This window comes from Vombatus ursinus, unplaced genomic scaffold (assembly GCF_900497805.2).
Source record: "Vombatus ursinus unplaced genomic scaffold, bare-nosed wombat genome assembly UNPS02009205.1, whole genome shotgun sequence".
Classification (NCBI taxonomy): Eukaryota; Metazoa; Chordata; class Mammalia; order Diprotodontia; family Vombatidae; genus Vombatus; species Vombatus ursinus.
Window position 1 is genome coordinate 20574941 of NW_020948983.1, and position 144179 is coordinate 20719119.

General features: G+C 40.8%; 5 protein-coding genes across 13 annotated transcripts in view; 3 read left to right on the plus strand and 2 right to left on the minus strand.

Annotated features, from left to right (window-relative positions):
• Positions 1-1029, plus strand: part of SEC31B (SEC31 homolog B, COPII coat complex component) — a 28882-nt gene extending 27853 nt beyond the window's left edge. For all 4 annotated transcript variants that reach the window (XM_027851779.1, XM_027851783.1, XM_027851782.1 and 1 more), the window contains one exon: positions 1-1029. This exon is cut by the window's left edge and continues 293 nt beyond it. The gene's annotated coding sequence lies outside the window, so the exon portion shown is untranslated.
• A 72670-nt stretch (positions 1030-73699) lies between these two features.
• ZSCAN2 (zinc finger and SCAN domain containing 2) lies at positions 73700-117344 on the plus strand. 5 transcript variants are annotated; one of them, XM_027851690.1, is made up of 9 exons: positions 106295-106380; positions 107362-107888; positions 110441-110648; positions 111280-111356; positions 111894-112023; positions 112230-112991; positions 113411-113869; positions 114605-114712; positions 115109-117344. In XM_027851690.1, the coding sequence occupies exons 2-9, from the start codon at positions 107490-107492 to the stop codon at positions 116128-116130; spliced, it is 3165 nt and encodes a 1054-aa protein (XP_027707491.1). In that variant the 5' UTR covers positions 106295-106380; positions 107362-107489; the 3' UTR covers positions 116131-117344. The 5 variants fall into 5 exon arrangements, 4 of the variants coding, with proteins under 4 accessions (XP_027707494.1, XP_027707491.1, XP_027707492.1 ...); XR_003568230.1 differs by lacking the exon at positions 106295-106380 and having other exon boundaries at positions 106492-107888; positions 115109-116183; positions 117154-117344; XM_027851691.1 differs by lacking the exon at positions 106295-106380 and having other exon boundaries at positions 106492-107888; positions 110564-110648.
• Positions 117345-122542: 5198 nt separating this feature from the next.
• HYI (hydroxypyruvate isomerase (putative)) lies at positions 122543-125936 on the plus strand. 2 transcript variants are annotated; one of them, XM_027851694.1, is made up of 2 exons: positions 122543-122668; positions 124488-125936. In XM_027851694.1, exon 2 carries the CDS (start codon positions 124914-124916, stop codon positions 125739-125741), a length of 828 nt encoding a protein of 275 aa, XP_027707495.1. In that variant the 5' UTR covers positions 122543-122668; positions 124488-124913; the 3' UTR covers positions 125742-125936. The 2 variants fall into 2 exon arrangements, with proteins under 2 accessions (XP_027707495.1, XP_027707497.1); XM_027851696.1 differs by having other exon boundaries at positions 124559-125936.
• Positions 125937-131018: 5082 nt separating this feature from the next.
• On the minus strand, positions 131019-139941 carry WDR73 (WD repeat domain 73). Its single transcript, XM_027851408.1, has 8 exons — positions 139863-139941; positions 139247-139314; positions 138833-138918; positions 136733-136821; positions 135448-135512; positions 134424-134588; positions 133405-133773; positions 131019-132270 (listed from the first exon to the last, which is right to left on the minus strand). Exons 1-8 carry the CDS (start codon positions 139901-139903, stop codon positions 132035-132037), a joined length of 1119 nt encoding a protein of 372 aa, XP_027707209.1. The 5' UTR covers positions 139904-139941; the 3' UTR covers positions 131019-132034.
• A 1514-nt stretch (positions 139942-141455) lies between these two features.
• Positions 141456-144179, minus strand: part of NMB (neuromedin B) — a 6224-nt gene continuing 3500 nt past the window's right edge. The window contains exon 3 of the mRNA XM_027851483.1: positions 141456-141491. Within this exon, the coding sequence (XP_027707284.1) occupies positions 141456-141491 (36 nt within the window). The remainder of the gene's footprint in view (positions 141492-144179) is intronic.

Sequence of the window (144179 nt, forward strand, 5' to 3'; positions counted from 1 at the left end):
ATCTCCCACCCCCCTCAGAATTAAGCCTTGGGAAGGAGGATAAGAAAAATGGTCTCTTTTCCTCTCCCATGTCTCCACTGACCCCCAGTCCTAGATCTGCTGCTATCGACTCACCTTGGCTCCCACTGAGCTCTGCTCCTTCCCCTAGCCTGTGTGGGAACTGACTTAGTTTGGCGGTGTGTTGCAAAGGTGGATTCTCATCCCATCCTTTACCTTCCCTACTCAGTTTATCTCCTCAGCCCATCCCAGGTTCCTTTAGACTCTACTGTCTCCTGCCTTCTTCCCCTCAGCAGTCTTCAAAGAGGGTGAAAGAGAAAGGATTCTGCACCCCTTCCCTATTTCCACTAGTGTTTTGGGTACCCACAGTGAGCATTCTTTTCACCTCTCTTTTTTGTGGCCCTGTTCTTACCCTCCCCCTTATCCTTAGGCCTGTCTCCAGTTCTGTTAGAGTTACACAAGATCTGGCTGGTGCTCAGTCCAGATCCCTGGTCAGTTAGGGCGGGGGTGGGGTGGGGTTAAAGGAAGGCACCAGACTATGGAGAAGAATGGAGAGTAGGGCCTCCTCTATCAAGTCTGCTCAGCAGTTGGGCTGGCCAAGTTATCTTTTCCCTTTTCCTCCTGTAGGTTGGGTGGATGCATGTGTGTGTGCCCAGAAATCCAAAAGCTTAGTCCACGCTGCCTTCTTTCCCCACTCTGGGTGGATGGCTTGTGATATAGTCATAAGTGATCATCAGAATATGTACCCTGTGGTCCCAAGTGGTTGTTAGACAGTCCATGCTATGGTCACAGGTGCTACAGGACAGAGGAGTGAGGGAGGGAAGAGAAGCCTTCCCCTTGCTCTGTTGTCCATGGGTTGGTCCCCAGGAGGGTGGAGCAGACATGGGGAGCTCTCAGGCCCCTCTGGCTCCTCTTCTTCTAAGCTCCTCACCATGTGCCTCAGGCCCCCTTCTTTGGCTGCCTCTCACCCTTTGGATTCTGCTGTTTGATGCACTGAAGTACTTGAGGATGAAATAAAGCGCTTTGATTGTATTTTCTCAGTTGTCAGGAGCATATGTATATGCATGTGTCATTCCAGAGCCTTCCTTGTCTCTTCCCCTTCCTGCAGTAAGCCCTTCCTGAGTGCTTGTCATAGGCCCCACATGGTCTCTGCTATCCGTTAAGCTTAGTGTTACTAAGGTTATAGGATGAACTTAAGATGTAAATGATGGTGCACATAGGATACAGTTGATGCTATTGGAACAGTATGGGCTCAGGTTGTCAGGGAGGCCTTTCTTGAGGAGGCTAGACTCATTTGAGGGGGAAAAGGGACAAAATACATCCACCCCTGAAGGCTCCCTATCCTATAAGAAGAAAATGGGGGCTACAAAGGTAAAGCCTTCCAAAGTTTCTTATGGAAGCCACTGTCACTAAGGAGAGACCCATGTCAGGGCCCTGACAGATCCCTAGAAGCAGCCTCTCCCCTCAGAGCCCCACCCCCAAAAGCCCAGGATCCTGTTCAGTCTTCCTGATAGATAGACTTCCTTAGGAAACTTACTGACACAGGCAAGTGTCCATGACCGGAGTCTGGGAGGGCTTCAGGCTGGAGATGACCTTCAGTGATTTTGGCTTCTACTTCTGGAGCATTTTAAAGTTCACAAGTGCTGTAGTGCTAGGTGGAAACAAATACAAGTGTGGAACCATTCTATTTTATAAGCAAGAAAACTGAAACTCAGAGAATTGAAATCACTTGACCATAGTTAAGCAGGTACTAAAAGCGGCAAATGACAATCTTCTCTGGCTTTGTCTTATGTCTTATCTCCTATGGGATAGGTATGATTTTGAAAAGCATGGGATGGTGGGGGAGGACTCCAGAATATGATGTATAGTCAACAGCTGGGCAGCCCTACCCCAGGACTACAAGTTGTTTAGAATAGCTCACTATCCAAGACATATAGGATATATCCCTTTGTACTTAAGAATGAACAAGCTACTTAGGCTTTTCTCATCCAATCTCAGGGAGCAAAGCCTAGGCACTTTTGAATAGCTCAGTCATCAATAAGAGCCAGATAAGAAAGTACCCTACGTTGCTGGAATTTCTATGATTCTATTGTTTACAACTTATGAATTAATCAGCTGTTTTATCTCTTTCTTCCTCTATTTATATTAGGGGTCCTTAACTTTGTGCCCATGGACCCCTAAGAAATCCATAGAGTGATTTCAGGGGGTCTGTGAACTTACATAGAGAAATACTATATCTTTATTTCAATATAAGCAGCCTCCTTTATCATTCTATTTTATTGTATGCATTTACTAACATTCTAAGATGGGATTGGTTATTTCATGGAACTTCCAAATGGGTCCATGACCAAAAAAGTTAACCTTTGTTCTAGGGGAAGGGGCTCAGTCTTACCAACTTGCACCAACATAGTCTTGTGCTAGCCATGAGGAATATAAGGTGAAAAATAATAAAAATCCTTGCCTTCAAGGAGCTTACAATCTAGTAAGAGGGTCATTGTCAGCATTTGATTCTATTCCATTCAACAGACATTTATTAACAATTAGAATGCAGGTTAGAATATGTTAAATTCATAGAAGAGCTCAAGGGGAAGGCAGGGAATTTTACCCTCTTTGATGGGGAATGAGGAGTGGTGGAGGAAAACATCATGGAGAAGTTTGCACCTGAGTTAGGTTTTGAAGGAAGCAAAATATGTGAACAGATGGAGATGTGAAGGGTACAGGTGCAAAACTAGCCACACCAAAATATGTAGTCCAGGTTGTTAGTGATGGGCTGTTAGTAAGAGGGACCCAAGTGGGCTGGATGAGTAGAATTTGGAGGCACAGATTTACCAATAGTTGAATTATTTTTGTGATGAAAATCTCCAACTTCTTCCGCTTTCTTTTTTAGGGGTGAAGCTCACAACTGGCCCAGATTACTAGGAGTCCATCTTTTTTTAAAATTGATTTCTTTTGTCTTTAACATCAACTTCATTTCTAAATTTATCCTTCCCTCATCCTTTACCTTGAGAGTTATCTTTTGTAAGAAAGAATAAAAAAGAAACCAAAAAATAGTTTAGCGAAGTTAACCAACATATCAACTAAGCCTGATGGCAAATGCAATGTTCCCCATCCATGGTTTCCTACCTTTTTGAGGAGGAGAGGGTAGTATACTTTCTCATCTCTCAGGCCAAGATTTTTCATTATGATACTATAGTCAGCTTCAGGTTTTTTGTTCTTTCTATTAACATTGTTATAATCTCTGAGTAAATTGTTTTCCTGGTTTTGTTGGTTTCCTGGTTACTGTTCCCTGCATCAGTTCATATATCTTCCCATGCTTCTCTGAATTCTTCATAGCATCATTTCTTAAACTACAGTTATATTCCATTACATTAATGTGCTGAACTTTGTTTAGCCTTTCCTCAATTGATGGAAATCTTTTTTGTTTCCAGTTCCTTGATACCACAAAAAGTGCTGCTGTTGGTATGCTGATGCATGTAAGATCTTTCTGTTTGTCAGCCTTTGTCCTCCTTGGGGTATATGCCTAACAGTGGGATTTCTGAGTGGAAGGAAGGAAGGACAGAAGAAAAGAAGAAAGGAAAGAAAGAAGGAAGTAGGGAGAAAGGGAGGTCTTATTTAGGAGTCAAGCCAGGGTTAGGACTGGGAGGGGAATGAAGGCTGGCCTAAGCCACTCCACAAAATGGAAGCTCTAGGAGGAATTCATCAATGGAAGAAGGGGGTGGGCCTTACCAAGGGATACTGTTGCCAAAATGAAATAATGAAGAGAGCATCAGTGAAGAAGTAAGGTAGTGAGTTTGCCATCATTATAGATTTTTAAAATTTTTTATTGATATTTTCTGTATTTCATATCACCATAGTTATACCAAGTATCACTTCTGCTCCTCTTCCTCCTTCTCCCCAAGAGCCATCCCATAGGACAAATGGTATTTTTTAAGAGAGGAAAAAAAAAGTCAGCACAACTGATCAATACATTGGAAGAGTTTGAAAGCATATGTTATGTGTACCATCTGTGAATCTCCTACCTCCCTGGAGGGGTAGGTTGGGTATTTCTTCTCATATCTCTTCATTTGAATTCTACTTGATCTTTATAATTTTATTACATTCACTTTTGATTTTTGTGTGTGTCATTCTTTCCATTTACATTGTTGTAGTTACTGTGTATATTGTTTTCTTGGTTCTGCTTACTTCATTCTGCTTCCGTTCATATGGATCTTTCCATTTTTCTCTGTATTCGTCACACAAATCATTTCTTACAGCACAGTAAGATTCCATTACATTCATGTACCACAATTTGTTTAACCATTCCCAATTAATGGACATCTACTTTGTTTCCAATTCCTAACTATCACAAAAAGTGCTGCTATAAATATTTTGGAGGATATGGGGACTTATTATTGATGGCTCCTTTGGGGTATAAGCCCAGTAACGGAGTCTCTGGTTCAAAGGGTCTTGACATTTTAGTTACTTTATTTGCATAATTCAAATTGCTTTTCAAAATGGTTGTACCACCACTCCCAAACTAAAGAGGAAATCCATTGAAGAAGGAACTTTCCATAAACAATGATACACCAAAATGTAATGAAGCTTGAGGAAGACAATTTATTTATCTGCACTCAGCAGATGAAAAATTATAATCCAAAGCAATTGAGGAAAACATGTTATATGGAACCAGGTGAGAAATGAGAATACAATGAATTTGGAGCTAGGGATGGGATAGTTCCATCCAATAGTGTAATTCTTCCTTCTCCAGGTCTCAGTGAATTTCTTCTTTCCTTTACTGACATGGGAGAGAAATCCAAAGACTTTAACCTGAAGCACTCACAATTTCACACGTCTCATTAGGGTTGGACTTCTTCACAATGTGAAAAACACAGGACTTGGCATCAAAAATATCTATACAGTCTTTCTTGTCAAATGTAGAGGGAATTAGGTAGCTTTGGGAAAGGAAAAGCAAAAAAAGAAACTGGTTAGAATATTCTTTGAGCCATCTCTTCCATAAAGTCTTCCCTGATTACCCCATTTTATGGAGACCAGTTTGCTTTCTCACCTTGCAAATTACCAGGCACTTACATGACAAACTAGTAAAGGTGACCTCCACTGAATTCTCTGAAGCAAATATCTCTTTATCAAAAGTAATTGATGTTCAGTGGTTAAGTAGACCTGGGATGCTAGACAAGGGCATTCAGTGGCGAGGTGAAGCTAACATACCTGGAATGGGGGTTAGAGCTGATAGCATTAGAGAAGTGATGCCCTAACCCTTCGGGATTCCCCTAGAATACTGAGAGGAGGAAGGAGCTATCCATGCTCAGAGAAAGTGAGGTTGTAGAGTACACAATGCACAGAGGAAGACCAAAATATTTACAGTAGCCCTCCTTTGTGGTTAGGAGCAAGTTGGAAATAAAATGGGTGACTATTGCTTGGGGAATGGCTGAACAAATTGTGATTCATAAATGTAATAGAATATTATTGCACCATAAGAAACAATGAGTATGAGGAATTCAGAGAAACATTGGAAGACCTTTATGAATTAATGCACAGTGAAGTAAGCAGAACCAGGAGAACAGTGTAGGCTAAAAGTCAGACCAGCTCTGATTAAATGTAATAACCAATCTTGGCTCTGGAGAATAGATAATGAAACATACTTCTCTCCTCAGGGAGAGGTGAGGGGGATGGAAATACAGATGTAGAATGTTCTATTCACTGTCAGTAATGTTAGTTGGTGTTGCTTAACTATTTTAGAATGTTACAAGGAAGGGTTCAATATATGTATGTGTGTGGTATGGTGCTATTGGGATATGTCTGTGATGTAAAAACAAAGGCATCAATAAAACCTTGTAAGAAAAATTAGTAAATTTTGGACCCAAAATAGGCTAATGTATAGAGGTGGGTGTCTCTAAGCCACATTGTCCAAACTAGATACAATTGTTCCTTATATGAAATGTTCTATATGTTGTGCTCTTGGTCATTGCATTTGTTTGACAATGCTACACAGCTCTACCTTATTTAAATTAAATTAATTTAATTTAATTTAAATTTAATTTCATGAGTAAGTCAAGACATTACCCTTACAATGTCCTCTTGGAGAACTAAGGATGAACAACAATTTGATATGGGTAGGAGAGGGATACACTTCCTGCTCCTAGCTTTCTCTTCTCCTTTTGTACACTACTGAATGGTTGTTTCTTCTTGGTTTAATCACCAATCATCTTTGGTTTAGCCCCATCCCCAACTCCACCCCCCCATACACACAGTGATCAACAAGGGGTTGTTTTGATATCCTAAAGTGCAAGTCCTTCTGAGCTAAGCCAGAACACAGGAGCCAGTGCCCCCATCACCAGTTCCATGGAAAGTGGCCCAGTCCAACAGACCAGGAAGTTCTCCTGATTATCCCTGTTATATTTGTGTAACTCTGCATCACAGTCACCATGGAGATGCAGATACTTCCACAGAACCACCAGTACCATGGCTGTGGACCTGAGGGAGAACGGGAGAGTTTTCCCAAAGAATTTGAGAAGAACCACTCTGAAAGGGGAGAAGCTGGACTGAGGGTGAAAGTATGAAATTCACCTTCTGTTTTGGGAACTGGTGTTGGAGTAAGCCCTAGCATCACAGCAGTCCTAGCCTGCACATTAAGCCTACCTCTGTCACAGAGACAGGGAGATAGAAACAGAGACACAGAGAGAGACAGAGGGAGACAGACTGTTGGTGAAGATACTGCTACTGAGGCTGACCATGATTCTGTGGACTGTGCTGATTAGACCAGGTTTAGATGAGATGACTGATGTTGTCCCTTAGAGATAATTTCCTTCTTCTGTTTTTCTGAGTGGGGAAAAGGCGGGTTTAGAGGAAGCGGGCAATTGCTATTCGTTGTCCCTTCTCCTCCAGAGTTTCTGCCTCAGCTACTTTCTGTGAGCAGAAGGAGTTAAAGCAGGAAAGCTCCAGTTTCTGTGAAACCGGAGCTGGCTGTGCTCAGTCAGCAGACACCCACAGCTGTTGACCATGCCCCTGAGCCCCTATTTTTGCCCTTACCAACTCTTATTCTCATTGTCATATAAATAAAGTATTGGCTGTTATAGCTTGTGTATTTAATGTTATCTCAGCCGGTATGAATTTGGGGGAAAGAGCAGTCTGGATAAAAATACTAAGACACATCCAGAACCTAGCATGAGGCAAGGGACAGCACACAGCAATAACAGTGAATAATAGCTAACATCTATATAGCACATAAGTGTCAGATGCTATGCTAAATGGTTTACATTTATTATCTCATTTGATCCTGTGAAGTAGGTGCTGTTATTATCCCCATTCTGCAGTTGAGGAAACTGAGGCAAACATGATGAAGTGACTTGCCCAGGATCACACAGCTAATAAGTGTCTGAGGCCAGATTTGAACTCAGAAAGATGAGTCTTGCTGACTCCAGGTCCAGCAGTCTGTGCACTATGGTGCCACCTAGTGGCTAGACACCAAAGTCTGATGAGCTACCTTGAGGAAACACACTTGTGTCATTGTTTGAGTTGAGAGCTGAGGTTGTTGCTGCTTTTTTTTTTTAATGAAACACCATTTTTACTTGAAAGAATCAGTGGCAAACTATGGTTTTGCAGACTTAGGTATTTGTTAGACGTTTTCTCTTGATGGTATTTGTTGCCAATGATAAAATACAAGCTTTTGAACAAAAATTAGAATTTTGATAAACAGCCACTGTAGCTTGATAGCTTTTCAATACTTAAAGTCTTTTCTGATGAGATTGGTGGTGATATTAATCAATGTGATTTTTTGATATTGCAGAATGGAAGACCTGCATTGATTCAACTTAGTGAACTAATATTTTCCAAAGGATCAATGCATGATATTAATACTAAATCATGCATAAGTAAAAGATTCATTCAATGTGAAAGAGACCAGTGGATTTTAATGTGACAGAGCATGAAAAGGTCACCGGAGGTGGGTTCAGATTTCACATTGCAACAAACCTTTAAGCAACTACCACTGGGTTGAGTTTGGGTTTAGTATCAAAGAAGAATATCCACAATTATCTGAGAAGGTCATTAAAATACTCCTCCCTTTCATAACTACAAATATGTAGGAGGCCAGATTTTCTTCACATACTTCAACCAAAACATATCTCAATAGAATCAATGGAGAAGCAGATAGGAGAATCTAGCAATTTTCTACTAAGCTAGATATTAAAGAGTTGCAAAAATATGTAAAATGATGCCACTTTTCATTAATTTTTTGTCTTGGAAAATAGTTATTTTCATAAAAATATGTTATTTGATGTTAACTTATGTTAACTTACAGTGGGTTTATTATTGTTGGGTTTAAAAAAATTTAAATTATTTTTATTTAAAGTTTTGAGTTCCAAATTTTATCCCTCCCTCCCCTCCCCACTCCCTGAGACATTAAGCAATCAGAAATAGATTATACATGTGCAATTACGTAAAACATTTCCTTATTAGTCATTTTTTATAAGAAGACTCAAAGAAAAAGAGAAAGAAAGCAAACAAAAAATAGCCTGTTTCGGTCTATGTTCAATCAATATCAGTTCTTTCTTTGGAGGTGGAAAGTCTGCTTCATCATTAGTCCTTTGAGATTATCTTGGATCATTTTATTTCTGAGAACAGCTAAGTTGTTCACAATTCTTCATTAAACAATATTGCTATTACTGTGGATAATATTCTCCTGGTTCTGTTCACTTCACTATGCATCAGTTCATGAAAGTCTTTCCAGGTTCTGCTGAAATCATCCTGCTTGTCGTTTCTTATAGTGCAATAATATTTCATTACAATCATAGTTTGTTTAGCCATTCCCCAGTTGATGGACATCCCTTTGATTTCCAATTCTCAGCTACCACAAAACAAGCTACTATAAATATTTTTGTACAAATAGACCCTTTTCCCTTTTTTGGGATGTCTTTGGGATCTTTGGGAATAGTATATAAAAAGTGCTTAGTAAATACTGATTGATTGGTTCACTTTATACATGAGGATTTTAGATATTGAAAAACTAAGCAGTGGTATTGCTGGATCAAAGGGTATGCACAGTTTTATAGCCCTTTGGTCGTAGTTCTAAATTGTTCTCCAGAATGGTTGGATCAGTTCACAACTCCACCAACAGTGCATTAGTGTCCCAGTTTTTCCACATCCCTTCCAACATCCAGTATTTTCCTTTTTTTTTTTATCATATTAGCCACTCTGTTTATCATTGTTTTTAAAAATGAATAAATAAATACATATTTTAAAATTTTATCCATTTTACTTTCTAATATGGTAGATATTAATAGATATAACCCACATAAACAAAAGTGATTTGAGGTCCTCAATAATTTTAAAGGTATAAAGGGATCCTGAGACCAAAAAGTTTAAAAATCACTGTTGGATCATCTTCTTATTTTTAACTCTCCTGGACTTATTATAAATTTCTCCAAAGGAAACCAATCTGTGAGAAACTTATATGCAGGAGATTGGGGTTAAGCACATCTCTCTCCAATCCTCTTTATAATTCATATTAGAGGTCAGCCTTTTTCTTATTACATGTAATATTCTTTATTATGCTTTTTCATTCCTATTCAGCAAGACTACAAGTTCCGGGACAGAAAGGGTTTTCCATTTTTGTCTTTGTATGTCCAATTACTAGCACAGGGAGTAGTATATAAAAAGTGCCTAATAAATACTGATGAATTGATTCACTTTTTGCATGAGGAATTTAGATACTGAAAAGTTCAGTTACTTGTACAAGAATATTTAGCTTTATATGTAGTGGTTGTGATGCCTTTTATCTATCTGGGAGCCTGAGAGTCTGCAAAGGCTACAAGGGAAACAGTCCACAGGACATCAAAAATAGGACTAGCCAAGCAGAACTTCAAGACAAGGATGAAGTTACACAAGATCACACAATTCAGCTCTTCCCCTTTGATTGGCCACAAGTTTCACCACAGCAAGCGACTATTCCTAACTATGCTTTCCATACTACTGATGGGATAGGTAGCCATCATTGACTGCTTGTAGTCACCATTGGTTACCAGCTATGACTATAGACTAAGATAGGTGCATTAACAGATGAGCTTAAACCGATTCTGGAGAACCCTGGCGTCAATGGCGAAGACCTAGAGTGCAGATAGGGCCAAGCGATGGTGGTGCAAGGTTGACCACATGACCAGAGCATGACTAAACTGAATTGGAATTTTTGAAAATATCAGTGAGAGATAAGATGGAGAATAAGGTCCCTTTCTCTCATTCCAACACTTGTCCCCACTTATACAGTCCAGAATCACAGGCTCTCTTTTTAATCTGCCATGACCTTTAGATGCTAGAAGAACTTAAAGCTTCTCCCCTGACCCTCCTGCTGCTCACTAAAAGTGGTGAGTGTGACTTGACCAGAAGCAATCAGCTGAGCACTCCATAGGGTAGCTCTAGAGACAAATTATTAATTTTATTATACAAGATATTGCATGTGGCTACAGCATAAGTTGCCTGTGTAATAATGAATATAGAAAATCATTCATAAGAAGGGGAGATTCAGAAATCAAGGATGGTTATTTGAAAGTAGACACAGGAGACTTCCCTCTTTTAGTAAGATTGTAGCACATTTTATGTTGTACTTTCTAGATCTATTCTGACTCAACCCCTGTGAGTTTGTCAGTGAGAGGAAGAGTTGTCTAAAAGTTTGTTGTCTGAGCACCTTCTGGTGAGCAGTGAACAATATTGCAGGCTAATTCTTTATTTCCCTAGGAGACCACAAACCTTTCTGGTTCCTTTGCTATAGTATTTCTTAGCCAGCTCATATTTATAAGCAGAAAGCCATCCTGTGTGAACTGAATCCCTTCTGACAGAACCACTTAGATGGTAGTAGGTAGCCTTAGGATAGCATTGCCTTATGACAAGGACTGTCTTCACATTTGTAGTTGTATTCCCAGTGCTTGAGACAATGTCTGGCACATAGTAGATGCTTAATAGATGATCACTGAATGATTATTTCTGTTTAACCACATAATTGATTAAGGGGTAACTTGGTTTTCTGTAATTGTAGAAAGCAGAGCAATAAACCAGGTATAAGTAGCTATCATTACTGTAGCCAAGGGATGTCCATCAAAGTATATCTATCCCACTCCAACTGTCACATATACTAATGATCTAAAGATTTAAGACTATGGTAATATAAAGGCATTTAAAATGAAGCACTCTTCTATCTCTTCAATCAAGGAAATATTCTTATCTTTTCTATTTCCGCCTAATCCCCTAAGATTTTTCAGTTTATAATTGTAGATACATACAAAAAACCCTTCTTTTTTAGTTTCTCTAGAAATATTAATAAAGTTTCTTGACTCTAAAACACCTTCTAAAATTCTTGGAAAAGCCCCTTAGAAAGGTGGGTGACAGGTCAAAGACGAAAAAGCTTTTCTTATTAATGAATTAAGGGGTAGTATACTACACCTTTTTCTACAATACAATTACTCTTGTTTGAATCATTGCCTCATTACATGTATAGAGCTGATGGGAGCCATGACTCATTCTTTTCCATTAAAAAGGGATATATGTGTATGTATATGTATATATGTATATACACACATGTATACATATATATATATATACACATACACACATATCACCTGTGGCTCCAAGAAACTATAACATGCACAGTAGCCACACCCCAGTAAACCATTTTGGCAGATGGGCTCAACTAGGTTGAGGATAACTGAGGGATCTCAACCCTGTTGGTGAGTTAGGGGGACGTCTACCCCAAGCATGGGAAGACTTCCCTTGGTAGAATGGGCAGGTGAGAACAATTTGTTCCAATGGCCATGAAGGCAGCTGAAGTAGGTGCTGTGGAGCGCTTAGAGCCTGCGTAGACATCAAAGACACCAAGGTCATCCACTGCATCTTGAGCCATCACCAATCATCCTGACTCTGTCCTGCCACTGGACTATGATATCTCTGGAAGAGAATGAAGCTGACAACTTCATGCAACTCTGCTTCACTTAAATCTAATTTTTGCACTAAACAAAAGACATCACCCATTCCATTTTACCATTTTTACCTATCTGTTTTTTTTTTTCATTTTTGCCTGTCTTAAAGTCCTGTGATTACGGGCAAGTGATGAAGCAGCAGGTGCAGATATCCTGGGAGCTGTAGTCACAACCCTGTACACAGGCGGCCCAGGCCATAGGGTCATCTCACTGGAAGCAGCAGTGGGATTCAACAGCCCTCTGGGTGTATGGGCAGCCTTTTAAGGACCGCACCTCCTGGTGTGAGGAAAGGGCTAGAAAAGGTGCCCTAAAAATTGTCTGCTTACCCAACCCTGGCCTGATTACTGCAGCAGGCGAAGATCCCACCTTGTAGTCAAAACACAAAAAAATGTACAAAAACTTTTGCAAAGATGACTCCACTAACCATTAGTACATGGAATGTGTGAAACTTATAGACAACACAAAATCCAGTAGACCTGAAAGATTAACATCTCTTGTTTCGAGAGAACTCAGCAGGTATTACATCCAAATAGCAGCCTTGAGTGAAACAAGACTGGCAAGTGAAGGCCAGCTTACTGAAGTCAGGGTTGGATACATGTTTTTCTGGAGTGGCCACAGTGAAAGGGAGCACAGTAAAGCTTGTGTAGGTTTTGCAATTAAAACTAACCTAGTCAACAAGCTAGTATGCCTACCAAAAGGAGTGAACAACAGGCTTGTGACAATGTGATTGCTACTTGCAGGAAAACGCCACACCACCATCATCAGTGCCTATGTTCCCACCATGATGAACTCTGATGAGGTCAAAGAAAAATTTTATGAAGACCTGGAGACCCTTATCATCAATGTGCCAAAAGAGGACAAGCCTATAATTCTGGGTGACTTTAACGCTAGAGTAGGCTCAGACTACCAGACATGACAGGGAATCCTTGGGAGGAATGGAGTTGGAAACAGCAACAGCAACAGTCATTTACTACTGAAGACTTGTGCATCTCATGACCTTCTCATCACCAACATTGTCTTCTGTTTACTTAAATGCAATAAAACTTCATGGATGCACCGTTGCAGCAAACGTTTAATAGACTATGTGATTGTAAGGAGAAGAGACAGACAGGATGTGAGAGTGATGAAGGCAATGTGTGGCAGAGTGCTGGACTGATCATAGACCTATCCTCTCCAAGCTAAATATTCACATTCAACAAAAGTGGCATCCCCAAGGCAAAATGACCACCAGAAGAATCAATGTCAATAGATTAGAGCTCTTCTCTGAGCAACAATAGGTTGTTGCTAACTTGGAGGGAAAGTTGAGCCAACATATAGCTGTCAACAGTGGAGCAGGAAAGCAGTGGGCAGCTTTCAAAGATATGGTGTATAGCAATGCATTTGATCATCTGGGTCAGAACACTCTCAAACATCAAGACTGGTTTGGTGAAAATGATGGGGAAATTCAGAAGCTGCTAAATGAAAAAATAACTCCACAGGGTTTACCAGCAGGATAGTTCATCCATCTCTAAGAAGGCTGCATTTAATTCCATCAGAAGTAAAGTACAAGTGAAGCTTAGAGAGATGCAGAATTCTTAGCTCAATAAAAAGGCAGATGAAATTCAGTTTTATCCTGATATTAACAAACCAAAGCACTTTAATGATGCCCTGAAGGCTATTTATGGGCCAAAGATGTATGGTGCATCTCAACTACTTGGTGTTGGTGGAACCACATTGATTAATGATAAGGACATGATCCTGGAGAGATGGGCTGAACACTTCCATAGTGTTCTCAACAGACCATCATCAATCAATGCTGAAGCCATTGATTGTATACCTCAGGTTGAAGTCAATCCCTCTCTAGCCAAACTTCTAACTGAAGAATAGGTTTTGAATGCCATTAGGCTCTTCTCATGTGGCAAAGCACCTGGTGCTGATTCTACTCCAGCTGACATTTACAAGGTGGGGGGGGGGGGTCCATTGCTCATGCAAAATCATGAATTCAGGTCTTGTTGACTCCAGGCCCAGCACTCTATCCACTGTGCCACTGAGCTGCCCCAAGGAAAAAACATCTGAAGAGACAGAGGTATGCAAACATATTTGAAGAGGTTCAAGTGTGGAAGAATGTGACATAAAGAAGGAAGAGGACCATTGAACATTTGGAATCAAGTAAGAGATATGAAGCTCTTACTGAAGAGAAAGAAGTTGGATCCTCTGAGAAACAGATAACTGCTTGTCATCTAAGAAACGATGGCTTTGATCCATAGGTGCTATTAGGTGACAAAGTAAGAATTGAAGAAGAATCAAGTAATGGTGTATGGTGACTACTTCCTGAGGAGATACTAAGGCAAAAAATATGTTGACCTCATAACAACCATAGAGATATCTCGTCTTCCTGGTGTATGTATCTAATGTCTGACAGAAAACCTCCTAAGACTTCTCAAGTCAAATGTCTACTATGAACTTCTGGGGATTTACATGGGAATAAATGAAACCTCCAGAGGGGATCTAAAAATTGCTTATTGTCTCAGGGAGGGGGGAAGTGAGGGAGGGAGAGAGGGAAGGAGAAAATTTGGAACTCAAAATTTTTTTAAAAAATTAATGTTAAAAATTAATTACCCGGAAACTCTGTCTCTCAGGTTTTAAAAATGAATGCTAAAAATAAAATATAGTTTAAAAAAAGAAGAAAAGAAAATACCAGGAAGGCAGACAAGAAACATATCAGATGCCAAGAAGAAATCAGCCTAGGATTCCATTTTTACTGCCATCAATCCTCATAATGGCGGGTACACACATGCCTATCCCAGGGAGGCGGCATAGTGTGGTGAAAATAGATACTTAGGTGAAAATAGGTACTTAGAATCAGAAGTCCAGAGTTCTAGTTCTGTTTCTTATTCTTGTTGGCTATGTGACCCCAGGCAAGCTAGTTGACATCTCTGAGACTCAGAGTTAAAGTGTGATATAATGTGAGCTATAATTGGCTCATAGGAAAATTGTCAATGAAAGAAGATTCATTGAACTGAGGACTTCTTTTATTGTTTTGCTGTAAAAGCAGAGGGCAGATAATCATCAATAACTGAGATCATTCTGCTCAGAGTAGTTCTGGTGGCCTGGAACTTACCTGAGGCAGCAAGTCATACGGTTCTCGAAACACACACAATCTTGACAATCATCAGTTTTCCACCTTTTCCCTTGCTCATAGAAATTGTTATCCAGGAGACAACCTAAACACACAAATGTCAAACAGCTTTGAATGAAAAGATGGAGAAGCATTACCTTAACACCAAGGGGATCAGTTACTCAGTCACTTACCAAAATGGATTTTGCTTCCTCTAAGTGGCACTTTGGCCACATCTATAGTAAGAAATGTACTGAAATAGCTAAACTAAAGCAAGAAAACAGACAATCTGTTCATTTTTATATAAGGTATATGCCAAGCTTATTGTTTTAATTATGCAAACAAAGTCATAATTACTAGGAATTCTGGCATCTGAGGCAAGGGAGGGTGGAACGGGGATGAATCTGGGGCAAGACTATAAGGCCAAGCATGGAAAGACAGCATGGTGGGGCCAGGAGTGGGGAAGAATTTACCTGGAAGGCCTTAGGATCTTATCTTACTGTTTTTTTTAAAGTTTATAATTTTTAATTTTAAAAATTTTGAGTTCTAAATTTTCTTTCTCCCTGTGGCCCCTTCCCCATCCATTGAGAAGACAATGTGATGCTTATTCTACATGTGAAGTCATGCACAACATATTTCTATATTAGTCATGTTGCAAAAAAAAAAAAAGGCAAAAAATTTTTTTCAAGTTAAAAACAGTATACTTCAATTTGCACTCAGAGGTCATCAGCTCTCTCTCTGGAGGTGGATATCATTTTTCCATTATGAGCCCTTTAGAATTGTCTTGGATCATTGTCAGAGTAGCTAAATCTTTCACAGTTGACCATTGCTACAACATTGCTATTATGTATAAAATTTTCCCTGGTTCTGCTCACTCTGCATCAGGATTTTCTTGAGGATTTTGAGGATTTTCTTGAGGATTTTCTTATTATTTTTTATTCTAGTAATAACTCATTATTGATTAGGATCCAAGCCTTTTATTTCCTCATTCAGGGACAAGCCCCATAGGTCATCTGCTAGCCTCTGAAGGGCATGTCTGATAGAGGAAATTGCTCTAATCCTCATTCTTGGGCAAGACCCTACCCAACTAGGAGACCTTACTTCTATTTGGAGTGTAAACAGAATCCAATCTAGGTCAATTCTTGCCCTGAAAGAATAAGCCCATGTTCTTGCACCCCTCCGTTAGAATTTAGGGTGACCCAGATCATGAAAGAGAAAACCAACCACAGTGGTCTGGCTGGAGATGGACTTCCCTATCTAGATTGCTGGAGGTGTCTGAGTCTCATGATCTAACCACATTCTCAGCAGGAGGAGCTGAAGACTCCTAACCCACCCCCTCACTAATTGTTCACCAGTCAGGGTTGAATTTCCCTGTCAAGGGCACCTCCTTTTCCAAAGGCATTTAAAGTATTCAGTATCTCCATGGTTTTGTCTTTGGTTACTGAGGGAAATCATTGACTATCAATTTATTGATTATTAGCTAGCCTAAATACAAATTAATTATTAATTACCCAGAAACTCTGTCTCTCAGGTTTTTTATTCTTAACATTCTGAACCCATCCCTCTCAAAATTTCTTATAGCACAATAGTATTCCATCACAACCACATACCACGATTTCTATAGCCATTTCCTAATTGGTAGGCATCCCTTTAGTTTCCAATTCTTTGCCACCACAAAAAGATAATAAATATTTTTCTACATATAGATCCTTTCTCTTATTCTTACTCTCTTTGGGATACTTATCTGATTTTATTGCATAGTCAGGTATATTTACCCAAGAGAAAGGATGACTCATCTGGGGAAATTTAGCACAATTTCTCCTAGCTCAGCTGATGATTCATACATCTTGGAATGTATGGAGACCATGCAGCAGACATAGAGACTGATGGGCAGATGGATCACCAAAACCCAAAGAAGGTCCTGAACATTGGTTGTGGGCAGGCCTAGGCAAGGGAGTTGGGAGTTATAGTTGCTGCAGATGCAGGATCATTGGAGGCACAACTGGCGGAAGCTGGAAGGATGGACCCTTAGCCCCTCACTTTTCCCTTCAGAAACCCTAGAATCCTTTGGACGCTCTCACCTTCAGATGCTATGGCATCTGCACTCTTCCTAAGGAGCTCTTGGGCAAGTTGCCAATGCCAAAGCTTTTGAAACTGTTCTGGAAATCATTCCCTGTACTTGTTTTGTTTTGGTAGTTTTGTGGCTAGAAGAACTGTTATTTTGCGATTATTGATATCTTTGTTTTTATATCACATTCATTTCCACCACATTTTACATTTTATATCACATTCATTGTCCATCTCTGTAAAGGTAAATGAAATAGGTTGTCCTGTGACAATCACTCTCTTAGTCATTGCTGACAGTTCTCGCCAGAGTCCTCCTTGATAGGCTGATCTTTCACCTGGAACATGGGCATCTAACTGATAGTCAGTGTGGCTTCAGAAACGGCTGAGGAATAGTCAACATGGTATTTGCTGCCTGACAGCTCCAGGAGAAATGCCAAAAGCAGAACAGAGACGTACACAACATTCATTGATCTGTCTAAGGCCTTTGTTACTGTCAGTCACGAGGGCTTATGGAAAATTCTGACAAAATTTGCGTGCCTGGAGAAATTCATCAGTATTGTATATCATTTTCATTAAGGCATGCTTGCCTGGGTTTTGGATAATGAACAATGCTCTTGCACTTTCCCAATCACCAATGGAGTGAAACAGGGCTTCGTGCTTGCTCCCATGCTTTTTAGGATGATGTTTTCACAATGTTGTCAACTGCCTTCAACAAGGGGGAAAACTGCATCAAGGTTAGCTACTGCACTGAGAGTAAATCATTTAACTTGAAAAGGCTACAAGCCAAGACTAAGTGGAGGGAGGGTTGGTGCATGATTTTTTTGTTCACAGATGATTGTGTACTCAATGCAATCTCTGAGGCTGAGATGCAACAAAGTATGTATTGATTCTCTGTTACTCATGCTAATTTTGACCTACCAACATGAAGAAAGCACAGGTTCTTCACCAGCCAGTACCATACCATATGGGAACCATCAGTTACAGCAAATGGAGAAATATTGAATGCTGTGGATAAGTTACCTTACCTTGGCAATATATTTTCCTGGAATACACACATAGATGATGAGGTAGACACACACATTGCCAGAGCTAGCTTAATGTTTGGGAGGCTCCAAAAGAAAGTGTGGGAGGGGGCAGCTAGGTGGCGCAGCGGATAGACTACCAGCCCTGAAGTCAGGAGGACCTGAGTTCAAATGCGGCCTCAGACCAAACACTTAACACTTACTAGCTATGTGACCCTGGGCAAGTCACTTAACCCTAATTGCCTCACTAAAAAAAAAAAGTGTGGGAGAGAAGCGGTATTAGACCGTCTACCAAACTGAAGATCTACAAAGCTATTGGGCTGATCTCATCGTTATATGCCTGTAAAACCTGAACAGTCTACCAGCATCATGCCAGGAAACTGAATCACTTCAATTGGAATTGTCTTAGGAAGATTCTGAAGATCACCTGGCCAAAGTTAAATTGCCAAGCATTCAAACTCTACTGCAGAGAGCACAACTCCAATGGGCTGTCCAGATTGTTTAAACGCCAAATGTATGTTTGCCTAAAAGACTATTTGACAAAGAATTCACACAAGCCAAGCACTCACATGGAGGTCAGAAGAAGCAATACAAGGACACTTTCAAGATGTCTCTGAAGAATGTTGTAATGGACTGCATGACATGGCAGGCACTGCAAAGGACTGCCTGGCATGGCATGCCTGCGTCAAAGAAGGCTTGAGCAAAGCAGGATTGCAATAGCTCAAAAGAAATGTGAGATGCACTAGAGACATCTCCACTCCAAATGTACATATGTTTTATCTATACCCAACCTGTGGCAGAGCCTTCCAAGCTTGTATTGGTCTGATCAGCCAGTCAGACACACTGTACATTGACTCCAGCATAGTGATGTCATTTTGGTCTTCTTTGAGAATGAAGAATAACAATCAACCAACATTCATTTCCAAATATAGCCTTCTGCCCCTCCCCTTCCCCAGCTAAAAGTCAGCAAAATTAAGCAATAAACCAAAGTAACCTGGCTCTATATGCAATGTTCTACACCCATAGTCCACTCCACCCCCAATTCTGCAGAGAAGGGAGGGAGATAGATTTTCTCATCTCTTCTCTGAGGTCAAGCTAGGTCATTATAATTACATAATATTCAGGGTTTTAAACTTTGTTTCTGTCATTCTTTCTATTTATATTGTTATAGTCACTATGCATAATTATTCTTCTTACTTCACTCTGCATCAATTCATAGAAACAGAACAGAAAGGGACATACTGAGGATAAACATAGACAAATATGGACACAGAAAGCCAAGAAGTTTCAAGGAGCATAACACCTTGTACCTGAGGAATGCCCATTATCGACTAAAGAAAGGAATTCCAGTAACCAGGAGTTGTGAGAACATGTATGTTCTCTACAGTTAAAGCCATTCTCCTGTGAACCTCTTTGTATTTGTGGGAGAGCGTGCCTTACACTTTTGGGGGAAGTGTTTTGTACCAATTGTTCTTACCATACTGACTTAGGAAATACCTTTTTTGAAAGTGAATTGAAGTCTGGCCTACTGATGTGAACAGGAAGCACATTGGTGGGGACTTGTAAAGGACTTTACTAGAAACTCTTTGTCCTGTAGGGTTATTTCTAAAACCTTAAGGGCGTGAGGTGGTAGTTGCCCTTTTAGGACACAAGCCACCAGTGTCAAAGGGAGTTAGGAAAGTATTCCTACAAGAAGCTTCATAAAGTTTCATCTCACTTTCATAGTTGCCTTTTGTTTTTAAATCATAGTAATATTAGGTGGCACAGTAGATAAAGAGCACTGGGCCTAAAGTCAGGAAGACCTGAGTTCAAATCCTAATGCCCAAAGGGAAAAAAAATAAAAAATAAAAAAAAGAAAGTTCCTTTTGATTTGTTTTAAGCTGAGGAAAAAGAAATTTTTATTTTCTCAGATATCCAGGTTACAATTGTCTCTCCCTTGGTTCCCCAGAGATGTTGCCTTTCAAGCATGGGACCCTATCTCCCAGACATGAATAACTGTATCCCCATTATGATATGAGTGCTCCACTCCCACTTTTGATATCACTAATGCTCTCTTAACTGCCATCTAAGTAGCTCTCTAAATCTATGGATTGCATAAATGTAACCAGTATTCATTACTACTTTGGAATTCTGTCCAAATCTCCAAGCTGTGCGGTTGAGACAAATAAACTTTGAGCAACCTACCTGCTAATCAGAATGTGGTCTGGTTTGTGCCATGACAGATAATTTATGAACTAAGTTTTACTTCAAAAACACTTTGCTATAAGATTTTTTTTTGTATAAGTGAGAATTTATTTTTAAATGTGCTGTTAGAACAGAAGAGTGGAAGAAAATAAAATAAAGAATATTCAGCACAGAAGAAATTAAGGCCAAATAGAACAAAGCATTGCCCATGTTAAACAACTGGTTCAGGAAATAGGACAATGCCTTAAACAGTCTAGCTGCTTTTATATTTGATGCCAGTAACTCAATTATCTGGGACCACCAACTGGAAGAGAAACAGACAGCCTTCTAAATTTTGGTGCCTAGGGCAAAACCCCAGTTGTCCAGCCCTGGTAATGGCTCCTTGAAGCAGAGGCCTAGAAAATAATACTCTCCCCACCCCACCCTCGGGGGAGGCTCCTGAGCTATGATTCAGTAACTTGAAAATTAAAGACATAGAACTCAGGGAAGTTGGCCCAGAAAATATACAGAATAGTGGTTCTGTTGTCAAAGCCCTACCAATGAGCTAGAGCTCAGGGAAGCCCTAAAATAGAAGCCTGGTAGGAGTTCCCCCAAAGTCCCTAGTCTGTTAGAATCATGTCCTACTAGGCCTTCCCATCTCCAGTTTTCTTTCTCCTTCCAACATTCCCTTCAAACCACTGCCAGACTAGTTTCCTTAGGAATAGATCTGGTCATGTTTCTCTTCTGCTCAAATTCCTTTTGTTTTGTTATCCTTAGGGATAAATCTGGTCATATTAAATCCCTTTTGTTTTGTTCAGTCATGTTTGACTCTCTGTGATCCCATTTGAGGTTTTCTTGGTAGAGAGACTGGATTGGTTTGGGTAGACTTAGGTTGAATATGTACAATCCACTATTGAAACTAGGGAAGTCTCTGTTTTTGTTGTTCAATCATTTCAGTCATGTCTGACTCTTTGTGACCCCATTTGGGGTTTTCTTGGCAAAGATATTTAAGTAGTTTGCTATTTCCTTTTCTAGCTCATTTTACAGATGAGGAAAGTGAAGCAAACAGGGTTAAGTGACTTGCCCAGGTTCACACAGCTAGTAAGTGTCTAAAACCTTAAGGGCGTGAGGTGGTAGTTGCCCTTTTAGGACACAAGCCACCAGTGTCAAAGGGAGTTAGGAAAGTATTCCCACAAGAAGCTTCATAAAGTTTCATCTCACTTTCTCCAGCTCATTTTACAGGTGGGGAAACTGAGGCAAACAGGGTTAAATGACTTGCCCAGGATCATGCAGCTAGTAAGTGTCTGAGGCTGGGTTTGAACTCAAGAAGATGAGTCTTCCTGACTTCAGGCCCAGCCCTCTGTGCACTATGGTGCCACTCAGCCGCCCCAAATCCCTTTAGTGTTCCCCTAATGCTTGCCAAGTAAAGTCTGGACTTCTTAGCTTGTCATTCATGGTCCTCTATAACCTGATGCCAACCTATACTCTAGTTTAATTCATGCTGCTCTATTCTCTAGACAAACTAGAATATTCCATCTCCAACATATCTGAGTATATGACCTGTACTTTCCTGCCTCCAAGTCTTTGTTCACACAGTTTTCTGTGCCTGGTATACCCTCCCCTACTCATCACCACCTCTTGAATTCCCACCTAACCTTTAAAATACAATATAAATGACTCCTCCTCCATGAAGCCTTTCCCGATCGCTACCTCCTTCACACCTCACATGGCATTTTGTTTACATTTGTCTTATGCATTTATCACATGCTATTCTATACTGTAATTATGTGTATATATGTCATATACGCCTATCAAAATAACTCACATTGATATAACTCTTTAAGGTTTACAGAGCTATTAGACTCTTTGCTGTATGAGTACTTCACTTATTGTTCTCAAAAGAATCTAGCAAAAAGAAGTTTTTGTTCCAGACTTGATTTCATCACTGTAGGGAACTCCAATTGTTGAAATGCCCTCCGATAATGCAAATCACAACTCCTCTGTAATTTATAGTCCTAAATAGTTATCTGGGCCACTGAAAGGCTTTGACATTTGACCATGGTAACACAACCAGTGTGTAGCAGAGTCACTACTCAAACCCAGGTCCTTCTGGCTCTAAGGCTGGCCTAGTAGCTATTCCTCTCCTGCACACAGTAAGTACTTAATAAGTGTTTGTAGAATTGCTGTATTTTGAACCCTAGTAGAAGAGTAACAAGTGTGGGAGGTCAACATTTGAATTTGGAATTTGGAACCAACATTCGGGAACATTCAGGAAAGTACCCTCAGGACAGGCCCACCTGCCCATTCCCTAACACCCACCACTGGGCTAACATCCTCCAGGGCCCTGTAACCATCATATGCAACCCTCAGTCCTGACTATCTATCTGGGCCCACAGCCCCTGTTACACCATCTTATTCAAAAGGGATCCTTAAGATTAGTGTAGGATCAACAGAGCACTGGATCTGGAGTCAGAAAGACCTGAGTTCAAATCCAGCCTCAGACACTTACTAGCTGTGTGAACCTGGGCAAGTCACTTAACCCTGTTTGCTTCACTTTCCTCATCTGTAAAATGAGCTAGAAAAGGAAATAGCAAACTACTTAAATATCTTTGCCAAGAAAACCCCAAATGGGGTCACAAAGAGTCAGACATGACTGAAATGATTGAACAACAAAAACAGAGACTTCCCTAGTTTCAATAGTGGATTGTACATATTCAACCTAAGTCTACCCAGCCAGGCATGACTATACCCTGTTCATAGAATTCAATTTATTGTTCTTACCTTTAGCATTGGGTGGGAAGTCTACTTGAAAACAGCTTGTATCTCCCAGGTCAACCGTGAGAAGAAAGACAAGCAGAATGACTGGAGGAACCTTGAAAATAAACCAGAGTCAGAATCATCGAAGTCCATCGAAAAGGCATTTGGAAACATGGAAACAAAGAACGTTGATTATTTATGAAGAAACTAAAATAAAAGGACCACTTTTGTTGTAGGGTCACATAATCCAAAATTATATTTGGGAAACGGAAGAAATTCCTGCCACATTAAATAGCAAAAATACTCAATCCCTCTCCTACCTACCTCCAGGCAGTTATTCAATTGAATTCATCTATCAAATACCTGATGTATGCAAGATCCTGTGCTAAGCAATACAAAAAAAAAAAAAGACATAATCTTTGCCTTCAAGGGGCTTATAATCTCTCTCTCTTTTAAAAAAAGTTATCATTAGGGGCAGCTAGGTGGCACAATGTATAGAGCACTGGCCCTGAAGTCAGGAGGACCTGAGTTCAAATCTGGCCTCAGACCAAACACTTGATACGTACTAGCTGTGTGCTTGGGCAAGTCACTTAACCCCAATTGCCTCACTAAAAAAAACAAAACAAAAAAGTTATCATTGAATGTTAAAAATTGTTTTTATATAATTGGGAGGAAAATAAAACATCATTAAATTTGCTACAAAATTTTCATTGATGTCTTTTTTTTAACATCATCAAAATTTCCCCCAGCATCCCTTTCTCCTTCCAGATAGTCATCCCATACAATAACATTTTTAAAGAAAAATTTAAAAGTTAGCAAAATATATCAATACAGCAAAAAAGTATAAAAATATATGCAATATACCCCAGTTGAAAATATCCCACCTCTGCAAGGGAGTGGTTTGGAATTGTCTTCTCATATCTCCTCCTTGGAGCAATACTTGTTCTTCATCCTTCTGCAACATTCACGTTTGATTTTTTTGGTGATTGATTTTTTTTTCTGTTTATATTGTTGTAGTCACTCTGTAAATTGTTATTGTTTTCTTGTCTCTGCTTACTTTATTCTGCATCACATCCTATAGATCTTTCCATTCTTCTCTATAGTTATCACATTCATAATTTTTAAAATTTAATTTATTGGGTTTTTTGGTTACATTTTAAGTTCCAAACTGTTTCTTGCCTTCTCTCCCCACCCCACACTAGAGAAGGCCACCTTTTGACACAGATATACATACACACACACACACACATATATGTAAAACCATACTATGCGTGAGTTAGAGTTAGAAGGTACCTTAGAGACAGTGGTGCCTCCGGTAAATGTTTAATAACCAGCTCTCCCCAAAGCTCAACAAACTTTAAAGTCTAATCTGCATTGTTAACATTTCCTCCATCATTTTCTTAAGCCTAAATAGTCAACAAAAACAATAAATCAAGCTGTGCTTTGTAGTGTTTGCTGATTTCAGAGGGGTAAATGTTCACGCTGAAAATTTAACAATCAGCTCTCCAATAAGCTGTCTGTAGCATACCCCTGCTTAGAGATCAAAAGTCAGTCTAGGGTTTCTTAACTTGATATCCATCAACCCCCATGGATAGATTTCAGAAGGTCTGTGAACTTAGGTGGGAAAACAATTATATCTTTATTTTCACTAACCTTCAACTGAAATTTAGCATTTCCACCAATTATTTAAAAACATTATGAGAAAGAGATCACAGACTTCACTGAACTGCCAAAAGGGTCTGTGACATAGAGATTAAGAGCCCTGCTATAGTCTAATCTCTTCATTTCGTGAACTGAAACTTTAAGAGATTTGTCCAGGGTCACACAGCTATCAGTTACTTGAGGACTTTAATCCAAATCTTTCTGACTACAGTTCAATGCTCTATTCACAATGCCCCGATCTTCTATGATGCCCTCTTTTGCAACAGGACAGGACAAAAACCAGTGCAAAAGAATAAAAGGACAACCTCTGCTTTACATCCTCCCTCTTTTTACTCTTCCCTTTCTCTCTCCTCTTCAGAGATAGCAGCATAGGAGGCTGAGACAGAGCCAATATCCTTATAAGCAATGAGTCTAACCATCAACAGCTCCCCCACCTCCATCTTTATAGTCTGATCTACTTTTCCCAACCAACACCCATTCCCAACTCATCATGGAATTAAGCTCGCTTCCCAGCCCCCTCCCCTTGTCATTTGGGCCATTTGGAGAATGGCAATTGAAACAATCAGATTGATTCTGTATCATCTTTTAATTGATCCTATTTATGGTAAATTGAGTTTGTCCTGTAACTGCTTAAGTCATGGTTCTTTGTCTCAGAACTCAGTTCAATTGTGCAATTATCAGCTATGATAGACTTAGCTCTTCTCAGCAATACAATGATCCAAGACAATTCCAAAAGACTTAAAATGAAAAATGCGATCCAAATCCAGAGAAAAAACCAATGGAGTCTGAATGCAGATCGAAGCATACTATTTTCACTTTTTTTTCCTTTTGATCTGTTTCTCCTTTCCTAACACGACTACTGTGGAAATATGTTTTACAAGATTATATATGTATAACCTATATCATATTGCTTGCCATCTTGGGGAGGGAGGGAGAAAAACTTGAAACTCAAAAAAAATTTCAAAAAATGAATGTCAAAAATTATCTTTATATGTAATTGGAAAAAAGAAAATATTAATTACGTTAAAAGAACCTAGTTCAAAAATTCAGCTGGCCTATAATGAGTTGAGTTTAGAAATCTAGTTCTCCTGCCAATCACTGTTCTATTCTTGCCTCAAGGAAATCTGTTATCCTTGAGGAATGCAGATGGACATCAGGGAGTTTAGCCTAGCGTCTTTACACCACCAAGCTATCCTTCAAGGATGTCTGGTTTGTTCTCCAAAGAAATCTGGTCCGCTATGTCTGACCTTGCAGGTGGACTCAAACAACTAATGTTTCTTAGTCACAGGAAGGAAAGAGGGGGTTGTTACTAGCCCCTCATTCCTACTTTCCAACCAATCATAATGTCCCCCACTCCTCAGCTCTGTAATGTCATACTGATTTTGCTATTCACGATATCAAGCTCTTTTAACCAACCATAACTTGGTGGCAAAGGGACAGTTAGATGGTGCAGTGGATAGAGTACCTGAAGTCAGGAAGACTTGAGTTCAAATCTGGCCTCAGACACTTACTAGCTGTGTGACCCTGGGCAAGTCACTTAACCCTGTTTGCCTCACTTTCCTCATCTGTAAAATGAGCTGGAGGAAAAAAGGCAAACCAATCCAATATCTTCGCCAAGAAGACCCCAAAATGGGGTTACAAAGAGTCAGACATGACTGAAAATGATTAAACAACAACTTGCTTCCTGTCTACAAAGTCCTGTTCTTTGTTCTATACTGCCTGAAACTACAAAAGAGAGCCGTCCTCCTCATTTGGGGTCTTAGCTTTGCTGAGGAAGCTGAGATCCTATTTATTGGTAAATCCACACTTTACTAATAAATTGCTCAGGCTCAGAACTTTGTGCCTTAGTTTACCTTAACTGTTAAACAACCTTATTCCATTAAAGTAAAACCTTATGGATTTGATCTGAGGGAACCCCACTAGCATTTTAGAATACTTCTAAGTAAATATTTTCTAAAAAATATTTTTTAACGTAGTGTTCCAGGGGGTATAAAATATTTTTCTACTCCTAACCCTTCATTTTATAGATATGAAAACTGAGACCAAGAGCATTGAAATAATTTGCCCAGGATCAGATGGCTACTTCTTTTTTTAGTTGATGTGTGATTTTAAATCATTCAATGAAAAAGTAATTATGTACATAAAAAGGGAATACCAATGCAGAAGGCACAGGACTTGACTGGGGCATAATGTACATACATAGTTTTCATGATTAGAGGTAGATTGATGGCTCAGTAGAGCCTGGAGTCAAGGAGAGCTGAGTTCATATTTGACCTGAGACAATGCCTAGCTGTGTGATCCAGGGCAAGTCACTTCACTTCTGTTTTCCTCAGTTTCCTCAACTGCAAAATGGGGATAATAACAGCACCCCCAAATGAAGTAGTATTTGTGACCAGTGCTTAGCACAGTGCCTAGTACATAGTAAGCATTATGTAAATGCTAGTTGTTGTTATTATTATTTGGGAAAAGACCACTGGGGGAGGAAATCACAATGTAATAATATTTGTAATACCTACTACAAAAGATTGTTACAAGAAGAGCACTTTGTAGACTTTAAAGTGCTATATAAAAATCAAATAACACTAAGACTGTGGAGGCCTTTACAGGTTTTTTTTCTTTTTTAACTGCTATGAGAGACAGCATGGGGTGTTTGAGGCCAAATTCACATAAGAAAAAAATATTTTTATGCAAAGACATAGACACACTCAACTAGATGGCACAGTGGATAGACTGCTGGGCTTGGAATCAGGAAGGCTTACCTTCCTGAGTTCAAATCTGGCCTCAGACACTTACTAGACACATCCTGCAGTCACTTAACCCTGTTTGCCTCAGTTTTCTCATCTGTAAACTGAACTGGAGAAGGAAAAGACAAACCATTCCAGTATCTTTGCCAATAAAACTCCAAAACTCCAAGAAAATAGGGTTGGACACGACATCATCATCATCATCAACAACAACAGAGAGACATACAAAAGGGAAAGGAAGAGAAGGGAGCATGGGAAAGGGAATATGCATTTTTTACATAATGCTTACTATGTGCTAGGCACCAGGCTAAGAGCATTTTACAAATATTATCTCACTTGATCCTCACAACAACCCTGTGAGATAGGTGTTGTTACTATCCTCATTTTACAGTTGAAGAAACTGAGGCAAACAGTGGTTAAGTGACTTGCCCAGGGTCACACAGCTAGTAAGTGTCTAAAGATGGATTTGAATTCAGGTCTTCCTGATTCCAGGCCACTGTGTTATCTCCCTGCCTCAGCTATCACAGGATAGACAAAAGAATTGCAGAAGTGAGCAATTAAAAAGATAGTTATAGGAATTTTCTCTCCTAACATTAGATGGTGGAGGGCTTTGGGATCCCATTCTCTCATCTGTAAATTGAGGAAATGGACTAGGTAATTGTCAGGGTCTCTTCCTTCTCTATGACTCTGTGATACTCAGTTTTGAGTCCAAAAGTGACCTCACAACTGGAGTAAGCAGAAGTAGTGAGCCACTGGGAACTTGTGGGCAGGTAAAAACCCACCCAGTTCTTTAATGGCAGATGTAGGAATCAGACCCTGGGCTCTTGACCACTAATCTAGTCCATTTTCTTTTACACTAAGCTGTCTCTCCAAGTTAGAAGATCCTGACAATAATTTTTTTTTTTTCTGCCTGAGATTGGTCACTTGGGAGAGGAGTCAGTGGAATACATGGCAAAACTTTTAACCCCTCCCTTCCAATGACCATGCCAAAGGGCACCTTGGCCATGGTGCCTGGGACCTCTACAAGAAAGCGTTCTGCCTATCTCTTATTGTAGCATGCTTCTAAGAATTATTACATAATGCTATTTTTCTCTATCATCAAAAACATACTTGTTACATAGGAAAAGAAACCTCTAAAATTTCCATTCACAGCTATTTTCCAGATTCCTATGAATTTCCCTAGGTTGGGAAAATGATCCTCTTCCATCTTCAAGGAACATTTGGGAAAACTCAACTGCATTTCCCTAGCACAGTTTGAATCTTGTGATTTAATCTATTCTCCAGAGAGATTGCCCATGTTGACACATCTCCCTAGGCCCAACCCACCTCTAATTCATTTGCAGTTGGGGCCCCCAAAAAATTAATTTCATCTTTTTTCTGAAGTTTTGTTGCTGCCTTTTGTTTTCTCATCATAGTCATTTACAAATCTATGCCCCCCTTTCCTCACCCCAAACCATTCCCTTGAAACAAAGAAAAGTATTTAATCAAAAAACAGGAGACTTTAAAAAATACAATCAAATCCCAATGCTCTTTACCAGTAAAGGGGCTCAGTAGTAGAAACATCTAAAACTTCAATATATGTTCTTGAGGTTTTTAATGAAGCTATAGCATATTAATCTTAATTTCCCTGGTATTTAGGCTTATATTCAAATGAGTTGGCATCCCAGCTCTGATCTCAGGAAGGATACCGGCAAGTTATACTACATCTTTTTCAGAATGGTAAAGGGATAAATCAAAGGAACTAGGTCTGGAGAAAAGAAGGCTGTCTTCTGAAGGGAATGTTGCTCAGTCTTTTCAGTTGTGTCTGACTCTTCCTGACCCCATTTTGGGGTTTTCTTGGCAAAGATACTGGAATGGTTTGCCATGTTTTTCTCCACCTCATTTTACAGATGAGGAAACTGAGGCAAACAGGATTAAGTAATTTGCTCAGGATAACACAGTTAGTAAGTGTCTGAGGATGGGTTTGAACTCATGAAGATGAGTCATTCTGATTCTAAGTCCAGTCTCTATCCATTGCACCTCCTAGCTGCCTCTTTGAAGGGAATAGCTGTCTTTAAATATTTTAAGAGGGTGCCATGTGGAAGAGGATTTAGATTTTTTTTATTGCATGGCCTCAGAGGACAGAACTAAGAACAATAGGTAGAAGTTTTAGAGAGATCCACTTAATCTGGATGTAAAGGAAATGGAATTGACTGCCTTGGGAGGTACTGAAATCTCTATTGATGGAAGTGTCCCAGCAGAGGCTGGTGATGTGATAAAGGGGATTCCTATTGTTAGAGGGATTGGACTAAATGATCTCTGAGACCTCTTCTCACTTGAAGATTCCATGAACCTATGAGAATAATGGCAAAGGCACATTAAAAGGAATAATGGGAATGAAAATTTTGCTATAGCTACTCAAGAATCAATGCTATATCCAAGACAGAATATGGTTTCCTGTCTACAGTTTTCCCCTATTCCATCACCCTGATTGAGTCTACTTACATCAGTGGAAGTTTCAGTCAAGGTCAAGCACAAGAGCATTTAATAACTGGAGAACAAGCAGACAGATAGAATCTCAAGGATACTCACCATCTTGAAGTGCTTGGTGACTCTACCAGAGAATGACTGCTGAGAAATGTGGTGCAGGGAAAATTTATGGGCACTTCAGGGCAGCTGGTCACCACTGATAAAAGGGAGGTGGGACAGTCACGTCAGAGACTGATCCAATCCCAAAGAAAATTGGAGGGTGTGGAGGCCATGACTGCTTAGGGGCATAGTAACTAATTAGCATTTTCCACACTTTTTGGTCAGGGCTTGTGAAGGGAGAGAGAAAGGAACTGCAAGGAACCCATCATGTCCTTTGAGTCTAGAGGATCTTAGAGATTTATCTAATCCAACCCTTCATTTTATTGATGATGAAAGTGAGGCACAGAGAGGTAGGGTGACTTGTCTAAAGTCACACACCTTGTGAGGGCACAGCCAAAACTTAGAATCCAGAGTTTCTGACTCCCAATCCAGTGTGCCTTCCACCTCTTCATCCTGACCCTCCTGACTCACATTGCTTTTTCTTCTCCTTCCAGACACTAGGTGTACAAGGGGGGAAGAAAATGGGAAAAACCAAAACAGAAGGTATGCCAACCAGAGACAAGGAAGAATAAAGAAATGAATCCAATTATCCTCGGGTTTCCTTATGTGTGTACAAGTTACTTATAGTTACTTTTGATAGTCTGGTAATTTTATTAGTAACATTATTGATACTACTATTGAGAAGCAACTTGGCATAGTGGAAAGGACATTGGATTTGGGATCAAAAGATACAGGCTACTGTTGTCTTAGATCAGGGATGGAAAGGATTAAGGGAAAGTGAATAAGGAGTTTGTGCCAGAGACTGTGTTGTCAAGGAAACAGCCAATTTTTTTGCCAGTTGGTATAAACAAAAATAGTAGCTTACAGATGATGACACAATGTGAAAGTTGTATATTAGAACCACATTGTTTTGTGACTCACTAATGCACTTATCAAGGCATCTAGGTGGCTATGGATGGAGTACTGGGCCTGGAGTCAGGAAGATTCACATTCATGAGTTCAAATCTGACCTCACACACTTACTAACTGTGTGACCTGGGCAAGCCACTCAACTCTGTTTTGCCTCATCTATAAAATGACCTGGAGAAGGAAAAGGCAAACCACTTCAGTATCTCTGTCAAGAAAACCCCAAACGGGGTCACCAAGAGTTGGACATGACTGAACAACAACAATGCACTTATCATGGACTAGTGTGTGTTAATTATTTGTGTTTGTGACTCATTCCATCCATCTCATGGCTAGACTATAGGCTCCATGAGAACAGGGACCAAATCTAATCTAAATCTAAAACTTTGTCTCTCCCCTAGCAGCTAGCTCCATGCTCTGCACACTGTAAGTGCTCAACAAATATTTATTTATTGACACTATTGACTTAATATTATACTATTGGCAGGGTGTTTGCTTTAAGCTGTTTCTCAATAGTAGCCATGGATTTGCATAAGCCACACATATACACCTTGAGATGGTGTATTTGGAGTCAGAGGACCTGAGTTCAAATCTATTGACTACCTGTTTGGCACCAGGCAAATCATTTCAACTCTCTGGGTCTGGTTACCTCATGTGTAAAATGAGAGAGTTGCAGCAGATATTTTCTGAGGTCCCTTTCAGTTCTAAATCCTATGATCTATGAGTGCTATGCATTTGTGAGCTGAGATTAGAGGTATAGACTGTCAATTGGTAACAGAGTTTTCTTTGTGCAGACCTAACTAGCCTCTTTAGGAGTTGAGCTTATGCCTTCACAAGAACAGCAACCCTAAGTAAGCTAACAATCCAAAATGAAAGATGAAAAACTACAGGCCTAAGCACTGAAAGGGAAAAGAGGAGGAAGTGTTGGATTATCAGAGCCTAGAAGAACATTTGAGCCAGAGAAAAAACCTGAAGCAAGGGTTTGGGAAGGGAAGTCCGCAGGGAAAGGGGGAAGAATGGAGATTCTGAAGTTGTTGACTTTACTGTCGGAATATGTTTAAATAATATTGTTTTACTGTTCTCCCCTCTGGTCAGACCACCTCTGGTACACAGCGTTCAGTGCTCAGGGCCCCATTTGAGCAAAGACATTGATGAACTGGTTTAAACCCAGAGAAAGATAATACAAGATGGTGAAGGCAGCTCAACATTAGGACATACAAGGATTGCATCTGACCTTTGTATCTCTTCCTTCTCCCCTCAGCCACCAGCCACCCACCCAGTACAGAGCTCTGCATATGTTGGCCTGTAATAAGTGTTCATTGATTTGAATTATGGCAGAAGTTATTCGTGGCATATTTTAGATGACCTTAGAGTTCACTTACAACTTTGAGAGTATAGAGATTCTATTAATATTCCTGACAAGAAAAGCTGGGGTTGTCCTTAGTGTTTACTCTGACCTTTGGGCATAATTTCCTGCCCTCTCTTGGAAATTTTCTACATACAGTACTCTGTGTTCCATATCTGATCAATCATGAGAGGCCATGTGATCTGGTAGTCCTGTTCATCACTTCTCATAAATCTATTCTTCACCCTTAGCATGACCTCCAGGGATCCCTTCACCCTTCAGTGCTTTACTGGCCCATCACCCCTGGTCTGACTTTACTTTCTCCTCTTCCCAAACTTGAGACTGTAGTTAACCAGTTCAACTCTACAATGTCTTCTACTCTTGAATACTCTGCCCCCTTGACCGTTCCCTTCTCACATTTTGTTAAACCTCAACCATGGATTATCCTTAGCCATTTGCTCTTCTTACTTTTACCCACATGCTATTAACTGTCACTAAAGGAAGTGACATAGTGACATAGTGACTGTGTCTACTGTAAATTGGTGCTACCTAATATTAACTGGGCCCTAACTGATACTAACTGATCTTCTAGCACATTTTCCCATTGACTTTTCCAAACTTCTTTTTTCCCTAAGCTTCACATATCACCCCTGTCCTCTTCATAGAAGAGGACCTTATTTCATATTTTTCTCAGAAAATAGTGACCATTTCCAGTAAGTTTCCTCTTCGCTGCTACTCTATATCTTAAAACCCCTTAACACTACTTCATTGCTTCAATGTCTGATAAAGAGATGGTACTTCTCTTCACCAAGGTCAATTCCTTTGTTTGGGCCCTATAACCAAACACCCCCAACCCCATTTCTTGGAGCTGGGGTAAAAGAGAGGGAGAGCTGGGGAAGGAAGTCCTTCCCCTTTCACTCATTCAGTTCACGGTACCCATGATGTGGGTGAACTGGGATCTTCACCCTCTGGACACAGCAGGAAAGAGAACACAGGAAAGGGCACTGGCCAGTAAGTGCAGCTATCTCAGGGTCACCAGTTTTAAAAATGCAGCCTGTTCCAGTTAGGTAGCCAGTCAAAAATGGCTGACCTGACCCATGTGGTAGGGGACGAAGAATGCTTCCATCTTAGGATATCTGTGCATGTGCAGAGAAGCCCCCTTAAGGGTGCCTCCATTGTAGGCAAACTGGGCATTCTCCAAAAGTACCATTACGCTATGGTTAAAGAAGACTGGGGATGGCTTCTTGAAGAACGTGGAGCTTTAGCTAAAACCTGAAGGAAACCAGGGAAGCCAGAGGAAATGAGAAGAGTAAGCATTTCAGGCATGGGACATAGTCCATGAAAATGCCTAGTCTGTAGATGGCGTGTCATGTGTGTTAGGTACAGCAAGGATGCCAGTGTCACTACATCATAGAATATATGGCGGTGAGCAGATGACTAGAAAGATAGGAAGAGGTCATTTTATGAAGGGCTTTAAAAACTATGGGGCAGCTAGGTTGCACAGTGGAGAGATCACCGGCCCTGGAATCAGGAGGACCTGAGTTCAAATACGGCTTCAGACACTTGACACTTACTAGCTGTGTGACCCTGGGCAAGTCATTTAACCCCGTTGCCTAGCCAAAAAAAACCTAAAACAAAACAAAACAAAACACATTAAAAAAAACAACAAAAAATAAACAGAAGATTTTATATTTGATTGTAGAAGTTATAGGGAGTCACTTCAGTTCATCGAATAGGGGGGTGAACAAAGTCAGACCTACAGTTTAGGAAGGTCAGTTTGGCAGCTAAACAGAAAATGAACTGGAATGGGGAGAGACTTGAGGAAGGAAAGCCAACCAGAAGGCTGTAATAATTGTCCCGGCACAAAGTGATATAAGCCCGGACCAAGGTGATAGCAGTGTCAGAGGAAAGAAGGCGGCATATACAAGAGATATTATGTAGGTAGAAATTCCAAGTCTTGGCAACTGATTGGAGAGGGAGAGGGAGAGGGAAGAAGAAGAAGAAGGGGAAAGAAGAAGAAGAGGGAAGAAGAAGAAGAAGAGGAAAGAAGAAGAAGAGGAAAGAAGAAGAAGAGGGAAGAAGAAGAAGAAGAAGAAGAAGAAGAAGAAGAAGAAGAAGAAGAAGAAGAAGAAGAAGAAGAAGAAGAAGAAGAAGAAGAAGAAGAAGAAGAAGAAGAAGAAGGAGAAGGAGAAGGAGAAAGAGAAGAAGAAGGAGAAGGAGAAGGAGAAGGAGAAGAAGAAGAAGAAAGGAAGAGGAGGAGAAGCCAAGAATGACACCTAGGTTGTGATCCTGGGTTACTGGGACAATAGTAGCATTTAGGAAGAGGGGAGGTTTTACAGGAAAAGATAATGAGTTCAGTTTTGGACATGTTGAGTTTAATACGTGTACAGGACATCCAATTCAAGATATTCACTAGGGAATTGAAGATACGAGACTGGAGGTCAGGAGAGAGGTTAAATCTGTCCAAATAGATCCAAGAATTATTTGTATAGATTTTGTAATTCAATCTCTGGGAGGGAGGGAGGGAGGGAGACACAGAGAGAGAGAGGGAAGAGGACCTAGGACAGAGCCATGTGGGATACCCATGGTTAGTGGGTATAACCTGGATGAATATATGGCAAAGGAGGCTAAGAAGAAGTGGTCAAGTACGAGAAGAAAGAAGAGAGTGGTTCATTGGTTCTCACAGGAGAATCAGTGTCACAAAAGCCTAGAGAGAAAAGAGTATCAAAAAGAACAACAGTGTCAAAGACAGCAGAGAGAGGTCAAGAGGGATGAGGATTGGGAATACATTCCTTATTTTTGTCAAGGACACCTCCTTCTTTCCAGTAACCCAGGGTCACCACCTCGTCACACCTTAACTCTTCGCTCTCCCTCACTCCATATAGATAATCAGTTGCCAAGTCTTGCAGGTTCTATCTCCACAACATCTCTCTCATCAGTCCTGCTCTGTCCACTCACATGACCATCACGCCAGTTCAAGTGCTTATCACCTCTCACCCAGCTGGTTGGAACAGTCCCCTCATTGATTGCTATACCTATCTTCAGTGACTCTCTATTGCATCGAAGATAACATTCAAACTCCTCTGTTAGCGTTCAAAGTCCTTTATAATCTGTTTCCAGCCTATGTTTTCAAGCTCATTGAACATTTCTTCTCCTCACAAACTCTATGTTCCAGGCAAACTGGCTTCCTTCCTATTCTCTATGTACATGATATCATGTCTGTCTTTGTACACTATGCTTCATGCTTGGAATGGACTCCTTCACCTAGCCTTTTAGAATCTCTAGATTCCAATTTAGAACATATCCCTCTGTCCCTTTATTGTAGGGGTACACCTGTCATTTTTTGGGGGCCCCGATGGCTCAGAGTGAATGCAAATAGCAACTGTTTCTGTTTTTGGCCAGAAATCTTGAGGGTCTTCCCCTCCCAGAGTCATTTTTTTTAACTAGGTAGAAGAGGCCATTTTTTTGCCTCACTTCTTACCTAGCCTTAATCACTGAATGGGTGTTGCCTCAGTCAAACTGAGACCTGGGAAAGACCTTAGTTTAAAAAAGCCAAGGTCTCGCATTGCATCCAGGGCCGTCTCCAGTTATCCTGATCTCTATCTTGTCACTGGGCCCAGATGCTTCTGGAGGAGAAAGTGAGGCTGGTGACTTTGCACAGCACTCTCTCATTCAAATCCAATCCACTTGCAGGTCATGGCATCACCTTCTGATGCCATGGTCCTCTTTGAGAATGAAAGACAAACAGCAGGGGAGTGGTGCTGTGGATGTGAAATATTGCATAAAAGGTTAGACATGGTCAATGTGTGAGTTGGTTTTACTGAATATATTTTTTCTTTCTTTTTTTACTCTTTATTATAAGAGATGGTTTCATTACAAAGGCAGAGGAGGGGAGGGCCATATGTGGGAAATAATAACAACAAAAAGTATAACCAAAAAAGAGAAATAAAAAATCACTCCAAGCTTCTTTTAAGGTTTAGTTCAAGTAACCTCTCATCCTGCAGGCCTTTTCCGTTTCCCTCTCCTTACTCTACTTGACAGTACTTAATTTATTTATTCTATGTATACTCTGTATTCTTTGTATTTACTTATCTGTACATACTTTGATTCCCTATGCCCTGCCCCCAGTAAAATGCAAACTCCTTAACAGCAGGAACTATTTTTTTTATTCCTGCACAAGGATCGGAATTTAATAAATGTTCATATCAACAAATGAATGAATAAATGAACACCACACTGGGAATAAGACCTGGGTTATTTTCCCAACTCTACGACTCATTAACTACATTACTTTCAGCAAGTCATTTTACCCCCTCTAAGCCTCAGTTTCCTCATCTGTAAAAGGAGAGGATCTCACTAACAGATAATTTCTAAAATCCCTTCCAAATCTGACATTGTCTGATTTTTTGATAATATTATCCTAGGAAGGGGTAGCACAGTGTAGTGGATGAGGACTGGTCTTGGAGTAAGGAAGACCTGGGTATCTACAACTGATATAAACTGTGTGATTGTGGCAAATCACATAACTGCTCAAGGCCTCTAGGAACCTCTCTTAAGACTCTGAAGAGGTCTGCCTCAATGGTGTCAAACTCAAATAGAAAAGGATCCTGCTACCTGCATATTAACTTAGAAAATCACAAACTAACATTACCTATGTTGTATTGTATTTGTATTTATTTTGTTAATCAGGTTTTATGTTATATTGTCTTTTTATTTATTTTGTTAAATACTTTCTGGTATTGGGCAGTTTTTCAGCAGCTTGCAGAGTTTGATACCTCCTGTCTAAATCACTGGTGTTAATCCCCACATTGAGATTTCCCTATATTAATGGAATCACCAGCCCAGGCCAAAATTAAAAGCTATCTCCAGGGATCTTCTGTTCCTAATAATGAGCTGAAGCCCATGAATATAGTTGAGTGTTAAATGTATATTGCAATATTATAATTGTGGGAGGCATTGACTGAGCACATTTAAGCAATTGAGTCCCACCAATCCACTTGAAGAAAGCACTAGATATAAGGAGCAGGTAAAAGGGGCAATGAGATGTAAGGACACCCACTTTCAGATTTTGAGTGATTGGGTTTGCTACTTGTAAAGATGTGTCCCTTTTACACCTTGAGGGGTCCATATGGTTTCATACGTAAAGTTAAGGAAACTGGGCTGAGAATTGGCAAAGACAGTGGACCTGTCCCATGCCCTTTTCTCCACCTTATTCCTTGTTATGACTGACTGACTGTAGAAATAGAGCCACAGAGACAGTCAAGAAAGTCATCTCTTAGGAGTACTTCAAGAAGAGTAGAGCAGGACGAGGAAGGGAACCTGTCTTCCCCACTCCACAACAGTGATTTTCCATGATTTGTGAGCATGAGTGACTCAGAAACTTTCTTCCCCCCCCGAAGAGCTGAAAGGACAAGCAGGAGGTTGTTTGAGGAAGTAGTTGGAAGTGGAAAATTCCGTGCAAACATCCTTAATCTTTTTCCTTTCACTTTTGTCATATTTAACAAGCTATGTGAGAGTACTAACGTTCATGAGCTTATGGAGTTAGGAAGAACCTGGGTTGACAGCATATCCGAGTGCTTGTCTTCTATGAATGTAGGGGTCATCAACAGAGAAAAGAGGTTCCACAGAGATTCCACACATTTCCTATCTTTAATAGTTTTAAGCAGTATTTTACATCGTCCCCTGGTTAAATTCCAAATCCAGGAATCTTGAGTTTAAATTGCTTCCTACGAATGGCCAATGGAAGCTCCTGGCTCCATGATCAGGGAATAACATCCATGCGTGCAGACTGAGTGCCCTCTGGTGGCCAGTAGTGATACTATAGCTTTTGGGGAGGCCGCTCCTTGATTAGCCAGAGGCAAATAGAGGTGGCTACTGGGCCGGTGGTTCAAGGATAGCATCCCCTGATGGACAACTTTGACAATGCACTCCTATACTGGGTGATTCATATGGTGACACACTGTCTTTCTGTAGGCTTAAGGAAAACAACGCATGAGTCAATTTGGACTGTTGTTACTTCTCATACTGCCTATCTCGCTGTATATACACAAAGCAACACAAAAAAAAATCCACAATTCCATGTAAAGGTAGGATGGTGATGTGGTTAGAGTGCTGGTTATGGAGTTAGGAAGAGCTGGGTTCAAATCTCATCTCTGATACTAGCTATGTGACCCTGGACAAGTTACTTAATCTCTCTGTTTCAGGCAACTAAGTCTTTGGAAACCAAGAGTTCCTTATGTTGACAAAATTCTAGATACTACATTAATCTCATAATATACTAATATAAAGGGGAATGATTCAGTTGATCTCTCTCAGAGAAATATTTCTTGCAGAAACACATAGAGGAATCAGATATGTACATGCCCACTTGGCCTGAGAGGGTAGACGTTGTTTTTTGACACCAAACTCCTATATGGAGATAAGGGAATTTGATTTCACTAGTCAGTGTGGTGCTGGAATCTAGCCTACTAGAGAGAAGAAAGGATCAGTGTTGGTAGTGCAGATTTTGTCTGGACTTTCTAGAGAAAGAGAATGATTCTCTAATGCAACATGCTTCTTGGGCAGGGGGGAGGACATCCTCCACATAGTTCCTGAATAGTGTTATACTTGGAGTATAAAGCCAGTGAATTATTTGACAATTCAGGTCTGATAGAAAAAAATAGTTTATTCAGCAGCCTCAAAATATGTTTACCCTCTGGGGGCAATCCACATCAAAGGATGACACCATGAGACAGGGGAGGACTGTGTAGAATATTGTGCTAATTTTGGGAAGGAAACAAGCATTTATTAAGCACCTAATCCACTTGATCCTAGTCTGGATCACTGTCTTGTCATAGTGAGCTATGCTGTGCAGGGATGGACAGGCCATAGTAGAGAGTTCTGACAAAAGGTGATCCACTGAAGAAGGAAATGGCAAACCACTCCAGTATCTTTGCCAAGAAAACTTCAGGGACAGTATTAAAATGATAAAAGATATGACATCTGAAGATGAGCCCCTCAGGTCAGAAGGTGTCCATTATACTACTGGGAAGAGTGGAAATCAGCTACCAATACTTCCAGTACTCATGAAACAAATGGGCCAAAGCCAAAAGGAAGCTCAGCTATGGATGCATCAGGTGATGAAAGGAAAGTCTGAGGCTATGAAGATCAATATTGCATAGGAACTTGGAATGTAAGATCTAGTAACCAAGATGAGCTAGATGTGGCCAAACAAAAGATGGAAAGATTAAACATCAGCAACTTGAGTGTCAGTGAACTTAAATGGAAAGGAATGGGTGAATTTAACTTAGATGATCACTACATCTATTACTGTGGGTAAGAATCCCTTAGAAGAAGTGGAGTAGTCCTCACTGTCCATAAAAGGGTGAGAAAAGCAGTGCTGGGCTATAATCTCAAAAATGACAGAATGAAAATCTGTTCAAATCTAAAGCAAACCATCTAACAACATAGTAATACAAGTCTATGCTCCAACCACTGATTCTGAAGAGGCAAAAGTTGTTCAGTTCTATGAAGACCTATCACCTATAACACCTTCTAGAAATAACGGCAAAAAAGATGTCCCATTTGTCATAGGGGATTGGAATGCTAAAGTAGGCAATCAAAAATAATTGGGATAACATGCAAGTTTGGCCTTGGAGTACAAAATGAAGCAGGGCAGAGACTAATAGAGCTTTGTCAAGATTACTCACTGGTCACAGCAAACGCTCTTTTTTAACAATCCAAAATGTGACTCTACACATGGACATCACCAGATGTTCAACATTGAAATCAAATTGATTATATACTTTGCAGCCAAAGGTGGAGAAGCTCTATGCAGTCAGTTAGAACAAGACCTGGAGCTAACCATGGTTCAGATCATGAGTTTCTTTTTGCAAAATTCAGCCTTAAGTTGAAGAAAGTAGGCAAAACCATCAGACCATATAGGTACGACCTAAATAACATCCCTTATGAATATGAAGTGGAAGTGATAAACAAATTTAAGGGATGAGATCTGATAGATAGAGTGTCTGAATAATTATGGACAGAGGTTCACAATATTATACAGGAGGCAACAACAAAAAACATCCCAAAGAAAAAAAAAGAGCAAGAAAGCAAAATGGTTATCTGATGACACTTTACAAATGGCTGAGGAAAGAAAGAAAGGGAAAGGGAAAGATATGCCCAACTGAATGCAGAATTCCAGAGAATAGCAAAGAGAGATAAGAAGGTGTTCTTAAATGAACAATGCAATGAAATAGAAGAAAACAATAGAATGGAAAAGACAATAGATCTCTCCAGGAAAATTAGAGATGTCAAGGAAACTTTTCATGCAAAAATGGGCAAGATAAATGACAAAAAAGGTAGGGACTTAACAGGAGTAGAAGAGATTAAGAAGAGGTGGCAAGAATATACAGAAGAACTTCCTTTTGGCTCTTGGCTAGTTGCTTCATTAGTAATAGAGGTATTTGTAGTTGTCCTCCACCCTTCTGTAGTTCTGTGTTGGACACCTTCTGATCTGAGGTGCTTGTTTTCTGGTGTCATATCTTTTATCATTTTAATACTGGTGTGGTTACTGATCGTGACATCCTGGAGAATGAAGTCAGGTTGGCCTGAAGATTATTATTATTATTATAGCACTGCCAACAATAAGGCTAGTGGAAGTGACAGACTTCCAGATGAGCTATTTAAAATCCTAAAAGATGATGCTGCTAAAGTGCTGTACTTAATGTGCTAACAATTTTGGAAAACTTAACAGTGGCCACTGTATTGGAAATGGTCACTTTACATCCTAATCTTAAAGAAGGGTGATGCCAAAGGACATTCAAATTACTGAACAATTGCACTCATTTCACTTGCCAGCAAAATTATGATTAAGATTCTGCAAGCTAGGCTTCAGCAATACGTAAACCAAGAATTACTGCTTTTCAAAGAGGCAGAGGAACTGAGAACAAATTGCCAATATTCACTAGGTTATGGAGAAAGCAAGGGAATTCCAGAAAAACATCTACTTCTGCTTCATTGACTACACTAATGCTTTTGACTTTGTGGATCACAACAAAATGTGGCAAATCCTCAAAGAGATGGGAATGCCAAATCGTCTTACTTGTCTCCTGAGGAACCTGTATGTGGATCAAGAAGCAACAGTTAGTGGGTTAGCTAGGTGGCACAGTGGATAGAGTACTGGCCTGGAGTCAGGAGGACCTGAGTTCAAATCCGGTCTCAGACCAGACACTTGACACTTACTAGCTGTGTGACCTGGGTAAGTTACTTAACCCCAATTGCCTTGCAAAAAAGAAAAAAAAAAAAAGAAGCAACAGTTAGAACCAAGCGTAAAACAACTGATTGGTTCAAGACTGGGAAAGGATTATGACAAGGCTGTATATTGTCACCTTATTTATTTAACTGATATGCAGAGTACATCATGCAAAATACCAGACTGGATGAATCAAAAGCCAGAATTAAGGTTGCCAGGAGAAATATCAACAATGTCGCATCCATAGACAATACCACTCTGATGGCAGAAAATGAAGAACTAAGAACCTTCTTGATGAAGGTGAAAGACAAGAGTGTAAAAGCTGGCTTGAAGCTTAACATAAAAAAATAAGATCTTGGCAACTAGTCCCATCACTTTCTGTCAGATAGAGGGAGAAGAAATGGAAGCAGCATTCTTGGGCTCAAAGGTCATGGCAGATGGTGACTACAGTCATGAAATTAAAAGACAAACTTGCATCTTGGAAGGAAAGTTATGGAAAATATGGACAACATACTAAAAAGTAGAGACATCACCTTGCTGACAAAGTTACGTATAGTCAAAGCTATACTTTTTCCAGTGGCAAAGTATGGCTGTGAGATTTGGACTGTAAGAAAAGCTGAAAGCTGTAGAAACAATGTTTTTGAATTGAGGTGCTAGAGAAAACTTTTGAGAGTCCTTTGGACAGCAAGGAGATCAAATCAAGCAATACTTAGAGAAATTAATTCAGACTATTCACTGAAAGGTCAAATTCTTCTGAAGCTGAAGCTTAAATACTCTGACCACATAATGAGAAGACAGAACTCTTTGGAAAAGACCCTGATGTTGTGAAAGATTGAAGGCAAAAAGAGAAGGGGATGGTAGAGGATGAGACAAGTAGATAGTGTCATGATAGTCAGTGAACATGAGCTTGGACAGACTTTGGGAGATAGTGGAGGATAGAAGAGCCTGGCATGCTATAGTCCATGGCCTCATAAAGAGTGGGACATGTCTGAACAACTGAAGAACAAATACGCCAGGCACTGTGCTAAGCATTTTACAATTAATATTTCATTTGATCCTCAGGGTGCTGTAATTATCCTCCATTTTACAGTTGAGGACACTAGGGCAGACAGAGTTTAAGTGACTTGCCCAGGGTCACACAGCTAGTAAATGTCTGAGGCCAGATTGGAATCCAGGTCTTCCCAACTCCAGCTCAGTGCTCTGTGTCTGGAGATTCAGCAGCATGTCCAAGCATTGCACAGAGGGCAGCTCTAAGTTCAGTTTCTTTTTTAAGGGAGCTGATGGACTATTTGAGTCCTTTATGTGTTCCTGCGTCTATTTATAGACCCTGTGAGGTCTTTGCATTTTCTGCGTGGTGAAGTAAAGGTGAGCCTACCCATATACATTACTTCCTGGAGTCCCAAGGAGGGGCTAGGACCCTGTGGGCCATTCTGGGTAGTGGAACAAATGGAACAAATGTAAGCTATATTTAGAAATTTTCCTGGAGTGCCTCCAGATGGGAGAAACCAGCCAAAGAAAGAAAACTACCCTCATGGGTCAGCCTCCAGGTTGAGACCTAGGCTGGGTGAGCCTGTAATCTTAGGGTGAAAGTGGGGCTGAGAGTAATATGAAGGAAGAAATTTATCAATCTCAGAGCCTTGGATTATGGGTTATACTCACATGGGAATGTTCAGTTGACCAGAACATTCAACTAATCAGAACACTCTATTCTTCTATTCCTCATTAGATAAACTGGAGTTAACAGTAATACCATTTCACCCAAAGACCTCTGTTGGCTTCTTGGGCCAGTGTTACCCCATATATCAATATAGGATTTCAACAAGAATACATGTTCCTTTCCTGATATACAGGCCTTTGTTCTTTCCCAGCTTATATCGCCATTCCTCCAATTCCTTCTGATTTGCTTAATTTACTTCCAAAAGAAGATTCCACACTCTGCATGACCTGGCTTAGGGTCTGTAAAGTACTTTAAATTACCCCTTCAAAGCAAGAAGCCCTTAAGTCCAAAATACCAGATTGGTACTTTGTTTGGGAAAGTTGCCATTGGAGAAGAAACACAGCAGACTCACATGGTACAGTCCCACAGGGCTCTTGAAACAGTGGCCTTAGTTGAAACCATTGGTCATTTTTATCAGTCACATAAAAAATTGGCTTTTCACGTTTATGGATGCTACAAAGTTGGGAAGAAAAAAATACATAACAGATGCCAGAATCAGGATCTAAAATAATCTTGACAGGCTGGAATGATGGGGCAAAGCCAATCAGAAGAAATTAAGTAAAGCTAAAAACCAAGTCCTACATTTGAGTTGTTTATAATCTACAGTAAAAATATGGGAGGGGCCTATGGTTTCATCAGTGGAGGGAATTCTCAGTATGAAAACCACTTCCAGGAATGCTAATCAACAACTCCTCTGTCATTCATAATCTTAGAAAGTTGCAGGGGGCATGAAGTTGTTTGGTGATTTACCCATAGTAAGACAGACGGGGTTTCAACTCCATGGAATGAAATATCCCTCCAGGATAAGCTCATCACTCCCATTCTTACCACTACACTGATAACTCAAGCCTTAACTGGCAATATCTCTCTCAGCCTCTTCTCCCCTCTGATTGGAAGGTTGGAGGGAGAGAGTACTGAACTCCTCCTAATGCCTTCCTTCATAGAGGACAGAAACTTGACTTAGCTCAATCCACTCTACATCTGTTGCTCTGCCTGGTTTCAACTGAATGGAACAAGATTCCTCCACATGGATACCCACTGGTGTCCTGTTCCCCCTGCCTCCTTTCTTGCTTCCTTTTGCATGTTGTCTCCTCCTTTAGATTGTAATCTACTTGAGGGCAGAAACTGTCTTTCTTTTTATTAATTGTATCCCCAGCACTTAGCACAGTGCCTGGCACATAGTAGATGCTTAATAAATGTTTATTGGATTGGATAAGATGGGTATCCAGTATGACTGGCATGAACTATCAGTTAGAAAATTATTCTAATATCTTGGCTGGAGTGGCAAGGTGGGACCTGAAGTCCTGTGGCATTCAGTGATATTTAAACAAGTCTATAGGATGGCAGGAAGGAAAAGTTTCATACTTCCTTTCCCTGGCTTAAGGATCAACATTCTCTGTCTGCTTGGGCCAGAACCCTGAACTTTCACCTGACCACAGACACCTCAGTTAAAGGACAGAAAAAAGGTATCTAGAGAAGTGGGATATACATAATTTCTTCAGGACCAGAAAAGTCTTCTTATTTATATTAGACCTGTGGTCTAGTTTCTGCATAAGCATTCTTTTTTTAAAATTAATTTATTTATTTTTAGTTTCCAACATTCACTTCCACAAGATTGTGAGTTCCAAATTTTCTCCCCATTTTGTCCCTCCCCCCCAGATGGCGTACATTCTGAATACCCCTTCCCCTAATCTGTTCTCCCTTCTATCTTTCCCACACACACTTCTCTTATCCCCTTCCCCTTCTATTTTCCTGTAGGGCAGGATAGATTTCTATATTCCATTGCCTGTTTATCTTATTTCCCAGTTGCATGTGAAAACAATTTTTAACATTTGTTTTTAAAACTTTGGGTTCCAAGTTTTCTCTCTTCCTCCCTCCCCATCCACCCTTATTGAGAAGGCAAGCGACTTGATACAGATTATACATGTGTAGTCATGCAAAACCCTTCCATAGTAGTCATGTTGTGAAAAACTAACTATATTTCCCTTCATCCTATCCCACCGCCTGTTTATTCTATTCTCTCTTTTGACTTCGCCCCTCCTCAGAAGTGTTTGTTTCTGATTACCCCCTCCTCCAATCTGCCCTCACTTCTGTCATCCTCCCACTCTTTTATCTCCTTTCTCCCTATCTTCTGGTAGGGTAAGATAGATTTCCATACCCAGTTGAGTGTGTATGTTATTCTCTCCTTAAGTCAAATCCAATGAGAATAAGATTCACTCATTCCCTCTCACCTTCCCCTGCTTCTCCTCCACTGTAAAAGTCTTTTCTTGTCTGTTTTATGTGAGATAATTTACCCCATTCTACCTCTCCCTGTCTCCTTCTCCCAGTATAATCCTCTCTCACCCCTTAATTTTATTCTCCAGATATCACCCCTTCATCTTCAACTCACCCTGTGCCTTTTATCAATCTATCTATCTATCCATCTATCTATCTATCCATCTATCTATCTATCTATCTATCTATCTATCTATCTATCTATCTATCTATCTATCTATTGTATGAGCATTCTTGCATACAACTTTATGAACCTCCCAGAATCCCAGAGCTGTAAGAGACCTTGGGAATCTTCCACTAGAATGTAATTTACCTGAGGGTAGGAATTTTCTCACTCTTGTCTTTCCATCCTCCTAATACAGGCCCATAGGAGGCACTTAATAAAATGTTAGTTAACTGATTCATCTAACCCAACTCCATCTTTTTACTGGTGAGAAAAGCAAAGGTGCAGAGAATAGAAGACATTTACCCAAAGTTACATATGTTGTAGTGAACAGGGGCAAGATCTCAACACATGGGGGCAGCTAGGTGACACAGTGGATAGAGCACCAGTCCTGAAGTCAGGAGGACCTGAGTTCAAATCCGGCCTCAGACCAAACACTTGACACTTTCTAGCTGTGTGACTCTGGGCAAGTCACTTAACCCCAATTGCCTAAAAAAAAAATCTCAACACATGTCTTCAGATTCCAAGTTTAGTACACCACACTGCCTTCAGATGGGCCCTTGCACTTAATCAACTTTAAGCCTGTGTCCTGGCTTCCTTTACAACTTTGCCTGTGTGTGTTTACATTCAGATAACTATTCCTCCATATGCATCGCTCTATGAAAATCACAGAATTCTAGAGCCAAAAGGGATCTTTAAGACCATTCAGTCAATACTTTCATTGTAGTGATGAAATTAAAGGACATGACTATGAGAAAGTGATGTATTATGGTCTGCCCCTGCTCACCCCCATCACTGCCTTGTGGTAGAGAGACTTTGTAGTTCTATGAAACTATGAACTATGCCGTGCAGTTTACCTAAGATGGACAGGTCATATTAGACAGTTCTGACAAAAGGTGATTCACTGAAGAAGGAAATGAAAAACTACACTAGTACCTTTGCCAAGAAAGCCCCATGGCCAGTATTAAAATGCTAAAAGATATGACACCCAAAGATCAGCCCCTCAGGATAGGAAGTGTCCAACACTCTACTGGAGAAGAGTGTGGGGCAACTACAAATAAGTCCAGAAAGAGTGAAGCAGCTGGGACAAAGCCAAAAGAAAGCTCAGCTGTGGATGTGCTTGGTGATGAAAAGAAAATCCAGTGCTATAAAGAGCAATATTGCATAGGAACCTGGAATGTAAGATCTAAGAACCAAGGTAAGCTGGATGTGGCCAAACAAGAGATGGAGAGATTAGCTATCAACATCTTGGGTGTCAATAATTTTAAATGGAAGGGAATGGATGAATTTAACTTAGGTGATCACTACATCTACTACTATGTGTAAGAATCCCTTAGAAGAAGTGGAGTAGTCCTCATAGTCGATAAAAGGGTGAGAAAAGCAGTGCTGGGCTATAATCTCAAAAGTGACAGAATAGAAATCTGTTTGAATCTAAGGCAAACCATTTAACAACATAGTAATATAAGTCCATGCTCTGATGCTGAACATACTGATGCTAAAGAGGCTGCTCAGTTCTATGAAGACCTATAACACCTTCTAGAAATAATGGCAAAAAAGATGTCCCATTTATCATAGGGGATTGGAATATTAAAGGAGGCAATCAAAAACAATTGGGATAACATGCAAGTTTGGCCTTGGAGTACAAAATGAAGGAGGGCAGAGACTAACAGAGCTTCATCAAGATAACTCACTGATCATAGCAAACACTTTTTCAACAACCCAAAATATGACTCTACACATGGACATCCCCAGATGTTCAATATTAGATTCATTATATACTTTGCAGTCAAAGGTGAAGAAGCTCTATGCAGTCAGTTAGAACAAGACCTGGAGGTGACTAAGGCTCAAATCATGAGCTTCTTTTTGCAAAACTCAGACTTAAATTGAAGAAAGTAGGCAAAGCCATCAGACCATATAGGTATGACCTAAATAACACCCCTTATGAGTATGAAGTGGAAGTGATGAACAAATTTAAGGGATCGTATTTGGTATAGATAGTACCTGAATAACTAAGGACAGAAGTTCACAATTTTGTACAGGAGGCAACAACAAAAAACATTCCAAAGAAAAAGCAAAGCAAGAAAGCAAAAATGCTGCCTGATGATGCTTTACAAATAGCTGAGGGAAGAAAGAAAGAGAAAGGGAAAGGGAAAGATATACTCAAATGAGTGCAGAATTCCAGAGAATGCCAAGGAGAGATAAGAAAGTGTTCTTAAATAGGCAATGCAAAGAAATAGAAGAAAACAAAAAAAATGGAAAGACAAGAAATCTCTTCAGGAAAATTGGAGATGTCAAGGGAACTTTTCATGCAAAAATGGGCATGACAAAAGACAAAAATGGTAGGAACTTAACAGAAGTAGAAGAGATTAAGAAGAGGTGGCAAGAATATACAGAAGAGGTGCAGCTAGGTGGCGCAGTGGATCGAGCACCAGCCCTGGATTCAGGAGGACCTGAGTTCAAATCCAACTTCAGACACATAACATTTTCTAGCTGTGTGACCCTGGGAAAGTCACTTAGCCCGATTGCCTACTCCCACCCCCCCAAAAAAAGAATGTACAGAAGAACTATACAAGAAAGATCTTAATTAACATCACTGATAACTGTGATAGTGTGGTTACTGATCCTGATATCCTGGAGAATGAAGTTAAGTGAACCTTAGGAAGCATTGCTAACAATAAGGCTAACAGAGGTGATAGATTTCCAGCTGAGCTATTTAAAATCCTAAAAAATGATGCTGTTAAAGTGCTATACTTAATATGCTAACAATTTTGGAAAACTTGACAGTAGCCACTGGATTGGAAATGGTCACTTTACATCCTAATCCTAAAGAAGGGTGATGCCAAAGAACATTCAAATTACCGAACAATTGCACTCATTTCACTTGCCAGTAAGGCTGTGATTAAGATTCTGCAAGCTTGGCTTCAGCAATATGCAAACCAAGAATTACCAGAAGAGTAGACTGGTTTTCAAAGAGACAGAGGAACTAGAGACCAAATTGCCAACATTCAGTAGATTATGGAGAAAGCAAGGGAGTTCCAGAAAAACATCTACTTCTGCTTCATTGACTACACTAAAGCCTTTGACTGTATGGATCACAACAAAATGTGGCAAGTCCTCAAAGAGATGGGAATGCCAGATCATCTTACTTGTCTCCTGAGGAACCTGTATGTGGGCCAAGAAGCAATAGTTAGAACCAAATATAAAACAACTGATTGGTTCAAGATTGGGAAAGTATGACAAGGCTGTATATTGTCACCTTATTTACTTAACTTATATGCAGAGTTCATCATGCAAAATACCAGACTGGATGAATCAAAAGCCAGAATTAAGGTTGCCAGGAGAAATATCAACAATTTCAGGTATGCAGACAACACCATTATGATAGTAGGTTTGAAGAAGAATTAAGAAGCCTCTTGATGAAGGTGAAAGACAGGAGTGTAAAAGCTGGCTCGAAGCTTAACATTAAAAAAAAGGCTAAGGTTTTGGTAACTAGTCCCATTACTTTCTGGCTAATAGAGAGAGAAGAAATGGAAGCAGTGTCAAACTGCATATTCTTGGGCTCAAAGATCATAGCAGATGGCAACTACAGGCATGAAATTAAAAGACACTTGCACCTTGGAAGGAAAGCTGTGGCAAATATGTATTACATACTTAAAAGCAGAGATATCACCTTGTCAACAAAGTTTCATATGGTCAAAGCTATGGTTTTTCCAATGGTTGTGAGAGTGGGCTATAAGGAAAGCTGAATGCTGTAGAATCAATGTTCTTGAATTGTGGTGCTAGAGAAGACTTTTGAGATTTCTTTGGACAGCAAGGAGATTAAATCAGTCCATACTTAAAAGAAATTAACTCTGACTATTCATTGGGATGACAAATACTGAAGCTGAAGCTTAAATACTTTGGCCACATAATGAGAAGACAGGAATCATTGGAAAATACCCTGATGTTGTGAAAGATTGAAGGCAAAAGGAGAAGGGGATGGCAGCAAATGAGATGGATATTGTCATGGAAGCAATGACCATGAGCTTGGACAGATTTCAGGAAATAGTGGAGGACAGAAGTGCCTGACCATACCATGGTCCCATGGAATAACAAAGAGTCAGACATGACTGAATAACTGAACAACAACGACTACAGCCTAAGGAAGAGGAAAGAAAGTGCTAGACTTACAGTCAGAAAAACATGGGTTCAAATCTCATTAGTAGCACTTCTGAACTGTGTGATCATAGGCACTCAAACTTTCTGAATTTCTGTTTCCATGTCTGTAATATGGGGATAACACCTGTAGTAACCTCTTTGAGGGTTGTTGTGAAACACAAATGGAGATGTTTGTTAAATGCTTCGCAAACTTGAAACGTGATATAAATGTCAGTTTTCATTATTATTGACCAAGGTCAGCCAACTAGTTAGGACAAGAACAATTTGTTTCAGCCCTTGTGGCCATGGTCATAATTATGTGTTTCTTCCCTTGACTGAACTAAGCATGGCTCAGTGAGTCAAGCCTCAAGCTAAGCCCCAGAGTATGTTCTAAGATATCATTCTTGTCCTGGGCCAGAGTGGACAATGCTCAGTTACAGAACTTGCTGTTCCTTAGCTCATGTTTTTCTGAATAGCTCTTGTGTCATATAGTAGGTTTAACTAGTCAGACTCACTGAGCAGAAGAAGACAAGCAGGAAAGAGAAGAAATAGTTCTGCATGCATGAGAGACAGACAGAGGAACAGAGAGAAAGAAAGAAAAAAGGAGAGAGAGAAGAAAAGGGATGTCTCCTTCTAGGATGCCTACCTGAGATCATTAGGATCCAAGGAGGAGGAAGGAAAGATCTCATAGTCTCGGCAAAACTGGAAACAGAGATATTTTCAATTTCAATTAAATTCAACAAACATTTGTTGAGAATCTACTGTGAGCCTTTTAAAGCACCATGCAAATGGGAGGACTTTGTAGGAGGACATGGATGATAATCAACCAACAAACATTTGTTAAGTATCTGTACTGTGTTCAGTGCTGGATAATAAAAGAAGGTCCCAGATCTTAAAGACCTTATAATCCATTAGGGAAAATGACAGATTGCTAATAAGAATAATGTAAAATTATAATGAATGACATTTTCATAGCACCTTAATTTGCAAAGCATTCCACAAACATCTCACTTGAACCTCACAATAATCCCGTGAAGCCGATACTATTTGTTTTTGGTTTTATATTTGTAGATAGATTTTTATTGATATTTTTGTTTTTATATCACCTAGATTTCCCCTGTGTCCCTCTCTTACCCCTTCCCAGAGAGCCATCTCTTATCACAAATAATTTTTTAAAATTAATTTAGTTTCAGTTTTCAACGATCACTTCCATAAGCTTTTGGGTTTTAAATTTTCTCCCCTCCCTCCCTGCCTCCTTCCCCAAGATGGCATACAATCTGATATAGGCTCTACATATACATTCCTATTAAACATATTTTCATATTAGTTATGTTGTAAAGAAGAATTAGAACCAATAGAAGAACCACAAAAAAGAAGGAAAAAAATTTTTAAAAAATTAAAAAAAAGAAAGAAGGAAAAAAAGAGCAAATAGTATGCTTTTATCTGCATTCAAACTCCATAGTTCTTTCTCTGGATCACAAATAATTTTTCAAAAAAGAAAAAGAAAAAATTAAAAAGCAAAACAAACCAACACAAAGAAAAATATCTGACATATGCAATGTTCCAAACATAGCTATGCAAACAGGATGGAAGGGGGTATGGTATCTTTTCATATTTCTTCTTTAGGGTCAAGCTTATTCTTAATGATTTTGAAAGATTCATTTTTAATGATTTTGTGGTGTTGGTTCTTTCAATTTACATTGTTGTAGTCATTGTGTATATTGTTTTCTTGGCTTTGCTTACTTAATTTTGCATCAGTTCATGTATATCTTTCCATACTTCTCTATACTCATCATCATTGTTTCTTACAGCACAGTGATAATCCATTACATTCTTGTACCACAATTTGTTTAACCATTCCTTGATTTAGGGTATCTACTTTGTTTATAATTCTTTGTTAATATAAAAAATGGTGCGATAAATATCCTGGTCTATATGGGACCTTTGTTTTTGTCAGTGACCTTCTCGGTATAGCATATGCCTAGCAGTGAGCACTCTGGGTCAAAAGGTACAAATATTTTAGTCCCTGTATTTGCATAATTCCAAATTCCTTTCCAAAATGTTTGTATCAATTCACAGCTCTACCAATAATGCATTAGTGTGTCTGCCTCTCTACAATGCCTCCAACATTAACCATTCACTTCTTTTGCCATCTTTTCCAGTTTCTTAAGTATAATATAAAACTTCAGGGATGTTGTGATTTGCATTTTTCTTATTATTAGTGATTTGAAGAAATCTTTTATGTGGTGGTTAATAGGTTGTACTTCTTTTGAGAACTATTTGTTCTTATCCTTTGATCACTCTGTATTAAGGAATGGTTTTTGGTTAGTTGTCTATATGTCTTAGATATCAAACCCTTATTTGATAGAAAGATTCTTCACAATCAAGCACTTCCCTTTTTATCCTGAGTGCATTAATTTTGTTCATGCAATTTCATGTAATCAAAATAACCTATTGTATATTTTATAATTGCTTCTATCCATTGTTTAGTTAAGAATTCATCTTCTGTCCATAGCTGTGAAAAATACATGATCTGTTTCTCTTCTTTTTGTGATGTTTGATATTTACATTGTATCTAATTTGAGTTTATTGTAGCATAAGATGCTAGTCTAAGCCTAACCTCTGAGCAAGGTACTATTATCCCTATATTACAAATTAAGAGGCTGGGACTCATGGAGGTTAAGTGATTCATCCGTGATCATATAACTAGTAAGTATCAGATCTAGGGTCTGAACCTGACTCCTGATTCCAAACCTAGATTTGGGGGTTTAGATTAGATTAGATTCCTCTGTGCCATGTTGCCTCTCAACAGAGAGTATGGTAAATGAATAAGACTCTTAGACTTTGCAAAGTGCAGCACTCTTAGGCATTTGGTTTCTTCTGCCTCAACCTGGGTGAATGAGTTCATAGATATCTTCTAGGGGACCTTATCTTTGCTTCTAGGCACATAATTCCCCCCCAGAAAGAGTGGGAGCCATGAAGAGAGAAAACAATCAACAAGCATTTATGAAGTACCTACTTTGTGCCAGGCACTGTGGTAGACATTGTAAATGCAAAGACAGTCTATGCCCTTTAGGAGCTTATATTCTAATGGAGGAATGGGGATAAATATTCATACACATGTGTATACACAAAGTAGATACCAAGTGATTTTGTAGGAAAGGTACCAGAAGCTAGGGGATCAGGAAAGCCTCACGTAGAAGATAGTGTTGGGGCTGAGTATTCAAGGAGACTAGGAATTCTGAGAATTAGAGGTGAGGGGAGAGTGTGTTCCAGGCATGGCAAACAACCAGGGCAAAGGTACAGAGATAGGAAATGGAATATCATTCATGAAGAATAGTAAGAAGGCCAGTTTAACTGGCCATAGGGAGCCATTGACCATTTTTTGAGCAAAGGATGACAAAACTAGATCTACATTAAAAGACGTTTTGTCTGGTGGTAGCATAAAGTATTGATTGGAGTGGAGAGGGGGTGGAGGTGGCTACTACAGTAGTCTTATCATCAGAACCCTTCTCCGAAGCAAAGTCAGCCTTCAGGGTTGGGGTGAGAGTCAGGTAGCAGAGCTCCCAACAACAGTTTGGCTTGAATTGTTGTGAATTCCCCAAACAAAAGACAACACTTGCAAGAAGAGAAAAGAAAAAACACTTCTCTTACATTTTTGCAAAGGTAAGGGACCATGGAGAGGACTACATACACTGTCAAACACAGTTGTAATATTGCTAAGATGGTGGCATACATGCAGAAGACATTAGGAGAATCATGAGTTGGATCATATATGAACATTGGATCATGTGTAGCTGTTCTGCATTGGACTACTACATAGTTGGAAGGACCTTTTCCCCATTGGCTTTGTCGCATCATCAAAAGTGCTTGAGTCAACTTTTGTGGCATTCATGTCTAAGTAATCAAGGTGACTCCTTCATTTACAGATTCCTGTGGGAGAAAATCGTATTGTAAGGGAAAGATTTGTAGACCCTTCCCTCACTTACTCTCTCAAGGCCATTTGCCCCACAACAAATAGGCTTAGGGATTTTTGAATCTCTAGGAGGTTAGAAAAAGAGCACCAGGGATACAGGTGTCCGTGAATCCAGGCTGAATAATGCACTCAACCCAGTAGTGATGCCCTGAAGAACAAGGGTTTGGGGCTTCAAGCAAGCAAAGGATGTCATCAAAGCTGGCTTTGGATGTGAAGTTGGCAGAAATAACGCTATATACTAGCATTGAATTGAATGCAGTTGTGAATTTAATCCCACCCACCCAACCAGAAACCAAAGTGATATAGGAAGGAATTATGCCCCTACTGTCCTGGGGGAAATGTTTGTGTGGTTTGTTCTTACCATATCTTTAAAGTAAATATTCCTTTTGAAAAGAACCTATATGTTCTAAAATGTTTATAGCAGCTCTCTTTGTGGTGGCAAAGAACTGGAAATTGTGGGGATGTCCATCAGTTGGGGAATGGCTGGATGAGTTGAGGTATATGATTGTGATGGAATATTACTGTGCCATAAGAAATCATGAGCTTTATGCTCTTAGAAAAACACGGATAGACTTGCACAAAATAATGAAGAGAGAAATGAGCAGAAGCAAGAGAACATCGTATACAGTAACAGCAGTGTTGTTTTAAGAAATATCATTTTAACTATTGTAAATACCCAAATTAACTACAAAGAACCCATGAAGGAAGATGCTGTTTCCAGAGAAAGAATTGATAAACAGAAGTATATTTAGAATGGTTTTACATATATATTTGTAACTAATGGTAGCCATCACTAGGGCAGAGTCAGGGGGAGGAAAGAAAAAAGGAGGAAAAAGTTACATGATAACTTTATTATATGTTTAAAATGAATAGCAAATTGTACATAATAGATCTGCAGTTTCATGTACAGTCATCTTTCTTTCTACTCTGTTATGGAAATGCTTGCTTTATTTCTAGTTCAGAATAAAGTAAATAAAATTTTAAAAAAGTAAATATTCCTTTGTAAAAGCTATCCAATGTCAAGTGGCTAAATGGAATTGGGGTGCTAATCAATGAATTCTCAATAATGGAATGGAACATAGTGGGGGTGGCGGAGCCAATGACAGATAAAAGAGACACCTACAACCCTTCTCAGGATACCTGAGAAACCCGTGTGGGAGATGGCCAGGCCATCAGAGAGTAGGGCCACAGTCAACCATGTTACATAGTTAATGTGTTAGTTAATTATGATAAACTGCGTTTCCCTCCCTCCTTTTGTTACAAGAAATTACTCTGGCAGTGGGCTAGAGGGATGTATATAATTGAAAATGAACGTAATTTAAAGATAATAGATAACAATAATTTTTTAAAAAAGATATACTCAGGCTAAAGAATATGAACAAACAGTTCTCAAAAGAATTGCAAACTATTAACAACCATGTGAAAGAATGCTACAAATCACTAATAAGAAGAGAAGTATAAATCAAAACAATTATGAGATTTTACCTAATGCCCAGAGCATTGGCAAAGGTTTCAAAAGAAGGGAACAGTAAATGTTGGAGAGGTTTTAGAAGACACTTGGTGCATTTTTGATGGAATTCTGAATTGGTTCGACCATTTTGGAAATCAACATGTAATTAGGTGAAGAGAGTCGTTAAAATGTCCACACCTTTTGATCCAGAGATTCCATTGCTAGGCATATAATCCAAGGAGGTCAATGAGCCAAAAAAATGCCCCATATATTCCAAAATATTTATAGCAGCACTTTTTGTAGTAGTAAAGAACTGAAAACTCAAAACAAAGATAGCCATTGATTGAGGAGTCAAATCAATAATTACTCTTCAAATTTATTGGGAATAGTGAAAGAAGGCATGGTACATATGACCATTCCTCTCCAGGATACACTGAACTTTCTCTACCATGCCCAGAAACTTCTTCGTCCTAGAAGCTCACACTAGCCCTGGAATTCGCACATTTGAAGTATCCTCTGCCCCTGTAGCCTCTTTCCTCTGATTGGATGACTTCTCCTGGAAAAAGCCTCCATTTGAGGAGTGCATCCAGGCCAGTCAAGTATACATTCCTCTCCAGGCTGCATGTCTGACTCTCCAGATTTTTTTCTACCCTGCCCCTGACCCATGTACTTCATCTTCTCCCAACACCTGCTCTTCAGTTTCTTTTTATGTGCTTTCCCCATCAGAATATAAGCTCCATGAAGGCAGGAACTGTTTTTCTTTCTGCTTGTATTTCTGTTCCCAGCCCTTGACACAGTGTCTAGCACATAGTAAGCACTTAATAAATGTTCATTGACTTGTCTAGCCTTGACTTGATATAAATTCATCTTGGGATTATCTAATGTTTTAAGTGATAATAAGTGTTTAATGAATCAGATTGCGTTAAATCTGTGCTATATGTTACTACCTTTACTAAAAAAAAAAACTGTTGAAAGCTTATTTTATGAGTAAAAGAATGGAAAAGCATTTAAAATGAATATCTCTTTCATATGGGTCTTGTAATTGGTAAAAGGTATAAAGCATCTTACTAAATATAAGATCCCTGAAATTTTCTCAGGACATTAGAGGAAGCATTCAAAGCATCTTCCTTCAAATTGCCAGATCACTTAAAGTAACCAGAAAATAACATGAGAATGCCCAGTCTGGTTTAGACCCCTGGTCCACCAGCAAGATATAAATATAACAATGATACCAATGGACATCAAGCTTTAAAGGTTAATTAGGAATGTACCTATATCTTTCACTTCCTTTAGTGACCTCATGTTACTTCAAAACATGGCACAGACTGAAAATATATGTAAGTTCTAGAAAGGCTTAGATAACTTCATGGGTTGAAATAATTTATAGTATGGACTGAACACTGGTCTTGGAGTCAAAAGACTTGGGTTTGAGTCTCAGATGCTTACTAGTTGTATGTAGGGCAAGTCACTCCATCTCTCTGGGCCTCAGTTTCCTTATCTGTAAAATAGATCTAATAATATTTGTGCTACTTCCCAGGGTTGTTGTGAGAAGAGCTTCTAAACCTAAAGTACTATAGACATGTGAATAGTTATTGTTTTTCACTCAAATGCCCAATGATACTGTGGTCTCATCATGGAAGGTATTCCCTCCACCAATCACAATGGAGATTATCACCAATACCTGTCCATTGTGTGCAATTCTTGTCTGTCTCCTCAAATACATTCACCATAGGGATCCACCCAATATACCAAAGGCCTTACTTGTGAAATAATATAAAGCATTTTGGAAATGATGAAGTGCTATTTAAACATTGGTTATTTCTCTTGAATTTAAGAGGACACCAGGGGCTATGCAATAGTTATCCCTCACCCTAAGACAGCCCGTTTCCTCCTTTTTCTTTCATATATTTCTTGGATGACATCAATATTGTCATCATTATCATCTTGTTCTTCTCATGTTTTTTGGATGTAAATGGTCTTGAGACAAGTTGCTATCCTACTATTATTATTTTGTAATTAGTGGTCTATGAACCCTTGCACAGGTAGATAAAATGCTCCTTTTTACATTTGGGTGGAAGAACATCTAAAGGTAAACTCATCTTCTGTAGGTTTACTTTGATTATCCACAGTTCAACTCTAGTAGCAGAACAGACCACAGAGGTGATAGGTAGCTCATCTTGTTTCCACATAATTTTGGTCCATTCTAGGCCTTTATGTTTTGAAAACTTTTTATTCAATGTACCTCGGAAATTATGAATATTTGGAATGGAGACATCTATTGTCCCAATGATTTGGGGCAATAATTATTACTAATGGCAGATCTATTATTATTATTACTGTTGTTATTATTAATGGCAGATCCCTAAATTCCATTAGTTTGCAACCCACTGTGTGAAGGAATATCTCATTTTAATTTGGCTTGATACTACCTCCTTCAAAATATGGGACTTACAGTTGACTGTGTGATGCTATCTAGGCCATCCTCACTAATCCAAATAATTGACTCAATTATTTAATTGGTTGCCCAATATTTGATTATGTAGAAACAGTCCACGAGCTAAGTAGTAATTATTACCGAAGTTTCGTGCAACTTTGCTTTTTCTATCTCCTCTCTCCATAAAAGTCTCAGAAATTATTAAATATGAAGAGAAGTGAAATTGCCATGGGGTTTTATCTTTTCAATTAATAATGTCTGACCTCCTCACTCTCCATCTTTCTGCCCCTCCCCTTCCTTTCTACCAGATCTATAGGAAAAAAAAAATCACTTACCCTCTTCTCTCAACTTTTTGTCAGCTCTAACTAGAAGCTACATTTTGTTAAGCAAATTAGGAGTTAAAATGAAGTGGAAGGAACATGTGAAATGAATAATTAACATTGTATAGACTTCAGCATCATAATTAAGATTAAACACTACATGTATTCCAACTAGATTAAGGCAACCATCGAAAACTACAGTGTGCTCCGAGGAGTCTGTGCATTTGTTAAATAATGTTTTATGAAGAATGTTCCAAAAGCATAAAACATAAGGTTGTCATATATACAGTGATTAAAGTTTTATGCAAAGATGCTCTAATTCCAGCAAATGACACTCTCTCTAGTTCTCTACTGTCTTCACCTTTAGATATATACTGTAAATGGAAAATGGCTCAGTGTGAATTGCTTATTAAAGAGGATGTGGAAAAAAAACCCAAACAGTACCTCTCTCAAACTGTAAGAAGCACTTCTATTCTAGGATTTGTTGAAAAAGTTTAAGTCAAATATCCTTTTAGGCTAGAAATATTTCAGTCAATTTCACAGGCTCACAAAATGTTAGAGCTAAAAGTACCCTGAAGAAACCACATAGTCCAGCTCCTTCATTTTACAAATGAGAGAACCAAGATCCAGGATGTTCATTGACTTTTCCAAGGTCACACTCCCACTTAGTGGTGGAGTCAGGATCTGAAGCCAAGCTGAATTCCCTGGATCCTCTTAGTTGATGTTTACTCTGTGGATGGTTTCCAGCTCTGTTATGTCTTTCTGAAGGTTTAGCAAGCAGGATGGCAAGCACCAGGTACAAATAATTATCTTCAGAAAGTGTGCTTTATTTGAGCTTCTGTCAATGTCAAGTAACAGGTACGTGGAAACCAAATGTGGGTTGCTTTCCTTCACAGAGGAGAAGATGGGACATGTTGCTGCTCTTCAGGTTATCCCAGAGAATGAAATGGAAGTGTTCCTTGAAAGAATTGAAGAAGAACTTCAAGAATGTAGCACCAGGCTTCATTGCTATAGCCCCCTTCTCTGCTACACCCAGGGCATTGGTACTACTAGGCTGTTTGTCTATTCACGACCATTGTTCATTAGCCCCCATTGATGCTGCTCACATCATCAGACATGAGTCCAGAATGGAAGCACACAGGAAAGGTTTTTGAAAATGGGTTGCAGTGTCAGTGATACATCCAGACAGAAGATTCCAGCAGAGAATTAGAACTCAAAAGAATGACTGGAGTTAGAGGTATAAATATGAAAAACATCTACATAAAAGTTATAGCTAAAGACCTAATAGCACATGAGATCATCAAAGAAGGAAGCATAGAAAGGGAAGTGAAGAGAGTCAAGGACAGAACCTTGGGGTATACCTATTATTAAGCTTTGATAAATTAAAATTGCACTAAGGTTTTAGGGGACATCCTGTACGGAAGGAGAAGGTAACTTCCTCCAAACCTAAATCTTTTGTGAAGGTGCATAGAGGACCTCCTTGCCTGGGATCCCCAAATCCCAGTGCCTCAAAAATCAGCTTAGACTCTATCTTGTCTCATTTCATCTCTGGCATAAAATAAAAAGACTATCATAATTTATTTGGTTCATACCTCCATTACCATTAAGGTTCTAATCTTTCCAAAATACAAGCTATCAATAGTCATATGAAAAAGTGAGCCAAATCACTAATAATTAGATAAATGAGCATTAAAAGAACTCTAAGATTCTACTTTACACCCATCAGATTGGCAAAAAATGATTTTTTGGTGCTTTTTTTGGTGAGGCAATCAGGGTTAAGTGACTTACCCAGGGTCACACAGCTAAGTGAGTGTCACGTGTCTGAGGTCGGATTTGAACTCAGGTCCTCCTGACTCCAAGGTTGGAGCTCTAACCACTGTGTCACCTAGCTGCCCCCAAAATGATTTTTTTAAGAAACAAAAATGATAGTTGTAGGAAGAAATGTATGAGAACGGATACACTGATGGATTGTTGGTGAACCAACATTTTCCAATTTCTATAAATTGGTCCAGTCTTTCTGGAAAGCAATTTGGAACTATACTAGAACAGTAACTAAACATATTAACTTTTAACCCAATATAGCTACTGCTAGAGCTGTATCATAAAGAGATCAAAGAAGGAGGGGAAAGACCCATATATACAAAAATATTTGTAGTACTTCTATATTTGTTGTAGCAAAAAACTGGAAACTAAGGAGGTGTCTATCATTTAGGGAATGACTGAATAAATTATGGTATATGAATGTAACAGAATACTACTGTGCCAAAGAAATGATGAAAAGGAACCTGGGAAGATATGCATGAGGTGATGCAAAATGAAATGAACAGAACCACAAGAACTATTTATGCAATAACAACAGCATTGCAAGGAAAAACAACTTTGACAGACTTAAGAAATTTGATCAATCAAATGACCAGTGATGATTATGGAGAACTGATGACAAGCATGTTTCCTACTTCCTGACAGAGAGGGATAGACTCAATATGCAGAATGAGTCCTACATTTTCCAACCTGGTCAGTGTGGGAGTTTATTTTGCTTGATTATGAATATGTGTTACAAGAATTTGGTTTTTCCTTTTTTATCCTAACTTGAGGGGTAAGTGGGTAGGAAAAAGGAAACTAGCAATAGCATTATCAAAAAAGAAAGATAAAAGAAGAAAACAAGTCACTTAATCATTTTTAAGTTTTTTAATAAAAAATTGTAATTTTCAATCATTCTCCAATTGATAAATAGTCAAGGGATATGAACAGGCAGTTTTCAGAAGAAAAAAGCAAAGGTATCAATAGTCATATTTTTAAATGCTCTAAATCTATTTTACACTAATCTAAATGCACTATTGATAAGAGAAATGTTAATTAAAACAAGTTTGAGCTACCACCACACACCTATCAGATTGTCTAATATGACAGAAAAGAAAAATGACAAATGTAGAAAAATAGAGACATAAATGTACTGTTGGTAGAACTGTGAACTGATCCAACCATTCTGGAGAGCAATTTGGAACTATGCCTAATGGGCTATAAAATTGTGCATCCTTTTGACCCAGTAATACTGCTATTAAATTTGTATCCCAAAGAGATCAAAGAAAAAGGGAAATGACCTCTATATACAAAAATATTTATAACCGCTTTTTTGTGGTGGCAAAGAATTGGAAGTTGAAAGGATGTCCATCAATTGGGGAATAGTTGAACAAGTTGTGGTATATGATCATGTTGAAATACTATTGTGCTCTAAAAAGTGATGATGAAGATGGGTTTAGAAAACCCTGGGAAGACTTATATGAACTGATACAAAGTAAGCAGAAACAGGAGAACATTATACACAGTAACAGCAATATTGTAAAATCATACACTGTGAATGATTTAGCTCTTCTTAGCAATACAATGATCCAAGATAATCTCAAATGTCTCATGATGAAAAATGCTATTCACCTCCAGAGAAAGAACTGATGAACTCTAAATGCGTATCAAAGCATATTTTTTCACTCTATTTTTCTTACTTTTTTTTTTGCAACATAGCTAATATGGAAATATGTTTTACATGACTTCATATGCATAATGGGTATCATATTGCTCACCTTCTCAAAGGGTAGGAGAGGGCCTGGAAAGAGGGAATTTTAGAACTCAAAAAAAAAAAAGATTTCAATCTTCCCAACTTTGTGTGATCCAAAAGACTACACACTTACATTAGAGAGTACGTTTATTGAATGAAATAAAAAAATAACAGAGACATGAAAACTCCCAAGACGCTGAGCTTTATAAAGTTTGAAATCTCACCTTCTTTTCAGCAGTTGCAGCTGATTCTGTTAATATCTGAGGTCTCACCTCCACTTTTGCCTTAAAGAACAGCCCCACCCAGAGGCTGCCTGTAGAAGAGTTATAAGTATCTCCAAAATGAAAATAGCAAAGAAGGTAGGTGGCAATTCTCTCCCCAACTCCTACCAAGATAGCATTCACTTCCTAGTCAATTGCCAGGGGAAACCTGGAGCCCAGTGGTCACTAGTTCTTTTAAAAGCTTCTGAAATCACCTCCCCTCCCCATGGCCCCATGTTCCACAGCCACTCTCCCCACACTGCCATCTCAATGCCCATTTTAAAGCCCAGCCATATTTTCCACGTATCCTCCTTTGGCTTATATCTAATATTTCTATGTAAAGTGTCCTCTCATTTGATTCCAATGTCCCCGCAAGATAGGCACTATGATTATACTCATTTTGCAGATGAGGAAATTGAGGCTGAGAGAGGTTAAGTGATTTACTCAGGGTCACACATAGGATCACTGGCATGCAATGAAGAAGATAGGGGTTACACATATTTTCCTTGGGTCCTCCACTATCTCATCTTCTGTGAACCAAGTGACCATCTTTTTAAAAATATCCTGCTATTTTATAACATCATTGCATGACCTTTTTTGGAGATTCCATTTATGCTAATTTCCCTGAGGTTATATAAACCACATAATTTCTATCTTTTTGGCATCTTCAGAATAGTAATGATGCAAGGGAATGCTAAGAAAAAGAAAACTTGGAGGGGAAACCAAGAGATTTCAAATATAACACATAAGTTATACTTACTTCTAGAATGTTGGCAATGAAAGCGTAGAAATGGGATGACAGCCCAAACAGGACAGAAGGAAGGGAATGGAAAGAACTTACCATGTGTTCAAGCAGAAAGGAAGGAACCAGTGGGGAGGAAAAAAGGGCAGGAAAATAATACTGAGTGAGTAGCAATGATCCTTTCAGGAATCTAGGAACTCAGGGGAAAAAATGGCAAGCCCAGTGACTGGAGTGACCAAGGAAACCTTCAAGCCCTGATGGGGAGGGGCCCACATGGTAATCATTGTCTCCAAATGGGTTTGACCTCCCCCACAAAGGGACTTCTTATTTCAGGAGAAGAGAACCAAGACCATGAGGAATTTGGAGAAACATGAGAAGACTTGTATGAACTAATACAGAGTGAAGTACAGAAAAGCAGGGGAAGAACATGCATAATAATTACAATAAAACAAATGGAAAGAAAATACACTAAAAGGAACCCAACAATCGTAAATGACCAATCTTGGCCCTAGAAAACAACAGAGAAAATGTATCTCCCTCCTTTCAGCAGAAAGGACTATGGTCACATGATGTTTCAGTCGCTGTGTCCATTGGTTTTGCTTAACTGTTTTTCTTTGTTAAAAGTGAGTGGAGAGAAAGGTGGGTATATCTAGAAATGATTGTAATATAAAAACAAAATGCTTGAATAAAACTTACTACTTTAAAAAGTGAGTCAGTTATGATGGCACACAGCCTTGTAAGTCTTGCTAATGGAGAGACTGAGGCTGGTGAATTGTTTGAGCTCAGGGCATTCTGAGCTGTAGTAGGGTAAGGTAATACAAATTTGACACCAATGTCAGGACCCACCAGGCTACTGAAGGGGGCAGGGGCAGTGCAAACCAGCCCAAGCCAGAAATAAAGCCTGGTCCAAAGCTTCCAAGAGAAGCGGCAATGGGATCAGGCCACTGAGTGATCAGACTTCTAGCCTGAATGAGACAGGGAGACCCAATCCAATAAATAAGTAAATAAATAAATGGATAAATAAAAATGAGTAAATAAATAGGTCAATAAATAAAGGAGGGAACCAAGGTGGCAGTGATGAAATTTACTGCAAAATACATTTGGGGTTGGAGCAGGATTTAGCAAAGATTTCCATTTCTGCCACTAAGCCTTTCCCTCTCTTTATTCCCTTATCTCCTTAAAGTCCATATTAGTTTTTGGGTTTTTTTTTTATTGTCTTTGCAGACTAGAAAAACAGTGACTCACCTAAAATCTCTTGCTTGGACAATTGTAATCACCTCGTAATTGGTCTCCCTGCCTCTCTCCCATCTGATCCATTCTTCAGAACTGCTAAATTTATATTCCTAATGCACAGCTCTGACCATGTCATTGCCTTGCTCAAGAAGCTCCATTGCTCCTTGTTTCCTTTAGAATAAAATACAAATGCCTGGTTTTTTGACATTTAAAGCCCTTTGCAATATGGCTCCAGTTCATCTGCCTAAGATTAGTGCTAATTACTCCCCTCTATGCACTTATTGTTCCAGTCAAACTAACCTATTTGCTCTTCCCTGTATAGGACATTTTATTCCCCACCTCCATGCCTTTGTATAAACCGTCTCTCACACTTGGAATGTGCTCCCTCCTCACCTCCATCACTTAAAATTCCCAGCTTCCACCAAGTCTCAGCTCAAGTACTTCAAAACCCTTCCTGATCTCTCCAGTTGTTATTGTCCTTCCATACACATACATACTCAAGACACATGTATGTGTGTGTACATTTGTGCATGATATATACACATGTGAATATGCATGTACATGTATATGTCTATTTACATATGTAATGATATATACATATGTGTATGGATAGATGGGTAGATAGATAGCATCCCTGGAGCAGCCACAACTCCCATGGCTCATACAGGCACACATTTAGTGCTACATATATATATATATATATATATATATATTGTATTTACTTATCATTGTCCCCAAATAGAATGTAAGTTCTTCTAGGACAGAGAAAATTACATTTTTTTTGTCTTTGTATCTCCCAGGACCCAATATGGGACCAGATACCTAGTAGGTGCTTTATAAATGTTTATTAAATGCACGAGTTAATGTCTAGGGAAATCTATAATCAGGTTGTTAGTGTCCTGGAAAAAGCACAGGATTTGGAGTCAGAGAATGTGTCTGCCACTTACTATCTGTGTGACTGAAACTGCAAATGACATGGACAATTTGTAACCTCCCTGGCCTTCAATCTCCTCCCTTGAAAATAGGAGGTTGTACTTGTCCAGAGGTCCTTAATTTTTGGGGGGTCATGGATCCCTTTGGCAATCTGGAGAAGCCTATGGACTCCTTATCAGAATTATGTTTTTAAATACATTTTTAAAAAACCAAACTACCACAGGATTACCAAGGAAACCAAACGTCACTATTCTCCAGGGGGGTGCAATATCTACTGTGGCCACAGGGTGGAAGCACTAGGTGGTATCATTGCACTTTCTCCTACTGTGGTACTGAGGCTGCGGCGTCTGTAGGTAAATACTGTGTGATGCCATTGTATTATATAGACTTAGGGTTGGAAGGGCCTTTAGAAATCACCTGATCCACAGGGGTCCACAAACAAGGGATCTGTGAATTGACTTTAGGGTCCATGAACTTGGATGGGAAAAACATTAGACCTTCATGATTATTGAGCTGCAGGAACTCACAGGAGGAGTATCCAGTTTGGTAAGGACTTCTTAGGGGAGGCTGGACTCATTTGAGAACAAAGAAAAACATCTTATACAATCCCACAAGAATAAGAAAGAAATCACAATTGTCCCCCAAAACAAAGTTATGCAAGTTCAGCAAGGAACAATGAACAAGTTTACCAAGGATTACTGCTTCCTTAGTATTCAAAAAGTACCTTATATCTTGGTGCTTGAATGTCCTATCTACTACACTCCTCTTACATGTGCACAAAATTAATTTTTTCAGAAAGCTGTTACTTCAGATACTCTCAATGAGTAGAAACTCACATGAAGGACTTAAGTTTGACTAAGCTCAAAAGTACCACCATCCACAGTAGATCCTTCCACTCCAAGATCACAGAATTCAGATGGAATGGAATGAGACCATCTAATCCAATCCTTCTCTAAACAAGAATCCTTTCTACAGCATTCCTGACAAGTGGTCATCTAGATTCTGCTTGAAGATCTCAAGTGAAAGGGAGTTGATTTACTTTACAAGAAGGCTCATACTATTTCAGATAGCCCTGATTATTAGGAAGGTGTTCCACCCTTTTGTGGATTCAAAATCTGTCTCTGCACCTTTTACCTTCGTTCCACCTTTTGGGGCAAAGAAAAACAGTATAATTTCTCTTCTATGTGACAATCCTTCAAATACTTGAAGACCATTATCATTTCTTCCCCCACATAAGCGTTCTCTTCTTCAAGTTAAATATCTACTCTGGTTCCTTTGATTATTTCTCTTATGGTATGGTCTGTAGTCCTCTCACCATACAGATTGTAGTCCTCTGAATGCACTCTCCAGTTTGTCAATGTCATTTCTAAAATCTGGCACTAAAAACTGAATACAATAATCCAAATATATTTTGAACAGAGTAAGATACAAAGGGATTATAACCTCCTGTATTGTGGACACTATGCCTTTCTCTGTTTTTCAGAATAATATTTTATTTTTTTCCAATTACATGTAAAAACAATTTCTCATATTCATTTTTAAAATGTTGAGTTCCAAATTCTCTCCCTCCCTCTCTTTTCTCTCCCCTCATTAATAAGTAAGCAATTTGTATAGGTTATACATGTGAAGTCATGCAAAACATTTTTCTATATTAGTCATGTTGTTGAAAAAAAAAAGCACAGACCAAACCAATCCAATCAAACAAAAAACCCCACAACAACAAGAAAAATAAAGAAAGTAAAAAAAGTATGCTTCAATCTACATTCAGACTCCATCATCTTTTTCTAGAGGCAGATAGCATTTTTCATTATAAGTCCTTTTCATTGTAAGTCTTAGGTCATTGTATTGCTGAAAATAGCTAAGTCATTCACAGCTGATCATTGTACAATATGCTACATTACAATGCTATCCTGGTTCTGCTCACTTCACTTTGCATCAGTTCATGTGTTTCCAGGTTTTTTTGAAAGTATTCTGCTTGTCATTTCTTATAGCACAGTAGTATTCCATCACAATCATATACCACAACTTGTTCAGCCATTCCCCAATTGATGAGCATCACCTCAGTTTCCAGTTCTTTTCCACCACAAAAAAAGAGTGTCTATAAATGTTTCTGCACATTTAAAAATATATTTGGAATATATATTTAGTAGTGGTATTGTGGGTCAAAGGGGTATAGATTTAGTAGTGGTACTGTGGGTCACAGTTTTATAGTCCTTCAGGCATAGTTCCAAATTACTCTCCAGAATGGTTGGATCAGTTCACAATTCCACCAACAGTGCATTAGTGTCTCAATTTTCACACATCCCCTCTAATATTTGTCATTTTCCTTTGCTGTCATATTAGTCAATCTGATAGATAGGTGTGAGGTGGTACCTCAGAGATGTTTTATTTTCCATTTCTCTAATCATTAGTGATTTAGAGTATTTTTTTATATGACTATAGATAGTTTTGATTTCTTTGTCTGAAAACTTCCTGTTCATATTCTTTGACAATTTATCAATTGGGGAATGACTTGTATTCTTATAAATTTGACTCATTTCTCTATATTTTTGAGAAATGAAGCCTTCATCAGAGAAACTTGCTATAAAAATGTTTTCCCAGTTTTCTGCTTTCCTTCTAATCTTGGCGGCATTGATTTTGTTTGTGCTAAACCTTTTTAACTTAACATAATCAAAATTATCCATTTTATATCCTGTCATGTTCTCTATCTCTTGTTTGTTCATAAATTGTTCCCTTATCCATAGATTTGATAGGCAAACCATTCCATGCTCCCTAATTTGCTTATGTTATCACCTTTTATATCTAAATTATGTAGTCCACTCTGCTATCCACTTCCATTTTATGGGTGAATTCATCCCATTCACATTCACAGTTACGATTACTGTGTATTTCCTTCCATCCTACTTTTTCCCCATGTTTAGCGTTCTCCCTCTCTCCTTTCACCATGTCCATCCTCAAAAGTGTTTTACTTCTGACCACCACCTCTCCCAATCCACCCTCCCTTCTATCAGCCCTCTCCTCATCTGTTATCCCCCTTCCCTCCTACTTTTCCATAGGATAAGACAGATTTATATACCCAACTGAGCGCATATTATTCCCTCTTTGAGCCAATTTTAATGAGAGTAAGTTTCAAACATTGCCTCCCCCCCCCGCTATAAAAGCTCTTTCACACCTCTTTATGTGAGTTAATTTAACCCATCCTACTTTTCCCTTCCCCCTTCTCCCAGTGAATCCTGCTTTTCTCACCCCTTAATTTTATTTTTTTTGGATATCATCCCATAATAGTTAACCTACAGCTGTGCCCTCTGTCTATGTATACTTCTAACTGCCCTAATAATCATAAAGTTCTCAGAAGTTACAAGTATTATCTTCCCATGTAGGAATGTAAACAGTTTAACCTTTTTGAATCCCTTATGATTTCTCTTTCCTATTTACTTCTTTATGCTTCTCTTGAGACTTGTATTTGAAAGTCAAGTTTTCTATTCAATTCTGGTCTTTTCACCAGGAATACTTGAAAGCCCATTATTTCATTAAATATCCATTTTTATCTCCTGAAGAATTATACTCAATTTTGCTGGATAGATGATTCTTGGTTGTAATACTAATTCCTTTGCCCTCCAGAATATCATTTTCCAAGCCTCTGATCTTTTCATGTAGAAGCTGCTAAATCTTACATTATCCTGACTGTGGCTCCACAATATTTGAATTTTTTCTTTCTTGTTGCTTGCAATATTTTCTCCTTGACCTGGGAGCTCTGGAATTTGGCTATAATGTTCCTGGGAATTTTGATTTTGGGATCTCTTTCAGGAGCTAACTGGTGGATTTTTTTCATTTCAATGCTACACTCTGGTTCTAGGATATTAGGGTAGTGTTCCCTGATAATCTCTTAAAAATGCCAAGGCTCTTTTTTATCATGGCATTCAGGTAGTTCAATAATTCTTAAATTATCTCCTCTCCATTTATTTTCCAGGTCAGTTGTTTTTCCAATGAAATATTTTACATTTTCTTCTATTCTTTCATTCTTTTGACTTTGTTTTTATTGTTTCTTGATGTCTCATGGAGTAATTAGCTTCCCCTTGTCTAGTTCTCATTTTTAAGGAATTCTTTTTTCAGTGAGCTTTTGTACCTCCTTTTCCATTTGTCCAATTCTACTTTTTAAGGAGTTCTTTATTCCAGTGAGTTTTTTGTACATCTTTTTCCATTTGGTCAATTCTGTTTTTAAGGAGTTCTTCTCTTCAGTGGATTTTTGTGCTTCTTTTACCATTTGGCTTATTCTGTTTTTTAAGTTGTTATTTTCTTCAGGTGTGTGTGTATGTGTGTGTGTGTGTGTGTGTGTGTGTGCAAGTGAGCACACGTGCACGCGCATGCATGCCTCCTTTACCAAGCTGTGGACTCTCTTTTCATGATTTTCTTGCATCACTCTCATTTCTCTTTTCAAAATTTTCTCTACCTTTCTGATTTAATTTTCAAAAATCCTTTTTGAACTCTTCCAGGAATTCTTTCTTGGGGAGGGGGTGGCTGATACCAATTCAAGTATTTTTCTTTGAGGCTTTGCATGTAGTTGTTTTGACATTGTTGTCTTCTTCTGAGACGATGTTTTGATCTTCCCTTTCCCCACAGTAACTTTCTATTCTAATCTAACTAAAAGTTAGGTTCCTTTTTTGTTGTTTGCTTTTATGTTAATTTGGGCTTTCCTCCCCAGTAGAGGTGGCGCTGTCCCAAGTTTCAGGTTTTTCATATTGCTGTTTTCTGAGTTAGCTCGGGGGTGAGGGGTGTCTGTAGGTTTTTGGCTCTTCCAGGGTGGTACTATCTAAGGACAGGTGTGGTCACTACTCTCCTAGCCTGTGCTCTGGTCTGTGAGCGACCACAAGCACTCTTTTCTGCCTTGGAAATGTATCTAGGGGCCCTGATTCTGCTGGTACTCTTCCTCATCCTGGGACTGTGACCCAGAACCCTGTATGAGCAATGCAACAGAGTCCTGCTCCCAGTAAAAGACAAAGAGTCCCCTGTAATTTCCTTCTGACCAGTCATATGACACTCCCCCACACACAATCTGTGGGCTAAGAGGTCCAGAAGGAATCCACTGCCACAGATTCAGTCACACCAAGGCCTGCTGCTGGCTTACTAGGGAGTGGCCTGCATTGGACTTCACTCTACTCTCATCCTAGTGAGACAGACCTTTCTTGCTGACCTTCTAAATTGTCTTGGTCTGGAAAATTGTTCTACTCCCCCCACTTTGTTGGTTCTGCTCCTTCAGAATTCATTTTGAGGAATTATTTTAATGTTGTTGGTGGGGAATTTGTGAGAGCTCATGTGATACCCTGCCTTTACTCCACCATCTCAGCTCTGCCACTCCACTATGCCTTTCTTAATGAAAATTAAGATTGTTTTAGCTTTTGGCTGCCATGTCACATTTCCTCCCCTTCCTTTGGGAGATAGGGATGAAGTGAGGTGGATTAGAGGATGGGACGTTCAGAAATCAGAACCTATTGGAATTCAGGCAAGAAACTACTTCCCTACAAGCTACCTGGAGCAATTCAAGAAATGTCCACTTTTTGGAGGGGGGAGGGATTTGGGAGGATAGAGGGGATTTAGTACAATTGATGAAATTTGCTACAAAACCAGTGGTAGAAGCATGGTAGCATTTGGGTAAAGATCAATGGAAGCAGAAATAAATTTTGTATTGTTGCCAAAGCATATACTACAGCTACCCAGGCAGAAAATAATAGATGAAAAATTCTGGGAATACATAATAAGCTTGACATGGGTGGGGTATAGAAGGAAGGATGATATGGTAGCCTAAGAACAGCCTGTGCAAAGATATAGGGGTGAAAGATCCGGTGCAAACTTCTGTCCACCATGGCTGCCCGATCAGGAGGCAGACTTCCTCACTCCTGCGTATCCACTCAGCTTTGTTTTGTTTTTTGGTTAGGCCATGGGGTTAAGTGACTTGCCCAGGGTCATACAGCTAGTAAGTGTTATGTGTCTGAGGCTGGATTTGAACTCAGGTACTCCTGAATCCTGGGCCTGTGCTCTATCCACTGGGCCACCTTGCTGCCCCTTATGTATCCACTCTGGCAAAGCCCTGAAGTTTGTACCGGATCAAGTAATGATCATAAAATCCATTTAGATGACACAGTGACTTTTTCCACTCAGGGAGTACACAAAAATCTCAGAATAAAGTCCTGAAGTCCTTCCACAGCAATTCCTCTGAAGGATGGATGTGGGGACCAACCTGTGGACATCAAGTGCCTTCTTGAACATTTCCAATGACAGAGAGCTCACTACTTCACAAAATAGCCTAGTCCATTCCTGGGTAGTTCTAATTACTAGAAAGTTTTTCTTTATACTGAGCCAAAATCTGCCTTGCCATAACTTATGCCTTTTGATTCTAATCTTGATCTCAGGAGATACGAAGATGTCTATTTCTTCTTCCACATAGCAGTTCTTCAGAGATTTGAATATAACTATCACATCCTCTTTTCTGAACTCTTCCTTCAACCAGAATGACTTTTGTTTAACCTCACTCATTGAAGGCCCATCAAAAGCCAGAGACTAGTAGAATCAGAATACAGTTATTGCAGTATGGCCTAGTGGAAAGAGCATTGTGTGATGCTGGGTAATTTAATTTATCTGTGCTTCAGCTTTCTCATTTGTAGAATGGTCATAATCACTTATGTCCTGCCTACTTCACAGGGTTGTAAGGAAAGTGCTGTCTTCAGGTTGGGGCCTAACTCAAAAGTCTTAGTGTGATTTTAGGCTTTAAAAACTAAAACTTTTGAGACACCCTGAATTGAACACCACCTGAATCTTAAATGGGAGTTCTCACATGAGAAGTCAAAAAGCAAAAACAAATAAACAAACAAAAAACCATCTTCTAGTCAATATTTAGAATCACAGGAATCTAAACTGATGATGTGATCTAAGGTGGTGGCAGAAGGAAGATCTTAGAGATTAAATGTGAGTCAGCAGAGAGGACACAACCATTGACATCAGGTCTATACCATGATAAATGAATCTTATAGGCAAGGTTTCTCAAGGATCATCCATCCTCTTACACAGACTGTTGCAGTCCTTTCCATGGCATCATCTTGACTTTGTGATCAGAGGGAGAGGTGACCAGGGTTCTAGCCTTTCCCTTAGTACCACTGTATCATCAGTCTTCACATTCATATACCTTTTGCATCCCTGACTAGACTGTGAGTTTCTTGAAGGCACGGACTCTCACTTTTGTATTTGTGTCCCCAACATCTATCATAGTGCCTTGACACATAGTAAGTGCTTAATAAATGCTTGTTGATTGATTTATTCCAACACCATGATTTTATAGATGAAGCACCCAGAGTAGTTAAATCACTTAACCAGGGGCACATGGGTAGCACAAAACAATCACAGTGAACATTTATATAGTGCTTTAAGGTTTACAAAGTCTTCTACATGCATGATCTCATTTCAGATTCATAATAAATAACCTTTTAGGTAGGTACCCCAAGCATCACTATTTTCATTTTACAGATGATGAAACTGAAGCTTGGGGAAGATGTATACTCATAACTTGCTTATGACAGCTAGGTGCCATAGGAGGTATAGTGTTGAAATCAGGAATGCCCCAGTTCTAATTCTGCCTCAGACACTTACTAGCTGGGTATCCGAGGACAATAACTTATCCTCTTTTAGTCTGTTCTCATCTGTAAAATGGCCCTAATAATAGCACCTATTTTAAACGGTTGTTGTAAAGCTCAAATTAGATAACTTATTTAAAGCACTTTACAAACCTTAAAGAACTATATAAATGTTAGCTATGATGATGATGATGATGATGATGGCCACACAACTAGTAGCTGTCAAACACAGGAAAAACCCATCTCTCATCCTGACTCCCAGTCCAGAATGCTGTCCCAAAGTGGCAGAGCTGTGAGATGGCACTTTTGTTTTTTATCCAGCCTGTAACTATTTCTGGGTCTCCATACATAATAGAATTTCAGGAATTAGCCAGCAGGTGGGGGAGACATTTTCTTGGGGAGAAAAGGGGCCTCTGAAATTACAACACTAGACAGCTGGCCCTGCCAATGAGTTAGTCGGAGCCTGGGATTGGATGGTGGCTTCTTAAAGAAACTCTATCTCAATCACCAGACCTCTCCAGTTACTGAGTTTTCCAGGCAGCTGCTCCCTTATTTTCATAAGGAGTGAGAGGACCCTAGGGAAAGAGAAGATTTGGTCTTTCTGTCCAGTGGAGGTTCAAGACAGTCTGAACCGACAGAACTAAGGTATCTTTCATTAGCTTATTTCTCTGACACTGTGGTTTAGTCTAACAATATTGACTGGAATTGATTAACCCAGAATTCATAAATATTGGGGAATTGAAAGGGTGTTTAGAGATAACCCATGACTCCAATCCATGCGTCTCATTTAAGGATCTTTACATTTAGATCTGGGAGGGACTTTAAGGATCTTCTAGTTCAATCTTCTCATTTTATGGGGAAGGAAATGGAGGTCCAGGGAAGCGATGGTAACTTTCCTTTAATCACAGAGGTACAAAGGCTAGGATTTGAACTCAGGTCCTCACCCTAGAGCCAGCGCTCTTTCCATTACACCAAGCTGATATGGAGCCTGAAACATAACTAGGGGAGATGTTTTGCCTCAGGAAACTAACTGCTAGATCTTAGATTCCATAAAACCCAGTTCTCCCAATTCCTGTGTCTGTCATTCAAAGCCCACAGCGAGCTTCAGCCTCAGAGCTCCGACTACAACTCCCATAATACCTTACCACTACGCGGGTCAATTCCCTCCCTACCCCAGACCACCTGACAGTCGCTACTGCCAGTAGCCGGGGAGAGTTCCCAGGACCGCATTCACGAAGACCAATCGCGGGAGGAGATGGGCGGGCTTTTCCTGTCCATTGTTCTCGGCGCCCGAGCGTCCAGCCCGAGCTGGCCCGGGAGCTCTGCTGAGCCCGGGGGCGCGCTCCGCCTCCGTGTCCGCGTCCCGGGCGCCCTTCGCGGGGAAGCGTCCCCAGCCCCCGGCCCACCGGGCCCCTCGAGCCACGGTGAGTCCGGAGGCGCCGGGAGCGGAGAGAAAAGCGGGTCCCTGCGGGGGAGATGCTGGGTTGGGGGGGGGGGGTTGGAGGAATAACGGGCCCCGCAACCCATCCAGGGGCGGGGGTCCTGCGGAGCCGCTGCCCACCCCTCGCCGGACCGCTTCGCTTTGCGTGACTGCCCTCTGTTCCCCTTTCCAAACCTTTTCTCTCTCTGAGCCTTCCTTTAATAAGAGACTCCTCTTCCATTCAGCCTCGCTTTATGTAACTGCTCACCCGAACCCTGGTTTACTAATAGTGGTGCCCCCGCATCCGGAGCATCGCAGCTTCTTGACCATTCCCATAATAATCGGGATGAGAGTTGGTGCCCAGGCGGGAGGCACCCGCACAAACCCCCAGGGGACTGGGAGGTTCACCGAAGATTGGAGCTAAGGGGTTTGGAACGTTGACCGGGCCAATCCCTAGCCTTCCCTTCTTTTTACAGGTGGTGAAATTGAGTTAACAGGTTAAGTGACTTACCCAAGTCACTTAATGGCAGAGACACCTAGTAGACACACACCTGGTTTCTCGTTCAGTCTGCTACCAGCTACCCTTTCCTCTAGTTATCCTCTGGTGGAGTAATCTGCTTGAGGTTTTCTCTGCTCCGATTTTCTTTCGGCTCCTTGATAATGCTGCAGTATTCCGTGGGTTTTGTAGAGCAGCTAAAGCGCTTGGATGTTTGATCTCTCTTTTTTTGTTCTGATTCCCTTGCTTGTAAGTATCTCTCTATTTAAGATGTGGAGAAATGAAGTCACAGAAGTTTGAGGGAGGTGAGCCACAGTAACAGTTCCAAGGTCACAGGCTCCCATGAGCGGTAGAACAGGCACTAGGGAACTCAACCTTGCTGTCCTTAGACTGCCAGAGAATGTCTGGTCATGGCTACTTCCCACAGGAACCATCCTTTGGCCTTGAGGGAAGAAATATGGTCTGTAGTTTGTAAAGTGGTGGTTGTGGTGGTAGGAGTTTTAAACTTGACTCTCCACAGGGAAATAAATTTGAGTTCAGGAATACATCATTCTTCTTTTACTTGTGAGGGGGTGCTGTTAGTTTGGTGATACACAGATTATTTTGTGGCCTGATACGGAACCCCAGTTGTCAGTGCCTTCACCTCCAAGATTTACCTTGGATCAACTTTATGTCTTGCATATACTTTGTATCTACTTTATGTCATGCATATTCATCTATATGTACATGTTGTCTTGTCTATTAGAATGTAAGCTTCTTGAGAGCAGACCTGTTTTCACTTTTTCCTGGTATTCCCAGTGTTTAGCATAGTGCCAGGCATGCAGTGTTCTGTAAGTAGTTACTGACTGACTGTGTAAGTGAAATTATTTTATAGTACTGCTGTTAATAGACTCACTCTGTCAAATCTCTCTTAGAAGTGACTCCCCAAAGAAGGTCAAGGTTTGAGCCTTCAAGTGCAAGCAGCAGTTAGAGGGACATCTTCCTCCAGAGTTGGACAATGGCTGGAGAAGTCCCAGGAATGACTGCCACCTTGGATTCTTTGGCCCAGAGGACAGAAGAGGAAGAGGAGGAGGAGGAAGAGGCCTCAACAATGATACTGGAAGATGAGGACTCCTCCTGGAAGCCTGGTTTAGCCCTGCAGGGGGACAGCTTCGACCCTGAATCCTTCCATCAGATTAAAAGTAAAGTTGAGTATCAGGAGGCCGCTGAGCCCAGGGAATCTCTTAGCAGACTCAGGGAACTCTGTCAGCGATGGTTAAGGCCAGAACTACATACAAAGGAGCAGATGCTGACTCTGCTGCCTGGGGAGATTCAGGCTTGGTTGAGGGAGCATCGGCCAGAGAGCAGCAAGGAGGCGGTGGCTCTGGTGGAGAACTTGACCGAAACTCTTCGGGAGAGTGGTGAGAATCAGAAGTTTATTGGGAGAGGGAAGGAGGTCTCCTTAAAATTGGAAGCCAAGTAACTAGAAGGGAAAAGAGTAACCAAGATCATTTCCTTGGCATCAACCGGATGGGTTGAGGGCTGAATATTGAATAGTAAACTCTGAGGGAGCTCACGTACCAACCAGAAAACTCTAGCCCATTTTTCTCCTTGTACTCTGCTTGAATGAGACAGAAAGCAGATGACAAGTGAACTAGGAGAGGCAGTGGGATCCAAGTGAGTTGTAATAGAATGAGCACTGTATTTGGAATCAATGGGCCTGCCACTTACTAGGGGAGTAAGGGGGGGGTGGATGAGGGAAGGATGGAAAGCAATGGAAGGTGTTTGTGTAAGTGACAACCTCTTTTGGCCTCAGTTTCCTTCTAAAAAATGAAGGGATTTGACTAGATAATCCCCAAGGCCCTCCCAACTCTTAAGCTTCTAATCTTCAGTGATCTAATTTGATAATCAGGTTTCCTAAAGTATATATTCAGCCTTCTAGTTATTCCTAACCTGTTCTTGATGGGCTCTAAAATGAGTACTGGTGAGGTTTTGTGACCCCAGTCACAGGTAGCACATACTTTTTAAATTGATGAAATTCACATTCTAGAAAGGACTTGTTTCCATATAAAAATAACCTTTTAGTCTTTGGAATATGCTGTACACGAAGTCTAAGGTAGCACATGCTCCTGCATCCCACTTTCCCATGGCCAAGCAGGAAGCCCATGTGGCTGCAGCTGCCTTGGAAGAGCTGATGATCAGTATGGCTGTTGGGGTATCTTCAGAGCAGTGTCATTGATAACTGGATTATAGCAATTTAGTGAGCATTTATTAAGGACCTATTGTGTGCAGAGCACTGTGCTAGGTGTTGGGAGAGATACTAAATTGAGATATTGCTGGTTACTTCACTCAAAGAGTTTGCAGTTTAGCAAAGGGATGACACCATTTAGAGATAGCTAGGTGGCACAGTAGATAGAGCCTTGAGGCTGGAGGCAGGGAGACCTGCCTGAGTTCAAATCTAGCCTGAGACACTTCCTAGCTGTGTGACCCCGGGCAAGTCACTTAACCCTTGTTTGCCTCAGTTTCCTCATCTGTAAAATGAAGGTAATAAAGGCAGCTAGGTAGAACAGTGGATAGAACACTGGGCCTGGAATCAGGAAAACCTGGGGTCAAATCACCTCAAATACTAGCTGTGTGACCCCGCACAAGTCACTTAACCCAGTTTGCCTCAGTTTCCTCACCTATAAAATGAGCTGGAGAAGGGAATGGCAAATCACTAAAGTAACTCTGCCAAGGAAACCTCAGATGGGGGTCATGAAGAGTCAGGCATGGCTGAAAATGACTGAACAATAATAGCATTTACCTCCCAGGGTTGTTGTGAGGCTCGTATTGGTAAAAAGTACTTGGTGCAGTGCCTGGCACGTAGCAGGCATTACGTCAGTCCAGTCAGATAGATACCATGCACACTGTCATATGTGAGTGCAAAACAAAGTGAAGTCCAAGGGGAAGGAAGGCTGGGAGTGACCCGAGGGGTCAGAGAAGCCTCTTCTATGTTAAACTTGGTGTCCATTAATGTAGGAATACAGATGGAGTCAAATCAGGAAGTATGGGTCCTGCCCTTTAGGTGTTTAGAGTCAGACGGGGGAGGAGAAATTCTACCAGATGAAACAGAATAATGAAGTGCCTAATTAGTTAATTAATAATTAATGTGATAATGATGGGAGCAATAGTTCAAAGAACAGAGAGTTTTAATGGGAGCTGTAGTTTTTAGTGAACGTTTCATGGCAGAGGTACTGCTTGAATTGGGCCTTGAAGGATGGTTAGGATTTGGACAGTTAGAGGGAAGGAGCATGGAGAATAGCATGAGCCAAGACAAGAAAGCAGGAAGGAACAGTCGAATGTTGTTTCTGCCTTCTCCTTTACTGCTTGATCCAGTTTTCATTGGGGCTTGTATGCCCAGGAGATCTTACAAGTTGGCTTTATACATAGTGGGCACTTAATAAGTGCTGGTTGGGTTGGATTAGAGTAGACTGGTGAGGACAATGAGGTTACTGGCCTGACTGGAGTATAATTATACATTATCTGTATATATACATTATATATTATCTATAAAATATTATTATCTGTATATATTATCTGTAAAATGAGAGAACTGGGATGAGATGTTGAATAAATTCCCTTCTAGCTTAGGAAATCTGTGATTTAAAAAAGGAGGAGTAGGAAATAAAATTGGATAGGGAAGGGCAGGACTAGATTCTTATGTCAATTCTTGCAAACCACATAGAGGAGTTTGACTTGGAGCCACTATTAGAGGTTAGTTTTTTTTTTTAACCAGGGATAAAAAATATATTTTAGGAAAATTAGTTTGGAAACTGAATACAGCAGGGATTTCAGTTGTAGGGAAGGCATAAGGCATGAAGGGTTAGGATCTAGACGGGTGGTAGCAGTAGGAAGAGAGAAGAATGTGTGACTTCGAGATATACTTAAGATATGACAGGATGTGGTGATAAATGAAAGAAATAGAGGAGAGAGTGGGAGGTGATCTTCCAGATTTCTAGTTTGGGAAATGGTAAGAATGGTGGTAGTCCTAAAACAGGTCAGAGAGTTGGTTTCAGTTTTAGACAAGTTGAATTTGAATTTATGGCAAGAGGAGGAGCTCTCTAAGCAGTTGGAAAATCCCAAAGTAGAGTCGAGGTGAGAAGATAGAAGGTAATCTCTAAGACTATATGAGGTCCTGAGAAAATTGAAGTATGTGAGTCCCTGTGACCTTCTTTTATACGCATGAGAAATAGCTATTTTTACAGCTGGATAACAAGAGCACTCAGTTTACCCACGTGTAGGAGAAAGTGGAGAGGCAGCCACTCTTTGGAATCCATTGAGACCCTGACCCTAGGGAGGAAAAAGAACGGGGTCAGGGAGCCCTCCTCATTTTCCTTCTGGGTCTATTTCTGCTTGGCTCACACTTTTATTCAGCTGGGCCAGGGAGAGCCATGGGGACCATCAATCCTTCCTTGGTGGGGAGGAGCAGCGGTGGTAATATGTTTTGCTGAACCCAGAGACTTTCTGCTCCCTGGGTTCAGTGAAACATGTGAATGAATAGTCTAGCCAGGGACTGGAGCAAGGAGAGGCATGACCTCATGAACCCTGAGTGGTCCAGGCCCAGGGGACTGTTGGGTGTGCCCCCTCAACTCTTTGGCATCATTTGTTAAGCAGGAACGCTTCACTTCCTTTTCGAGGTTTTTCAGACTTGTAACTGCAGCTGAGTTTATTTCCTGAGAGTTTTTCGCTACCTTTATTTTTCTGTAAAGGTCAAAAGGAAAAAAAAAATGGGAGAGTGCTTATTCTCCCTGGTGAATCTGCCAGCATGTAGGAACAGGGCCTCCTTTTGTCATCTTCTTCCCAGTGATCAGCCAGGTTTGCCTTCTCCTTGGGTCTTATTTGTAGTTCTCTTTCAGACTTCCCTCCCTCCCCAAGCTCCTAGTGGCTGAAGGGAGGGGAGAGAACCAGACTGGTCCCAGAAGGAAGCAGCTGAAGGAGAGAGACTTGGATGTACTCTGGGGTGGGTGGGAGTGGATTTGTGAGAACTGAAGGGGTGTAGGGGTGGGAAGGACACCCAGCTTTTTTGTAGGTCCTAAGTTCTTCATGTATGTACACCTGCATTTTCTGTGCTGAGTATGTGAGTGTGTATTTCTTGCTCTGGAATCAGAGGTCCTTGGCTCAAATCCTGTCCCAGACTCTCAGCCTGTGTGACCCTGAGCAAGTCACGTAATTTCCCAGGGCCACAATTTCCTCATCTATGAAACGAGTTGATTGGACTAAATGGCCTCTGTGGTCTCTTTTAGCTCGACAATCTACCTCCAGCCAGGCCTCAGATCAGCATAAATTTCCCCAGTACTTCACTAACAGTTTTCTGTTCATTCCGATTCTCCTAACCTCTTCGTCAGGAAAAAATTAAAAACCACCTTTAATTCATCACAAAGGAGTCCCCGAGCATTGAGCTATCTCTGGTATTAGAAAGAATAAATGAAACTTGAGTAATTTTTGACCTTTTCCTCTTTCTGCCTAGAGGCAGTAGGCAGCACAGTGGATAGAGCAGTGGATCTGGAGTCTGGAAATCTGAGTTCAAATCTAGCCTCAGACACTAGCTGTGTGACCCTGGGCAAGCCATTTGACTTCTGTTTCAGTTTCTTCAACTTTAAAATGGAGTAATAATAGTACCTACTTCCCAGAGTTGTTGTGAGGATGAGATATTATTTTGTCTGCCTCAGTTTCCTCAGCTGTAAAATGAGAATAATAATAGCACTTACCGTGAAGGTTGTTGTGAGGCTTAAATGGGATATTTGTAAAGCTCTTAGCACAGTCCCTGGCACATAGGAGGCACTTAATAGATGCTTGTTTCCTTCCATTTGTCCTTTGGAACCTCCTACCTCCAATCTGATCAGTTCCCAGGTTCTGTCCCTGCTTTCTCAGTGTCACTTCTGTTCCCTTTATGCCATCGCCGCTGCTACCACTCTTGCTCAGGCCCTCATTTCTTCTTTCATGGACGATCCAATAGTCTTCTATCTGACCAATCAATCAGCAATAAGCAGGTATTGATGGAACACTTGCTAAATGCCAGGCATGATGCTGGGACTTGGGGTAACAAATATAGAGAATGAAACAGTCTCTATTCTCAAGAAGATTACATTTTATTGAGGAAGACAATATAGATGTCCTCACAGAATAAATGATAGTATCTAGCATTTACATGGGATATTAAGGCTTTCAAACCAGCTTTACAGGTTGTCTTTTTTGATCTGAATAGCAACACTGTGAAATTGGTGTTATTATTATCATCCCCATTTTTACTGATGAAGAAACTGAGGCAGACTGGTGAAGTGACCCTCCTAGGAGAATTACCTTGTGGAGAATGGATTGGAATGGGGAAAGAATTGAGGCAAGGAGACCAATTAGGAGGCTATAGCAACAGTCTAGGTCAGAGGTGATAAGTACCTGAATTATGGTGGTGAGCACAGGACTAGAGAGAATGGGTTGGATTTAGGAATTGATGTGTTGGTGGAAATGGCAAGACTTGGCAACTGGTTGGATATGTGGAATGGGAGAACATGAAGAGTTGAGGAAAAAGCCAAGTTTACAAACCCAGAAAATGGGAAGCATTTCTGCCTTCCACCGAAATAGAGAAGTTTGGAAGAGGGCCACTTCCCATCCCCTAACTCTGACCCCATCCTCTACTACTATCTACTATCTACTATTTAAATCTTGCTCAGATACAGCTTTGGCCACGTTACTTCTATGCCCATCGACTTCATACATTGTTATCATAAAACTGGACTGTTGGTTGTTCCCCTAACATGCCCCATGTCTGTGGCTTTGTTTGGTGTTTTCCTTAATCTGAAGTGCACTCCCCCAATCTCTTCCTGTTGAAATCTTACCCATTCTTTAAGGCCCAACTCAGATGCCATATCCGTAAAGCCTTCTTCACTTCTGCTCCACCCTGCCATAGCCATCCCACCCCCAGTGGCAAAAGCCTTGGATGTGTAGTCAGAGAACCTCATTTCGGATATCAATTCTTTGGTCATGTGACTAGACTTCTCTGAGTTTCAGTCTCCTTTTCAATAAAAATAAGAGACTGGACTAGGTCTCTTCCTGTTCTGAATGGTTGTGCTTCTATAACTGCTCCGCCTACTCTGAGCTTCCCTTGAACTTTGTACCTCTCTCTTATTTGCTTTAACAAGTTTTATCTACCCTACTGGACTTAAAAGTCCTTATGGACAGTGATTATTTTATCCATTTTTGTCTCCCCCACAAGACCTTGTATTTAGTAGGCACTTAATAACTGTCCATTGACCAGATTTATGAAGTAATGAAGAAAACATGTTGGGAAGGGGTGAAGATGAACTTTTCCATCTGGTATCCAGAAGGAAGCAAACAGATAGTTGCCTACTTATTTAACCAAGCTGAGAAGGGTATATTGACATTTTTACTCTGATAGAGGCAGACTGACTACTTAAAAGCCTATTTTTTTTCCCCCAGCAGTGGGTGGCAGGGTCAGACCCAGAGGCATGGCTGGAATAAGCATGGTCTGGGTGGCTTTTGATTCGAGGAAAGGAGTCAGGGAAAATGTGTAACTTAGCCCTGGGAAAATAATAAGCTTGGGCTAACTCCTGGCTTAACTAATTCAATCATAGGAGAGTAGGTGCTTCAGTTTGTACCTAGGTATTTGTAGTTTTGTTTAACTTGTGTGGCCTACTGTATTGCTATGTTTGGCAACTTTAATGGATCCATAATTTTTCTCTCTCTACAAACCTAAGCCACAACCCTTCCATGCCTCATCATCCAGCTTTAGTTTCATGCCTAGCAAGCAAAATGAATCATTCAGTTGCTTTACTTTTATAGAGAAAGTACAGTTGAGAGTGGAAGTTATGTGTTATTCCTTCTCATATTTAACCAGTGCTTATCCATTAGGCCTATAGACTTTTAACAGCACAATTGAGTATAGGTATGCTGTTTAGTTAAGAAATAATTCTCCACGGGACTGACCTTGTACTTCTAAGCACATTAACTTACAGCAAATATTACAGTCCCAGTAGCTGGATGTTTACCTATTTGTATTGTGAAATTCACTCTGTTGTAAGAAATTGTGTACTTACACTGACTGTGTATGCTGGATTACGGTGTTCAAGGTGAACAAAAGGGTACCACTGAAGAAGAGGAAAAACTGGACAAAGGTTGTGCCAATCTAGGGGCACATGGCCTTTAGTGAAGAAATCTTACTCTATTTCTGTTCTTGGTTGGTGACTGTGGAAGGTTAACTCAAGAGCCACAAAAAGACAAGGAACCTTACTTGGGGAGTCTTCTGAATTGGGGCATCTCTGTTGGGTACAATACTCCATTTCATCACAAGGAGAGAAAAGGTTGTTTATACTTAGAAAATAATTTAGAATTCAGGGTTCTTTAATGTTATGTTTAGCTGTTTTAATAAATAATTTTTTATTTAAAAGTGGATAAAAATAGGAAATTAATCTCTTAGTTGACCATGCCCATCACCAAAGCCTGGTTGTTTCCACCATGTGGCCAAAAGCAAGACCACTGAAATCTTGAAACTTATCCTAATTGCCAATGAAGTGCTCTTGGGCACTGGGAGAGCAGATCAATAGCCTTTTGTGGATCAAACCAGCAGGTTTTAAAATAAAGTGGCAATAGTGCACTCTTCTAGGTTCAACCTGAAATTGGCTCCCCTTCTTGGGAACACTTACTGTTTGCACCATGTCAGACTTCTGTTGTTATTGTTGTTGTTGAGTAGATTTTCAGTTATGTGTAACTCTTCATGACCATTTGGGGTTTTCTTGGAAAAGATACTGGAGTGATTTGCCATTTCCTTCTCCAGCTCATTTTATAGATGAGGAAACTCAGACAAATAGGGTTAAGTGACTTGCCCAGGGTTACACAGCTAGTAAGTGTCTGGAACCAGAATTGAACTCTGGAAGATGAGTCTTCCAGACTCCAAGGCCAGCACTCTATCCACTGTGCCATCTACCTGCCTACCATGTCAGACTAACGGGAGATAAAGCAGATAGAAACTTTGACCAGAAACTTTATTTTCATTGTGCAACTGACCATATAAAATAATCTTATTAAAGAGAGCGTCAATCAACAGCTTTATCAGATAAAGATTATTTATTGGTGTAGGGAAATGCTGGTTAGGACACTCCCTCTACCAATGCAGCTCACCAGCTCTTGTGTAATTGGTAGCTTTAGAAAGATGCCTAGGGCACTGAGATTAAGTGACTTGATCTGATTCATACAGTAATTATGTGTCAGAGATGTCAGATCTGAATGGGAGGGTGACTCTGTGCACTATGCCCCACAGTTTTAGTAAAACAAAAAATTTTGGTCACTTCAAGGGGTGGAAAACTGTTTAGAGGTAGCAGCACTCAATCTTTTCCTATATTAGAGCTGTTCAGAGATTTGAGGCACAGAGATTTGCATGCTCCTATACACTTGTGCCTTATCGCAGAGCTAATGCAATTATGCTTTCTTTTGGTGTGGAGATGAACCTAGGTTCCCAAAGTCCATGCCTGCAGAATACAAGCTCTGGCAAGTTCTACCATGCTGAAAAGGTTTTTGCTGCCCAACCCAGCTGAGTCTGGAGAAGCTTCAGTAGGCTGACCACTAGGTAATGAATTCTTTGGGCTTAGTAACCTAATTAACCATGAAAAATGACACTCAGTCCTGTGCATCTCCCTTTTACTTCCATGGTGACAGTAGTGGAATGGCAGAGAAGGGAGCAGAGGATGCTGGGAAGCATACAATATTTCAATGACCAATGAATTGATATACCATTGGAAGAACTGAACTGTATCAATATTGCCTTTCTTCTGATTAAGCAATAAGACAAAGGAAGTTACAGCTAAATGGAAGGATGGCTTAGAGGTTCTACTTGGAGAGCAAAGGAATTATCTGAATTGATTTTATTCTATAGTCAAAGGCAATAATAAATGTCATTTTAATGGGATACTGGGTCATCTCATCTTGAAGTACTCATAATGAGCATCAGCTAAAAGAACATTGTAAAGGTATTTGCAACTAGTACACCAATATCTACTGGAGAGGATGAAAAAGTAGACCAATTTCATGAACAACTTTACAAGATCCTCTAAGCCTAGTCATGCTATACTTTGATACTTGGTGTTTTCAGTACAGGGGTGATCACAAGAGAGGATGGCAAAAAGTATGTCAGAATGTGTGGTTCAGGTTTAGCAAATTAGGTCAAAAGTTTTTAGACTCCTCAAAAGCCTTTATGTCATGAATACTTTCCTCAAGAAGAGTCAGGAGATATTGGACATGATGAGCACCAAAACAACAGTTTTCTGGAGCCTATCCAGAAAAGGGAACCATTATGATTCGAAAACTGGAGAATGTACCATAGAAGAATCAGCTGAAGGAATTGAGAGTGTTTGGCCTGGAGCAGATAGGATTTAGAAGGGGAAATGATGGCTGTTTTCAGGTCGTGGAAATACTAGTGTGGAATGGAATTGTTCTGTTTGGCATGAGAAGTAAGAACTAAGAGTCATGGTTGGCAGTTACGGAAGGGTAGATTTGACCTTGATATAAAGAAAAACTACAGGATTTTTAAAAAGTGATTAGAAAATATATCTGATAATTAGAGTGGAGCATGCTGACTTGGAAGGAGATGAGTTTCCTTCTTGCCTAAGATTCTCAAGCAAAGTCTGGATGACCACTTGTTAGGGACATTGTAGAAGGAATTCTTGGGTACAGATTGAACTAGAAGGACCTTTCAGCTGAAGAGCTGAAATATAATTCCAGACAAGTCACAGAAAACAGAATTAGTTGGTTTCTGTTTCTTAAGCAATAGACACTTAATAATAACAATAGCAATAATAATAACTAGCATTTATATAGTGCCTACTATGTGCCAGGCACTATGCTAAGCACTTTATAAATATTCTCTCATTTAATACTCACAACAATCTTGGGAGATAGGTGCTATTATGATCTCCATTTTACAGTTAGGAAACTGAGGCAAAGAGAGGCTACTTGTTCAAGGTCACATAACTAATTAAGTGTCTAAGGCCACATTTGAACTCGGGTCTTCCTGACTCCAGACCTAGCACTTTATCCACTGTGCCATCTAATTGCTTCTAGTCACTGGTATGGTAGTTATTTCAGAATCAGCTGAATGTGTAATTAGATCATTAACCAATTAGAACAAGAATCCCAAGTCAGATGATACATTGCAGCAGTTTTGACCTGACCTATTCAAACTAGCCAAAAAAGGGGAAATAGGAGAAGACAAAGATTAACCTTGACTTTCACTATTTTTTGCAAAAGTTTAATCTCTGTAAAGCAGCCACTACAATGAGGAAGCCAAAGTTGCCTTAGCTAGCAAACCCTTTATTTCCTTGCCAAGTGGAGAGAGACAGCAGCCAAGGTTAATACCAGTTAAGAATACAAATTCATTTGTAAAACGCTGTAGGAGGAGCAGGAGGAGGCAGAAGATTATAAGCAGTATTACATCTTAAAATAGCATAAAGCTGTAGAGGTGAAAACAAGCCAATAGCTTGATGTGAGACCCTGCTAAGCTGTATCCCAAGAGCATAGGTGAAGCAGGCAGAATGGTAGAAAATAAAACAGATTTATCAGCATTTCAGTAATTCTCTCCAAAGCAAGATGAAATCCACCAGTGGAGCTGGGCCAGACCAAGTTCACACTAAGGATAACCGGGCCAGCAGTAAGACATCCTTGAAAATATTAAAGAATATCTTTCAAAACGTAAGAAACATAGAAGAAATGTGAAAAATCACAATGTTAATCTCCATAAAGAATGATAGCTAGGACATCAGTAACTACTTGCCCATGTGCCTCCTTTCCCATCTTTATAAAATTGTTATAAAAATGATCTACACACAAATTGAGGGATATCCTCAATGAAATATGAGATGGGAGTAAATATGTATTCACAAACAATTTTCTGTAGTAGATCCTATCTTTCTAATCACACAGCTAACTGAAAGTTTCAGAGAAAACAAAATCCCACTGTTTGATTACAAAAACAGAACAAAACCCATTTGATTTGGTATAGCAAAGCATAGCCTTCAAGACTCTTCCTCCAACAAGGAGTCTCTCAAGCACGTGTTAAGATAATACAAGATTCCTTAATAAATGATCCACAAAGACAGTGACCCTCTGATTATCAACATGAAATGAGACATAAAACAGGGAGAACTAAGCTCACCAAAGATGGGAAGTAGGTGCAATTATTCCTATTTTACAGTTGAGAAAACTGAGGCAGATACAAGTTAAGTGGCTTGCTTAGGGTGGTAGTAAGCCTCTGATCCTGGATTAGTGAGGTTGTCCATGTGTTCCTGTTTGCAGATAATATTGTGCCATTTGTATTGAGCATTCAGCTGTCTTCCATGAGATGATAAGATCACTGATTTAGAGTTGGGAGATACTTTAAAGATCATCCAGTGGTGGGGAACCTTTGGCCTTGAGGCCACATGTGACCTTCTAGGTCCTTGGGTGTGGCCTTTTGACCGAGCCCAAGTTTTACAGAACAAATCCTTTTGTGAGAGGTATTTGTTCTGTGTAGTTTGGATTCAGTCAAAGGGATACCCTTAAGGACCTAGAGGGTCACACATGGCCTTGAGGCCAAAGGTTCCCCACCTTCGATCTAGTCCAACTCTCTCATGTTCCATGACTACTCAAAAGAAACCAACCTTAGAGTCAAAACCAAAGGGATTATTGTTCAGACTAGGACATGCAATGGGAAGGCCAGGCCATGGAATTCAGTACAAACATCTGGGACAGGCACTGTACAAGTCAAGTCAAGTAGCATTTATTAAGTGCCTATTATGTACCTGGCTCTGTGCTAAGCCCTGGGAATACAGAGAAAGGCAAAGACAGTGTTTGCTCTCAAGGGGCTCAATCACAGTCTTAATGAGGGAAACAACATGAAACAACTATATACAAACAAGATGTGTGTATACATACATATATATATATACACACATATATACATATACACATATCTATTATGTATACATACATACACACATAACACACATATGAAATATTAGAGGTACTATCAGAAAGAAGGCATTAACCTCAAGGAGGACCAAGAAAGGATTCTTACAGAAGGTAGGATTTTAACTGAGACTTGAAGCCATGGGAGCCAAGCAGTAGAAGAAAGAGCATTCTAGGCATTTTCATTCCAGCCAATGAAAACGCAGAGTCAGGCAATGAAGTGTCTTGTGCAAGCCTTGGGAAAAGGAGTCTGGTGTCAATAGAGGGGAGTCAAGTGTAAGAAGACTGTAGAGGAAGGAAAGTGTCAGGTTATGAAGGACAGCCAAACAGAGGATTTTATATTTGATCCTGAAAGTAATAAGGAGCCCCTGGAGTTTATTGAATAAGGGGTGATGTGGTCAGACTTGCACTTTAGGAAGATCACATTGATAGCTTTGTGGAAGATAGACGAATGGGGAGAGACTTGAGACAGGGAGATCAACAGACTGTTGAAATAGTCCACTGATGAGGTGATGAGAGCCTGCACTGGGGCCTTGGCAGTATCAGAGGAAAGGAGCAGGACAGAGTGGAAGCCAGGTGGGGGAAGAGGGTTTGTGGGATGTTCTGAAGGTAGAATTAACAGGACTTGACAACAGATTGGATATAGAGAATTAGAATGAGGAGTTGAAGAAGACACACCAGGCTGTGATCCTGAGTGACTGGAAGGAAAGTGGTGTTCTTGATAGTATTAGGAAGATTAGAAAGAGGGTAGACTTTGGAGGGAAAGGTAATGAGTTCAATTTTGGACTTGTTGAGTTTAGGATGTTTATGAGACATCCAGTTCGAGATGTTCAATAAGCATCTGGAGATGGCAAGACAGAAGAGAGGGCTGGGTAAATAGATCTGAGATTCATCTGCATAGAGATGATAATTGAATCCATTGAGAGCTGATGAGATCACCAAGTGAAATAGTATGGAGGGAGAGGGCCCAAGACTGAGCCTGGGGAAAATAATAGATTTAGGCTAAATCCTAATTCAGCCAATTAAGTCTAAGGTGAAGGTCCTTTAATTTGTACCTAACCTTGGGGGACACCTATACTTAGCAGGCAAGACTGAAAGAAAATCCAGTAAAGGAGACTGAGGACAAATAGGAGGAGAATCAGGATAGTGTCACAAAAACCTAGAGAGAAGAGGGTGATCAAGTGTCAAAGGCTGCAGAGAGGTCTAGAAGAAAGAGATTATTGCTGACTTTACTGAGAGCTGTTTCAGTTGAATGAATGATTTAGTCAGAAATCAGACTGCTGAGAGTTAAAAAGAGAGTGAGAAGAAAGAAAGTGGAGACACTGCATTGGAGAAGGCCCTCTCAAGGAGTTTAGCCATGAAAGGGAGGAGAGATATAGGGCTACAGCTATCAGGGAAGGGCGGATCAGGTGAGAGTTTTTTGAGGATGAAGGAGATGTCAGTATGTTTGTAGGCAGTAGAGAAGCAGCTGGCAGACAGGACGAGATTGAAGATAAGTGAGAGTAGGGTCTGCAAAAAGGGAGCTACTTACTGGAAGCTGTTATGGAATGGGATCATCTGTGGATATAGAAGGGTTTGGCTTCACAGGGAGAAGGGACACCTCTTCATGTGAGACAAGGTAGAAGGCATCCGAGTGATGGGAGCTAAGAAGGGGAAGAAAAGGGAGCTCTCAGCAAATGACCTTCATTTTTTTCAGTGAAACATGAGACAAGGTTTTCAGCTGATAGGGTGGAGGGAGGAGGATCCATGGGAGGCTTAAGGAGGGATGGAAACATTTTGGAAAACTACTGTGGTGAGTGAGATAGTGAATTGAGTAGGGATATATAGGATTGCAGCGAACATTCAGTTGAGATTATGTAACATAAATTTGTAGTGGGTCCAGACAGCACAATTTCATGATTTTCTCCAGCTTCATTCAGCAGTAAGTGAGGAGAGAAACCCAAAGATGGTGGGAGTAATAGGGCTTGACAGGACAGAATTGGTGACAGGCTAAGGGGTCAAGGGACTCCCTGGAGAGAAGAGAATAACTAATTGAGTACAGAATTGAGTAGGAAGAAGGCAAGCAGGCTAGCTTGCATTGTGAAATTGTTCAGTGCTTTTAACAATTCTCAGCTAGTCCTTAAATTTTTTAGACTTTTTTCTTAATGCAAATGTTCTGTCATGTTGTATGGTTAGCAATCTTAGAACTCGATTTTGATTCTGAAGAGTCAAAGTTGTAAGTGAATTTCATTTGCAGAATAGGTGGTCGGGGCAGCTAGGTGGCGTGGTGGATACAGCACGGGCCCTAGAGTCAGGAGGACCTGAGTTCAAATTTGGCCTCAGACCAAACACTTGACACTAGCTGTGTAACCCTGGTCAAGTCACTTAACCTCAATTGCCTAATTAAAAAAAAAAAGTGGTCAAAAGCCTACCTGTTCCCTTCTCATACTTTCCCCAAGGATGTCTTCAATGTACATCTAGATTATTTTCACAAAATTTCCATAGAGATAAGAAAGTAAACATAGGAGTCTCTAGTTATTGCTGTTCTCTTGATTGACTTTGTTTCCCCACATCTTGGGTGTATTCTCCTCTTTCATAGACCTTGAGGTCTGATCCCTCATTTATGTTCCCTTAAACATGGACCTTCTCTATGTATCTTTATCTATGTATTCTTATCTATGTATCAGTCCTTCCTATTTTTGTTTTCTGCACTGTTTCCATTTTCTCAGATAGCACTTTATGCATTGTGATGGTAGAGTTCATATAGCATGACTCCATTCTTCTTGATGATGAAGAGTTTACCACAAATATCATTGTCTGTCTTTACATTTTTTTCATCTATTTGCTGTCCTTCTAGTTACATCCTTAAATGTTCTTGGGATAACTTTGGCAAAGGAGAGCAAGAGCTTGTTGGCCAAGGCAGTTTCTAGGCCTTTTTTAAAATGATCTTCTCATAATAGCAGTTGATTTACATTGCTGAAACTTTTTTATAAAATAGTTCTAATCTGTGCCCTTGTCTTTTCCTTTCTCCATTTTTTTTGTTCCATTTATAGAAAGAATGTCAAGATCAATGTAATTCAGTTCCTCCTGTAGCATGTCTATTGGTCATTGGACCAGGATTTCACATAGAGAGGCTCAGTTAATGTTTAATGGTGGTCTAAAAACCATGAGACATAGTACCCTTAGTTCCTTTTTCCTTCACTTGGACCCTGTCACTGTAGAATGAGGAGGGAGGCCCACAGGACTAAGAGGCATTTGGTATTCATCACCAAATGACTAGCCTGCTAGTGATGAGACCTCATACTCAGGCTAGCCCTTGGAAAGTAGACACAGTATGCCTAGACCATACTCAAAATCTCTCCATCATGGTAAACCTGCCAGAGCTTGTGTTTTGCGGGCATCAACTTGAGAATCCAAGGTTACCACCCTCTTACCACAATAAGGCACTGGAGTAAAACTCTGTATAGATGTTGCAGATCCTTATTTAAATATTGGTTTAAATGAACATAATTCTTTATTGCTTCTTTGGGGACCATGGGATCAGGCTTAAAGTTCCAAAGTGTGGGAGTGGAGATGCTCGGTGCTGACTTTATTTTGATTTCTCTTGTGCCTGAATCAAGTGAACTCTTGGGGTTAAAAAACTTCAAACTTGCTGCTGCTGCTCAAGTGGCTTTGTTGACTAGGAGGACCCCCAAATAAGTGGGTGACCTGAAGACCCTTTATGTTCTTTCCCTAGGCAGTGTGGTTATAGTGACTAGAGCCTCCTACTTTTCCATCCTCACAGGGAATATTAGTAGCCCTTTTCCATGGTCAAAACATCTCTACTTATGTGTATGCAGTCAGTTAAATAATTTGTCATTTGTTAATGAGCTCCTGTGACAGGAACAGGAATGGGCCTGGTCTCTAATGTCCTCCCCTTCTCCTCCTCTAGCTCTCTCTATCACACGTGTTCCAGCCTTTTCTGAGGACAGTACTGAAGACCAGGTTATGGAGGATGCTCTCCTTATGGCCAGGGCACAGGTGAGTTTGGGGTCCTTCTGTCCCATTAGTATTGCTGTTGTTTACATGTGGCTTACCCATTATCTGCTCTCATAAAGATATGTTTTTCAAGACCTTTAGATTTCTATTCTAGGGGAATGAGGATTTTTTTTGGGGGGGGGGGTGAGGCAATCGAGGTTAAGTGACTTGCCTAGAGGACAGCTAGTAAGTGTCAAGTGTCCAAGGTCATATTTGAACTCAGGTCCTCCTGACTGCAGCTGCCCTGGAATGAGTACTTTTCCCAGGCTACTATTCTGTTTCCCAGGCCTCTCCCTTGCCATTATTGAAATTCTATTACACCAGAATATCCGACTTTGGGGGCAGAGGAGCTTTACTTGAATATTGTTTGCAAGCTTTGATATCTTTACAGGTTGTTTGTCCTTGAGGCAGCAGATAATAGTGAAGGGTGTTCTTGTTTCAGGGACCGGGGACATTTAAGGATGGGGAAGTTTCTCCCTCCCAAGAGGAGCAAAAAGATCTAGATGCTGTTCCGAAGGACCTCTGTGGTGGTGTGATAAAGGAGAATTATGGGAATGACATGTCACATGGTAAAGATTTATTTTCTCTGAAAATATTTAGTATTTTCCTTTTTTTCAAAACTGTGTCCCCATATGAAATTTCATCCCTCAGTGGAGTAAAAAATGACAGCTAACATGTTTAGAAATAACAATATTTAAAATAAGTATGCATTGCATATGTATGTTGCTGATAACCAGCCCTGGCTGTTGAGTCCTGCCAGGGAAGAAAAGTTACCACATTCTTGAATCAGAATTTGTTTATATTCCTATTATCATTTCATTTTGTTAATCTGAACTTTATATTCACTGAAGGTGTAAGCTGTACCTGGATCCCTACTGTGCCTTACTATAAGACATGTGAAATTTAAATAAGTGGGAATCAAACACCTTTCCATTTATTTATGAACACCAGTGGAATTTAACCACAGCAAAACATCTTACCTAAAACCAGCAAACAATGAGTCTTGATATTAGAAGTCTATCATTGGGGCTTTAATAATTTTCCTAATTGCTCATCTTACCTAAGAATAGGTACTGCTTATTCAGGAAGTTTAATTTTACAGAGCTCTTGACCTTAATCAGACCATCTTTCTGATCATTAAAAGTATTCATCAACGGACATTTTGTACTATGTACTCCGCAAAGCAATATAACTAACTTTCCTAGTCACTAATATAGACGTAAATGATAAGACAACTCAGCAGACAATTGAACACAATGTAAATATGTGTAAGTAAAGGATTAAGTGCAATCCTGGTGAGTGGAAAAGGGTTCTTGAAATGACATACTTAGACAGAGTAGATTCCCTGTCAGAGCAAAGGGTGAAAATCATGGAGTCAAAGATTTAAGACTGGAAGGAACCTTAAAAGTTATTTAATCCAACCCCCTCATTTTACAGATGAGGAAACTGAGCTTTACATTGAAACCAAGTGCCTTATAGGATTCAAACCCGCATCCCCTGACTCTTTTTCTGCTAAACCAGCATCTTGGTTTTCCTTTGGGAGGATGGAAGGGCAAACTACTGATAAGAAAATAGGTTAACAACAGTAATAGAGCTAAGTAGCTCTAATTAAATCAAGGGAGCTAGAACTAAGCAAGGTATTTAGCCACCTACATCACAACACATAATGTACACATTTGATTATTTTTACAATGCCCATATTTTTAATGCCCAATCATTATACCTGTCATGGTGTAATCATCTTATTTCATGATATCACGTTGAGACAGAGGACCTGGTTGCAGATCCCAGCTCTGCTACCCAGCTCTGTGTGAAGTTGGGCACACCCCTTCCTCTCGGTAGCCCTTAGTTTTCTAATTTGAAACAATAAGGTGGGACTGGACAGTCAACCAGATCCCTTTTAGCTCTACATCTGTGGTCCTATGAGGTGTTAGTGCCCATGAAGGCTCAAAGACTGAAGTAGATAGTAATTTTCAGAGGGCACAATTTCCAAATTTTGTCTATGGCACACAAAAGTCTCTTCCCTGTTCTTGGCTCCGAGAGGGTGGGTTTGAGGGCAATGCAAATCAGTCAATGAGTATTAAGCACTTATTCTGCATGTCTATATGTATCTTTGCTGCCTTTGTAGCTATAAATGATGTGGAATGCACACAAAGAAACTAAAGAGATCATCTAAGGTAGACTTGGACTTAAAACACGGATAAAAAGTTGCTAAGAAAATTTCTTAGTAACCAATTTTTTATGAAATGTAACTTTTGTAAGGAGATAGATAAGTTTCCTTCCTTCCCTAATGTCTCATCCTTTGAGTATAAGATGCTAATTGCTTTGGTCACTGTGGAAGATGGCAAAAAAACCAACAAATCACTCTATTGGTAAGATCAGCATTTTCCTACAGAGCCACAGGGGTAAGCAGATCTAGAAGAAGGTAGTGAGGGCCAAGAATGGCTGAGAAGAAGCAGTAAACACAGGAGAAAGAGATTTACCTTCCAGAGGAAATTGATGGTGCTCTACCAGGGAAGACTTGAGCAACATTGAGATGCATATTTCATGAAAACAAAAAAAAAAAAAAAGTTGTAGATGCTTGTCTTGGTTTCTGCAAGTGCTAGATATTAGTTTGAAGTCTGGAGATGTTAAATTCCTAAGTTTACATTTTTATATTTTAACCTTTATTTTTTAGATTAAAACAGGGGTAGAGTTGAAATTTAGCTTTATTAAGAACATTTTATACTATTTGCTACTCAGAGAAGACAATATTCCTTAAAAACAAAAACTGACCAAGAAAAAATATGAAATAATTTAATGAGATGACTCAAACAATATCTCATCATGCAGCAGAGAGGTTTGTAGCTCTCAGGGAGCTAGACTTAAGCCTAGTTTAGTCAAGAACCGTAGAAAGGGAGCGTCAGCTACTAAAAACAGTTTTGTTTTGTTTTTTAATGCAGGAGAACAGCATTTTAGTATGACTCCCAAGTTTGGCTCCTAGTCTTAATTTTGCCTTAGAGCTAATGTTCCTTAGATTCAGCTCTTTATATTAACTTTTGAAGAGTGCTGATTAAATACAATAGATTACCATACATGGCCACAGGTTATTTTGTTTTCCTTCTTTTTGTTCTGGGTAGTGAATTTATTAGAGTTGAATGAATGACAGCCTACCCTCCTTGACTCCAAGTGGCACAGAAACACGAGCATGTTCTGGCCTGAATTATCACAAGATGTCATTTCACCTCTGAGATCTCCAATCCAGTACTTTCTTCTCTTACCATGTTCTGGTCTGTACATCAGTCTCCTCCTAACTGCACTGGACTCCTCTGCCCCAGATTCATTCCACTGTTAGCTATTTGAGTGCTGCCCTCTCTAGGACTAAACTTCCCCCCTCTGACTTTCCACAGACCCTGCCTAATCCCCAACATGGCATCACCTTGGCTTTCTCTTTTCCTTCTCCCAGGCCTGCAGTACTACTGCAGAAATTTGTGTAATTATAAAACTAGACCACCACAAATTTAACTTGGTCCTTCCTAGTTTAATAGTCTTTTTGACCGTCATCTTCTTAGCACATGCTCCTATTACCGTAGCTGATGACCTAACCTCCTATTTCCTAACATACCTGTCTCTCCATCTGCTCTCTCTTACCTTCATTCCTTATCATAGACTTAGGTAGCATATATATAAAAAAGAACCTAATTATTTACCTCACTCCAAATTCTCTTCCAACCCTTAACAGTATACATATGCACGTCCTTCCATAATTGTGTAATTAGTAATCTATGTCTGTAGTTTTGTTCTGCTTTTTAAAATATTAGTACTATTTCCTACATATATACCTGATCCACATGCCATTTTAATAGCCTTTTTTTTTAATCTTTGTAATTTTTGAAATGTTCCCTACATTTCCCAGAAGACCCCTTCCTCTGCCTTTCTAAAGTCAAGTCCTTCACCTGTGCTCAGAATTCTGTCCCTTCCTCTCCCACTTCTTCCCTCCTTTTAGGGCCTTCAATTGTAGAGGCAGACCTTTCAAGAAAAACCTATCATCTCACTTCTCCCCTTTTGCTACCAAACTCTTCCAAGGAGTAGTCTCCATCTACTATTTTCATTTCTTCATTAACCTACTGTAATCTTGCATCTGACTTCATGTCAATAATGAAATGGTACTTTTTTTTCTCTGTTGCCAAAATCTTCTATTCAGATTCACAAGCCCTTTCTCATAATTCACTCTTCTTGACCTCACAGCTACATAGCACTGGACCATATTAATTTTTTTTCAATTTCTACTTGTTTCCTTCACTGCCAGTAAATATTTTATCTTTTCTTGATTCCTGACAACATAGTTCATCTTTCAAAGACTGATTCAAAAAGCAACAGTTACTCTAAGTTCGTCATCCAAGGCAGCAAACTTGTATTAAGTTTTTCACAAAAAAACATAATTTGGAAATACTCAAATCCCTGTTTTTAAAAAGTCAGATATTATTGTCCCTTCTCAATTTTTACCATTTTAGGAGGAAGAAATTGTATATTTGAGAAACAGCTCACTTTTGTTTACAGTAAGTAGCTTCCTAGAGAAATGAGGAAAACCTGGTTCAAGAAACTGCTTTGTGATTATTTTTGTTGTTTCTCATTCTCTGTGTAATTTTCTCTCAGATCACTTCATTTTCCAAATATTATTTTAGCAAGTGGCAGACAAAACTTTTGTAGAAACTAGGAAATGTCTCTTAGAAGTCTTCAAATTTTTGAAGACTTAGAAAAAGAGACATCAGGGAAAATGGCTGGAATAATGTTACTAAAGATGTAATTACAGACATTTCTCTTAGAAGTAATAAGTTTCCCTCTAATAAAACTTTAGACAAAATTAACCTTATTTACAATAGTTCAGAAGCCTGGAAGCTCTGAAGGGACTTCAGAGGCCCTCTGGCCCAGCCTATACCTGAACAAGACCCTCCTGTGTAAGATACACAACTAATCAGGCAAAGGCTGGATGACCAGCTGTTGTGTATGTTGCAGAGGGGACTCTACTGCTTGATTACCTTCTGTGATTACTTCTCTCCTTATTCTCCTATTCTGACTCTGCTTAATTCTTTTGTCCTATACCTGTGGGTGTCCACCATCTTTCAGTCCTTAGTTTTTCTGTTCCCTTAATCCCTCAGGGAACTCAACAAGTGTTATGCTTTAACTTTGAGATCTTTGTAGGTAACTTACATATGTCTAGCACTGACCTCTCCCCTCCAACTTCCAGTCACACTATCTTGGGCTTCTTACCGGACATCTCCCTCCATATGAATGTCCCACTGTTAGCTCAGATCTAATATGTCTGGAATCAAATTCATCTCCCCTCTCCAAATCTGTCTCCCTTTCTACCTTTCCTTTCTTTATCAATGGCCACACCATTCATTCTACCACTTAAACAGGCTCAAAATGTTAGAATCATTCTTTTTTGACCATATCAAGTTAGTCACCAAAGTCCTGCTCTGAAATGTCTCTAAGATTTTTCCATTTCTTTTCTATGATCCCTGCCACCACCCTAGATTAATTGAATAACCTAATTGGTCTTGGCTCCAGTCTCTGGTTACTGCTACCAAATTAGTTTACTTAAAAACTTTCAAGACATTCCTGCAGAATATTATTACCTAACAAATTAAAATTAAGCTTAACTTCTCAGCCTGGAATTAAAATTATGTATGTATTTATTCTTCCCATAGTCCCCCTACTAGATTAAAAATTCTTAAAGTATCTTATACATTCCTTTATCCCTGAAGTGCCTAATACAGTGCTCAGTAAATATTCAGTGACTTGTTGGAAGTGCATAGTTTAGTCTCACCTTTGGTTACGAACATGAACCTTCTATTCCTGTTTATTACTCTGACCCTCCCTCTCATTTGGCCTGCCAGGTTCACAGAATAACATAAAGCAAACCCAAATTTATCTAAGTACTTTATTTAGCCTGCATGGTTCCAGCTAAAAGATGTGGGGAATGCACTTGCTGTACACGCATTCAAGTCCCACATCTCCTCTGGATACAGAACCACACTCATTAAGCCACATCTCATTTTCCACCCATTCCCATGACGTTCACAGATGTCACTTCTCCCTTAACATTCCCCAAACATCATTCAAGCTTCAGTCCCAGATATCGGAGATCTGTTGTTTTCTACAATTTCCATAGCCTTGTGTATGCCCAGTCCAAAACCCAGTGGGGGCAAGGGGTTCCTCTGCTGTCCTGGTAGCTGTCCTATTGCATCTTCAGATCATTGCCTCAGTTCATTCTCTGGTTTTCTTATCCAGGCTTCTTCCTTATTACCCTGCATTCTTGGGGTCTTCCATGTGGCTCTCTTTCCTTGTTGTGTCTTCCCTTAGATGACTTGTATATCTCATATGTCAACTTCAAGGATAAAGAACCCCCATTTGTCCTTTGTGTGTCATACCCCTTTATTCTTGACATAGCATGCTTACAATAATACATTATTAACATGGAGCAAGCAAGGTTATTGCACATTCCATTGAAAGGCCCTCTCTCTTACATCTTGAGCCTGGACCGGCTTCATTCTCAGGCCATGTTCACCCCCAGCCCTTAGCCCAACTTGATTCCCCTTAGGCACAGTAACTATTTATCCTAATTTCCATACATTTCCCCCACTTTTATGGTGCTCCCTTCCAACTCCATTTCTATGTTCCTGCTGTCCCTGTCACTTGTAATGTTCCCTCCTGTCCCCAGTAGTCCATATAATATTTACTTCCTTCAAGACCCAACTCAAATCCTACCTCTTATAAAATTTTCCTTCACTCCTCCAATCCATATTGAGGTCACCTTTCTTTGAATTCCCAAGACATTCAAAAGCTGGGTCAGCATTGCACTAGATACTACAATGTCCTCTATTTAATATGATTATATGATTTTAAATGTGTGTGTGTGTGTGTACATATATATATAATATATATATATATGTATGTATACGTATTTGTATGTGCATTGTTTCCCCTTTTCTCCCCAACCAGATTATAAGATATGGCAGGGACTGTATCTTCTGTATTCTTTGTATCTCCTATAGCAGAGTTGTCAGACACTCAGCCACATGTGGTCCACAGCACTCCCGAGTGTGGCTTGAACCAGAGTAAAATGTGATCAGGAAATATTTAACAAAATAAATAAGAATATAATAAAACATAGATAATATTACATTTTAAAATTAAGTCAATATGTGACCCACAGGTAAATTTGTGTATGGATTAGTGGCCCCTGTTTCTATTTGACACCACTGCCCTAAGTATTGGGCTCACAAGTACTTTATTACTTGTTGACCTTCACCATGAATCCACAAATGATTATGTGCTTCTGACTAGTTCTGTCTAGCATTGTGTTGTAACCTAGACAGCAAAATAAGCCCCAAACTTCTAGTTTTATGAAGAGGACCATAATTGCGATTCAGGTTAAGGAACTGCCTACTCTGTATCTTGAACCCCAGTAAATGCTGTGGTCCTCAGAGGCTTAATGTTTTCAAGGCAGTAGCCAGAGTTTTCTGCCCTTCATTTATCTCAGGGCTGCAGAAATTTAAAGATTTCCCCCTACCCCTTCCTAATCTGTGGTCATGGGACCAAGATACTCCTTGAAGCTTTTTACTTGTACTACAGAAGGATTTTTTTTTTTTATTTTAACCATGAAATTAGTGAGCTAAGCAAATGCTTAGAGACCTGGTGTTAATGACTTGGTCATTTTATATGCTGTTAAAGTGCCAAGTAATATGATGGTGGACCCTAGACAGATACCAAGTGAAAATGATAATTATATCTACTACTCCATTAGAGCAGAGACTGACCTTAGGATTTTATTTATGGGACCAATGAAAGGTATCATGGGTACCCTGTTTGCTTCCTGGTGATCAGATTCCCAAATTCTAAACCTGACTTCACCTTTCAACAAAAACAAAAATTAGAGCCATGTACTGACATTTCTAAGCTCTGGAAAAAAACGAAGATTGTGAGACATTCATTCCTCCTAAGGTGATATGGTTGTGAGAATAGTTGGGATATCAGTTTGAAGGAAGTAAAGTAGGGATTAAACCCTCTTTAACTCTCAAACCTTTTTATTATCACCAAAAACTTAATTTTAACTTTTCTTTCTTTACCTACAGTTTCTTTCCTTTTTTAATGAAAGAACTTATTTATAAACATGTTGTTTTTTTTCTTGGTCCTTTCAGATTTTGAGATCCAGAGTGAGAATGAAGAGAATTCAAATCAAGAAATGTTTGAAATAGTGGAAGAAAATATGATGTTATCAGGAAGGCCTGGAGGGGAAGGCATTCAGCATTCTGACTGGGGAAGTGACTTTGAGAGAGACTATGGAATAGAGAGGCCTCAGGGAAATTCCAAAGTAGAGGAATATGGGGAAAATACTTCACAGGACAGGGAAATAGGGCAATTCATAGGCCTTCAGGGAACCTATTTAGGAGAGAAGCCCTATGAATGCCCTCAATGTGGGAAAACCTTCAGTCGGAAATCACACCTTATTACACATGAGAGGACCCATACAGGAGAGAAATACTATAAATGTGATGAATGTGGAAAAAGCTTTAGTGATGGCTCAAACTTTAGTAGACACCAAACAACTCATACTGGGGAGAAACCTTATAAATGCAGAGATTGTGGGAAAAGCTTTAGCCGGAGTGCAAACCTAATAACACATCAGAGAATCCATACAGGGGAAAAACCCTTTCAGTGTGCTGAGTGTGGGAAAAGTTTCAGCAGGAGTCCCAACCTCATTGCTCATCAGCGAACCCACACAGGAGAAAAACCATATTCATGCCTGGAGTGTGGAAAGAGCTTTGGTAACCGTTCTAGCCTTAATACACACCAGGGAATTCACACTGGAGAGAAACCCTATGAATGTAAAGAGTGTGGTGAAAGCTTTAGTTACAACTCTAACTTAATTAGGCACCAGAGAATCCACACAGGAGAGAAACCATATAAATGTACTGACTGTGGACAAAGATTCAGTCAGAGCTCAGCCCTCATTACACACCGAAGAACTCATACAGGAGAAAAGCCCTATCAGTGCAACGAATGTGGAAAAAGCTTTAGCCGGAGCTCAAACCTGGCAACACACCGAAGAACCCACATGGTGGAGAAGCCCTATAAATGTGGTGAGTGTGGGAAAAGTTTCAGCCAGAGTTCTAGTTTGATTGCCCATCAAGGAATGCACACAGGAGAGAAACCCTATGAATGTCTGACATGTGGGGAAAGCTTTAGTTGGAGTTCCAACCTTATTAAACACCAGAGAATCCACACAGGAGAGAAGCCCTATAAGTGCTCTGAGTGTGGGAAATGTTTCAGCCAGCGATCACAACTTGTGGTCCATCAGAGAACTCACACAGGAGAGAAGCCATATAAATGCCTCATGTGTGGAAAAAGCTTCAGCCGGGGATCAATCCTTGTCATGCACCAGAGAGCTCATCTAGGGGACAAACCTTATAGATGTCCTGAATGTGGGAAAGGCTTTAGTTGGAATTCCGTTCTTATCATACATCAAAGAATACACACAGGAGAGAGGCCCTACAAATGCCCAGAGTGTGGGAAGGGCTTTAGTAATAGTTCCAACTTTATTACACATCAGAGAACTCACATGAAAGAGAAGGTCTATTGATGTAGCAAGTATGGGAAAAGTTTGCTATCAGGAAACTGATAGGAGAGGAAAGCTACAAGCACCCTGAAGGCAGTAGTTCTACCAAAAAGAATCTACCTAATGTCCCATTTAAAGGTCCATTCACTTTAATGTTCTATAGAACTTTTTGCCAAAATCTTACCATTGCCCATCCTGATATTTGGAATGCTATCTTGTAGTCTGAAGAGCTCAAAAGAAACAGGAGAGGAATGGAAGATCAGGCAATGTGGATCACGTATCTGGTACTGCCAGCAATTCACTGCTTAATCCCCTGTCTCCTTCCTTGTGCCTAAGATTTCCCTCTGTAAAATAGGGAGAATATTTCCAGTTGTGAGGAGAAAAACAACATCTGTAAAATGGGTCAGACTGCTCAGAAGAAGGCCAGAGATCCATATGAATGCTTGTTCTTTTCCCCAGCTTGGTTGTTGCTATGGTGCCTTCATTCCATTCTGTTGTGCTGCCACTAAATATTTTCTTCTTGGATTAAGTATATTAGGCTACATCTCTAAGGTCAAGGACAGAGATAGGGCAATACAGCTTGTAATGAAAAGAAGAGGGTTGGACATCAAGGTAAAGCCCTTTCTGTTTCTGGAATATGCCAGAAGCACAGAGAAGGCACATAGAGTAAATGTAGCCTAAAACTGGGCTGTACTCCACTGAGAGGGGCTGGACCTCCCTACTCTGGAAATTTCTGAACTGAAGTGAATTTAACAGTTGCCCACTAAGCTAACCATGTAGTAGCCCTGCCAGAGTAAGGAGGCTACATTGGGGAGTGGAATTGGTTGTTGAGAATATATATCTGAAGGGGTGGAGGCCCATTTGAGACCCAGTGACTTCTACAACTGGTGGTTAATAATTTTCTTCTTCATATAGGGGGAGACAGTTGATACTTACCTCACTGCTAGAGGAAACTTTTTTTTTTCACTTACACCACACACAGATATGTAGCCCTATAATCATTTTATAGTAACTCATTCTATGCACTTGTATTTCCCTATAGATTATTTCTCTTGTATACCCAGCTCTAGAATTCTATCAGGTAGTTTATTGCATACTAAAAACTTATTCCTAAGGAAGCGCTGGTGTTCATGTCATCTGGTCTGAGTTTAGACCTCTGTGGCTTGTGCCCACTGTTGTGTGACACTGCTATGGCTTTGTGCCTATGGGCTCTGAGTCTTGCAGCAATGAAGACAGTGGAAACAGAACAGCTGAAGGGGGTTATTAGTGGGGCAGAGGACAGGCAGAGAAGGTGTTTCTGGGAAACATGAAGCTGTCTCCTCCCTCTGCACATGGAACCTGGACTTAAGATGAGTCCTCAGGTCCCATGGACCTTCATTCTTTTAATAAAGTATTCCTGTCCCTCTGCTGACTCAGTCCTTTAACTCACGTGGTTCAAAATCATGTGTTTCTATATCAGAAAGCCCCAGTCAGTGGATTAGGATTCTTAAAGCTTACCTAATAAACTAAGCCAATTGTCACTGCTGCCAGTCACAACTCTCCAACCTGTGATGGTTTGCCAAGAGTCCTGATAGGGTGAGGAAGACAGCTGGTATTTATCTCCTTCCTTATTCAGAGACTTGGAATTATCAAAATGCTTCACTCAGCTCCCAAGTTTAGAGACTTTACCATCATTCTTCAACCTCTTTTCCTGTCCCTTTCCCCCCAAAAATTATTTCACTGACATTTCAGAGAAATGAAAGATAGCTCCAGTTCACAGAAAGTTTTGGGACCGCTGTTGTACATAGGATTTGCCACCAGGCCTATTGTAGCCCCGACCCAGGGAACTAGCTGGCCAGTTGGAACAAACAGATGAGTGTGTTTAGTCATAACTATTCCAGAGCCCTACATAGTGCCTTGCACAAAGTAAGTGATCAATAAATATTTGTTGGTTGATTGTTCTCTTAATAGCCTTTGAGCAGGAGGGAAAAAAATCTTAAAGGACAGGACACCAGCTTTCCTTAGCTGTCTGATCATGTAATAGAAGCATTCATTCTCTTAGATAATGCATAGTCCATTTGTCATTGCTTCATTTTCAGCTACAGTTTAGAATTATGACCTGGAAATTGATTTGGGTTTTTTTTTTAAATATTCTCTCTTTGGTGTAAGTGTGATTTATTTGGCTTTTGTAAGACACAGCTGGCCCTTAATATTTGTTCATCTGATTGATTTTAACATTGCATTCTTTGTAACTGGCCTTAGTGAATGTATTCAGAGCTAAATATACTAACCAAATAAAGGCACATTGAAACAACATATTTTTAAATAGTCATCCCACAGTTCTATCATATCCTTAATGGCCAGTATAAACCATTTACCAGTTTTAAAATGTAACTGACAGTATAAGGACATAATATTCATTTTTCTTCTAAGTCCTCATTTAAATAACCAAAGTCCTCAGACTACAGGGTTGGATTAGATGATCTCTAAGCTTGAGCTCTAAATCCTATAAGGGTAATATAATCCTAATAGCTGTATAGAAATGTACTCCTAAGCAAGTCTGCCTCCATTTTTAGTTTTCAGGGTTTGAGGCAAGTCCTAATGAGAGTTTTATATTACCCCAGATTGATTATGTCAGGTGAAAGATATTGCGAAGTATTGGTGATGGTAGCTTGCTGTCCTGGATACTTTACATATAATTGGAAATAGAGATTTTTCAATCCAAATGAACCACTGCATGTTAATAAACAAATTATAGAACAACTGCATGTAAAAATAAATTAACTATATTACTAAATCAGTGAGAAATAGCATGAAGTACTAACTGAAGTATATGTCTGCTTAATTTAATCTGTTGATTTTAGTTTTCTGAGAGGTTTTCACAGGTTTATCCATAGTTCTGTCAAAACTATGCTCCAGGGCAGCTAGGTGGCGCAGTGGATAGAGCACCTGCTCTGAAGTCAGGAGGACCTGAGTTCAAATCTGCCCTTAGACCAAACACTTGACCCTGGGCAAGTCACTTAACCCCAACTGCCTCAAATAGTAAGGTGCACTCTTTTATCTTCATTAGCACATTTTAAACTCAGATATAGTTCTTCCCAAAGATTGTTCTTTGACAGTGAATCTATTGCTGTCATAATAGAGGAACATCCCAACAGTCCCTCCTAAAGAACTGCATCTATGCCCAACTACTTTAACAACAAAAACAGTAAATCTAAACAAATTGAGTCTTTCCATACTTTTTCACATACCACTATATATAATGTTTCTAAATCACCTTATGATCCTAATGAATCTGTGAATTCTCATAGTCATCATTTACACAACCCCTTCTTGACCCCAATTAAAACTTTTTTGTTGAATCTGCCCTCCAAGTTGTCTCTTACTGCTTCTGCCACCCTTAGTTAAGGGGCAGAGGAACTAGCTAGATGTTTTCTTCCAAGTGATTCTGTATTGGCAGTTAGTAATCATTGGGGGACCTAGTCTCCATAGCAGCTGGAAGCTGTAAGCAGGTAAGTTGTGTTCTGCAAGGATGAATTGTCAAGGTTTTGTTGAGAAAGCATCCTCTGAGTTGAGGAGATTACAGTTCACTGATTAAGGTAGAACCAGTTTTTTCCCATAACATTAAAGTCCAATCTGGTTGGAACACAGAAGGTACCCAATGTCAGCCCTCAGGTATTACACTTCAAAACATAATAATTTTAAAAATGGCATCTATTCTTTCTCCTGAAGATATGGGATGAAGTGCACACATGAGTTGTGTGTGTCTATAGTCTCCATGTTTGACTTTGTTCCCTATCACAATTCCCACTTTCTTTAAAAGACCTTGGAAAACCTGAGGAGGTGCTCCTAGATCGAAAAGTTTGAATGACTGGGGGAAAGAAAAACCCAGCACTGGTTTCTTCAATTAAACATGTTCTACGGAAGTTGGATCTACATAGCAGAGATCTTAGAATACAAAGGTTAGGTGCCATTCATCCATTTAAAGGTTCTGAACTATAGAAATCTTAGTCAAAAGTTCTGAAATGACAAAAATGAACTAATCAGAGGATGTATTGCCACACTTGGTTTTCTCTGGTAGGGGAAGGAATGTTGATTGACCAGGTGCCTATCACTGGATTGCTTAAGTACCTGATGCTCCGTCCAGTGTCCCCCTACATAAAGATGGACTCCACAAAATTACAGGATTCAGAATTGGGGGCGACCACCAAATCCAACCCTTCACATATCAGTGAAGAAGGAAGGGTCACTGGCTGCAGGACGACAACAGTTCAGCCCTAGGCTCGGAGGAGAGTAACGTTTATCACAAGCACTTAGTGAGCACCCGTGCTGTGCCCTGCCCCTCTGCTACTCCCCTTCTTTAAGTGAGCAGGAACGATGGGGAGATGGGAGCCAGACGGTCCAAAAGAGAGGCGCCCTGAGCTTGCAACAGGAAAAGGAGGGGAAAAAAAAACCAGTCCTTCTTCTCATCTCCTAATAATCATGCTTTGATTTGTTTAACACTTCACAGTTTTCAGACCACTTTCACATACATTATCTCATTGACCCCTCACCACTGCCCTGTGAGGTAGGCGGCGGGCAGGACTCGGTGTGCCCATAGCATGGATGCGGAAACTGAGGCTCAGAGAGGTGAAAAGGTCTGGTCAAGGTGACAAGTTCACGGCAGTCAGGATTAGAGCCATGCACATGGCCAATCTGCCACTTTCTGTGGCGCCCTGTTATATGCACCCCACCCCCCTTTTCCCCCTTTCTCTGTCTGAAACACTCGGCGAGGGCCGGACCTTCGCTGGGGGCGGCAGCCCCTCTCTCCTCAATCATTCAACCCGGGATCCTAGGATTTAGACACCTCAGCGATCATTTAATCCAACCTCCACATTTTACAGACGAGGAAACGGAGGCCAGAGAAGCGGAGCGACTTGCCCATGGTCACACAGCGAGCGACTTCGTGGCAGAGCCGACGTTCGAATCAGCTGTCCCAAGTCAAGTCGGGGGCGCTTTCTCGGCAGCCGGCTGCCTCACACACACGCCTCGGGCCGGGGTCGGACCCGGTGGCCTCGCTGGTCGCCGGCGCCGAACAGCAGCCCGTCGAACTAACGATTGAATGAAGTCGTTACTGGGCGGGGCTCTCTCTCTCCAGGCCTGCCACTCTCTGGCCAGGACTCACCTAGAGGGCCCCCTACAAGGCCCCGCCCCGGGCCCGCCGCTTTTGAGGGCCGGCCAAGAGAAGAGCCGCGTAGTGGCAGACGACTCTAACGGCCCAGGCGGCGAAACGGCCTCCAAGCACCTGGGAACCGTGAGGTAAGAAGCGCCCACCCTTCTCCTCCGGTGATAGGTCCGTGTGAAGTCGCGCCCGAACTCACTCTTTTCCCATTGGCTGGACTTGCAGGCAGGAGAGCGCCAGGAGGCTTCTGGGAGACGTAGTCGCTTTGACTTTGCTTGAGTCCCTCGTCGCAGCGTCTGCATTTCCGCTTCCTGTGTTGGGGCGGTTGTGTCTGTCGTCTCGGATCCTTAAGTTGAAGCGGCTTGAGGGGCAGGCGAGGAGGCCGCAGCGAACGCGGGCTCCCCGAAGAGCTGGCGATCCTTCGGGAGTGAGCAGACCTCCCTGCGCGGTGTGGGGCTCCGGCAGCAGCGTGGGGAGGGGGCCGGGTCAATGAGGGCTGGACGCTGCCCAGGCCGCTCGGACACTGCCCGGCACCCTCAGGCCTGCGAAGGGAGGGGAGGGGAGGTGGGCTTCTCCGGCAGCAGGCTCCGAGACTAGCCGGCCCCGGGCAGGGAGGGTCCCCAGGGGCAGCACCCCTCCCGACCGTTACTTCCCGGCCCCCGAGAGGTCCCCCGCCTTTTCCCCTCTCTTTTCCTGTAGTTTGAGCTGTGGCCGAGGCACGTCCATTGTCCCCGGAGTGTTTTGCGTGCGCTCCCTGCTTCATCAAAGTTACCTGGCTGGCTCAAAGAGAAGTGTTCCCAAGTGTATACCACGGAACTTCCAGTGAAAGACTGCACATGTTAACCCAATGAACCTTTCTCTGTTAGAATTCTCTAGTTTGAATCACCTAATACAAATTTAAACCTAGAGCCCTTTTTCTGCCACTAATTTATTTTCGGCACCTTAGGCAAATCACTTGACTTCTCTTGACAAACTCCTCATATATAAAAGAAGGGGATTGTACTCTATTTCCAAAAGTCCTTTCCAACACTAAAAATTTTTAGAACCTGGGACCCAAGGAGAACAGCGTATGGAGAAGCTTGGGGCAAATAATCAAGCTGCCAATTAAGTAGGCTCTAGAGAGCCTACCCTTTACTAAAATCCCATGCCCTGCTCAGGTGCTGCTCTCCATGGTGCTGTCTTGTATGTGATCTCAACGTTGTTCTGGGTTCCAATTTGTAGTTCTGGGGACGAACACAACTTGGTATCATAATGAAGGGATAGGTAGGGACTGACCTTTCTCTGTTGAAGAAGCCTGGGAAAGGAAGAAACAAGGAGGTATTTTATGCTGCTCTACAAGGATCTGGGATGGGTTAACATCCATCAGTTAACATCTGTTGATGCTATTGTTATGTTTCTCTGTACCTAGAGCCCTCTGGAAGAGTTCCACTCAGTGGTGCCTAGCCAGAGGCAAGAGTTAGCTTGCCAGGAAAAAAAAAAAAAAAAGGGAAGAGATCCGACCATAAGGAAAAAAACCTCTTCTTCTTGAACTGGACAATGGCTGTAGTTTTGGACCCTCAGGTCCAGGCTCCTCAAACACAAGATGGATTCCTCATAGTTAAACTAGAAGATGATTCTCCCTGGCATCAGGAATCTTTCCTTCATGGAAATGAAGGTCCTGAGGCTTCCTGTCAGCGTTTCTGGCAGTTCCAATACCAGGAGGCAACAGGGCCACGTGAAGCTTTGAACCAACTCCGTGAACTCTGTCATCAGTGGTTGAGACCAGAGAAGTGCACTAAAGAGCAGATTCTAGAGCTGTTGGTGCTGGAGCAGTTCCTGACTGTTCTTCCTAGAGAAATTCAGACTTGGGTTAGAGAACAACATCCTGAGAGTGGAGAGGAGGCAGTGACCATGGTGGAAAATTTGCAAAGAGAACCTGGCAGGTCAGGGCTGAAGGTGAGAATGGGATACCTTTGTTCAATGAAAATAGAGCTATGTGAGGTATAGCCCTCAGCTGGAGACAATGTGGGTAAAACATGGCACCTTACTGTTTCATGCTCATTGGGATGATTTTGATGCTTAGGTGAAAGATTTTCCTTGCAGTGTTCAGAGAATATGTCCAGGGAATATATAGCACTTTCCTGAATCTTTCTTGCTGTCTGCTATGAATGGAAAAATAGCTTGAAAGGTCCCACATCCCTTTGTTGCCAATCAAAATATAAGTTCCTTGAAGCAGGGGTTGTTTCATTTTTTATCATTAGTGCCTAGAAATGTCTTACAAATAATTCAGTGAATCTGTGATCTTGTTGATGTGAGTATTCCCCTCAGTGGTGCAGATCACAACCTAACTCTGCCTTATTCTGTACTACCTTTGATCATGTTTTCCACAAGGGGTCAACCCAGTGGGTAGTGCTGGGGACCTTCTGCTAGATCTCTTGACATTGCAGGCACTTTCTTCTTACTACATGACCACCTCACCTCTTCTTCTAGTAACATTTCTCTGATGACATCTTTTTAACTGCTTCTCTTGAACAATTCTTCACTTCTAATATGTTACAGAATGCTTATGTCTACCTTTTCTCTCCACGTCTTTGTGTGACTTGCAACTTTAATTCTTTGGAGACTGTTATTCCATGACTCATACATAAAACAACACCAGAAGAATATGTGTCTTTAAAAGAAGGGTCTTCTTTTCAGGGAGGACCACGAGTTCATTAAAAGTATTGCCCAACTTTCCAGATGCAATCCAGCCCATTCTTCCTCCTGTTCAATTCTGGGACCAGTTCCCTGTCCATCTTCAGTGTCTTTTAAGATGTATGGCACTGATGGACTGCTTCTATTGTTCATTTGGCTATATGTCATTGTCTGGACAATGGGTATTCTTCATTCATTTCGTTTTTCTTATGTTAGGCCAAACACTTTTGAGTGATTATGGATCTCATTTGGAAGGCTCTGCAGTGTTCCCAGGTTTGACATAATCATCCACAAACAGGAACATATAGAATCCCTCTTTCATTTGGACTCTGTACTGAACATTCTCAATGATGATGGCAACACATTTGGCAAACATACATCTACCTTTTTATGCTTCACTGAATATCAGTAATCAGTGTCTGAATAAATTTACCTTTCCTTTCCCTTCTTATCCTTTGCAATAGATGTTGGGACATAAGCTGCAATTATTATGGTGGTTTTTTTTACAAATACTTGTCATGAATGCTGTAAAAACGAATGACCAAATGCTCCATAAAATAACGTGTCTTGTTTCCTTTGGATGCATGATAAAACTAATTCTGCCAACTTCTTTACTGATATTTCTAAAGAAAGCCTAAACACAATCCTTCCATTTAATTACAACTTCCTTTTGTCGTCTTGTTTCTTTGATATTGAGGATGTCAACATTGGCATGATTGAGTTCCTCGACCAATATGACCATTCACTGTCAATGGACAAAGATCTCACATTTAGAGTATCAATAGCTAAACTGATGTTTAAAATTTAGAAACCATGTGATTCTTAGTACTCTCTCCCTACTCCCTTTTACACCACTCTGCTACCATCATTGCTGAAGGAGAACACCATATAGGAGTAGGGCCCTTTTGTTATGTTTCTTTGTTTCATAGGTAGTCATGGAAAAAAGAATTTATTTCCAAATGGCCAGCCTATTGGCAATAAAGCTTTACACATTTAGCTAATTTGGTCCTGGGAAAGTAGAAGGTCTATTGTAGGGATCATCTGTCAAGCCTTTCTAGTCTGGTAGAAACTGCCAGAGCCACAATCTTTAGGAACTCAGAGTCACTTCCTTGGCACAATGATACATCACAATAGAATTTTATGGAAGGTCTTGTACTTTGTAGACACTTCCTAAATATTAAATGGAATTGAAGGAGAGCTTTGTAAATGGCATAGAGTCCATTTCTTGGGATAACTATGCAAGTAACAGTTCCTGTCACACGTAGCCTGAAGAAAAAAGCAAAGGGCACCTAGGTGCCTTAATAGATAGAGCCCTGAACCTGGACTCAGGAAGACCTCAGTTCAAATCCTGCTTCAGACACTTACTAGCTATGACCCTGGGCAAGTCACTTAACCTCTGGTCTGAATCAGTTTCCCCATCTATAAAATGGGAATAGTAATAGCACCTAAGTACAGTGAAAACACTGAATCCTACTAACATTTCTGTACAATCACTTTACTATTATTGGTATGGCTGTTTAAGGGATACTTAGTAGGGATAGTCAGTGTTTCAAGGCATAGATGTCAGGAAAACTGGGTAGACAAGTTGCATGGCACCTGATTGCTGAACCTGATTCTAGCAGAAGTGCTTGTAGCTACTCTTGGATGTCTCTATATTATTCACTGGTAACTTAAAGAATTTCAGTAAGCCTGGTTTTCTCTGTTTATCCTAGGGGATCCTACCTAGAATAGTTTGGATGGTTATATTTTAACTTACAAGATTCTGCCCACTTTTAGCAGGCTTTGCAGTGACAGGAATTGTGGGCTTTTCCTAGGTCCCAGTCGTTATGAAAGGGCAGGAAGTACTCACAGAGATGGTAACAGCTGCAGGATCAGTACCCAATTCACTAAGTATCCATCTGAAGCAAACACAGACAAAATCCAAATGTACATTCCAGGAGAACGCAGAGAGATTACACCTAGAACCAGAGAAAGAGCTGAGCTGTGATCCTAAGATAGAGCCCCATTCCCTTCAGGACAGTGGTAAGTAACTAGAAGAAAAGAGGGAACCCTTTGTGGAGGTTAATGGAGTTGTGAGAACCTGGACAGCTTTGAGAACAGAAAATGTGTGATGGGGACATTATCCTGCCTTTTGGAAAGAATTGTGTACAAACTAGTACCTTTATTTGAATCTTTAGAAATTCAGTTTGTAGACCTCCGGTAGTCTCTATAAGTAGTTAAAGAGGAAGAGCTATTCTTTAATCTTGTGAAGTTGATGTATAGATGCTGGATTGGGAGAGGGAAGTGGGAGTTGGAAGGGGAAAGGGAAGGGTGGCAAAGGTTATATAGTCCCAATAAATGAGGGTGGGCAGGGAACTCAGGCCTGGTTAGTGGCAGAGCCACAGGATAACCTTGCAATAATTCTCAGTCATGTGTTATAGAACTATTCAAGTGACAGGTGCATCACAGAACTAGGGGAAAAATGGTTGGAAATGGCAAAATCTGTATTACATCCCTTAGATATTTCTCACTTCACTTTTTCACCAAATCCCTTTAACCGAAAGAGGCAATAACAGAAATAGCTTATGTCCTCCTTTTTAAAGTCATCTAGAAGTATTGCTACATAAAAAAGGTTGGAAACAGTTATAATCTAGTGATTCTTTTTTTTCTTTAGCTCTGCCTACTCCTCAGGTGCTTGATCTTCCTGCAGAAGCAAGTAGTAGTAACCAAGAGATGATGGGCAGGTCCCAGGTAAGTTGCTATTTTCTCTTTGTCTTATCACTGCTATTTGAATGTGGTCCTATGCCATTCCTTCCACCTAGAACTGTTTACCCCATGAGGAATATTGCTCCAGTTTCCCTCTCTCCACCTTCCCCAGGCCCACCCTACCCAGTGATTATATCTAGTACATAAGACTGGCTTTCCTGGAAAATAGGTTTCAAAATTTCATTAGCCTACAAAATGTGTCCTGAACCTTCTTACATAGACATTAGTATCCTTAATTAAAAACAAAACAAAACAAAACAGAATCAAGGCTAAGGAACATGTTCTTACCTTTTATGAAAATTCTTATTTTCCCACACTGACTGCTTAGGTTTTAGGCTTGTACAAATTTGTATGATTGCTTTAAGTTACTGGATGCTTCTTCATTCCTTGTGTGGTTTTTTTTTCACCCAAGAGGCTTGCTACACTCAGAATTGGAAATAAATTCCTTTGCTTTTGGACAGAGCAATTATATTTTTCTAGAGCCAGTCATTTCAGAGCAGGACAATTTTTTCATTATTCCAGGAGCTGGTGACTTTTGGAGATGTGGCCGTATATTTCTCTCAGGAGGCACAGGGACAGTTGGACCCAACTCCACCACCGGACCTCTTTCAAGATCAAACTCAGGAGAATTATGAAAATGGTGTCTCACAGAGTAAGAACACTCTTCCCTGTTAAACTCTTAAGTTATTGCGCTTCAGTAGGACTCATCTCCTTAGAACTTTGACAGTGTTTTCTTTTAATCACAAATAAGAAAGAGACATCCATTCCCTCCCTTCCCCTTGGCACAGAGGAAATTAAAAAAACCAGTAAGTTCTTGATCAGCACAAACCACTATGTTTTCTGTTTCTTTGTGAACAGGATTTCCAATTCCCAGACCCAATATGATCTCCCAGTTAGAGCAAGAGGAGAAACTGCAGAACCCAGATCTTCAAGGCTCTAAGGAGAATGGAAATTCAAAAGATTCTCAAATAGGTGAACAAGCAAAACTTGTTCAAGCGCCAGTAATGAAAAAAGTCAAACACTGGGAAGATCTGGAGCGTCAGGGCTTGGAAGATGAGAAGGTGGCAGGTGTACACTGGGGCTATGAAGAAACCAAAATTTTTCTAGGGATTCTCAGTGAGTCTTGGATTTATGAAAAACTCCGAACTTGTCACCGGAACCGTCAGGTATACCGGATTGTGGCCGAGCGACTACGTGAGCGAGGCTTCCTCCGGACTCTGGAACAATGTCGATATAGATTTAAAAACCTTCAGACAAACTACCGCAAAGCAAGAAGCACCCACACCCCGGGAACCTGCCCCTTCTACGAGGAAATGGATGCTCTGATGAGCTCCCGTGTGGCTGTCACTGCCCCAGAGGTGGAAAGGGATCTCTTTGGGCAGGGGGAGCATGATGTTGAAACTGAAGAACTTGAGAGGGATAGCTGGGAACATGAAGAAATAGCAATGGCAGGGGTGGTATTAGAGGGTGGATCCAGGGAACTGGACCTGGTCTATCCAGCAGCGTCTTTGGAAGAATTGCAATCAGGGGCTATAACAGAAGATTCTGATGGTGATGAATTGGGTAATGATGAAACATCTGAAAGTCCTGGTACCCCAACCCTGTTTTGGAGTGCCACGGGTAAGAAGAATGTGTCAAGAGCAAAGTTGGGAGTTCCTGGGTTTTCATAGAATTTGGTGATATATTGTTGTCCTAACCTCATATTTCAGAGGAGTCATAGAATCGGGGCATTATTAATAGTAGGTAGTAGGAAGGCATGTGGGCCAGAGTTATGTACACGTACAAAAGTCCTCATTCCTAGAACTAGTCAGAATAGTCATTACATCGGAATAATTTATGTAAGTAAAAACAAATTCACATCTTAGATGGACTACCAAAAGTCTAATCTTAGGAAACAATTCTAATCTGATTATTTTTTTTAGGAAGTCACTACTAAAAAAGATTAGAGGGGAATTGGAGCAGGTGGAAAATTCTGAAAACTACTTCTACTGACCGTACAGTACACAGCCCTTTTTTGACAGGTCTAAACTTTTCTCTAGGAGTGCACTGGGGATATGAAGAAACCAAGGTTTTTCTGGGGATTCTTGGTGAGCCTCGTATTTATGAAAAACTCCGGACCTGTCACCGGAACCGTCAAGTGTACAGGATTGTGGCTGAGCGGCTTCGTGAATGTGGCTTCCTCCGAACTCTGGAGCAATGTCGTTATAGATTTAAAAACCTTCAGACACACTACCGAAAAGCAAGAAGTGGCCACACCCCAGGGACCTGCCCTTTTTATGAGGAGATGGATGCCCTGATGAGTCCATGGACCACCATTACTCCCTTTGATGTCCTAGAGGTGGCAGGGGGTCTTCTAAAGGGGAAAGCAGAATCCAAGGAGAGCATTGACTGGGAGAACCATGAGACAGTAACAGAAGATGGCAACCATGTGGAAGTGGAGGCATCACCAAAGGCACTCAAGAGCTTTAAGTCACAAGATCTATTTCAGAATCCCAGTGGTAAACAACTCTTTCTATGGGACCCTATATCCATTGCCTAATGGTGGTCTTAATGCAGAAAGGCATGATGTAGGCATTAGGAAACATTGGTTGTAGTCCTGACCTTGCTATTGATCTCTGTCAAGAACACTATCTGCTTATTGGGTGGGAAACTAGTCACTTTTTTAGTACAGTTGTCCTGATTATAAGCTGTTGACCTCTCATCATCAAAATGTTCCATAAGCAAATCTTTCTATTGGCTCAGGAGCTATCCTGGGTGAATCACTAAAATTCCTAGGTGCTAGGGCTGTGAGAAGTCTGATACTGGGGACAAACAAGACTTGCTTTTCTCAACTCGAGCATGTCATCATGCCTCCTATTGATAGAAATGAAAACTAAAGAAGCAATGGGGAATGGGTTAAGAGGGTCACTTTATTAAGTAGAGATAGAAATTTTGCAGTTTCTTGCTTCCAAAGTACCTGACAAGCACTGGTATAGGTACTGTATTGCACAAATATATCATTTTCCTCCATTTCCTAAATCCTAAATTCTGCCCATATGCCCATTTGTCTTCAGAATGCAAATGTTTTACTACATCTTTAATCATAGAGTCTATGAACTTTCTATCTATACACCAAACTTTCCTAAGTTTTCCTAGATATTTTTCTTATGCTTTTTCATACTTTCTATGGAAAGGAAACCTCAGAATAAATTCTAGAGAAGTTTCATGGGACTTGTTTGCTTTTTCTTGAGCAGAACTTCCCATTTCCAAGCCAGATTCAAACTCCAAGCCAGAGAGGGGGGAAGAGCTGTGGAATGTCAATCTCCTTGATTCCAAGGAAATTCAGAGAAGTCGCCATACAGGTAAGAACAAAGAAACAACCAAATCTGTGGTTGTGAACACAAGAGAGTTAGGACATGTTGGGAGCAAGAGAATTCACAAAGGAGATTTATTTTATAGATAGGCAACAACTGCACTTGCTTTAGCCCACCAGTGCCAAAGTGGCACAGAGAAGAATATTATAGGAGAAAGGAGTACCCAAGAAGACCTACTCCACCATTCTTGAGGCTTGTACCTAGGACAATGGCCATGTATAGAACTGGGCTATATTTGTAATCTTCTTCTTGTCATTGAGCACTTACTGAGCATTCAGTGGACTCATGCCAGTGTTTTAAATGCTACATGCTTCATCCACAGACTGTTTTTATTCCCCTCCATTTGGGAGATCAGTAATATCTATTTTCTACTCATTTTTTCAGATTTGGAAATGAGCAATGAGAAGGAGGAGAATCTGAGCCAGGAAATTTCTCAGGAAATAGAACTACATGCAACATTACTGGGAAGCTCCAAAAGAAATGTTTCCCATTGTCTTAATTGGAGGAAAGCCTGGGAAAGTGAATACAGAACTGAAAGGCAATGGAAAATGCTCCCAGAGGAGGCACAAGGGCCACCGTCTCCTCAGGAAAGAAATTTGGGCAATTTTATAGGTCTTCAGGGAACCTACATAGGAGAAAACCCAAACACATGTTCTGAATGTGGGAAAAACTTCAGTCAGAGCTCACACCTTGCTGTACATCGATTAGCTCACATTGGGGAAAAGAAATTATATAATTGTGATGAGTGTGGCAAGACCTTTGGTCGAAGTTCACATCTTATTTGCCACCAGAGAATCCACACAGGAGAGAAGCCTTACAAATGTCCTGAATGTGGAAAAGGCTTCAGTGATCACTCTAACCTCACAGCACATCAAAGAATCCATACAGGAGAAAAACCCTATAAATGTGGTGAGTGCTGGAAAAGCTTCAATCAAAGCTCAAGCCTTATTATGCATCAGAGAATTCACACAGGAGAAAAACCCCACAAGTGCAGTGAATGTGGAAAAAGCTTCACTAACAGCTCACATTTCAATGCTCACTGGAGGACTCACACAGGTGAAAAACCCTACCAGTGTCCTGAATGTGGGAAAAGATTTAGTAAGAGTTCTACCCTCACCAGCCATCAGAGAATACATACAGGAGAAAAACCCTATGAATGTCTTGAATGTGGGAAAAGTTTCAGTGATCGTTCAAATCTCATTACACATCGACGAATTCATACAGGAGAGAGACCCTATAAGTGTGGTGAGTGCGGGAAAAGTTTCAATCAGAGTTCAAGCCTTATTATACACCAGAGAATACACACAGGAGAGAAACCCTATGAATGTAGTGAATGTGGCAGAAGATTTAATAACAGCTCACACTTTAGTGCACACCGGAGAACTCATGTGGGAGAGAAACGCTGACTGGCATCAAATGTTGGGGAAGTATCAGTAAAGCTTCAAGTTTCACATACCAGGTAATCAACCCCAAAAGAAAAGTTTCTGTTGTATTTAATTCTGTACCACATCTGAAAAAGACTATAGTAGTTAAGGTTCACTGCCCACAGAAATAATGTTTCTGTTTTATTAAAATGTGCACTTGTCTTGGAAAATATGCTTCAGGATTCTCTTTTAAATGCTGTTGAAGCTGAAGCCATGTTTCCAAAGCCATTAGAGACCAGAGTTCTTTTCTGGCTCAGTCACCATCTCACTGTACGGCTCCTGTATCACTGTGCCATAGCTTCCACACCTTGGAAATAGGAAGAGGGCAGTTCTGTCCTTGAATGCCCTCCCTGCCTGGAGAGAGGAGTGGCATTATCACCATCAGCGTAGTGACAATAACAGTCATATAACCTAGCTGCAGAGCAGGACTGTGGACCCACACTGAGTGTGCAGTTATCACTGCCCAGCATCACTTGAAGGACATGAAAGAGAGACCACATCTAGAGTCTCTTTCAGGGCCAGAGGTTGGTGTTCTCTAAACTACTACAAACACCACCTGCCAGCTTGGTTTTTCTTTATTTAATGAGGGATGGCTATGAGTAATGGTACTATATTTAATTCAAGTCAGTAGCCATCATATTTAGTGCCTACTACATACAAAGCACTGCATTATGCACTATAGGTAGGAGGTGGAAGAAATACAAAAATAATTGTTCCAAATTACAGCTATGCTTCCATAGTGTTGAAGAATTATATTCTTTGGTCCGAAACCTAGTGTTGTGCCTCAAATAAGGTAGCTGGGTTATATAGAAGAGACAAAGTGGATGGTTTCTTGAGATGTGGTAAAGAGTTTCCTGGAATGTGTCCTGAGCAATAACTAAAAAGTACAGTGTCTTTAAGAAGACGTAGTTTTTTAGGCCTCTGAGTCCCCTGAACTATAGATAGGCTGAATACTCCTTTTCCTCCCATCAAATCCCATGATCACTACCTGTGCCTCATTGCTAGTCTCACCAAACATCAAGATGAAGGGAGTCAGGATGGGCTCAGCATGCGAGATCAGATGTCGCTTCCAGAAAGATGAAAAATTCTGAAGGTGAAGCTGCTTCCATACCCTGCCTCTGGGAATCTGAAAAATTTTAGGAAACTTCAGAACCACAACAATTTCCCTTTCTCTTAATAAAACAGAATTCTATTTTCTTCTTGGTTCATTTCTCTATTCCAATGCTGCTGCAGTTAGCCATAAAAGATCAATCATCTCCATCAAATTTTTGTCCGCACCTCTCAGTATAGCGGGACAGCTAGGTGGTGCAGTGGATAAAGCACTGGGCCTGGGTTCAGAGGTGGCCTCAGACACTTACTGGTTGTGTGACCCTGGACAAATCATTTAACCTCATCTATAAAATGAGCTGGAGAAGGAAATGGCAAACCACTCCAGTATCTTTGCCAAGAAAATCCCAAATAGGATCATGAAGAGTCAGACACAACTGAACAATAACAAAAATGAAATCGGCATATCCCCTGCCATTCTTCTCCCAGTATATTACTCTTCATTTTACTAATCTAAGAGAATGCAATATCTATTAATATTTGTACTCTCCCCAGTTATCAATTTCTTTTAGGCCTCAGGCATATTTGGACAAGTGCTTGCTCTTTTTTTTTTCCTTGCCTTGAGAAATTTTAAAATGTCTCCTCCATCTGGGATGTGAGAAATTGGGAGCTCTGGGGATCCTGGAAAATGTGCATATATTTTCCAACTTTTCTACTATTGTAGGAGCAATAGTTCTATGTGGCCAGAGAAATTCTATAGAGGCCATTAACATTCTTATCTTCATTGTGACTAAATTAAATGGCCTTCCTTTGTGATGGTGACATGAAAAAACAAACCACATTCTCAAAGGAACTCCATCTGGGGCTGCTGACCAAAGTTAACTCTAGAAAAGACTTGGGGGAAAAAATCATCTGTGAAGAGTTACTTTCCCCAAAGATGTAATATGCTAACCTCCTGACTGAAGATGAAGCAGTGACTAACCTGAAAGGGTTATAGTCTGCAGAAATATTCGTGATAAGTTCCATTTTAGCAAGACAGATATCAGCTGTCCCTATTTGTGGGACACCTAGAGTGCCTGGGGAATTAAGTACTAGTTCTGGTCTGGACAGAATAATTCAGTTAAGTTTTATGCAGTTCTCAAGCTGTACAGTTCTGTGATAGGGATAGCTTGGCCTACACTCCAGATCTTACTCTCAGTTCTGTTTCTGATTCTTTCCTGGTAGGGTATCCATGCAGCCAGGATAAAAAGGCTTAGAGGGGAAACAGTTTTGGTAGGTCACCATCCCTACATACCCACGATCCAAGGAAGGGTCAGAAACTAACTGAAATTCCTCTAGTGTAACAACTGATCCAGTCATTATCATATAGCAATAATAATATGCTTCAGCCCTAACTTCCAAAGTCTGTTCTACTCTGGTGAGGTAAAAATTTCTCATTCTCAGAATTTCCTTGGTGCTTCCTAATAATATCAGAATTTTAGCTCCCTCCAAAATAAGAATAAGCGGCTAAATGAGGTCTCCCCATAAAACACTGGTAACAGAGGGGCTTAAGTTATGGGAATCAACCTACTTGCCAGTTGTTTTTGCCTGAGGTTCTTGAGTGGTTTCATGAAGGCTCTCTGTTGAGAAAAGACATACTTATGTACTAAAACAAAGTCATAATGTTTTCCTACTATTAGAAATACAGTATGTAAATTATATCCTTGAGTTAGGTGTTTCATGTTGAATTACATACATAGTACTGTCCATAACCAAAACAGATAGCCTCTGCTATGAATAATTGAGTATTTGAACATCTTCAAAACCCACTGAGGACTGAGATGTCCTTTAAAAAATTAAACATAGTTGAAAAGAGCTACCATGTTTTATTACAGAGCATCTCTTGGTCAGAAATACTAAGTTGGGTAGACCAATATGACCGATATTTTTATTTTTGTGAGGCAATTGGGATTAAGTGACTTGCCCAGAGTCACACAGCTAGTAAGTGTTATGTGTCTGAGGGCAGATTTGAACTCGTATCTTCCCAACTCCAGGGCTTGTGGAGCAAATACACTGCGCCACCAACCTGCCCCAACAGACATTAAGACAAAACTATTACAAAATGTTTCTGAGCCGACCACCTGACTTTTATTTTCAAAGAACTTTTAAGTATAAAGGGACTTTAAAGGTTATTTAGTATTCCAGTCCAATACTAGAATCTCCTTCTACAAGAATCTTCACATGATCATCTACGTGAGACACGAGTACTTCGCTCACTAAGCCAAAGGTAGAACAGTTTATTGTTAGCTTTTTTTGGGGGGGGGGGGGAACACTTTGACTTCCACTGCTGGTCTTAGCTCTTCTCTATGGAGACAGAATAATTCCATTTTCACATGACAACCAAATATTTGAAGGCTTATCATACCTAGGCAGCTAGGTGGCGCTGTGGATGGAATGCTGGGCCTGAAGTCAGGAAGATCTGAGTTCAAATATCATTTACTAGCTGTGTGACCCTGGGCAAATCACTTAACCCTGTTTGCCCCAGTTTCCTCATCTGTAAAATGAGCTGGGGAAGGAAGTGGCAAATCACTCTAGTATGTTTGCTAAGAAAACCCCAAATGGAATCACAAAGAGTAAGACACAACTGAACAACAAGATCCTACTTCCTTGGACACTAAGGCAAATAACTTGAACTTGATTTGGCACTGGATGTAAAGCTTCCAGAACTGATACCCTTGGCTTTCAGAGCACTCCCATCCACACAATGTTAAAATGACCTATACTCAGAGACCCTGTAGGGAAGCTAGAATAAGGAGTTAGTAAAGTGTGTCTGTTAGCTGAGAGCTACATTGATTAATAGGTCAGAAACTGCCACTATATGTGGTTAATATTTTTGAATTCCCAGTGCTTAGCACAGTCCCTGGAAATAAGAAGCATTTTATAGATGCTTTGTCTAAAGTTACTTATAATCAGATCCATATCAACTCACAAGCCTGACTTGAAGTGTTGCTTATCAGTAGTGATACTAATTTCAATCAAAAAATATTAAGCATGTGTGAGGCATTACACCAAGGGAATGGTACCACTATCATTTGTATTATAGGCGTTATAAAATTGTATACTGTGGTGGGTGAAACAAGAAATAACTGATAAAACAAAGATTCAAGCTTCTGAGCATGTTGATTTATTAAGCAATACATGCCAATTGCTCAACAAATCAGAACCAGGCCTCCTCAGCTTTGTCACTGGTCCCCGAATATAGGGGAAGGTATGTCTTTGAATTAAAAACCAATTTATCAAACAAGACCAATTAATTAAAAGAAAACAACCAGAATACAAAATTAGGTAATCTGATTTCTAATCGGAGGAAAAATTAAGAACTTTCCTAATTGGGAGGGGGAGAGTTAACAGATCCAAATCCCTAAAATCAGAAGAAGAGGTGTCCCACACCCCCCAGTGTATTCAAAGGAACAATGGAAACAATAACTGATTAACTAGTAAGAGGCCAGTTATCAGATAAGACATATGGGTTGCTTGAGATGTATAATTGTGAGAAAACTTCTTGCATCAGTCTTGGGATCTGACTGGGTTTCTGGTCAACCTAAGTCCTTAGGTAAGAGTCTCTAAGCAGCAGGTAGAGGTGGTCCAGCTTCCCAGTCATGCAGGGCTAGATCTAAATAATGCAATAAGGTTTGCTCCCAATTCCCACAATCAAATAAAGTTTTCTCACCAGACAAATTGAAATAAATCCATAATTGACTAGAAAGAGAACTGAATGGTTAGCTACAGATTTGAGTCACAAGATGGAATCAGTATGGTTCACCCAATTCCCACAATTAACCAGTCGCTGTTCTAATCCCCTCAATTCATAGTCCAGGTCTTCAGTGAGTTTACAGCCTAGCTGGGGAACCCAGCTGCCTTTTATGTGTACACTTTATATATCCTCCCGTGTCAAATCAATGGTGTAAATAATTGGTGCTGTAGGAGCCAAGAGCAAGTCAAGCTCAATATTAGCTGGGGTGGCCAGAGAAGGCTTTATTGAGAAAATAGTTTTCAAATTAGTAATGGCACTGTTACTTTAAACCTAAAAGAGGTAAAAGATAGTAACGGGGAAAGAATTTTAAGGAAGTTTAGACAGGCTGCCCACTAACAAGGATGTGTTAAATTCAAGGAACTATGACAGACACTGGAGATATGAACACAAAAAGTAAAACAGGCCTTGCCTTCAAGGGGCTTACATTCTACTGGAGGAAAACACCAGGGACATAGATAAGTTAACATGAAATGGTTTTGGCCTTCTCTGGGAGGTAGCACCAGAATAGAGCCTTGAAGCAAACAGGGGATTCCAAGAGTGAGTATTGGAGCCATTGCTGGTTCAAAGCACAGCCTGTACAAGGTCATGGAAGTGGGAGACAAAAAGCTCCCTGTATGGAAACAGCAAGGAACCCCAGTTTGAATGCAGCCTGGAGCAGGGGGTGCAATGTGAAAGTAAGAAATCTGGCAAGACCGAAAGCGAAGTCCAATGTCAACGTTTTCGTTTCTTCTTTTTATATTAAAGTTATACTTCATTTCAACATTCATTTTTAAAAATTTTATTTCCAAACCTCCCTCCTTTAAGCCCCTTCCTCACCCAATGAGATGCCAGGCAGTATGCCTATTATACACGTGAAAGCATGCAAAACCTATTTCCATATTAGCCATATTGCGAAAAAAGAGAGAAAAAAATAAAGTGAATAGTTTTCTTTCAAAAGGCTAACCAAGGGGCAGCTAGGCGGCGCAGTGGATAGAGCACCGGCCCTGGAGTCTGGAGGGCTTGAGTGAAATCCGGCCTCAGACACCGTAACACTCACTAGCTGTGTGACCCTGGGCAAGTCACTTAACCCCAATTGCCCTCCCCCGCCACACACACACACACACACACACAAGGCTAAGCAGATAAGTGTTTATTCCAGAGGTGGTGGGGAGTTACTGAAACTTCATGAATTTTAGTGGATTTCCTTTAGGGCTGTCATCACTTTGGTCACCGCGAGAGGGGGAAGAGGAAATGAGGAGGAAGACCAAGCAAGGAACGAGGGCGTGAGATGTGCGAGTGGCGAAAAAGGGCCGCGGGACGGGTGCAGTCGTGGAGACAGAAACGAGACCGAGCGACGGTCCTAACCGTCCCAGGGATAGGCCCCGAGTTTGTCGGCAAAGTGCCGCGACTTCCGCTTCCTCGGAAGCTTCGACCGGAGGAGGCGGGACTTCCTCCGCCGCCTCTAAAAGCTTCCGGGGCGGTGGTTTGGCCGGCCAATCCGAAGTTGCTTCCCGTAGTTCTGATTTCCCGCTGCCCCGTGCTTCTCCCCTCCCCCAAAACCCCCCCAACGTCGAGTTTTAGGGCGGTGTTAGAGGAAAGACGACTCGGAAGCGACTCTCGCGTTTTATGGGCCTCCACGGCCGCCGTTCTGTGCGAATCTGAGCAAGGCGGGGCAGCAGGGTACGGGGCACCTGGAGTCAGGTTAGAGCCCCGTCTGGCCTACGTAGTAGCCGCGTGTCCCTGGCAGGCCACTTAACCTTTCTGAGCCGCTGCCCCAGCTTCCTCACGTATAAATCAAACCTAATGAGATCAAGTACTTGCTTCACCAACTGCCCCCAGGACATTTCGACTTCGATGTTGTCCTGCGAGCATCTCAGCTCATGCATCTAAAATAAAACCCCTATTTTCCACCAAACCCACTCCCCTTCCGGACTTCAAGCATATTAAACGGTTATCATGTGTCAGGCGTTGTGATAAGTGATGGAGATACAAAGAAAAGCAAAAACAGCCTGACCTCAAGGAGCTTACATTCTAACGGGGGAAGCCATATATAAATAAAATAGGTATATATACAAGTATATTTACAAAGCCGCTGGAAAGTAGCCTTAGAGGGGAAGTCCCTAGAAGCTGATGGGATAAATGAATGAAAAACATTTAAAAGGTGCTTACTGTGTACAAATCACTGTGATTTGGGAGATACAAATAGAAAAGGAAGACAGCCCTTGCTGTCAAGTAGCTTAAATTCAGCTTCGGGTCTTGAATGGGATGGGGAAAAGCTTCCTGAAGAAGGCAGCATTTCGAGTCTTTAAGGCAGCCAGGGACATCCCTATTAATCTTTATGATTATAGTTAATAGGAAGCCACTGGAGTTTATTGAATAGGAGAGTTATCGTGGTTTATGATTAAGGAAAATGATCACTTTGGAAGCTGTGTGAAGGATAGACTGGAGTGGGGGTGGTGGGAGGCAGAGGCAGTGAGGCCAGTTAGGATCAATAGTTCAGGGAATCTGTGATACAGGCCTGAACAAGAATGATGTTTATATGTTGAGGAAAAGGGTTCTGACAGAAGAGATGTTATGAAAGTGCCAATGACAACATTTAGCAACAAAGTAGATATGTGAGGTGACTAAAGTTAAGAATGACCCCAAGCTTATAAACTTGGGTAATTGGAAAGATCATTATGTCTGACATAAATAAGGAAGGTTAAAAAGGGATAGGTTTGGACAACTAGGTGGCACAGTGGATAAAGTTCTGGCCTTGGGGTCAGGAGGACCTGAGTTCAAATCCAGCCTCTGATACTTGATACTTACTAGCTGTGTGGCCTTTGACAAGTCACTTAACCCAGACTGCCTCACCAAAAAAAAAGGGGGAGGGAATAGGTTTGAGTGGAACAATAATGACCTCTAATATGAACAAATTGAGTTCAAGATATTTAAGATGGGAGCATCCAATTGGAAATGTACAGTAAGCAGCTAGTGACCTAAGTACTGGTCTGAAAGGTCACTCAAGTAGCCCCTTTTTACTTCTAGAATCAAACCTAAACTCCTCTGTTGGCATTTAAAGCTCTTCACAACCTGGTTCCAGCTTACCTCTCTAACCTTACTACTCTCTAACCTTCACACACTTTTTGATACAACCAAAATGGTGGCTTTCTTGACGTTCCTCACACAACTTTCCACACACCCCTTTGCCTTTGCCTAGGTTCTTCATGCCTGGAATACACTCCCTTCTCACCACAATACCCAGTTCAAATGCCACCTTTTGGTTGAGATCCTTGCTGATTTTCCCCACCCCTTAACATCTCTCCCCATTACCTTGTATTTATTTTATATATACTTATTTTCCATAAACTTATATTGTACTTATTTCCTCTCTTAGAAGAGAGGGCAAGCACTGTCCAATTTTTGCCTCTGTACCTCCAGAATCTAGCATGGTTGCCCGGCACATATGGTAGGTGCTCAATACATTCTTGTGGGATAATTGAAGTGCTTTGCAAACCTTAAAATGTTCTTTTCATTTCAGCTATTATTACTTACAGATCTGCCTTTAAAAAAATGTCAGTTTCAAATACCAAACCACTTGTGTGATCCTAGATCTGTTCTCCTGACTCCAGAAAAACCTTCTGTGGCTCCTTACTGCAAGCTGAATTGTTTTAATTCCTGACCCCAGGCAAGTCATTTCATTTCTCTACTCCTCAGTTTCCTCATCTTAAAAAAAAAAAAAAAAATAGAGGGGCCGGATTAGATGCCCTTGAGGTCCCTCCCATCTCTAAATCCTAGGTCTTTGTAGGCACCAGCTCCTCTTCACCCTCCCCCGCGTTCTACCGCAGACTCGGGCAAAGGCCGGCATAGAGAGGGGTCCAGAGGGCGCGAGAGCAGGCGGAAAAGGCGGAGCGGAGCCCGGGCGAGCACGAACCTTGGCTGGGGGCTGCGGGACCCAGCTACAGCCATGGCTCCTCTGCGCTTCGCAGCCAACCTGTCGTGGCTGTTCTCGGAGCAGGGCCCGGCACTGAGCGCTCGCCTCGAGGCCGCAGCCCGGGCTGGTTTCAAGGTGGCCGAGGTGGCCTGGCCGTACGCGGAGCCCGCGGCGCAGCTGGCGGCAGCGGCAAGGGCAGCCGGGCTACGGCTGGTGTTGCTTAACACGCCGCCGGGGGCCACGGACCTCGGCGAGCTGGGGCTGGGCGCCGTACCTGGGAGCCAGGACGCCTTCCGCGAGGGGCTGGAGCTGGCGGTCGCGTACGCGCGGGAGCTCGGCTGCCCCCAGGTGCACCTGATGGCCGGCCGCGTCCCGCAGGGCGCTGAGCGCGCCGCAGTGGCCCGGGACATGGAGGCCGTGTTCGTGGAGAACCTGCGGCACGCCGCCGACCTGCTGGCCCGCGAGAACCTCGTGGGGCTTGTGGAGCCCATCAACAGCCGGCTTACGGACCCGCGCTACTTCCTGGACACGCCGGAACAGGCAGCGGCCATCCTGCGCCGGGTGGACCGGCCCAACCTGCGGCTGCAGCTGGACATGTTCCACTGGCAGATCATGGGTGGGAACCTGACTGCCAACATCCGTGCCTTCCTGCCCCTGATCGGGCACGTGCAGGTGGCCCAAGTGCCTGACCGCGGCGAGCCCGACAGCCCCGGAGAGCTCAATTTCCCCTACTTGTTCCAGCTGTTGGAGGAGCTGGGCTACACAGGCTACGTGGGCTGCGAGTACCGGCCCCGCGGGGACACCACAGAAGGTCTCGGCTGGTTGCGGGCCTACTGGGAGAGCCGGGGCGGGCAATGCTGAGAGCCTTGCAGATGACCCAGCTTATCAAATGACCCTTCCATCCCCTACCACCCTACCCCTAAGAAAGACACCACCCCACAAAACACATGTATGTGTTATCTCTTCTGATAGAATGTAAACTCCTCGAGGACTGTTAATCCCCACTGTCCAGCACTCGTGTGGCTTAATAAATGCTTACTGTTTGACTGGTTTGAAGAGCTATTATAAAGCTTCTTAGCCTTAGAATGTACCTTAGAATTTTAGGGCTGGAGGGATCATAGAAAGGCCAGCCCGCTAACAGGCCCAGAATCAGAAATCATCTAATCCACTCCTTCAGTGAGTGTGGCAGGACTGGAATAGAATTCAGGGCTCCTAGGCCCAGGGGCGGTGATTTACAAGTGCAAGGGTACTATAATGATTTACAAAACTTCGTGGGAAGGAGAGTGCTTTTTGTCCTAACTGCTCATAGAGGATAAGCAGGAGCGGCTCTTTAGGAGCTTGGAGGAGGCTAACTGAATTCCTTGTGGGTGTCGGCAATCTATGAGCTTGACTGGATTTGTCCTCTTTCCCACACAGATTCAGGCTCTCTTATGTCCTGTGAACTGAATACTGCTTTCTACATTCCTTGGACTTCCTACTTACTCCATTGCTATTCAATCCCTACATTTTCAGCCATGTTCACAGATTGCTGATCCTGTCCTGGGGTTGGGAAGCATTGACTGCCACATCGAGGTCCAATTCTGGTTTTTGTATTTGGAATTCTATTTCCAATGATTGAGGAATCTCCACCTATCTAATTTTGGATTATGTCTAGAGCTGTCCTAAAGAGGGAAGGATAAAAGGACAATGATGTATTGCTCCAATTCAGAGTCCTCTATGTAAGGAGCCTAGAACACCTACAAGCTAACTAGTTTTCTAAAGACTCTTTTCTCCTTTATCAGCTTTGCTATCTAAGCCTTTTCAAGGAAGAGGAGCCTAAAACTCCAGAATATGATGGATACTCCTTGCATGACTGAGACTTGGGTACATTTCAGTTTAATTTTCTGATTCCTGAGTCATCATCCCTGAAGTACTTTCTGTATTTTCCCTTTGCTCTACTACCAGAACCTCTTCTTCCTACAATCCCGATCCAGTTACATTCCTTATAAAGTCTGGCCTGCCTGGTTGCTGTTGACCTTTATATCCCATGTGTATAAAAAAGTTAATTTTGGGGGCAGCTAGGTGGTGCAGTGGATAGAGCATTGGCCCTGAAGTCAAGAGGACCTGAGTTCAAATCCTGCCTCAGACCAAACACTTGACACTTACTGTGTGACCCTGGGCAAGTCACTTAACCCCAAATGCCTAAAAATTTTAAAAAAAAGTTAATTTTGAGTAAATTGGAGCACTTGCCATGACCTCGCGGCAGTCCTTCACATGGCCTCCCAGTAACCCTAGGGCCATTTATAATATGGGCATATTTAGTACTAGGTGATCTTTACAACACTTTGCAGCTCTCTTCCACACCTTAGAGCTCTTTGACTGGTGAGGAACAAAGAGCAGCACAGCACAGGGAAGGCAGCACTTGCCTTGATGTCAGAAGAACTAAGCTCAAGATCTATTTCTGTAATATACTAGCTCTGTAACTTGGAAAAAAAATCACCACTTCTCATCAGAAAACCAGGATATTTGTCCTTCCTTCTTCGTGGGTATTGTCAGGATCCAATCAAATGAATGTGAGGGTGTTTTTTGCCAACAGTACATGCCATTAGAAATGAAACAGCTCATATGCTTCTCACAGCTATGAATCTGGGATGGATTCCCAACCAAAAAAGGGGTGTGTCAATTACAAAAGACAAAAGAGATAATTCTGATTTTATAAAATTGAAAAGCTTCTTGCACACCACCACATAGGATAAGAAAAGAAGGGAGGGGTCTATTTCAAATATCTCCAATAAGATTTTGGTGAACAAAATATACACAAACAACTAAGAAATATATGACCAAAAGATATTCCCAATAGATCACCGGTAAAAAAAAATTTTTTTTTTCAAAAACAGTTCCCAAAAGAAGAATTGCAAACTATGAACAAGCACATGAAAGGCTGCTCCAAATCACTCATGTTAAGAGAAGTCTGACCTTGACTTCATGCCCAGCAAATTGGCAAAGATAACATTAAAAGAAGAGAATGGTCAAAGTTGGAGGGATTGTGGAAAGAAAAGCACGCTAAGGCATTCATTGCTGGCAAAACTGTGAAGTCATGAACTAGAACAATTATTCTGGGAAGCAATTTGGAATTATGCAAATAAAGTGGTTAATATGTCCAAACCATTGAACCCAGAGTTTCCACTGCTGGCAATATAAGCCAATAAAGTCACTGACAAAAAAAAAAAAAAAGGCTCCATATACACCCAAATATTTTTAGCAACATTTTTTCTGTAGCAACAACTTGGAAACAAAGGTGTCCACTCACTAGGGATTTTGGCTGGCCAAACTATGGTACATGAATGTAATAGAGTATTATTGTGCTGAAAATTACAATTAGCATGTAGAATACAGAAAAGCATGGAAAGACTTATAAAAACTGATACAAAGTGAAGTAAGCAGAGCCAGGAATACAATATTGCAATGACTGCAAAAATGTAAATGGAAACAGCAGCTACAAAACAATCGAAACTAAATGTTGCAGAATTATAAACAACAAGCTTGGCCCCAAAGAGATCTAAGACTTTCCCCTACTCTTTTCCAGAAGCCAGGGTCCACAGTTATGGAATATTACATTGTGATGATTAAAAAGGTTTGAGGACATAGTTTCTGGGTAATTTAATCATTTTATTGATAAGGCCAGCAGGTTAATAATAAAGACAATCATGGTGGCAGGCTAAGTTTATATATCTTTTGAAGAGTAGGTGCTAAATAGGGGGCTGAGAGTGACATCATGACATCCCTAGACAGAGAAACTATATACTCAGACCACCCCCAGCCTTGGACTATCCAGACAAAAGGATCCAAGCTTGATTGGAACACAATGGGTTTCCTCAACTTAGATTAAAGTCCTTGTAAGGTTGGGGGGGGGGAGGTCTAACCAAAATTGAGGAGAGTTAATTCAGTTTCATTATCAGTAATGTCTTTCAAGAGACTGAACTTAAAATCAGGACTTTGGAAGAGCACTGAATCTCCCCAAGACATTAGTTATTAATAATCATTTTTCTCAACATATAACAAATTTTTTTCAATGTGTTAATCAGACTTTCTTAATTTTTTCTCTTCCTTTTTTTGGGGGGGGTGGGGCAATTGGGGTTAAGTAATTTGCCAGTCACACAGCTAGTATCACGTATCTGAGGTCAGATTTAAACTCAGGTCCTTCTAAGTCCAAGGCTGGTTCTCTATTCACTGTGCCACCTCCCTGCTCCCTCTTTTTCTTTAAAAAAAAAAAATCATCTATTGGGGCAGCTATATGGCGCAGTGGATAGAGTGCTGGCCCTGAAGTCAGGAGGAAATGAGTTCAAATTTGGCCTCAGACACATAACACTCACTAAGTGTGTGACTCTGGGCAAGTCACTTAACCCCAACTGCCTCATATTAAAAAAAAAATCATGTTACAAGGAATGGCTCTCTAGAATTGGGGAGATAAAAAACCTAGGTAATATAAAAACAGTATTGATAAAAATCTATTTTTTTAACATTGCAAATGCTATTAAATGGAAGTACTATGATTGTTACTAGACATGCTTCATTTCACAGATGAGGAAACAAAAGTTCAAGACCATAGAGCAAGTAGTAGAGTTAGGCCTTGAATCCAAGTCCTCTGATTTCAAGGTCCTGATTATCCCATCACACCATAATGCTTCTCTTTTATCTTTGGGTAGCAGGAATGAGATGATTCCAGTGAGATGGCAGAATAAGTGGTGTTAACTATGCCCAGCTCTCCTTCATCACCTCAAGACAACAATGAATGTGCCAATTAAGGTCAAACAACACATGGAAAAAAGAAGGGAACAAAGGATAAGAGATTTAGAATTGGAAAGGTCCTTAAAGTCCATTTAGTCCAACCATTTTATTTTAGAAATAAGCTAACTTAAGTTCAAAGAGGTATTTTGCTTAGGATCACACAGCTAGTAAGTATCTGAGGCAGAACACTTACATCCAGTGCTCTATCCAGTGCATGGATAAAACTATGTCACCTAATGGCTGGAAAGGAAATTAAATCACACTGCCTAAACATAACTGAAGAAATGAGGAGGCATGTCCAAAAACCCAGAGGAAAAAAGTAATCTAGCAAACCCTTGAAGTATCTTTCCACATCAGGATGAGCAGAAACAAGCACAAGAAGGAAAGCTTCTAAAGAGAGTAATTGCCTTCTATCCAATGCAAGGCGGCCAGTATTTCTTTTTTATTATTATTATTTTTTCCCAATTACAAGTAAAGACAATTTTAATATTCATTTTTTAAAATTCTGAGTTTCAAATTCTCTCCCTCCCTCACCCCCCTCCAACATGGTAAGCAGTTTGATGTAGGTTATACACGTGCAGTCATACAAAACATACTTCCATATCATTCGTGTTTTGAAAGAAGATATAGATTCCAAAAAAAAAAAACAAAAACAAAAACCGCACACAAAAAATAACAAGGGGGCCAGTATTTCCCAGAGAGGTTAGAATCCTGGAGGTACCTTCACCATTCACATTGCCGGGTACAGGCAAAAAGGAGGACACCCCATCAAAAAGTATTTGCGTATCTAGCAACATAGTAACTTTAGTTGTAACCTATAAGGAATGAACAATCAAACAGCAACTTCTGCAGAGAAAGTAACAAGAACTTGAGATAAAAGGAATTGCCAAAATGAAGAGGAAAATCCACAGATATTTTCCTCTGGCAAACAATTATGTATATCACATTCACACTGAACTGTAAGAGGTTTGAGACTAGTTAGAACTGTGACCAGTATGTCATTATTTCCCTGAAAGTTTTTTCCTTGGGTTTTTTTAGGGGTTGGTTCTCTTTATAGATTATTCCCATTAGAAGTCATCTGGATCAAAAAACAAGATAAAGGGAAGCTTAGAAGAATGAAATAAATGCAGATTCCCAAGTTTAACCTTAAAGGTTGAAGAATTAAGCAATTTGAATTGCTCAAAAAACAAAAATCTTTCAGGACTACTTGCAAATTCATGAACACATTAAGAATTTGAAAATGGGGGCAGCTAGGTAGTGTACTGGATAGAGCATCAGCCCTGGGTCAGGAAGATCTGAGTGCAAATCTAGCCTCAGACACTTGACACTTACTAGCTATGTGACCCAGGGCAAGTCACTTAACACCAATTGTCTCAAAAAAAAAACAAAAACAAAAAAATTCAAAAATGAAATTTCTTTCACAAAGAAAAATTTCTCAAGTCCATGGGGACAGAAACTTTGCAGACTGAAAAAAAAAAGAATCTGAGAATAGCTACAATTAGGAAAACAAAGACACATTGTAGGCATGAGTTTCAGTTACTAACAATAATTTGTACACAAAAAATGGCAGGCAAGATATTATCAAGAGCTGGTATAAATGGAGGTGGGCTGGTCACACAGGGAAAATAAGAAAGGATTGAACAGTGCCAAATGGCATATTGGTAATCCCTGAAATATAAAAGGAAGGCCTCCAACATGTTAGATCCTCTGTGGGACATACTAGGGAGAATATGGTCAAGAATTACAAAGAATAAAAGGCCAAGGGTACCCACACCAATGACATCACAGGGCCTTCAAAGTAACAAAAGTAATGTGACAAGAGCAGCTTATTACATACAGACAGCACCATCCAAGCAAATAATAGAGGAATAAAATGATAAGTACCTGACCTAGGCAGGGGAGTCCTGGCAAGCCATAGGAGGGGCATATGGTGAAGATAGGGTATTGTAGGATGGTACCTACCGGAGACTTGGGGGGAGGAGAAAGAAATAGTGGCAACTGACAGCTGGATGAGATCACTACTTTTTCAGATCCACTAACACATAATACTCCTGCTACAGACCCTTGACATACAAGGATTTACATTCAATTACTGTATACTTCCCATGGCATGCTACTGGTATTGCTTAGGCCAAAGGACAGGGATGGATAGATGGGTTTTGAGCCTCTAGCTTCCTAGTGGTGCCATGTAAACCACTATCATTTGTCTTAATCTCAAGAAAAATAAACCAGTTCCCTCATAGCTGCCAAACAGGATCTTAGAATCTTGCCCCTTACATGCAGAGATGAGGCTTACAGGTCCTCCATTTCAATCTCTACAACACAGGAAGTGAGCTCACACCAATAACATGGGAATGTGTGAAGCCTGTTCCTTCCTTTGACTGGAATCAACAGGAGCTGCAAGGATCCATCCAATCCCACACATGCAAAGATGCATCAGCTGCTGCAGATAACAATGTCCTTGGTTTGCTGGGGTGCCAGGCATGTGTGGTGATCAGTGAAAGCAAGTCATTCTCAGTCCCATCCATGAAAAGATGTCCTTTATGGATAAAGAGTGGTTCTACATGGCTCCCATTTCTCTCCCAAGACGTGCTATCATAGATCTGGACAGTCCCACCAAAACCTAATGAACGCAGAAAAAATTTGATAAACAAGCCAGGTAAAACAATATTAGGCTTTCCTCAAAATTTTCCATGACATAAAGCTGGCCACAAGATGCTGAATTTAAAAATTGAAGATTTCCTAAAGGGTATGTTAACATCTTCCCTAAATCAAGGTAGTCAGTAACCTCACCAAGTACATCAAAGCTGTCTAAAAACTCTCTATCCCAAGCAAAACTATCCCAACAAAAGGCCAGGGCTGCATAGGATATCTAATGCAACCTCCTCCTCTCACACAGGAGAAGCCTAAGGCCCAAATGTTCACTGACTTGCCTGATGTTATCCAGTAAGATGGCAGCAGGACCAGGACTAAAATCAGGTCTCAACTCCTTATCCCTGTTCCTTCCACTACCATCAAGCTGCCTCTCATGACTAAAACATGGATCACAAGAAAGCAGCAAGTGAAAAACTACAATCATGGCCCAACAAATACTCGGGTAACATCTTCAGGGCATCTATGCTTTTAAAACTGAAAAAGCTGCTGACCACATCCATGACTCAGAACATTAAGTACAGTGGAGAATATACTGAACTGGGAGTGAAGATATCTGTTAGTGTCTAACTCTTCTCTAGCAGTTAAGAAAAATAAAGACTCTTATGGAAAAAACAAAACCAAACACAAACTCTGGAGTGTAAAGAGAAAAGACATGAACCCACCTCCCACAGATTATAATAATCCTCATAACCCAGTTATATGCATACATATACAGGGTGTTCTAAAAGTCTTAGTGCAACTGGAAGCTATTAAATAAAAGTTATAGTAGCTTAAGATCACAACAAGGCTTCTGGAGCAGACCTCTACCTACACACACACACACACACACACACACACACACACACAGTCATGTCCAGTGCCTAGCAGACCTAGGACCCCAGAGATCACAAAACTGAGGCCCATCCTTCTGCCATTTCCACATTCCCTAGTTTCTTTGTAGGCTGTTTATTATTATTTTTTTTTTAGTGGTTGGTTGGTGGGTCAATTGGAGGGTTCTTGGTAGGTACATTTTAACTCTCAGGGGTAAATTGGGCATGAAACCTGAAGCTTAAGGAATCACCTAGAAAATAAAAATAAGACAGATATGCCGCCTCAGACGTACCTGAAATGGCTAAGTAGCCATCTAGAGTAGGAGCCCAGGTTACCCTCAGTAACTCCCAGTCTGGGCTGGGCATAGAAACTGAGCACTGCACTGTTGTCACTGGATGGTCAAGGTCCCTTAAGTCTATGAGCTGAAGCTGTCCACTTGTGGACAGACTGGCAATAGTGGGGCCTGGCCCCTGCCCACTGGTTCGAACTGCAGCACACCACTGCTCCCCACCAGGTCCAGGGTTTGAGGCAGTCCTTTTTGAGTCACCCAGCTTCTGCCGGATGTCCACAAGCCCCAGTCGTCCCGAAGCACAGCAGAAGACAAACGTATCTGCATCCAATACTTGCAGACTACTTATCTCTTCTTCACTGTCACTCCCACCTGGAAAGCCAAAATGAGAAAGATTTCGTTATCAAGCAAATGAGAAAGGAAACTCAGTGGATATGAATGGCAGCAAGTCATATGCCTATCTCAATTCTGACACCCAAGAGCTGAGGGTTTGGTAAAAACAGATTCTCTTGTCTAGTGCCTGATAAAACATGGACCTGATGTCTAGGATAAGAAGGGGCCTCAGGACTAGCCTCTCATAAAAAGGACACCAGGCAGTGGGCACACTTTCTCCAGCAAGGATGGATCAAAAAGTCTTTTGGGGTCAAAGTGGAAGGAAAGTAGCAGGGATCATACATTTAGAACTGGAAGGGACTTTGGAAGTCAATTCATCCAACTAGTTAATTTTACAGATTAAGAAAGAGAGGCCCAGGGAGTTTAAATGACTTGCCCAAAGTAGGGAATAAGAAGCAGAGCCCTAGGATTTGAATCCAGGTTCTCTGACTCCAAATCCAGAATTGTTTCCTCTGTACTACATTGTATTTCACTCTATAATTGGACAAGCATAAATGACATCAGTTTCATGAAGCGTTTTGAACACTATAAAGGAGAGATCCCATAGAAAGACAGGATTAATAAATTAAATACGGGAGTGGTAGCTCCATCCGGGAACCAGATGCAGGATAAGAGTATCATTTCAATACCTGACATGTAGAGAGTCTTCTGGGACTCCAGTTCAGTAATGTGCAGATCACTGACCCTGGCCCCATGGAGGACTCTGGGGACCTCAGAAGTGAGGACTGCAATCTTGGGCCAGAGACTACTTTCTGCCCCATGGACAGCAATGGTACTTACGACTTTAATCACGTCTGGAGGAAGAAAAACAAAATATCAGCAAAGATTACTATACTGGAGCACTTCCACATTTAACATGCTAAAGGAAAAGTGGGATGAATTTATGGTTTAGATAAAAATAAAATGTAAGGAAGGTCTTGACAGTGAAGATAAACAATGGAATAGATTGCAAAGAAAGAGTATACTGGCTTTCTCCTTCTCTGGATATATATACATGTTCAAGGAACCCTCATACATCTGAGCTGGATTAGGTAGCTATCTTTCTGGAGGCAGCACAATCTTCACTTTCACTGTGACTGTGGCTGGGCAAAGACTAATAGCTTCAGAAAGCATGCTAACAACAGGGCATGTACACACCTACTTATTGACCTGAATTGAATCCCAGCAATAAAATTAGAAAAGGGGCTGAAATACAACAGCTAGAATGACAGGCACAGAAATTGATGGTAGCAAGGAAGACTGAACAGTATCCAAATCATTAATAAGAGAAATGCAAATTAAATCAACTCTAAAGCTTCACTTCACACCATCAAATTAGTAAAAATGAAAAATATGGAAATCATCCATGTTGGGACAGTATGGTGGTATAGTAAAAAGAACACTCGCCTCATAGGAAAAACAAAACAAACAAACAAACAGCAACAACAAAAACTTGGGTTCCAGTCCTGGCTCTACGGTTTCCTGTGTGACTGGGGCAAATCACTTACCACCTCTGAACCTCAGTTTCCTTATCTACTAAATGGAAATAATAATATTTGTACTATGTATTTCATAGGGATGTTATAACATTCTTCATAAAATCATAAAGTGTTATATTGATGTGAGGCCTTATTTTCCATTACCTTATTTGAAAAATCTCCTGAAATCACTTACCACTATCTTCTGCAACCTGCCACACCTGTAGAGAATTGCCAGGTGGGCCACTTGTCACCAGCAACCTATGGAGAGCAAGTGGAGATATTATGCCAGGCTCTACAGTCTGCCCCTTTCATCCTATTTGACTTTTCGACCCATATAATCCAGGCTTGCTCCTAATGCACTTCTTATAATCTCAAAATTTTAGACATTAGACAGTGTTGTTCAGTTGTTTCAGTCGTGTCTGACTCTTTTTGACACCATTTGGGGTTTTCTTAGATAGAGTAGAGATAGAGTAGAGTAGAGATACTGGAGTGGTTTGCCATTTCCTTCTCCAGCTCATTTTACAGATGAGAAAACTGAGACAAATATGACTTGCTCAGGGTCACACAGCTGGTAAGTGTATGAGGTCAGATTTGAACTCAGGAAGATGAGTCTTCCTGGCTTCAAGCCCAGCACTTGCTACCTAGTTGCCCCAAGACATTAGAGATCATTTAATCCAATTCTTTTTTGTACAGGTAAAGAAACTTTAGTACAGGGTTAAAGTGCCTAAGGTCCCACAGTCAATTAGGGACAGTGCTGGGCCTAGAGGCATAATCTCCAGTCCACTGCTCTTTCCATTACATTAACTTCTCCAAAAAAGTAAAAACTCATATGCACAACAAAACAACAGCAAAGTGGAATTTGAACATGACCAAGAAAACCTCTTAATCTACCAAATGAGCTAGTCAGATAAACCCTGCTAGAAATGTTTTCTCAATCTTCATCTCCAGTAGCTGACCACAGCTCTCTTATCTGCTCTTTAGGTACATCTTTGTAGCCTTTCATTCCTTCTGTCCTAAACTCAATCTCTACAAGGCTTCTTAAAACTTTTTCTATTCTCAACCCTTTCAGTACTTCTTAAACTGTGGGTTGCTACGTGTGTGTGTGTGTGTGTGTGTGTGTGTGTGTGTGTCTGTGTGAGGGAGGGAAACCTTTGTTGTAGTTTTGTTTTGACCAAGGCTCTAATTTTACCAATGATCCTACTTTTCTATTGTTTTTTATTCGGGGCTGGGGCATGGGGAAAGTATGCTGTCACCTCTATCCTTTCCCTTCTTCTGGTACAGTGGTACGGAATGCTGAGCGATGAATGTTACATATGTGCCATATGTTGCATATGCAAAGGTGCCAGCTGGTTTTGCTTAACTGTTTTTCTTTGTTTCAAAGATAGGGTCATATCTAAAAATGACTGATGTAAAAAATAAAATGCATCAATAAACCATTTTTAGAATTAAACTGTCTGAGGCACAGAGCTGATTTATACCTGGTGTCTGGCACATGCTTCAGGTTGTAGACAGGCTTGTCTGAAAATCCCCCATGTTTCATCCTGAAATCTCTTTCTGGGCATAAGCCCTAAAACACAAATAAAAAGTCAATTAACTATTCCCTGGTTTTTGGATGCTTCTTACAGATGAGTTTCATGACATCAATAAGCTCACACAAACAAGGAGAAAGATTACTGCTACTTTTACTACCTGCCTTTTTCCCAAGATGTCTTACCAGAGGTTTCTGCAGGTAGGTAGTGAAATGCTCAATCAAAGTTAGAAGTGGAGCACATTATGGCTACAAGGAGAAGGTCAGTATAACAGATAAATGCAGCTAGAGGAGATAAGGGTTGGGGAGCCCAGGAGCAAGGTCTGATTTTTGGCCTCCAAAAGGTTAGGAGAAACGTAACCCAGCTCAGGGTCTCAGAAGTCAAAGAGAACTAAGAGTGATAGTAATATATAGTGATATATATTGTGATAGTGATAGATAGTCCAGGTGATAGTAAATAGCTAATTAGTATGAAAACTTTCTCCAAGGTTTCAAGTATGCTGTAATTTGTACTGCTTGTCTCTCTTGTCCTCAAAAAAACACATCAAGGACGTTCTTTGTTTCACATCCAGTGAAATCATTTCCCCAGCCCTTTCTGCTATAGTATGAACCTTACATTCCAAATCCCTCTCTTGATAGCCATTAAGAACTAGTGAGCTACTTGCTGTCATCACATAAAAATGGTACATATAGGCAATCTTATATGACCAGCTCTACCTTATCCATATCAGTGTATAAGCTTACAGCCACACCTAGGCTGAAACATTTGGGGACAATCCATAATGCAATCTGTTACTTGGGAATCAATCAGTCAGAAATTGAAAAATACAGTCTCTGACCTCAAGGAACTCACATTCTAATGTGGGACCCAACATGAAAACAACTATGTATATTCAAGATCGATCTATCTACCTAGAAAGAGACAAGAGAGATGGGGGGAGAGAGATGTAATTTCAGAGGGAATACGCTAGCACTGTGTGTGTGAAGGGGAAAAGACAAAGGAGAGCAGGAAAGATCTCTTGAAAAAGATGGTGTTTGAGCTGCGTCCTGAAGGAAGCCAGAAGTTGGAAATAGGGAGAGCATTCCAGGCAAAGAGGAGAGGTAGTAAAAAGGCACAGAGCCAGGGGATAGAGAGTCACATAAAAGAAATTGCAATAAAGTTACTGTCATTGGATCACAGAACAAATGGAGGGGGGTAAAATGAAAGCTAATCATTTCAGGTTGTTGCTGCTGCCTGCACCAACTCTCTAGAATTAGAGTTGCCTTCACTATTACTGAAAAGACAAAAATATACACATATCAGTATTATCCTTGAGTCCCTAACTCTGGATTTCCCAAAGTTGGAGGAAAAGCAACTGGTTAAATGGATAAAAAAAGTTATACCCCATTCTCCCCATCCTTCCAAGATGGGAAGAGGAGATATGTGAGAATGCCATGAGGAAGAGAATCTGGGTCTGCAGACCCAGTTCAGAAGGATTTCATTATTTGGCCTAGCTTGGGATGATGAATGGATGAGGAAAGGACAGATGGAATTTGGGAACACATATCCCTTAGGACTTCTTATACACTTATATACTTAATGACCATCCCTGTTCACATCCATCTTCATTCCATGTCTCCTTGCTCTAGCTTTCACCCTGGAGCCTTTGGCTCTGAAGTAGAGAGAGTTCTTTATCTCTAGGCTGGACCCGACCCTGGCTCTCCAACACCCTCATGCTTTATGCTTTATACCTTCTTTCCCACCTTCTACTTCAAGCTCTTGTAAGGACTTTCAATTAATTACCCTATAGCTCCACTCATCATCCTTTCAATTTCCCAAACCAAAATCCCTCTCCCCTATATTATGTGTCTTCCTCTGTTAGAATATAAGCTACTTAAGGGCAGAGACTCATCTTGCTTTTTATATTTGTATTCCCAGCATTTAGAGGACTGCCCAGTACATAGTAAATTACTTAATAAAGGCTTTTTTTCATTCATTCGGGCCCTAAAGGCTGCCCTCTACTTCTACAATCATTTTGGAGATGAAGGAGCAATTCAACTTCCAATATACCTGGTTTTCAGCACAGAGTTTTGGGGGTAAAAGAAGATGCAGCACTTCATTTCTTTTCTGACTTTCACAGCCCGCAACAAAGACTCCTATAAGGTGAAGTAAAAAAAAAAAAAATAGTCAGCCAACAGATATCTTCGAGACCAAAGCCAAGTACAGAAATACCCTCCGAACCCTGAAAATTCTGAGTAGAGGCAGCCACTCCATCATAACATTACCCAGCAAGACACACAGTAACTAGGGATAGAAAACATCGGTATCATAAAAGCAGTGGCAAGAAACTGCTTCCAGGACACGGTCAGGAAACTGGGTCTCCAGAACTCTTTGTCCCCACTAACAAGCAGCACTTACCAATTCCTTTAAGAGGGTACCTAAGAAGGACTTATTCCCTTGGTGGGCAAAGGGGAGTAAGGTCACCTTGGTTATCAGTCCACTCCAGGACTCTGGTGGGACCTGGCAGCTCAAATGCATGGAGATCTCGGTACCTAAACGAAAACAAACAGCAGCATGATGTTGTGAAAAGCACACTGTGTGGAGTTAGAAGACCTGGGTTGGTTCAAGCATCAGGTCTGCCTTTTCTTAGCTCTGTGCCCAATAACAAGCCCCTTCAACTGCGTCTAGTTTCCTCCCAGGATTAGCCCGAGGGAAACACTTACAAACCTTATTATAAATAGGAACCACCGTGTTTCTGTGGTTATTACTAGCTTGATGCACTTTCATCACCATTAACCTCACGTCTACAAAACGCTTTTCTCCCATCAGGGTCCGGCAGGACTTTATTTTATGCCCATTGTACAGACGGGGAAGTTGAGGCTCGGGGGGTGCCTAGATGAGGAATAACTGACCCCCCCCTCCCCCGCCTCGGATAATGGACCCGAGGCCGGAGCTGTCTGGCCTCTCGGCCCAAGCGGAGGGAAGACAGCCAGAGTCCGCCCAGTCCCGCCCGGACAGCCCCTTGGGCCTCTAGGTTGGCCCCCGGCCGCCGCTATGCTACCCTCCCGCCCCGCTCCACCCGCTTCCCAGCCCGGTTTACAAGCGGAGAGAGTCCACAAGCCAATCTGCAGCCTCATCCATGCTCCTTGCAGCCTCCAGAAGCTTCCTGTCGGCCCACGCCAATGCGGATCCTGCAGACGGAGACGTAAGGGCGTGGGCGTGGCCCCGCCAGCTGATCGTAACCCCGCCTCCTCGTCCCCCGCCCCTGGCCCTGGGAGCGCGGTGAAAGGGAGCTGTGCCTACGTGGGAAGAGGAGGAGAGGCACGGGTTGCCAAGGGGTGTGGCCTCCACGTGGACCCTCCCCTGGAGAAGTCAGATGAGCTGGGGAAGGGGGCGGCCTGGACAGCGAAAGTCCTAGCATTTAGAACTGGAAGGGACATTAGAGGTTACCTAGTGGTCCAACCCCATCATATAAACTAAATCAACTGAGAATGTCACAGAATTATTAAGTTGGCAGAACCATGGGCACTCTTGATTCCACATTTAAGACTCATTGCCTCTATTCTAAGACTCACAAAATTTGGAATGTTAAAGGGACTTCAGAGATCATCTGGTCCAACCCTCTTATTCTGCAGATGGGGAAACTGAGGCTCAGGAAAGAGAAATATATATACACAGCCAGTGAGAGAAAATGACTTGCCCACCATTACACAATTTGGGGCAGAGGTAGGATGAAAACTCAGACCCACTGACTCCCATTGGGGCATCCTTTCTTTATTGTTCAGTCATTCATTTGTGTCCAACTCTTTATGACCCAGTGGAGCAACTGTATATAGGGTTTTCTTGGCAAAGATACTGGAGAGCTTTGCTGTTTCCTTCTCCAATTTCATGCTGGCAGTGGGTGCTGGGAGACTGGAGGGCCAGAACCCTTCCTCTCCTGCCCAAGGGGCATTCCTTCCACTATACCATAACCTTCACTTTTTTGAAGACCTGTCTGTCTATGCAGACTGAGCCAGACTGCTGAGGGGAGAGTGTACAGTCCACTAAGGTCCCACAAGTGTGGGATGGAGCATATAGGGGCTTAGCAAAGTGCCTGGTACATAATATAAATGCTTATTGACTGACTGACACCACCTTTCATCTCTCATCAGAAGGACCACTCTGGTTGCCATGGAGCCCATAGGGCTCCCCATAGGGAATAGGAGAACAGCATTCTTCTACAGGGAATGTCCTAGTCGGGCAGAGTCAGAGAGTCAAAGACAGAGTTTCCCAACAAGCCATAGTTGGGAGGGTGAAATAGTGGGAAGTGCAGGAGCCAGTTGTCTTTAAAAAGCCATGGCCTCATTTGGAGCCGACCTCTTCTTATCTCACACCCTCTCCCTCACCCCATTGGTGAGATTCCCACAGGAATGGCTAGAATGAGAGGCCCACACATTCTGTGCAAAGAATAAGGTTTTATTCACAACCTCAGCAAGGATGCAGAAAAAAAAATATACAGAAGATACATCATTTGTGTCTTGAAGAACAGCGTTAACAGTGAGTGATCTCAATCAAAGACTATAGAAATGATGTAGCAACAAGGGACTGAAATTACTCTTCATCAGACTGTGGCAGTAGCCCCTGATGACCATGCTCTGAACTCCAGACAGCTGCTTGGTCTGTGTAGTTTGAGCAGTAGCTGCCAGTGACCTGACTACTTCTCCAGCTGCTGAACCAGCATCCATAGGTCCTAGGAAGGGGAAAATGATATCAAGAATTGCCCTTTGGTGCACTCTACTAGTCCCACCTATCAGTTACCAGAAGGGGACAGGGATGCATAAATAGCTCTCTAGGGGAGAATTGTGTCCCTCAAATTAAAGAGGCTAGAGCCTTGGAAAGAGTCACAGGAAAGAGATGGGACCACTGTTGGGAACCTCCTTCTTGAAGCCTTCCTGAGTTTTACCCAGAATTCTTATTTCTACAGACCCAAGAGGAGTTGAGTGCTGTGTTTCTCTCTCTACTCTTGTCTGTGAAGTGAGCAAAGGAATAATTAAGAAGAATAGACAACTAATCTCTATTCAGTCTTCTATAGAGAGATGGACCTAGGCTGTAGATCATCCATGGATCATGGCATGCAGTATAGTAACATCACCCTGCATATCCAAACTAACCCAAGCCTCACTTCCCAACACTTCCTCCCATTAAAGACATTCTGGAGGGAGGGAGGGGGAGAGAGAGAGAGAGAGAGAGAGAGAGAGAGAGAGAGAGAGAGAGAGAGAGAGAGAGAGAAGCAGTTAAATGAGAGGCAATGTTGGCTGATGGAAAAAACAATGGATTCAAATGTTTCAACTGCCATGCACAGGGCAGGTAGGCCAGCTGAGCTGAAGCAGCAAGGCACTTTGAGGGCAAGAGAGGAGGCAGCATATGCCAGGCAAGTCAAATCACACCCCCCACACACCTCAACCACTATCTATCCCCCCTTAGACCCTGATGGAGACAATCCAGGACCCTGAACCCAAGAAGCTTGGGAACAGCATTGCCCCAAAAACCCAGCAGACCTGCTTCCAGCACAGTGCCCTCAGCCATCATATTGGCAAGCAACTGCTATGGAGATGCAGGGTGGTAACCACTCCTGCAGGTGCTACAGCCTCAGCTACTGAAGACCCAGAAAAAGGTTTTGCCACCAAACTCCTTGGTGCTTTCAAATAGTTCTACATCAGGAACCAATATGATTTTATCAGTGGAAGTGACATTAAGGAACCCCAAGAAACACTGGGTCTTTCCATCTGACTTGTAGTTGAAACCTTCCATGTGTGTTATCTGCCCTGTTAGAATGTGAGCTCCCTGAGAGCAGGGAATGTCTGGCTTTTCTGTTGTATCTCTGTCCTTTGGCATAGTGCTATGCACATAGTAAGTGCTTAACAAATCATTCATTTTAGACAGGTTTGGAACTCAACTCTGCCTCTTTACTGCCTATGTGACTTTTAGCAAGTTATACATAATCTCTCTGAGTCTCAGTTTCTTCATCAGTTTAAAAAAAAAAAAAGGAGGCTGGGCAGTGGATAGAACACTGGACTTGGAATCAGGAAGACCTAAGTTCAAATCCAACCTCAGATATTTAGTAGCTATGTGACCCCTAGGCAGGTCACTTAGTCTCTGTTTGCCTCAACTGTAAAATGGGAATGGCAGCTAGGTGACACAGTGGATAGAGCACCAGGCCTGGAATCAGGAAGACCTGTGTTCAAATCTGGCCTCAGACACTTACTAGCTGTGTGACATCGGGCAAGTCACTTTACCCTGTTTGCCTCAGTTTCCGCATCTGTAAAATGAGCTGGAGAAGGAAATGGCAAACCATTCCAATATCTTTGCCAAGAAAACCCGAAATGGGGTCATGAAGAGTAAGACATAACTGAAACAACTCAACAACAACAACAACAAAATAGGACTAATAATGAGTACCAACCTCCTAGCATTGTTGTGAGGATGGAATGAGATCATATATGTAAAGAGCTTAGCACAATGCCTGGGCCATAGCAGTCTCTCTCTTAATAAATGTTTCTTTCCTTTCTTCCTTCTGTAGGTGGTTCTCTTATCAAGCTGCTATGCATTTATGCCATGCATGGTCTGGGGTTATTCCACCATTCTACTATATGGCCACAAACATGGCTCTGGGCTAGATCCTGGGACCCTTTTGTATGACTACAAAAGGTAGAAAATTAACTTCCGATCTCCAACAGAATGTAAACTCCCTGAAGGCAGGAACTAGTCTTTGTATCTCCAGCATCCAATCGCAGTACCTTCGAAGTACCTTGTACTTAAAAGGTGCTTGGTAAATTATTACTGGATTGGATTGGGGAGAAACAACATAGCAGTTATCTGCTTGCCCAAAGGATGATGTTATTCTCCTCACTTAATATCCCAGGCACAAAATCTCAAGGAGCACAGAGCCAGTACAGACATTGCTGCTGTGATGGGGACATTGGACAGGCTCCAGGTGATAAAGACTGAGAAATTTATGTGCTATCAAAGGTTCTGATCTTGCCTCTGCCACTAATTTATTGTATGATCTTAAACAAGTCACCTAAACATCCTGAACCTCAGTTTCCTCATCTGCAAAATCTAGGGATTGGAATAGATGATCCCTATAGCCCTTTCTAGATATAGCAACCTATGATTTGATGATCTAGGGAAGGTGGAGGCTGTGTCTAATTCACCTTTATATTCCTCACAATGTCTAGCACAGTACCTTACACATAGTAGGTCCTCAATAGTTAATTATATATTTGAAAGGAAATTGAAATATGTTCCAAGGAACATAAGCTAAATAGCTTATAGGGGCTAAATAGAGGAAAGGCTGGTTAATTTTATCATTGTATCCCCAGCACCCAGCACCCAGCACCCAGTAAATATTTGATAAATGCTAGTTGAGTTGAATTTA

Excerpts from the sequence above, each read along its gene's own strand:
- ZSCAN2 (XM_027851690.1), top strand. The coding sequence starts at position 107,490 with ATGGCTGTAGTTTTGGACCCTCAGGTCCAGGCTCCTCAAACACAAGAT. Across the intron at positions 107,889-110,440 it reads CTGGCAGGTCAGGGCTGAAG|GTCCCAGTCGTTATGAAAGG; the intron begins GTGAGAATGGGA and ends GGCTTTTCCTAG. Across the intron at positions 112,024-112,229 it reads TGAAAATGGTGTCTCACAGA|GATTTCCAATTCCCAGACCC; the intron begins GTAAGAACACTC and ends CTTTGTGAACAG.
- HYI (XM_027851694.1), top strand. The coding sequence starts at position 124,914 with ATGGCTCCTCTGCGCTTCGCAGCCAACCTGTCGTGGCTGTTCTCGGAG.
- WDR73 (XM_027851408.1), bottom strand. The coding sequence starts at position 139,903 with ATGGATGAGGCTGCAGATTGGCTTGTGGACTCTCTCCGCTT. Across the intron at positions 139,315-139,862 it reads CTTGTGGACTCTCTCCGCTT|GTACCGAGATCTCCATGCAT; the intron begins GTAAACCGGGCT and ends GTTTTCGTTTAG. Across the intron at positions 133,774-134,423 it reads GAAGACTCTCTACATGTCAG|GTGGGAGTGACAGTGAAGAA; the intron begins GTATTGAAATGA and ends TTGGCTTTCCAG.